We start from the raw sequence: 144,179 nt of genomic DNA, 5'->3' as shown, positions 1-144,179 counted from the left end.
CATCTGAATTTGTTGATCATTACCTAAATTCTCTTCTTGAGAAAATTAGCTTACACAAAAAGAAGTTTATGTTAATGGGAGATTTCAACTTTGACTTGCTCAAATACAATACATCCAATCACATTTTTTAGAATCAATGGTTTCAAATTCTCTTTTTCCTTTTATTATACAGCCTACACGCATAACTACTCATTCTGAAACGGTAATTGATAATTTTTTTTTAAATTTTTATTCTTCTGATATAATCTCAGGCAATCTTACCGCTTCAATATCTGATCATCTTGCTCAGTTTATAATAATGCCGCATTCCAAAACGCAAACTTCACCTGAACCTATTTTTAGGAGGTGCTTTAAAAACTTTAAAAAAGCTGAATTTATCCAAGATATTTCAAATGTTGAATGGGATGACTTAATAAAAGAAGAAAATGATGTCAATCATTCTATTAAAAAATTAATCGAAATTTTTGATTGTATTTTGAACAAACATGCACCTTACAAAAAATTGACAAAAGATCAAGTAACTAGTGATAATAAACCTTGGATAACGAAAGGCATTCTCAAGTCAATAACAATTAAAAATAAACTTCATAAAAAATACTTAAAATCAAAAGACTGTAGAAAGAAAAATTTACTTTTTATAAAGTTTAAACAATATCGTAATAGTATAAGCAATCTTATAAAGTTTAGCAAAAAGGAATATTACACAAACATTTTCAGTCACAATATCAATAATATAAAAAACACTTGGAAAGGTATAAAAGAGTTGATAAATGTAAAGCCAAATAAAAATTACTCCCCAACAAGCATACTGATCAACAACAAATGCGAAACTAATCCTAAAGCTATCTCTAACCATTTTAACAATTTCTTTACTACGATTGCTTCAAAATTATCCAATGGAATTCAAAATTCTAAATTCAACTTTCAAAAGTATCCGACCAATCCTAATAGCAACTCTTTTTATGTGCAACCAATAACTGAAGAGGAAACCCTCGACTATATAAATTCCACTATCATAGAAGGTAAGAGTGTTTGACCAAACAGCCTTCCAACAAAACTTTTTAAACTTGTGTCAAAAATTCTATGCAAACCACTAAGTATCATCTTAAATAAATCATTTTGCAAAGGAATATTTCCTAATGTATTCAAGCTGGCCCAAGTTATTCCAGTCCACAAAAAAGGATCAACGGTTGACTGCACCAACTATCGTCCGATCTCTCTTCTTTCTAATTCAAGCAAAATTTTTGAAAAAGTTATGCATAATATATTATACGACTTCCTAAACCAAAATCAATGCTTATATAAACAGTTTGGTTTTCGTAAAAAGCATTCTACAGCTCACGCTCTTATCGAAATAACAGAAAGTATAAGAGTTGCTCTTGATAATGTAAACTTTGCCTGTGGGGTTTTCATTGATTTACAAAAAGCTTTTGACACCGTAGACCATGACATTCTCCTATCAAAGCTTAACTATTATGGTGTACGTGGCATACCCTTGCAATGGTTTAAATCATACCTTTCCAATCGTCAACAGTTTGTTACTTTAAATGGCACCTTCTCAGACATTAAAAGCATTTGCATTGGTATTCCTCAGGGATCCATATTAGGTCCTCTTCTCTTTATTATTTACATCAATGATCTTAATCTTTCTATCAAACATTCAAACACGTATCATTTTGCTGATGATACAAATCTTCAATTAACGACAAACTCCCTCAAAAAACTAAATAAATATATTAATGAGGATATGGCCAGTCTTGTTCAATGGCTTCGACCAAACAAAATCTCATTGAATACTAAAAAAACAGAAATAGTAATATTTAAGACACAGTATACTAACTTTTCTAAAAAAACTAACAAGAATCTTCCAAAATACTTGAACTTTAGAATAAGTGGCCAAAAGCTGCCTTTGTCTAGTTACATAACTTATTTTGGTGTTGTGATAGATGAGAAACTTTCATTTAAAACACATATAAATAACCTTACTCTCAAATTAAACCGTGCCAACGGCATGTTAGCAAAAATTCGACACTATGTTAATTTTGAAACATTACTATCTATATATCACTCAATTTTTGGTTCACATTTACAATATGCATGACAAGTTTGGGGACAATCTAAAACTGTCCGTCTGTCTAAAATCGTTTCGCTTCAAAATAGAGCAATACGAATAATTAATTTCTGTCCAAGAGACTTCCCTACTGACATCCTGTATCTTACATCTAAAGTTCTTTGTTTCTATGATTTAATCCAGTTTCTAAATTGTTCATTTGTCTGGGATCAACAACACGGTCTCCTTCCGTCCATATTTCGTAACTACTTTAATATTAGGACAACGTGTGGGCATAACCTAAGATCAGTCACTTTTAACAACTTAACCGTCCCACAAAAACAGACAACTAAACATGGAATAAATTCCATTACATATCAGTGTGTCCTTTCTTGGAACACCCTTCCGTAATCCCTAAAAACAGATTTTATCCTTAGATCCAAGAATCTGTTCTTAAAGTCACTCCATCATTTTTATCTAAAAAGTTACGCTTAACTTTATTCTTAACCTCTATAACTTTTTTCTTTATGTTTATGTACATTTTGTTATTTCTTATTTGTGTATATGCATATATATGTATGTATATGTGAATACATTATAACTATTTGACCTATATTTTAACTCTTTTAAAAGTCTGTTTTATAAGTGTTACTTATAAATTTTTGTTAAGTTCTACTTTTACTATGTAACTAGTTTATTTCTTATGTTTTTCTCTTATCTTTTCTTTATATTATTTAGGTCATTGCGTTTTATTAGTGAATTACTATTTGCAATGATCTGTGTTTTTTGTAACATCCTTAACACGAAATATATTGATTGATTGATTGATTGATTGATATAAAAGCGTCACATATTAGTAGGTTACTATGTTGCTCTGCTGTCAGAGGTTCTGTTGGACATTTTCTGGAAAATTGTTTTAAGTTACTCATAAAGCTTTCAATCGATTCTCTTTCTTTTTGTTTAAAAGAACGAAGTTTATGGCGCATCATGATTGCTGTCGATCGTTTTTGATACTTGTTATCAAGAACTTTGATTGCATCGTCGTATGATGTAACATCCTGAATTATCGTAAAAGCCTTCACTCCGCATAGAACGAATAAGACTTGAAGTTTACAATCCTCTGGAATTTCGGCTTTATCTAGGTAAATTGATAGCATTTTCTTCCAGTATATATAGTCTTCTTCGTTTGGTTCGTCGCACAGTACTTTTTTGAATATTTTGGCATCCATACTGATTTATATTTATATATAATAAAACTTATATTTGATAAAATTGTTGTAAACCATAATAAAAAAGTCTTTCATGTATATTTTGGATTTTATCAAATATAAGAAAAAGGCTATACAAGAAACACAAACTTTTATCATATATAAAATAGCGTAACTAATGACCGTATATATAATAGGTTTTATAAATAGCGTTACTAATTACTGAAATATTCAGAAGACGTCAGAAATATTCAGAAGTGACGTCATGAATGTTATATTACATTATTACTTAAATTATAACATTACTATATTATAATATATTATATTATACTATATCATATTATGATATAAAATATCATAGTATATATAATGTACTATATCATAGTATATCATAGCATATATAGTATACTGTATCGTATTATGATATATATGGATATATATGATTTATGAAATAGCTCAAAAAAGAATAATATTAAAAAAGGAATTACCAATACCGTCAGGTCAGGTTATCCTTATGTCAAGTAAGGTTACCATTAGCAGGCTACTGGAAACATATAATCCAGTACAACCTGCTTCATGTTAACGTCAGGAAGGGCATCCGGTTGTAAAACATTGCTTCAACTTTTTCATAATGGCTTTTATATGTAATTATGAAGAACCATATATATATATATATATATATATATATATATATATATATATATATATATATATATATATATATATATATATATATATATATATATATATATATATATATATATATATATAGTTATTACACACATGTATAGATGTCAAAATATATTTTTATTATTTATCATATATTTTTATTATTTATCATATTTATAATATACTATATCGATATCTATATTATTTACAACGTGTATTTTTTTATTAAAAATAGTTTATAGATTATACACATCACATATCATATAACTTTTATAATAAACACCATATAGAATGTGATGTTTACACATCACATTTTATATGGTGTTCATTATATAAGTTATGTAGTATGTGATGTGTATAATCTAAAAACTTTATAAATAAAAAGATGCTCATACAATGAAATTTAGAAAGTCTAACTTAGTTCAACTATGTTTAAATTTGTAAAAAAAAAAAAAGTAAATAATTAAAAAAAATAAGTAATAGATGTGCAATCCTACTATTTTATTAAATTGTTGGTTTAAATAATTGTTATAAACCGTAATAACACAAATGCTTAGTTTTTATATTAAATATACTATTGATTATTATTTTAGGTGAAGAAATTGATGGGTTAGCTATTTTGGAGTTAAACGCATTATTGCTGCATGCAATGGGCACCAAAATGGGCCAGGCCATTAAAATTCAAGCCATAATTGAGGAAAAAAAGGTTAACAATTTAATATAATATAATTATAGTAAAAGATAGACCGCAGAAAATATTCTTTTTAGTTTTTATTATAAATATTTTTTTAGTTATATATAAATTATGATGATTAAAGTGAACATTATTTTTATATTTTACATGATATTTTATAGGGTTTTTTACAACTGAGTTGTTACTTGTGCACAAAATTTTTTCAAACCATTAATGATTATACTTATCATTTATGAAACACACACCTGTTGTTTGAACCTTGTTTTTTAAGATGCAATGTTAATGGTTGCATTCGCACATTCACACTTTGTAAAGTGTTATGTAAACACATTAAAAAAACTCATATGTGTCATGATACTTTGAAAGAAGTTTTTAACCATTCAGATATTAATATGCAAAATACTGAAAACGAATACTTAGCCAAAGATTACAATGAGGTTTCATATTTTGAAAATTTAACAAAAGAAAGTGTAGCAAAAGAAAGTGTTTTTGTTTCACCTATTGTAGACGAGTATGGTGTTTCACAGGCAGCATTAAAATTTTTGATGTCTCTGCAATCTTCTAGTTCCGTTTCTCTAAGCACATCTCAGTTCATAATGAATAGTTTAAATGAGTTGCTAAATGATATTATTAATTATCTGCTTACCAAGACAGATGTTGTGTTAAAAACATACAGATGTGATACCGCAACATTTAATGCTCTATCAGAAGAATTTAACACCTGGAAAGATCCTTTTAAGGGCATTGATACTCATTATAAACTGTTGAATTATCTTAAACTAAAAGGTCTCTATGTTGAACCTGAAGCACATTCAATAGGAGATCAGTGGGGTGTTAAGCAAGACAGATCAACAAAGCAACAAATGCAGGTTTGTGTGAAAAATAAATTTTACCTTATACCAATTGAGAAAACCTTGAAATTGGTTTTGAAACAACCTGTGACTTGGAAAATTTTAAAAAGAGAGAATGAGTCAGCAAATGATATAGTAGAAGATTGGTTAGATAGTAAGCATGGCAGACAGCTAAAAACATATGCCAAACATTATTTTCCTAACAGTATTCATGTATTTATTCAGATTTATTTTGATGAGGTTGAGACAACAATACTGCTTGGATCTAAAACTGGAATACACAAATTAGGTGCATTTTATTTTACAATAAAAAACTTTCCACCAGCTGTAAATTCTGCGTTAAGCATTCGGAAGACATTAAACGGTACACCACTGTACATATCCTGTTATGGAAGTTATTGTTCAGCAGTTAAAAGACTTACACAATTAGGGTTTTACAGTTTTTTTGTGATGGAAAAGAGATAAATATTCGTTGTTTTTAACACAAATTGTTTGGTGATAATTTAGGGCTGCATGCAATACTTGGATACATGGAAAATTTTAGCAGTGCTTTATTTGCTTGCGACTTGTGTATGGCGACTCAGGATGAGATGCAAAAAGTGTTTTGTGAGTATTCTCTTACAATGAGGACACAACAATCATATGAGCAACATATTGAGCAGCTTAAAAATGGTACCATTTCATGTAAAGAGTGTGGCATCAAGCGGCCATCAACTTTGAACTATTTTATATTATAAAAATATTTGAACTATTACCATCCTGTTTGTAATGATTCAGCCGATATAATGCATGATTTATTCAAAGGTGTAATTCCGTTTGAAGTCAAGTTATTTTTGCACCACATGATTTATGACTTGAAACTTACTAATCTCCCTGAGCCTAATTGTTGTATTAATACAATGGATTATGGTCTGGTTAATAACTCAAAGCCTAGTTTTATAAGTGAGTCACATTTAAAAAGTCACAACTCATTGCTTGGACAACGGTCAGCTCAGATGCTGATTTTATTTTTATATTTACCATGTATTTTAGCTGATATTATTGACAAAGTAGATAATTTAAAATGGCGTTTGTACCAATTGCTAAAGCAGCTGACAGGAATTATTTTATTGGCAAACTCTGTACTGTCACATGTTTTGTACTTAAAAGATCTTGTATCAGAGCACCATGAGTTATTTAAAATTTGTTATCCTGATAAAAGACTTATATAAACATCACAGAATGGTTCACTATGGAACTATAATAGAAAATAGTGGACCACTTTTACATATGATGGTAATGCGGTTTGAAGCAAAGCATAACTTTTCTAAGCATCTTGCTCTAGAAAAGTTATGCTTTGCTGCAAACTGCATTAAAACCGCTATAAAAATGTAGCGTTTTCTCATGCTTTTGTTTGGATGATTAGATGTCCATTAAAAGGGATTTCAGTTGTTGGAAATGGTACAATTATTTCATCATCAGATATTAGGCATAAGTCATTAATTTTACCTCTTATTGGTGAAAAAATAGATGTGTTTATGACTGAAAAAGTAGTCATTTTTGGTGATGAAGGTGAACCATCATTTGTTAAAATTGAACAAATATATGTTCATCAAAATGTAATTTATTTTATTGGACTTAAGTGGCATGTCCACATGTATTGTCATCTAACTCTATCGTATTGTTGTTCTCTTGATTCAGAACGTATATGTTTGAGAGCAAGCGACTTAGCAGATTATAAACCTTTTGATGCTGTTCATTGTTTAAAACCTACATGTATATACAGGCATATTATTTTGCGTCACTATTTGTATCATTGCAATGTATTAAAATGATTTTTTAATAATTTGTATATTTTGCTTAAATGTAAATTTTTATGATAGCAGTTAAAGAAAAGATTATTATTAAGTTGCTGAAAATAATATTAGTAGTTTGCTAAACTAAATGTAAAAGTATTTATAACCCACTATAACTTGTCCAAAACAATACATGCATGTATATATATATATATATATATATATATATATATATATATATATATATATATATATATATATAACAAACAGCTTGAGAAGTAAATATAAACTGATTTTTTTTTTTTTGTAGAAAAATAATATAACATCTACAGCTTTCAGTTTAACTGAAACTTTAAACAGCTCTGATGAGTTGTCTTTGTCACCGACATTATCATCGACAATTCAATCTTCACTTGACGTTTTAAATGAGTCAAGAAAGGTTAAATTAAATGTTTCTACTTTTGATGTACAGGTTGCTTTAAGATTGGATAACATTGACTTTGTAAGTATACCTTAAAAGTAATTTTTTAAGTGTTTTGTTCATTATTTCAAACAAATTATAATAAACCAGGATTCCCCCACATTTTTTGCAGCAATAAGTTGCTTTTATAATTAAAAAAAAATAATTAAACTTTCAACTTATATAAATTAAGATCCTCTTTTTATGTAGAACATACGTAGTTTGCTTGATGAACATCAATCAGGTAAGCTTGTTTTGGCAGAATATGATTCTACGGGTGCACTTATTAAAAGGCGTCAAGATATGATCCACATTGTTGTTAACTCAATGGTCCATAGAGTTGGAAATATGTAAGTTTATATTTATTTCCGTAATATTATGGAACTATTGACGAAACACTGAAAATTTTTGTTGAATAAAAATTATTTATAAAGTTATTTATGAAAATTTATCAAACATTTGCCTAATATAAATTTGGCAATACAAATATTTCCTTTAAATATATGTTTTAGGTATCCTTCCACAAAAACCAAATCTAATCTTGCAAAAGCTATTATCACTGCCTTTCCAAAGATACATTCTGGTAGAAAACTTGGATATGTGAGACTATTAGAGACATTTTATTAATTTTTTTTTTTTCCTTCCTTTTTTTTTTCCCGAAGACCAAAGGGGCCACTTCAGTCAAGGAATAATAATTAGTAGTAGTAGTATCTTCACAATTTGTTAATTATAAGTTGAGTTGTCTATGAATTAATAAAATATAATGTTATAAAAAAAAAAGTTTTGTAGGAAAACCATTATTGCCCATATACAGAGTATATAGTGGGTAATAAGAAAAAGAAGGTCACTCCTCATGGCCACATAGAAGAGAGACTGAAAACTATGCGTAAACATCTTGGTGTTCATGTACAAGCTCGTCAAAAGAGAGTTATTGTTTCAACAGAAGAGTTCCACTTGTCCGGTATTTTAATATTAAGTATATTTTTCATAAAATCTTTCTTCGTTTAATTAAGGCATTTACCTAATACTCAGTATTGTAATTAATTTTCCAAATAAAGCAAATAAACAATCAGCTAATAAATCTAGCTAAAATAAACATTTTATATATATATAAATATATTGAAAAAAATTTTTTTAAATTTATCAAATTAAATTTAGGTGTTATAAATAATATGTATATTTTTTGTATAGCACCTTTCTCCAAAGAAGAACTAAGTATGATAGGAGAGTTGAGATTTTTGATGACTTAGGCTATGAAAGAAAGTTGGACTATATGGAAAAAACTTCATGCTCTCGGCGAAAATGAATTGTGAATTGTAGGCCAACATAAATATTTTAAATATTTTTTTGTCATAGGTTTGGCTAAAGTATTCTTAAGTTTTGCTAAAGTAAAATTAAAGAAAACGATTTTACAAGCAGGCTTATGCTATATTCTTATCTTAGTTTCAGAAGGATTTCTGTTGCAATTTCCCAGATTCAAATGATTTTTTGGCTCATTGGGAGCAAATAACGCCACATGTTATCTCTTGGGCAAGGCAAAAGACAAATTTGATGGTGAAGCAGATTCTAGCTGAGCTTGATATGCAAGACAACCCTTCTATAGGTATCTTAGTGTTATAAAACAATATGGCAGGGTGTATTTGATATGTAAAATCATTATAATATTTTATAAATTAATAAAATGATTTCACTAACGAATTTGTTTTTTTAAAACAGGAATTGAAATGGATTTTGCATTCTTATTACTCCCCTTTATAATTAAAGTGCCATCAAAGAATAAAAGTTGTGCATCAGCTGCTGAAGTTGCAGAACATTTCATTCAATTTTATCCGGTATATTGGAAAAATAGATTTCTAATAGATATAAATTTATACATATATGTATAAATTCTTCTAATAGATATAAGTATATGTTATAATTGTTATAATAATGTTATAAATTATACATGTTTTAATAATATGTTATAAGTTATACTACTGTGATCAAAAAGTAAGGTGAATTTTTAATTTAAACTTCCCGCCTTATTCGAATCGTCCAATCTTTTTTATTTTTAAGTTGGTAGGAATGTCATTAACATTTGCGCCAAATTACATGTCAAACTCATAATTATTTTTTTTTGTTTACGCTTGTTTCTGAAGTACCAAAAGTGCATTCGGCGATTTTCACGATGTCTAATTTTGTTGAGCAAAGAAGTGCTATTAAATTTTGTTTGCGGAATGATATTTCTGCTGCTGAAACGTATCGAATGTTGCAAAAGGCCTTCGGTGAAGAGACTATGTCTCAAAAAAATGTTTACAAGTGGTACAAAGACTTCAAAGAAGGCCGAGAACGTGTTGATGACTTGGAACGCTCCGGACGACCATCGACTTCGATTGATGATCGCCACATCAACAAAATCAAAGAATTGGTTCTTGCAAATCGTCGGTTAACCATTCGAGACCTTGTTGACATGGTTGGAATATCATTTGGGTCGGTGCAAGCGATTTTGAAGGATCATTTGGGCCTCAGAAGACTCAAATCACGTTTGGTGCCGAAATTTCTCAGTTTCTTTGAAAAAGAGCGTCGCGTTAAAACGTGTGAAGCAATGCTTTCTGACTATCAAGACGTCTACAAACAAATTATTACTGGCGATGAGACTTGGGTCTACGCATACGACCCTGAAACAACCGACCAATCGAGTGAATACCGTGAAAAAGGCGACCCGAGACCGAAGCAACCACGTCAAAGTCGCTCAAAAATCAAGTTCATGTTGACTGTTTTCTTTGATTATTGTGGTGTCGTGCACTACGAATTTCTTCCAACTGGCCAAACTGTCAACAAGGAATATTATTTAAGCGTTATGCGACGTTTGCGTGAAGCTATTCGCAAAAAGAGACCGGAATTATGGGCCAATAACTCTTGGATTTTGCACCACGATAATGCGCCTTCGCACACAGCACTGGTTCTTCGTGAGTTTTTCGCCGAAAACTCTACCCATGTTGCTCCACAACCACCGTATTCGCCCGACTTAGCAACGTGTGACTTCTGGCTGTTCCCAAAGCTCAAGAGACCACTCCGGGGAAATCGTTTTGAGTCCATTGAAGAGATCCAACGTGAATCGGCACGCGCATTGAAGGCTATCCCTACCGAGGACTTTTCGGCATGCTTCGAAGACTGGAAAAAACGTTTGCAAAAGTGCATTGGGGCCGGGGGGGATTATTTTGAGGGGGACGATACAGATTTGGAAGAATAAATAAAGATTTTTCATTTTATAAAAAAATTCACCTTACTTTTTGATCACAGTAGTACATATATATAAAATTATTCTAATAGATATAAATCTCTCTCTCTCTCGCTTATTTTAATTTCCTTACTGCGTCTAAATAGGTATCAACTCCGATGGAAGTTGTGATTCAAAGTCTTACTCACAAGCATCTTTTAGTCATAGCTTTGGGTACTCATTGCATTGTCGAACAATTATTTATTGCTACAGAGTGTCGAGCTATTCCTGTCAACAGATGTATATCTTATGCTGTGGACATATTAATTAAACTTTATTTTTTAATGAACATGAAGTATGCGGAACAATGTAGCCATATATCGTACTTTTTGCAACATACCGTGTTAGGTTACCAAGATGAAATGCATCTATCGAGAGGAGCCAGTGACTTGTCGCTTTACCTTAGACAAAAAAGACTTTAAAGTGCTGAAACATATTTTAATAACTATTTTCTATATTGCTTTGTTAAGCGTAAATTTGTAATTATAAATTTAAATATATTGACTTTCTGAAAATCAAATATCGTTTTTACGTCTAAACCGAGTTCATTTATAATCACAGTTTGGCATTTTACTGAATATTTAATATCTTCAGGCCTAACAAAATCTAATATCGAATTTATGCCTAAACCAAGATAGTTTATAATCGCGATTTGGAATTTTACTGAATATTTATTATTTTCAGGCAAAAATCCTGAACTACTTCGTGCCGTATGGAACCAGACGAACATTCAGGTAAAATACCTGAACCTGAACCTGGTTCAGGCTTAGGTATTTTACCTGAACCTGAACTGGTTCAGGTTTAGGCAAATTACCGGAACCGAAACAGTTCAAGGTTCAGGTATTTTACCTGAATGTTCGTCTGGTTCCATACAGCACGAAGTAGTTCAGGATTTTTGCCTGAAATTTCCGTTATTTTACCGGAACTTTTTTAAGAGTATATACTATATATTGTATGTTTTCAAATAAAATAAATAAAAATAGTTTATATTTTGAATTTCAATTCTTGGTGTTAAAATAGCAAAGAATACTTTATTTTATTAATTCAATATATTTTAGTTTTTATTCTTTACGTTTTACATCTTGTTCAGTACCTGTAACAAAATGGAATTTTTAGGGAAAAAACGTATTTTTTTTAAGGAAAAAAAATTCTAAAAAAATATAGAAAAAAAAAACAACCGGTTCTTCAAAATTTGACAAAATCTTTAAATACCTTAACTCGTTCTCTTAAACATTCCAGATTTTCTCAAAAAATTTAATAAACTACTTATTTATGATAAATTACTGACTTCCTTAAACTTCATACCAAAAAAATAGGCAAAGTTCTAGATTTTGTAAAAGTTTGACAAATTATTTTGTTTGATATTTTTCTCTCTTGAAAGCTAGTAATAGTAAACACTTATTAAAAAAAAAAAATTTAACATGTCATGTACCTAATTATTGAGCCATAATAAATTATTTTAAAATCAAATTCTACCATATAAAATAATAACAATAAAGTAACTTAAAAATCTCTTAATAACCAAACGGAATAAGTTGACTTGCAAAAAATAGTAAAAATAATGCTAAAAACGATTTTTGTAATTTCTTTTGCTGTTTGTTTAATTTATTTCTTATTGCACTATTTTTTAGTATCTTAACTATGATGAGGGTAAGTAAGGAGAGGAAAGGCAAGTGCATCGGTGTTGTTATTTTCATAACAACATTTTGTTTTTAAAAATTTATTTAAAAAAATCAGAGGGAGGCGATGCAGTAATATAGAGAAGCAATTGCATACTGTTGGTGCAAGTTCTTTCGATGTTTTCTGAACAATATACGGTAGGGTCTTAGATATAATTTGTAAAATCTGCTTAGATAGTTGTTGCAAGATAATGCTGAATAGGAAAATAACTTCAGAAACTGTAGTTTTTCCTCATTTTTAAACTCTGAAATGCTACAACTCTTTCACACATCACTAAAACATTGACTACTTGCAATATTCCTTCTTTAAATACATTTTAAATCAAGCTCCTTATCTTCATTTTACTTTTTTAATAATTAAAGTAAACGAGTAATTAACAGTTATAAGTTGCTATTAAATGTTATTTAAATACAAAAGTGTTCATTAAATATTTCTAAATATTTCTAAATATTTCTAAATATTTCTATATATATATAAATATATATATATATTTATATCTATACTAAAAATAAATATATTTATTATATTTATTATATAAATATATATACATATTTATATTTAAATATATATATATATATATTTATATTTAAAATATATATATATATATATATATATATTTATATTTAAAATAAATATACATATATATATATATTTATATTTAAAATATATATATATATATATATATATATATATATATATATATATATATATATATATATATATATATACTATTTAGTATATATATATATATATATATATATATATATGTAATTAGGGAAAGATGAACATTTTGCTAATACTAACATAAAAAACCAATAAACTTGATTGTAAAAAACATTAGTTTAACATACAAATAACAATCCAAACTCAATATTACCAAAACATATACCAATACAGTTTATAAATCTTAAAAAAACGGTCTTAAAGAAAAAAAAAAAAAGCTTTTCAACAAGTATAATAGCATAAAACCATAACAACAGTTCTTAATACAACTGCCTCTGAGTTTGAATGCAAAATATGAAATTCAATTTTCTCAAGATTAAACTAAATATTTTAGATTTAATAGTTAGCAAAAGTTTCCCCTTCTCCATTATTTACTTAAACATAATGTGATCGAAAAGCTTAAAAAGAATGTCAAAATAAAGAAGCACCTTCTGGTATCATAAAAGATAGAACTGGTGAAGAAGTAAGAGTAACACTTGCCACTGGTGATACCCAGGAAAAAAAGTTCTATAAAACTTCTATAAACTTTTGAAACATATGGCCTATAGAACTTCTATAGAAATTCTATAGAACTTCTATAGAATGTCTATTAGTTTCTATAGAACTTGCTATAAAACTTTTTTTTTATATTAATGTATGTAAAAAATAAAAAGTTCATTAGGTATTCTATAGAAATTAATAGACATTCTATAGAAGTTCTATAGAATTTCTATAGACCATATGTTTCAAAAGTTTATAGAAGTTTTATAGAACTTTTTTTCCTGGGTAAATATTTCAGTGCTACATTATAGAACAACATTTCTAACAATGATAATTTTAAATGCTATTGTTGACATACAGCCAACTTAAGAATTGAGTGACACAAAAATACTTACATAAAAAAACGCAAACTTAAAGTTTTAAAATCTGGGTTAAAACTGAATAACGTAGTCAGTAACTTGATTGTTTTTTTGTTGGAGTTTTAACATTAAATCAAAAATCTCAAATTCAAAATTTCAGATGTTAACAATTTTCAGTGGCAAATAATCGATTAAAAAAAGTTTTCTTCATAATTAGCTTGAAAATCATCCCATAGATGTAGGTCCTGAATTTCATTTGATCAAAACTTTCAATATTTACACGGGTGTAAATTTTATTCTTCATCAAAAGTTTACTTAGTGTACTTTAGTTTAAAAAAGTTTTACTTAGTGTACTAATAGTTCGGGCTTATCTAAATATTATTTCAAACGTGAGTAAAATAATTGAAAACAATGGAAGAAAATATTGAAATAATATATCATCAAACTTCTAGGAAGCATCAGTGAAAGCAGACCTTTTCATATTTATGCGGCAATTAAGAATCACGTGGTGTTATGTTTTTCTCGGGAGGGCAAAATTGTAAACAAAAAAGTGAGAACGCGCAACTTATTTTTTATTATTTGTTTCAAATAAAATATTTGGAAATACATCATTGAAAGTAGTTTTTAACATCCCATTTAAGAATTATTGTATAAAATTAACATCAAATTAGTTTTTTAACTGTTGTGGCCTTATTACAACTGGACGTAAAGGCGAGCTTGTTGCTCACGATGCATAGGATCCCCAGAAATTTAGGGTAGTTGGAGCTAAACCAACCCCGCCCCGACCCATAACTGCCCCCTTCCAAGAACTACGTCTCCTTTAATCGTAAAATTTTTTTTTGTTCTATTCATTTTATCATGAAGCTTTTGCCAAAGTTGACAACCCCAAGCTAAGCAGGTTTAAAGCATACTTTCGTAGGAGAGTTATTGATAATTTTAAACTTCCACATCCCGATACAATCCATAATGCGCAATTCATGACTGATTCAATATATATTCTAACAATGCAGATGACAAAGGTAACACAAAAAAATTTAACTATGTATGATTAGACTTTATGCTTCATAAGTGTTATTAAGTATAAAATAGCAGTCTCTGCTCCAAGATATTATTTAGAAGCATTGAAAGGTTCCTATTAGCTAAGGAAAAGCTTTTCCTCAAAGAGCAAAAAAGATCTTGAAATGCTCCAATCAAATTCATGATTAAAACTAACCGTTTTTGCATCAGCAGAAAGTGATCTGCCTGGTGACACAAGTGTAAAAGTGATGAAGAAAAGGGTCATTAATGCTAAGCCAGAGATATTCAGAAAGGGTCCACCCAGAAAAACCTTCTTGATTCTGTTAATGTTTTTAAAGAAGATGTTAATGAATTGGTTGAGGAGGATTCTGGTTGCTAAATGCATTTTTAAAGCTAAAATATATTAAAGCTAAGATATATTAAAGCTAAAATATATCAGTTTTTTTTTATAAAAATCCTGGTAAGAAATGAATATGCTGAGCAAAATACTGGTAATATTTCAGATAAAGGGCAAGCAAGTTGGAAGATCTAATGCAATACGTGGTTCTCACAGCAAGAGAAAAAGATGTAAAAAATTTGATTAAATTTTATGTACCATTAAAACAATGGTTTTGATTAGAGATGGGCCGATTCCGATTCCGATTCTCCCGATTCCAAAGATTCTCAAGAAATCGTAAGAATCGCGATTCTCTACCTTTTTTAACGATTTCGATTCTTTCTAAAATGACTTTTTAACGACTTTACTTCTTTTATTAACACTCCCTTGATAATTGAAATAAAATATTCACTCTTTGCCATTGTGACTTTCTTTTGTTTAATTTACTTTAAGTTTTCACTGTTGCGTTTTATATCATTGTTGAAGTTAAGTAAACTGTGAATGAAAACCTTAACAAAAGTAAACGTTGCAAATACGCAAATTACTGCCACAAAATTTCAATTGATATTTAAACCGGCGATAAGTACTGTTATAATAATCTTATTTGGTTATTTTTTTATAATTATTATTGTTTGTATTATTATTTTTTATTATTAGAAATGCTGTTTTTATTTCAGAATATAGTATCATTATCATGCCAAAACGTAAGAAAAGCGAGGTATGGGACTATTTTGCTATCGATTTAAATGACACTAACTCAGGCCTTTCACATCTATAGATCCGAAGTCAATAAAAATTACAAGGCTTATTGCAGAAATGATATGCACAGATAACCAACCTGTTAGTGTAGTAGAAAATCCTGGTTTCAAATGGTTACTGCAGTATTTGGAGCCATGATATACAATAACAAGCAAAAAATATTTCTCGGCTATTGAAATTCCTAACATTTATCAGAAGGTAAAATTCGTTTCTTGGCAAAGAAAGCTGATCATGTTAGTATAACTACCGACATGTGGAGCTCCATAGCTAATGTTGATTACATGAGCCTAACAGCACATTTCCTCACAGAAGATATGAAACAAATTCACATTTCTCTTGACGTGGTACCTTTTCCTTACGAGTTCCTCACTGTAGATAATCTTGTTAAGTTTATGAATGAAACACTTGAGCGTTGGGGACTACTTGAAAAACTCAACGTAGTAGTAAGAGATAAGGCCAGAAATATTGTCTCTGCTGTGGAAGTAGGGAAGTTTTCAAACATACAATTCAGTTGGTTGTAAAAGATGGCTGTCTTGACAATGAACGCATTTCTTTACTAACTGCTACATGTAGAAGAATAGAAGAACACTTTAAACATTCGGTTAAATCGTACAAACTTTTGAGACAATCTCAGGAGATTTTAGGACTTGCTAAACACAGCATCATTCAAGATAAGCCAACTAGATGGAGTAGCACCTTCCACATGCTAAACCGTTTAATTGAACAAAAAGATGCGATTCTGTTGGTAACGTCACATTTCCCAAAAGTTGCTCGACAAAACAAAGAATTGTCAACCGAAGAATGGGACAATTTGGTTTCTCTCGTTGCTGCTTTAAAAGTTTTTGAAGACTTCACGCTTACTGCAAGTTCATCAAAAGTAACGACATCAAGTTATCCCAATAATAAATGCAGTTAACATATTATTTGATTGCATCACGGACTACGGAAATTTCAAAGAATCTCTGTGTGAATCATCGTCGTTACGGAGACTGCTAAAATAAATCTATATATGCTTTTACAACAATACTAGATCCCAGATTTAAAAACAAGATTTTTAGGAGCAGGACGAAGGCTGAGAAAGCTGTTACTTTATTGATCGGTGAGTTGAATGCATTAAAAATAGACGAAGGTCTTGAAACTAAAGTTGCTGAAAATCAAGAACGAACCACACCTACTCCAGGTGCTGTCTGGTCATTATATAACCAGATAATTAACTCAAATTCTGTGGTAAGTATTGTATGTACTTCTATATTATTATTGTACTTTAAATATTGCAAAATATTGGACTATATTTCTCCGCGAAGCAACCTAGTTCGTCAAGGTCCGTGTTTCGGATTTAAAGAATTGAGAAAGGGCTATTACCACGATTAAGAACACAAATTAATTTAAAATAAAATGAGTAGCCTCTCCAACTGGAGTAGCCTTCTCGACCATGGGGAGGTAAAAAATATAAAAAAAGTTCATTTTTTTAAAATATTTTAGATATACTGCATATTGCACTATGTCAGACGAAATAGCAATGTACTTAAAAACCTCTACTCGCAAGTCACGAAGATGTGTTTGATTTTTGGAGGATATCCAAATTTCTTAATATGAAAAAACAAGCACAGAAATATTTAGGGACTCCTCTAAGTACAGTGTTTTCGGAGCGGTTATTTAGTACTGCGGGGCTTATCTGCGACCAGAAAAGAAGCCGGTAAACTCCGTAACGAGTGCAAATGCTTGTGTTTTTTTGAACAAAAACCTGCTATTTCTAAGCTATCAGTACTAATGGTAGAGACTTATGTAAATGCTGAAGATACAATATTCTGTTTATCTGATCACTATCCATTACTTATGACTATATTATTTATTTCTTATTATTAATAATCAGGTTATAATAACATTCACTATATTATTTGTTATTTATTAATATGATATCAGTTAAGTTGTTATTATTTCACAAGGCCAACACGATTTTTAAAGTAGGGGAGGGGGGAAGGGCACATTCCCTTATTTTGTAAAAAAATCCTCATTTTCGAAGTCAGTTTAAAAAAAAAAAAAAGTTTTCGATAAAAAGGAGTGGGGAGGGCGTGCTCCATAGAGCCTCTGTGTTATAAGCCCTGTTTCACCTGTACATATAACTGACTTCAATAATTTTATTTTTAAAGTCCGTGTAAGTACTAAATTAACTATAAGCACTATCAGTTAAATTGAAATAATAGAAATCGCAAAAGAATCGGAATCGGTAAAGAATCGGAATCATAACTGAGAATCGGAATCGGAATCGGAATCGGTATTTTTTGGAATCGGCCCATCTCTAAAAATATTATAAGAAAGGTAATACGAATCAACGTTTTCGATTAATAAAAAAACTAAAGCCTATTCCAACTATTTTGGATTGCACAAATTTGCCTGAAGAAGGTCCATCACAACTTATAAAATCTTCTAATTCGTTAAGAAAATCACCAACTAAAAGAATATTTCAGCCAGATCAAAATGGACAGTTTTTATTGAGTGATTTGATTAATAACTTTGATGATATTACTGAAAGTCTTGCTCTAGATGGTTTTTCATCCTAACAATTAGTAATTTTTTATAAATTGTATACTTAATTAGTAATTTTTTATATAATTGTATACTAGTCATAGTACTTTATCTATTCCTGAAGTTACAGAGTGCATTCGCATAAACAATGAGATGCATGTTAAATTACTTTACAAAGGTTCACCCCTGCCATTGCCTCAGTGGTTTCGTCATGGAAGAGATTGTTGTTTATCTCGTAAAAGTATGCTTTATAATTTTCCTACCTACATTAAATCACAAGCCGAACAATTTAGACTGAATTACAGCAAATTAAGTATATGAAGAAACCTATTTTTCAGCCAATATTATAAAGTATTCACTGATGTTATGATATACTTCTACACAGTCATACCAACTTTTGCGTGAAGAATTGCCTTTACCATCAATATCGTTACTTAAAAAAATAACTAGTGGAAATATTGATGCTCTAAGTTGTGCATAACATTTAAAATTAGAAGGGAAGATATCTCAAGACATTTGCTTGATTTTTGATGAAATGTACTTGCAAAAATGTGAAGAGTATTTTGGTGGAGAGATGATTGGTAGTGATGAGTCTGGAGAATTGTATAATGGAATAGTTTGTTTTATGATAGCTGGCCTGAAACAAAACATTCCATATGTGATTAAATCATCACCTAAAAAAACAATGCTGAATGGTTGAAAGAAGATATTTTTGAATGTCTTCGTATTCTTACTGAATGTGAATTTAATGTTAGAGTTATTGTGTGTGACAACCATTCCTCTAATGTTTCTTGTTTTAAAAAAATCCTTTGTGCATCAAATTAACAAGCTGAAGATTTGTTTTTTTATTTACAATTTAAAAAAGATTTACCTTTGTTTCGATGTTGTACATCTTATTAAAAATATCAGAAACAATTTGTTAAATTGTAAAAGATTTTTATTTCCAGATTTTAAGTTTGATGGATTTAAAGATCCTATAATTGTATGTGGTGGAGAAATAAAATGGAGCACCTTCCACAATATTTATGAAAAAGACCTCGCACTTGATGCTGGTTTGCGTAAAGCACCAAAAATAACAATGAAAGTATTACATCCAGGCAATTTTAAACAAAACGTTTCTTTAGCACTTGCAATTTTTGATGAAACTACTTCTGCAGCAATTCACTTATATTTCCCTGATCTTAAAAGTAGTGCAGATTTTTTGACATTATTTTACAAGTGGTTGGTTTTATCAAATTCAAAAAGTCTGTATTCAACGTCTAATATTTTAGGTAATGCAGTTTTTTCTGGAGATAAAAAAACCTGAATTTCTTAGGGAAATGGCACACTGGATTGAAGCTTGGCAATTGCAAAAGGTACCAAACTGTGAGAAGTTTATTTTAAGTGCTCAAACAGCTGCAGCATTGATAAGAACACTTAATTGTCATACCTCATTGATTGAGGACTTACTTAATGACGGATATAACTTTGTTTTAACTGGGAGGTTTCAAAGTGACCCATTAGAAAGGAGATTTTGACAATATAGACAAATGAGTGGTGAAAGATTTTTGGTTGGTTTAAAAGATGTCACTATTTCTGAAAAAATATTAAAAATCAAAAGTATAGTTAAAGAAAGTATTAACTTTGATGATAGTTTGAAAGTACCACTCGATTCAGAAAATAATTCAACAGATTTGAAAAACTTTCTTTTTGATATCGATACAACTCAGTGTGCTCCAGATATCATGAGTCTAGCACCAGAGAGTAGAGAAGTAGGTGCTCATATCGCTGGATATATAGCAAAGAAACTAAAAAAACGCTTTGGTACATGCTGTCAAGAATTTTTATGTTGTGATAATATTGATGAAAGTAATCCTGATCATACTTATTTACCAATTATTTCAAGGGGTGGTCTCACTATTCCTTCACCATCACTTTTGGATTATGTTTGCACATCGTTTGCTACTCTTATAACAAAATAAAGAATTTTAACTTACTTGCACGACAAGCTTTAGAATATTTTTTAAATCACTTTTGTGACTCTTTTCAGACTTTTTCTTGTCCCATGCATGAGAAAACTGGGATAAAATTTGCTGGAAGAATTGTTATCAACATTTTCCTTAATAATAAAAGAATTATATCTACCAGCGAAGTAGCTGTTGATCATGTAAAATCTTTTAAAAAGAGAAAATTTGTAAAAGCTCAATAAATTATATATAATACAATTAATTATTATTTTGATGAAAAAAGAAAAAGATTTAAAGATTTTATATAAATATTCTTGTTTTTTAAATTGTGTCTGTTTACTTAAATTCTAAGTTTTAAAATAATAGCTTGTTTTGATATCTTTTTATTTATTTATTTCTTATATAATATTTGTTTAGTATCTAAATTTATGACTATTAACTACTTTTGTCGACTTTTTAAATTTAGAAAGTAAAATACATTTGCAAATATTCAAAAAGTCTTAAGTTTTCGAAACATAACGATTTTGAAAACTGGCTTTCTATTTTTTTTTGCAAAATGCAAAATATCCGGCCGTATAAATAAAGAAGGCCATGTGTAAATAAATTTTAGGGTTTGAAAGCTTCTTCTATGAAGCGAAGTTTTCGATGATTCAAGAAAATCATTTTTCTCATTACTTCATGGATATTAGCTAATAAGAAGACTATTAATATTAGAGGAAACAAATTTATCTTTTATATTTTTGATTTCTCAATGGTATAGTATTGGTAGTTCAGGTAATGAACAACTTTAAAGTTATGTAAAACCTTTTTGCATTAAAAAAACTCTGTTTTTTTGCGGCATTTTAACGGTTAAGTTTAAATTTTACATATAAAATTTTTAGAAGACTTTTTTGATCACCCAGATGCTTTCTACAATGTTGATGAGATAATTTTGGAATTGAACCCGAGCATGAAAAGATTTATTACAAGAATAGTTGTGAAAACTATTTACAAAGTTAATTTATGAAGACCTAAAGAAAACATCACTGTTTGCTGTTACTTTGTAGCTAATCTATGTTAAAAACCCAGGTCATTTTGAAAGAAGAGTTTGCTGGGATAGGAGATCTTGCTAATGCTTCTGGAACTGTCCATGGTGATTTTCTGTTCATACAAATTTAATATGGATGGCAAAACCGCTGAAAGACATTTCACATCCGTTTTCATTTTTTTAGACAATCGCTAATGCTGGAAAAAGCGAAAACAAAATCAAAGTCATCTGTACCTGTTGACAAAAAAAAGTTTTCTACACCCGCTAATATTCAATAATATGTATTATACTTTTAATGAACTTTTGAATATTTTGAGAAACTAAATTAGATTTTCTTTCATTCTTATTTGCTAAAATGCAATAAAAGCTATTTAATCTTAATGCTTTTTTAAACTTAACCCAATTTTTTCTCAAAAGAAAATTAAGTCATTTTTTAAAGAACTGTAAAAGACAATCTTTTTTTTAGGACAGTAAACAGATTTCATGCCCCAAAAAACAAATTTGTTAGTTAACGTCGCACAGTGGCTCAGCATGATCAAAAAAGCGCCAAAAACTCAATAAAACCTGATAAACATCATAAATAAACAAATGTGAAAATAATAGTTTTTTGGGTCAAAGAATTCAAATTTTTTAACAATAATGTATATTCCGCGCACCTTTGACACGTACATTGCGTGCATACGCGTTCTCACGCGCGTTATGCTTGACTGCTGACAAAAAAAAGTTTTAGTTAAAATTTTATAGAGTCTTCAAACCAAAACACAACACTGATATCTTACTCAACTTGATAATTGTAAAACAATAGTTTTTACAGGATGTCGGTGCATAGAAAAATGCTTCATTTCAGATTTTTTAAACTTGTTTTATAATTTGCATTACAATTAGTTTAATAACTTTATTCGTTAACATTTTTCCTTAACAATTCTAATGATTTCTAAAAGATATGCTTGATATTTTTGGATCTGACTTTACTAGAAGGTAGTGGATCTGATTCATCACAGAGTTTAACCTTGATATTTTTGCCGTGTGCCAAAGTCTCGTATTTCTTATCTCTTTATTCAAGCTCTCCAGTGCATCCTCCGAATATACCCCAATTAGCAAAGTTAGTTTATGTGATATGGAAAAACTATGTAGTAGCAGTTTGTGTACAGTAGGAAGCATTACATACCAGTCGTACAAACTCGCTATAAGTTTATCTCGCTGTTTCAGTGCAGAATGATTCAAATTCATTGTTATTAATTGGATATCTACAAGATATGGTAATGAGAATATTATAAAATTTTTTAATTATATCACAATCAACTTTAGTAATTTCAGAAAAAACTTCATGATTTTTAAATGCTCTTCTGGCATGATTACCATCATTAGTATTGCAGAACCCAGCTTTAGGGATATCAACAGAAAAACTTAATCGTTCTCTAAAAAGTAACTGAATCTCGTTCTTTTTTTAAGTTTACAAACAACCTCTCCTCAATTGTTTTTGCCTTTTACTTTTTAGTTTCCAATTTTTAACCTAAGTGAAGAATAAACTTCAAGCACTCTACCCAGCAGTGCAGACCTGAAATTCCGAGCGCCAAGGCTGAATCATTTTCAGTCTTTGCTTTTACCAAATCAATATTGTTCATTTAATTAGGATTAGCATTGCATACATTGCAGGATTGAAAGGATTTTTTGTCTGTAAGAGCTTTAACTACTTTATTATCAAACATTATAAGATCAATCTTATAGTTGACTAAAAACATCACTATTCTTCCTGAAATTTTCATAGTTTTGCAAAATTGCTTTAACGTAGTTATTTGGCTTTTTAGATCAGTTTCTTCTTCTCTGCATAATATTGGTCTCTCTTTTTTATATTGTAGATGGAGAGGTCTACAAAAGTGACAACTTGACGGACTTTCATTTTTCCAAATTGCGGCATCTCCTACTTTAAGCTGTACTGAAAAGACTTTCTTCATGCTTAAACTCTATAATTGTATGCTTAAACTCTATAATTGTATGCTTAAACTCTATAATTGTATGCTTAAACTCTATAACTGTATGCTTAAACTCTATAATTGTATGCTTAAACTCTATAATTGTATGCTTAAACTCTATAATTGTATGCTTAAACTCTATAATTGTATGCTTAAACTCTATAATTGTATGCTTAAACTCTATAATTGTATGCTTAAACTCTATAATTGTATGCTTAAACTCTATAATTGTATGCTTAAACTCTATAATTGTGTTGCTTGTGCCATACTTCTGCTCGTAAATACTTTTGCTCGATGCTCCGTCAAAACCAAACTTTATATATAAAACTCCAGATATTTTTTCATCTTGATCGGATTCCGGCATATCTATTATTTCAGAAATTCTACTAACAGGAGGTGGAATAGATATGTACATTGATATGTAAAAGGTGGGATAGATATGTACAGAGCTGAGTTTTTGAGCATTTGATATTTTTACTAGAGCTGAGTTTCTGAGCATTTGATATCACTAAGACCAGTGTTTATTTTTAATGCAAGAGCTTCATCTACACTCATATTTAAGGGAAAGGTTTTATCCAAACTGTCGTTAACTTTTTTTGACATCTAAAACATTAGACATGTATTTCTTTAAAACGTAAACTTAATCTTTTTTTTATCAGCATTTGCACTTCTTGCAGAAGCTAAAGATAGAGCTTCATGATGTTCAACAGCAAATTCTTTTATTTTTTCTCTTTTGCTTCAATCTCCAAGGACCTCCCATTATTTATGGGGCCTTCCAGAACCAAAAGGTCTACATTTATTGGTCATAAGATTTCCTTGAAGCCATTTATATTCTTTTTCTATAAATGATATTTCTACCACAATGTTTTAGTTTTTTCTTCACCTTTGAAATAAATGTAGCTAGAGTAATTTCGCTTTGTTTATGTTCTCTTTGTTAATATCTTTTTAAGTTCTCTTTGTTAATTTCTTCATTTTTTTTTTTTATTTCTTTAAATAAATCCTTTCATAATCGTAATTTTTCCACTCCTATTTCACGTATAATCGGGATAAGATCTAATCTTTTCGTTGTTAATATTTTTAAGAATCGCCAACACAATAAAATCTTTAATACATGCATATCAGAAACATTTTTTAATTCTTTTTATATTTTTTACTTAATACTGTTAAACATTTTATGTTATTATTTCTTTAAGAACTATCACATTAGGTTTCCTGAAATTATACTATATTAATGTCTAAGTAGATAATTTTACTTGTATATTCCAGGAAATACATAAGTTGTTTAGCAAAGCTATTTCAAATATGTTGTACTTACCAAATAAAAAATCGTTATTCAAAAATTTCTCAAATTAAAATTCAATATAATTATTCATTTTTTAACAATAATAAAAATTCAACTTCAAGATTCAAATTTAAAAACTTTAACAAACTTCTAAGTAGAATATAATATCAAAACTGTGTTTCTTAAATCCATATTTAATATTTTAAAACAAGTTATACAAGTTAAGAAGTTTTTCAAGCTTCCCGCCATTTTCATTTGTTTTGGTTTAACAAACCACTGTCAAAAAATGGCGGAAAACAAGGTTTTTATGGATTCATTGACATTTGTATTTCTTCAATAACTCCCTGTACCGCACAATTTGGTGCACGTTTCATTTAAAAAGAGCATATAACTCAAGAATTTTAAGCTCTCCAGGTTACTCAGGAAACGGAAAAAACGCAAAAAACAAATCTTTTACCCTATTCACAAGTTCCTCTGGCTAGAACAAATACTGAGCTGTAGTATTAATTAGTTTTCAAAGATCCAAACTAAATTTTGAACGGCTTAGAAAAAACTGTTATCTTATTCAGAGCTTTGATTAAATTATTTCATATTAATCACTTTTTATTGATATTGTACTTGATCACTTCTTTTCCGAAAAAGAGAATTTATGGATACATTTTAAACACTTAACATCATCCAAATAATAAGTTCACCTTCTTAAAATTGACACAAATGAACCACTCGTGCTAATTTTTTTCCAAAACTTACATAAATGCATCATACTTCTTTTTGAGTATTGATTGTAAGATGGCTGATATATATATATATATATATATATATATATATATATATATATATATATATATATATATATATATATATATATATATATACGCTAATAAATGTAATTTCATGTACACAAAACTTTAAAGAGCACTTAACAGAATTTTAGCATACACTAAACTGACAGCCAAACATTTTGACAAAAATTTCGTTATAATAAATCCGAATATGGTAACACCATACTATAGTTATGTTAAATCAAAGAATCAAAAACAAAAAAAAGTGCTTTTATAATGCTGACCAAAAAGATAACTGAATGACAAAAGCCATATTAACTTTTGAATTCGGGATAATATTATCTTAAATCAGCAAAAAAACAGAAACAACAAATTTTCTGTTGACCTGTGCAATTTAAGTTCAACAAAAAAATGTTAGTTTTTGTGATGAATATTTTATATTTCTCGAATAGTTTTAAAAATTGTTTTCTTATACAACTTATACTTTTTAAATCTTTTTTCATTAAACGTTTCATGTTTTTAAACGTTTGGTATTCTTCTATTAAAGCTGTTGTTACACAATCGTTTGAAATGGTTGAAGACATTTCATTGAAAAATTACTAGCTTGTTGCAATTCTAAATAGTCTTCCGAAAGAATTTGAATTATCATTTGAATTAATGCCGACTTCATTTTTAAACAGCTGGACAAATTTTATTCACTTAACTATTGACGATGATAACAGAAATTATGGTAACAGAACCCCAGGAGTGTGGTTTCAACCCGATAATAGTTTATATTTTAATACATCAGCAAATGTTTCAACGAAAAATTTATCTGCATTGACAGCAAGGACTCAAATAATGGAGTGGACCAAAGTTAAAATATCACAACTACTTAATGCTCAAGAATATATCTTCACAGTTCAAGTAGCAGAGACTGACATTTACACTGTACAAAACTCGTTCCCACATGAGTTTCAGAATGTTAAAATGTATTTGGACGATCCCTGGTATTTGGTACAACCTGGGTTCGTTAGAAATCTTATAATTTCAAATACTTGTGAAGGTATTTATAAAGTAAAAATCTTTTCTGAAAATTTGACAATTTTTCCAAATTGAAGTAACATTCAATGAAATGCTATTGTTATAGAACTCTTCAACGTTATTGAAGAGATCGAAATGAAGAAAAACCAGATAGTTAAAACTTTAAATAAACTTCCAAGGGAATACGAAGTACCATTTGAATTGAAACCTACTTCAAAAACGAACGCCACTTATAGTAGTTTCATTCATTTAACTATTGGGAGTGATAGTATGGGAGTGTTTATGGCGATAGGACTCCTGCTGTTTGGTTTCATTTAAGCAAGTTACATTTTTCTTCTGCGTTAAGCGGAATATCTCAAGCGTTTGATTCAATTATCATTATGAATTTAATGGAGTGGACCAAAATTAAAATTTCACAGCTACTTATAAAAAAAAGTACGTTTTTTCAATATGGGTTGACGAAAATTCTATTTACAGTGTAACAAATTCTAATGCGAGAGAATTTAATAATGTTAAGGTTTACATTGGTGATCTATGGTATGTCGCACAAACAGGATATATTCGAAACCTTGTAATAAAAAATGCTTATGTAGGTAAGAAAGTACTTTATTTTTTTAAATAATATTTTTCTTTTTTTAAATTACAGACGGCATGAACATATTAAATATAGGAAAAATAAAATGAATTTTTTTAAGCAAACTTCTTTTAACTATTTTTAATAAATAGCTCTAAATTTCAGGCTGTTTTTTGTTATAATCTGGATCAAGATCATTTTGTGGTTAAAGTTCTACTATAAGTAATTTTATTATACAAGTATGAGTTCCAAGCATTGTGTTTGCGTATATGAAACAATCTGAAATATGTTTGAAAGTTTTATTATCAATTTATCATGCTAATGACACGTTCCTTCACATAAGTTAAAGTATTTCTTCTTCCATTTTTTACACGAAACAATTCACCGTAAATATACAGGCTGGGTTGCAAAGCAAAAAAATTGCACAGGAATAAGTTGAAAAATACATTTTAAAGTTTAAACTTTAACTATCCTAATTAAACAAAAATTAACATTAACAGCACAATAATTTTAAAATTATTACACTTTCATCATTGAAAATATGCGGGCAAAGAATTTAGCTTTTAACCCATCCCTTTTTATTTATTATTATTCAGAATAATTTGAAAAACTAGAGATTGGTTTGTAAAGCCTCAGTGGATCCAGATTAAAGTAAAAGGAGGGAACTCACCTTCTTTGATATTATTTTGCTATCCAAGTTTATTACATCCTGATTATTTTGCTCTAAATATAAGAGTTTGTAGTAAAAGTGCATTTATTACCGACACCTTTCGATAATTAAAATACTTTCCAAGTAAAAGAAAATTTCAAAAAAATATCGATGTTGTTAATGTATTTGAAATAAAAATCATAAAAACATGAGAAGATTATTAAGAATAAGTGCAAAGTAGGAAATAGTGGAAAACTAATTCTCTGGATATAATCTATTTTTATGTATCAATACCAAAATTCAAAACACAATTGAAACACAAGAACTGTGTCTTGAATAAATTATACAACGTAACCCCTTTAGCCCCTTTAAAGTATCGTTTTCTTTTATTATGATGCCAGGTCTTTATTGAAAATTCAACTTGGTTAGATTACAAATAAAATTCATATTAAGCATCAGTGAAGACATTAAAGCAACAATGAAGCAGTTAACCTTTTGTTTCTTAAGCCTCGGTGCTCATGCTGTTAATGTTGATTTTTGTTTAATTAGGATAGTTGAAGTTGAAACTTTAAAATGTATTTTTCAACTTATTTCTGTGCATTTTTTCGTTTGGTAAATTAATGAGGAATATAAATAGCCTCATAAAAACATGCAAAAGTCTTATATCTTTTTAAGCCTAAATAGTATTTTTTCTTTTCAATAATAATGTTAACAAATCAGCTTTTAGAAATTATATTAAAATTCATGGGCAACGAAAATTATTTTCAAATTAGAACCATTTTTAACTTTATCTAATATAATCACATCAGAATATAACTAATTTATATTGATATCAATTGGTTTGTTATTGAAAAATAATTTACAATGAGAGCTCTGATTTTCTAAGCTTTGCAACCCAGCCTGTATATTTACGGTGAATTGTTTCGTGTAAAAAATGGAAGAAGAAATATTATTACTAAATACTAAGTTGAAGATTATTAATACAATGAGGCTATTTTTATTTTCACAGTTTTAAAACTTTGACTAGTTTTCCATGTATAAATTCACACTTCAATTTATACAAAAATCGATAATTTGTTGCACTAGAAAATTGACGATATAAAAAGTTTAAACAGTTGAAGTTTCTTATAAAATAAAACTTAAATTTTTAAGAAAGCATAAAATTTGACGCCCAAATTTATTACTCAAATTTATTCCCCATATGTGATGCAGGTTCGCGCCCCAACCACCACAACCTTCCTTTTCTATTAGCCGGTAATGTATATATAGTTTGTCATTTGAGCACACCCAGTAAACATGCTTTAGTTGGTCCAACTGACGGGCCAGTATTGGCTATAGTTGGCTGACTGTTGGCATTTCTTGCCAACCATTTACCGACTGTGTACCGCGGGTTTTTGAATCGTAAAAGTTTCCCGTAAGTTTTATAAACGTATTTTAAAAATTAGTCGCATGGTCTAAGTGAATTTATTTTTATGATGACACCATTGTTGTACTTGTACTAGACATTTTAGCTCTATTTTAACTACTATTAAAAGTTAAAATACAGCTAAAATGTATATGTGCGTGTATATAGTAGTGTTTATGTGTGTATTTCTGTATGTATGTATTTCTGTATGTATGTATTTCTGTATGTATGTATTTCTGTATGTATTTCTGTATGTATGTATTTCTGTATGTATGTATTTCTGTATGTATGTATTTCTGTATGTATGTATGTATGTATGTATGTATGTATGTATGTATGTATGTATGTATGTATGGATGTATGTGTATAATATATATATATATATATATATATATATATATATATATATATATATATATATATATATATATATATATATATATATATATATATACAGGGTGTCTGCCAGATCAGGGGAAATCAGGGAAAAATCAGGGAAATCAGATATCTGCAAAAAATCTAGGAAATTAGGTTGAACTTTAGAAAAATCAGGGAGAAATCAGGGAAAATGGCTCTTCATCAAACTTACATAACTTAAATAAGTTGTATATAGTACATGTAATATAAAAGTTTATTTGGCAAATAGTTTTATGAACTTTTTTTGCATCAAGGGAATCTTGAATCTTCACATGCAAAAATGTAAACAATAATACAACCCATTTTGAATGTATCAATACTTGATACATTTAATATCGGTTGTATTATTGTTTACATTAAATGTATCAATACTTGATACATTTATTGTGGGTTGTATTATTGTTTACATTTTTGCAGTTGAAGAGCATTTTTCTAAACGACTCTGATCAATCTTTGTGAAGTTGAATTTGGGTAACTTTAAATTAAATCAAGGAAAACAGGTAGAAGATCAGGAAAATATGAGGAAAAAGTCAGGGAAATCCACCCTAAAATATTGGCAGACATCCTGTATATAACATGCATGCTTAAAAATTGTTATATTCTAATATATATGTTATAGTAAAATAATTTATATGTATGTATTTTGTATATATTGCATAAATATATGCCATATATACAATATTGACATAATATATGCAGTATATGAATAAATGGTATATGCAATTGCATACACAATATGGCATATACATTTCATGTTAAGCATATATGACATTTATATTATGTGTGTGTGTGTGTGTGTGTATATGTGTGTGTATATATATACATATTCATATAATTCATATAATTATAGCATTTTATTAAAAGGGACATCAACTTCTAAAAACTATGAGAAAACTGTTCAAAATTTTGGGGATCAGGAAAGAAAGGTTTTGGATAAACTGTTTGTTTTTTTTTTGTTTTTTTGTTTTACTACTTGTTATACATTGTATATGTGTTAAGCATCATACATTGATTATGATGCTGACATGTATTGACAAAAGAAAACTATATTTTTTGTAAAAAAAAAATTGTGTTTTAATTAATGTCATAAATGGATGAAGGCTTTAAAAAAATACATATTTCATGTTACAAAAATACACATTTCTACTTTTTTATGCAGATAAAGGTTTTAAATAAAGCTCTTTCCCGTGACCTTAATAACACAACACAAAAATGTGCTAGAATACCATTTTTACAGCAATCAATTTACCTAAAGGGATAAATAACATGAATATTTAAAACTTTAACTCCAAATATTTGAGTTCCATAACACCTTCATCCATGTATGTCTTTAATTAAATAACTAGATTGTGTTTTTGAAACCAGTTTTCCAATAAGATTCAAATGCAATTAAATATTATTTAATAATTTAAGTATGTTTATAGAGAAGTAAGCAGCTTTGGAGTTAAGATTAACAGAACTGGAGCAAAAAAATAAGTTTTTAGAAGTTGAAAGTTTTTTGGATAATGAAGACATTGTTGTTCCCCCTGGCCTTCCAATTGAAAGTAAGGAAGATTTGGAGAGGATTAACCTTATGCTACAGATGAAATCTGAGCTGGCTCTCTATGTAATTTGAAATTATTTTCTATATTATAATGTTTGTAGCAGTCTACAGGTTGAGTTTAAACTAGTAATTATTATTTTATAAGACCAAAGATAAGATAATTTAATAATACCTTAGTTATATTATACCGCATTACATTTTCATTTACCTTTGAAAAAATAATTTAAATAAAAAAAGTTGTAATATGTAGCATTATTTGCTTTTAGGTCGAATATCTGCGTTCTATTGGCGGTAAAGTTGAACGTCCAGAATACATATGACGTGTGTTGGGTGCCATGTTTTCTAAAAATTTTAGCATTTTATGTAATCTAAACGGATCTTCAAGTAAGATGATAGCTACTGGAATGGGCAAGATTAAGTTGCGATGTTATCATTTTGTGTTAAAGTGCTTACTATGTAAGTATTACTAGTTATGTAAATTTTTAGTCTATTAAAGTCAACTGTATTATTATATTTAAAAAATATGTTTACAACACTAAGAAAGAATATAATATGTTAGTACTTATGACAATTACCAGTGTTGTCATTAGTTGTGAATTTGTAAGATATTATATTCTCCCTTGGTGACTTGAACTTATCAATGTCGTATTTTATTGTTAACTAGAGATGTTAATTGCCAATGTAAACTATGATTTATTAGTATTCAACTATATGATTCTTAAAGAGCATATAGAAGTTTTTCTTGAACCTATAAGCTAATTGCTCTCGGTTATCATATGCACATATTTTTAAAACTGCCAACCAGTTAATGTTATTCTCGATTTGCAAAGTATATGTATAAGAACTTAAAAATAACTTAAAAATAATTTGTATTTAAACAAAAAGGAAATTGAGTTTTTAAATTTATTTTCATTTTATTCTTTTAGCAGCAGTAAGAATTCAGTATCTTAATTCCAAGGATAAAGATATTTACCCAATTGTTTCAAGATTGTTTCAGGGCGCAATTGATCAAGGAGATGGGCCAATAAATAGATAGACGAAAACCAAGGTTATAAAAAATCAGTTGCAGTTAATCAATGAAAAGAATATTTAGTTATTATTTTCTTTTGCAAATTTATAAAAGTTTATTTATCTTAATTTTATTTATAATTCTAATTTTTCTTAATTATTATTGATAATTATCTAATAAATCGCCACGTTTTTAAATACTAGCGTTTTAAAATATTGTTTTTAATTAAAGCTGCCAATATTAATTTCAAACCTTTAATAATATTAACTACAATAATAGAATATTTTTAGTTTTTTATTTGTAAATATATTTTTTTAATGATCTGGAAATAAAAGTGTAATGATAAAAAATTTGTTCATTTTGTGTATTCAACTAAGTTATCTATAAATATAATACAATATTTTGTGTGGACAGTTGTACTGTTTGACTGGTAAAATCTGATATACAAACAATCACTATTAAATAGAAAATTAAATATTAAAAAGCTAAGTTATACTTGGTTATTAAGCAATCTTCAAAACATGATTTATAACTTTTGCACTTTCAATTTAAGCGCAAAAGCGAATTTAAAAAATCGCGAAAAAAAATCATATAGTTGGGCCGGTAATGGTACCAATTGTTAGCCAACTGTTTTATTATTGTTGGGCCGTTAATGGCAACCAATTGTTTAAAAACAGTTGGCTAAGTGTTGGTAAAAGCGTTACGTTTTTTTCACGGTACCAACTAAATAGCCGACTGTTGGCCCAACTGTAGCTAATAGTTGGTTATTAGGATCGGGCCAACTACTTACCAACTGTTCGATGTTTACTGGGCAATCTTTGTTCAAAGGTTGAATCAAGAAAGAAAGCATAGTCAAGTAATTGTCATTTATTTTTCGAAGAGTACGGAGTATCAGTTTTTGTCATTTCTAGATTAGATTCCAAATTTGATATTTCTTAAGGATAGAGAGGTAAGAGAAAAGTGATGACTTAAAGGGAAGAAAGTGATTATTAAATGCATTTGAATATTTAATTTATAAATATGATTTAAGTACTTATGTCTCAGAGTCTAGTTTTGCGTTTTTTTTGGTAAGGATAATTAATTTCTATTAGAGTTTTCCAGTAAAGAAATGGGATTGTGCTACCAGATAAGCTTTAAGTTATGTGGGTCATTTCCCTTTGATAACTTATATTCTTTAAGCTGAAAATCTGAACATTATAAATATTCACATTTATTGCCATTTCTAATATTCATATTTGATTTTCAATGCTACTCTATTTTTATATAAACTTATCAGAGAAATCAAAATATAAGATTTGAGAAATAGTGGAAAAACATAAGAAGTGATTTACAAATAAGTCGAGAAGCAAAAGATTATAATTTCAAATTTATATTAAGCTTGTGAAACAAATTTTTGAGCAGAAAATCATCTCTGGTATAAATGATAGATTAGGTTTAAGTATTTTTTTCTCAGATGTTCAGGATTTAGTGGTTATACTGCTAGGTGCCCACATAATTTAGAATACCATGTTCAAGCAAAATGAACTTCAGTGCTTGAATTGTATAAATAAAGTGTTTGCATTTCATGGAGATAAAAACAATACCAGCAGTACCATTATATATTTGATTCCTCTAAAAGTACATTGGAATGAATAATATTGGAGCAATTGCAGCCAGTATTATTCATTCCAATGTACTTTTAGAGGAATCAATATATAAAGTTCAGATTTTCATGACTGATTCAATATATATTCTAACAATGCAGATGACAAAAGTTACACATAAACGTTTAACATTGTATAATGAGACTTGATGCATATATGTTATTAAGTGATCCTAGGGAATAATATAGCAGTCTCTGCTCAAAAATGTTATTTAGCACCATTGAAAGATTCCTATTAGCTGAGGAAAAGGTTTCCCTAGAAGATTAAAAAAGATCCTGAAATGCTCCAATGAAAAGCATGATTAAAACTAACCGTTTTTGCATCAGCAGACAGTGATCTGCCTAGCTGAAATGATGAAGAAATGGCTCATTAATGCTAAGCTAGAGATACTCAGACAGGGTCCACCCAAAAAAACTTTCTTGATTCAAATACAGAACGTGATTCTTACCGCAAGAGTAGAAAGAAAAAAAAAAGTCATTTAATGCTGATAAGAAAACTAAGAAAATTATTAATGAAAGATTTGATATAGCACTACTTTATACCACAAAAACAATGGTTTTGATTGTTTATATTGAAATAAATTTTTTTCTCGGAGATTACAACTTGGTATTTGAGGTTATGCAGTCTTCTTTCCTTTCTGCTGTCTATCTATCCATCTATCTATCTATCTATCTATCTATCTATCTATCTATCTATCTATCTATCTATCTATCTATATATATATATATATATATATATATATATATATATATATATATATATATATATATATATATATATATATATATATATATATATATATATATATATATCTTTCTTTTTCTTTTTAAGTAATATTTTTCTTAAAGCAAGTGAAACAAATGAAAATGTCTGCGCCTTAGGCCTATTACACATGTCCTAAGAAGCTTAATTATGAATTCTCTCATGGGAGTATTTGTTACCCTTGTTTGCAAAATTATTTTCTAGCAACGAAGCAGATGGTTCTCATGAAATTAGCTTTAAACTTACGGTATATTTTTTGTATATATGATTTTCAGTGACATCGTTGCTTATCTACTTTAGTGGTTTCCAACCTTTTTTGCTGCATAACACAAACATTAAACATTACAAACAGCGCCAAAAATTTTTTATTTAATAATTAACAAAAATTTTCTTTTTTTAAAATCCATTTATTTAAATAATAAAAATGTCATTACAAAAAAAATATATAAAGCAAATCTAAATGGGAAAAAGATTAAATGAAAATTAAATAGTTTTTGCAATACATGCTTAAAATTTACTCAACCGGTTTTAAACGTTCAATAACCGGTTTTAAATCATCAAATATTTTATTGCGTTGTTCTTTATTGATAAAATTGCGAAAAAATATTTTTCATATAATGCCAACCTGAAAAAGAGTAATTGCAGTAAAGGCACTTAGGTTCTAATGAGTGAAATTATGTTTAATATTCATCAGAATATTTACTTTTCCAAGTCACTTAAAGAACGTTGCCACAAAATCTTCATTTTTAATTGGAAATAAAAAACAGAAATGAAACATAGATAAAATTTTTTTTTAGTTTTGTTTTTATACATAAATAAATACGACTTAAACATTTTAGCTTTAACTTGCTATGCCTACATGGTTGTCAACTACTGACATACAAAAAGAATTTTGTCTCTATGGATTCCTTTCTATACATTTCTCAAATTATTATATGGGAAATCTCATAACACAACTTTTACTCTATTAGATTCGTAGTGTGTTCAATACCATTGGTGTATTTCATTATCTCAATCTAACGTTGGATATGACTAACTGTATAATAGGGGAAAAATTTCCTATTGAAATTCTTTTGAAAATTCCTTTCAAGACAGAGCAGGAAACCTATGGAATCAGTATGAAATCTTCAAAAAAAGAACAAATGCAACTTGCGAAACGAAACCAAATAATAAAAAAGATGCTAGCAGTAAATGGTTTCGTGATAAAAACTCCCTTCCAGGTATGTAAAAAATTGTATTTTAATTGAAACTAAGTTTTATTTGCACTTTTGAATATCAACTACATTTTGTTTACTTCTTCTTTGCTTTTCTTCATTAGAAAGCTACGACCGAGGTATACGTTGGGATGCAGTGGAATCTCTCATTTACATTTGTATGAACCAGTTCGCAACTAGGTTATGCCAAGTACATTTCTCTCATTTCCTTTTTCATATAATACAATCATTGCTAATATCTATAAAGGCTTCAAACACTATCAAAACTCAGATTTAAACATTGTTCAACTTAGGCTTAAAAATATTTCGCGGTATTTAAACCATAGAGAGTTGAAATTAGTTAGAAATTGCGCCCCGTATATCAATATTTTGTAGTTGAAAACAGTTAACCCCACTGTTTTTATAAAAATGATCTCTCTACTACATTAACTAAAGCTCGTTGTAAAATTTATAGGAAACATACAATGAAAACTTTTTTGGTGTATGTTTAAAATAGGCTCCGGTCATCGTTTATAAATTGACTCCTTCGATTAAACTAACAGCGAAACTAGTTTTTAAACTTTATGCCAGTTTTAAGTCACTTTAAGTAATAAGCGAACTCTAATGACGTTGATTGGATTTATTACTTACAGGAAGATCATTTCTCTAGTGCTATTTTCAAAAGTGCATGTTTCATTCAATCTTTATTTCTTCACCCAACACTTCATAAGAAGGCATAGAGTACGGAATTTGCTCCACCGGGGCTCAGTGCTTGTTGTCCATCATTCTGAATAAATAAAAAGACATGCATTTCTAAATTGATTTTAATGTTTCTTGAAGTGTTTTAGGAAAGAGACTTCTAGATGTTACAAATTTGACATGTTGCTACCACATTCTAGCTATCGAAATATTTGTTCTTGCTATTAATTTGATAAGTGTAAAAGTATTTTTATACATAAATATATTTATGCATAAAAATACATAATTATACACTAAGTATATCGCGGTTCTTCAGCTTTTATATAAAAATAATTTATTGCAAAATAAATAACGATTACAGAAAAATATACTTGTATACAGTATGATACTTAATAATACTTTAATACCTTCTTTATGTAGGCTACCTATTTCGGGACATCAAAGTTTCTGAATATGGGACAAAGCCCCATTTTAAAACAAATTTTTTAAGCACTGCATAGCGTTCAAAAAAAATTGTTACCTTTTTTGCTTTATAATTGTCTTATGGTTATTTGAATTCCCTATACCGAAAAGGTCTAATTTAAAGATTCACAAAATACTTATTAACATTTTTTTTTATTTCTTTTTAGTGAGAATGTTGCTTGCTTTTATTCAAAAAGCGACGGTGTATATTGGTCAGATAATTTTTTTTTCACTGAAATGATTATTTTATATATTATCTTCTCAGATGCAACAAAAAAATGTAATGCAGCAAAAAGTTTATACATTATTTAAATGATAATAAATGGAATATGAGATTTGTATTATTTCATCAACATGCTCGTGGTATAGATCTAGATGTAAGGACAGGATCCATAGTTGGCCATCATAACTCGACCAGGGTGTTGTATGCGACACATGGAAACAAAAGAAGTTACATAATGTATCATAGTACTTAATGTATCATAGTACTTTGCAGAAAAACTAAATCTTCTTGTCGTACTTTTATATCCTTACTGCTATCTTTCAGAATTTGCTCATCACAATCCTTACGAGCAATATCAAATAATTTATCTAACTTTGTAAATTCCTCTCTCTTTTTAATTGCTTTTGCACCAATATGATGCTTAGATTTTTCCAGTTTCTTTCTTTCAGCTTCTAAAGCCACTACTTTTGTCCTAAACAAATGATTCTATATATCTAGATGGATCAATATACAAGTTATAATATATAATATAAGTTCATTATATATTCACACAGTATAAGTTTCTTAAACCACACATTAGCTGCTTATATGTATCATTTTATATTCATTATGAAAATATTAATTAGGTACCTAATTGCTTGATCTTGGATAAGGAAAGGAATTCCTGCTTTCAACCAGATTTTCTTCACTTGATGTAGAACATAAAAATACTTTTCGTTTAAGCACCCTGTTTCTTTCGTGCAGCTTGCTTGAAATTTATCATCTAGGGAACAAGAACTCACATCACTGGAAGAGACATTTGAATTTTGCTTGCGCTTTATGAGAAGCTTGTAATGGTAATACTTTAAAACACTTCTATTAGTTAGAAGTTTAGTATTAGCTAACACCTCTGTTCTTCCTCCTACAAGAAACACTTCTCTTTTCGACATTTTTTTTAAAAAACTTCAAGCTAAAAATAACAGGCTATAAAAAATGATAAGCATACTAAACACAACCGTCATCAGCAGCACCCTTAAGTTATCGTTATATTAAAAAAACCGTTTTGAGGAAAATTTTTTTTTATAGATGGGGTCTCTATAAGTCCAAAGTGGAGGGCTTAGTAGTGTACCTAAGAGTCTGAGATTTTTCATGGGTCTTACTAACACCTAAATACATGATTTAAAATACCATGTTATTTTTGAAAAAGTTTTCGGACCTTTTTTTCGAGCCCCTGATCACAACGGCACCTTATTTTATATAAAAAAAGTGACTTTCAAACCTAAATGTCCTCTGAAAATTTTTGGTTTTGATGCTCCTACTGTTGATTTCACAACTGAATTTTAATTTCTAGCGCTTTATCCGAGCGTATACTACTATATGTCTTCACAGGCATGAACAAGGTAATAAATTTGGAAGATCCTGAGAACGATACTCCTTAAACTAGGGTATTTTTATTCGCTGTAAGTCTAACTACAATCGCATCATGTCTTAGGGTTGAAAATGTCAACGCTGAAAATATATTCTGGGTGCTTTGTATTACTGTCAAGTTTACTACACTGTGAGATAAATTCTATGAAACTCGGAGTATTACAAGTTGCAACAACTCCGCGACGCTTCATGTAAGATGGCAAAGTTTTTTACAATTACTACAACCATGAAATCACAGTTCCAATACCAGAACTAACAAATGGCCTAACTGCGGTAGGGTTTAAAGTTATTTCGCCTAATCACTATTTGCGTACTCTTAGCACAGCTTTCTAAAAAGAACATAATTGTAATCACAAGTGCTTCCACTTTATATATGCAAGCTAAGTTTGTAAATGCTCTCTCGCCGCAAACGACCAACAGATCTTTTTGCTGACATTGATATAAAAGCACTTTGTAATAAGCTCTCGCAACGAGTTCATATTTTAAACCACAAGACTAGACACTCAAGATAGACTCAACCTCGAATATAACAAGGAGCTACATTAAGCCCTACCAAATTTTTTTAACATTCTGCTTTTAAAAGCGCACCCTTCTCATAATTTTTTATCATTCATAATTAAGTCAAAATTTTTAACGAATAGGGGGTTTTAAAATATCCTGTAGTTACCAACAGGATGAATCTCATTTACACAATCACAACTTTGTTCAAGAGTTTTTTAAATTTGGATAAAGGTTAAACAAAAAGTTGTATCAGAAGTAAGGACAGCAAATTACTTTGTACAAGTTTGATTGTAGATCCCAATCTTATGATAACGCCAGTAATAAGGCTGATATATATACTGGTATACAAGATCGAATGTTGGAAGTAGATCCATTTTCAGATTATGTCCTACGTACCGCACATTCTTTAAATCTTGTTGGGTCAGTTTCTGCTGAATGTTGTGTGTAAGAAACTTTTTAATTTTGTTCAATTGCAGAAATGTAAAACTTGTTTTTCCACAACGACGGGTAAAAGTAATTAAATGAACGAAATGCAAGGTGCATGTTATCAAAAGATTTTCCCAAACTAGGTGACCTTACAAGTGCAGATGCAGTTAAAGCATTAATGCTGAATCATTTAGATATGTTGCAAACTGTTATCAACAAGTACAGAGTGCCCTTCAACAAAATCAGAATAAGTTTGCTAGCCGCTTTCATTTATTATATTACTCAATCAATTTGAGACAGTATTGATATAAATATTTTTTGTTACAATTTTCTTTATATTTATGATTTTTTAAATCTATTGTGTTTTCTACCACGATATGGTAAATCTGGGCCAGGGCAGCGTAAGGCTAACAAGCATAATCCTCGCAGCAAGAAGTTGATGACTTGATTAAAGATTTGAGTTAAAGTAAAGGTAAGCCTAAGTTGTTATTGTTACATCTAAGGGAGTGATATTTGTTCAATCCTAGTTGTAAAGTGTCTGCTTTTCAAAGCAGTCTTAAAAATTTTGCAAAGTTCTAAACTTGCATCATTTTCTGTGTCAATGCGTTAGCGTTGGTAAAGTAGTTAAAATAATACAAGTGACTCTTTTGCCAGAGGAGTGGATGTTGTTGATAGACAGATAGCTTTACAAGAAGTCTGAATACTGTGCTCCTTCAAACTTAAAATTTTCACTCTTCCATTTATGTCGCACATACCGTGCTCTTGATAAAGACTTAGGAAATTATTTTAATAAATTTTCTCAGATGTGCTTGCGGGATTTTAAGATGCTTGCATTTCCGTCGGATCTCTGAGACAGATACCCTAAACATACATATTTATCGTGTGTTTGAGACAGCAGATACAGCTTTCAGCACTATATCAAACGAGATAGGTAATAGGAATAAAATCTGCGGTCTGGAACAGTTAATGTTACATTCGAGAATGTGCGTTATGTTAACATTTTGGAAAATATATCTTCATTGAAGTTTTGGGGTTAAAACAATTTTGCATGTTAACCTACTTTCTTAAATTCTTTTAGTTTTATTTTTTATCTCAGCGTTTCATTCAATCTTATATCCGAAAAATTATTTTTAATAGAAACTATTCAAATGAAAAGGTGGTCTGGGTATGCAAGAAATTCTGGTAATATATGTTGATGACTGTAGTTATTTGTGGTGCTAACTAAAGTTTTTTCTTACAACATTTTAATGTAATTGTTAAGTTTGTATAGTTTTTAAAAACCCTGCGTTTATTTATTTAACTATTATCCTGAGCAGGGTAGTGGCAGTTTACATTAATTCAGCAGGGTAAATTTTGAACAAGCTTTTGCATGACTCATTTGTTATTTTTATAATTAGTGTAAATGCCTTGTTTTCTTACATACATAGATACATACATACATACATAGATACATACATACATACATACATACATACATACATACATACATACATACATACATACATACATACATACATACATACATACATACATACATACATACATACATACATAGATACATACATACATACATACATACATACATACATACATACATACATACATACATACATACATACATACATACATACATACATACATACATGCATACATACATACATATATACAGACACACACACACACACACATACACACATACATACAGACAGACAGACACATGCATAGGTGTACATATATATATATATATATATATATATATATATATATATATATATATATATATATATATATATATATATATATATATATATATATTCATTATTTAATCTCTAGATTCCAGACAAGAAGCATTTAAAAAGGTCACTACTTAGACCAAACACTGATATTAGTTTAAAATATTTATTGCTAAAAAAACACTGTGTAAGTTAAAATATACTGTTATCTCCAAAATTATTAATACATATTGTCAATAATACGAACTATTTGTTTTGAATTGACTATATATTATAGTTATATATTTTTATTATAAAATTTAGATGTTTATCAGAAAATATCAAAAGAAAATGGTATTGAATTTTTAAATTATTTTTCTGTGCCATCCAGCCTATTAAACACCTACAAAAACTTTGATAAATTAATAATATAAAAAATTAGATAAATTCATCTAAAATTCATGTTTGTGTTATATATAATTACATTTAATATTTATTACAGGCTCCCAAAATGATGAAATAAAACGTCTTCATGATGAAATAGAGTTATTACAAAGCAGGTTAAAAATGGCAGAAAAGGCTGCTGAGAGGGAATACATGTCTAACAGTGATGATCAATCAAGAACAAATAAAAATCAATCTGTAAAAAGCATCTAAAAAAATCAAGTACAAGAACTTGCTAAAAAAAGAAATGCAGAGTGAAAGAAAAAAAAAAATTAGAGCTTGCCTTCATAAGTATGTTGGACCTTCTGGAACTGTGAAGAAGAAAAAATTAGGAAACAACCGTTTTTTTATATAATCTGCCCTGTTTGTGAAGTAAAGCAAAGTCGTTTGTCAAATCATTTAGTTGTAAAACATAAATTTCTAAAGGAAGATGCATCATTAAAAGAAAGTGAGTTAAGGGTGTTATATTTGTGGTCTCAGAAAAATAAGCATGGTATTGCAAAGCCGTTACCATGCCTTTTATGTTCTAAATGGCACTTGCGTTTGGATAACCATCTTAAAAATAAGCATCAAATGAAAAAAGATCAAATTAAGGATGTTGTTTCAGAAGCAAGGACAAAATATTGGTTATCAGAGAGTGTAGGTCAATCATGCTCTGGTTATAATAAAACAGTGGCAAAGCCAGTTGAAGAAACTCAAAAGGTTTTGACTGAGAGTTATCCAAGTCATCTAACACATGTGCCTATTGGTGCTAAAAGAATTTCTGATGAGAAAGCTAAAGAATGGGATATTCAAAATGAAAACTTTCTAATGTATTATGAAAATGCTTGTGATCTGCTAGATGGATTAAAAAATGAGCTTAGCAAAAGGCATCCTGTTAGCAGAGCATTAGCATGTCGTAATCATGTAGAATCCATTTGGTTAGTTATTGATAAGAAAATGAGTATCTATCCAAAATCTGCTTTTAGTAATGTGTTGCTTGTTGAAGATATATATCACAACCCTAGTGTTTCACAGATTGGTAATGGTGGAAGTGAAGCTTCAAGTCTTCTAGTGAAGTTTGTTGCTCTCAAACTTTTCTATAAAGTGTTTGTAAATTCTACATACAAAACCTCAACTATATATGGGGAAAAAGTAATTGCCTTGCCTGTAAATATATTTAACCATCTCGAGTTTTACATACAACAACTTTTGCCAATATTAAATCCATCAGATCCATCCTTTTTGTTTGTTTCATCTGATGCAGAGAAAATGTCACATGGTGCAATAGGAAGTGCTTTAACATCAACTTTTAAACAAGCCAAGGTGTTTGGGCAAACAGAGTACAAAAGAGTTTGTCCAACAAGAATACGTTGCTCATGTGCAACATTTGGGTTCAAGAGTGAAGGAATTGATAGTGGGTATTTTGCCAAACACTTCATGAAAAACAAGGAGGACACTACACAGATTCATTACAATCTTTTTTCAAACCATAAAGAAGCTTTGAAGCTTGCTATGCTTATGGAAATACTTTTATATATGTTGAAATAAATTTGTATAAAATAAATGAAGCACTATCTAATATTGAGATGCTAGTTAATTCTAAATATCTATTTTTAATGGTGAACTTGAAATGGTTGTTCCTTACTTTATTTTAGGAAGGTAAATTTCAATGCCATTCTCCAGATCATTCTCCAGCCCTTTTTCTTCCTACTTCTTTAGGGTCAAATTCCAATTTGGATACCAAGATGGAAAATGTAATTGAATTTAGTAGTGTTCAGTTTTAAGTATTGTTCAGTTAAGAACCATTTTCAAAGAAACGTTTGATAAATTTTAAACTTTTTTCTGTCAGCCCTCAATTCTTACTTCATTTATCTTTTAACTTAATGAGGCTTGGGTTTTCTTGTTTTAGATATTACAAAAGTTTGATATTCCTAAAAAGGATGATCTGATTAAGGGAAGAAAGCACAGAAGATCTTTCTTTTTACTTCTAACCGAACTATGTTCAAATATTATATGTCGTGCGGATTTTGATAATGTATATAGGACCCGAACCTTTACTGCTGAAGAGGTCAGAAACTGCCTTGACAAGCAGCCGTGAAAAGTAGACATTTTTCAAGAGCATGACGAACACTTTTGGAAATTTTTAGTTTTAAAAATTCGAGAAAAACGAAAGAAATTCTTAGAAAAGAATCAAATTTTAAAGCTAAAATCGTGGATGGAAGATTCTAAGAAACTGTTTACCTGTCTTCAAATCATGTAATAACTCTTGTCAAAATTTTAATTTTGTATCTTTAAGTTCTAAAGTTTTCTTTCGCTAAGCTCCTAATAGTTTTTTTCGCTAATTTCCTAATATTTTGTTTTGTTAAGTTTTGTTTTCCTTTGTTTCGCCAAGCTACTAATATTTATTTCGCTAATAATATTTGGAATAATATTTGTTTTTATAATTGGGTTTCTATAATTCCATTATTTTTTTCGCTAATAATTATTTCGCAAAGTCCTTGCATTTAGCTGGAAACATTAAAAAACCTAGGTCTCTTGATTGAAATTGAGACTTCCTGATTTCAAAGCGTAATAATACAACCACTTTTGTTCATGACGAATACTTCAACCAAAAAAACGAATAATTCAACCAGTCGCTCAATACCACCAAAATACAACCAAAATAAAACCATTTGTTGAATAATACAACTATTAAAATCCGGAGGCGTAATAATACAACCATTTGAAGAATAATACAAACTCCGTAATAGTAATAATAATAATAATAATAATAATAATAGTAATAATAATAATAAGAATAATAAGAATAATAATAATAACAATAACAGTAATAACAATAATAATAATAATAATAATATAAGTAATAATAATAATAGTAATAATAATAATAATAATAATAATAATAACAATAACAGTAATAATAATAATAATAATAATAATAACAATAATAATAATAACAATAACAGTAATAATAATAATAATATAATAATAATAATAGTAATAATAATAATAATAATAATAATTTCTATAATTTCAAACTACTACACAATGAAAATTCGTGAGGCTATTGAAATACAACGTATACAATGCACAAAACCAAAAGAAAACATTTTAAATCGCGACAAAGGCAATTTGGTGATGACTCACCATTGGAAACCGTTTTTTGTAAAACTAAAAAAATCTTGAATGACATAATTTGATTACGTTTATTATAATTTTTTAACGATTTTATTAGTTTGATAATGGCTCTCACCATATGAGCCGAAATATTACATAAAAAAGAAATAATAGTATGATACTGTATATGATGTTTTAATAATTATAATACTTTTACACATACTATTAAAGATGTCACTTAAATTTTATATGTATATATATATATATATATATATATATATATATATATATATATATATATATATATATATATATATATATATATATATATATATGCATAAACACACACACACATGTGTAGATATATAGGTAGATTTAATTTAAATATAAACAGATTTAATTGATATCGACCTACTAATAAACATATACTTTTACAGTTGTAAATCATAAATACATAACTGAACTTAGGACAACTCAATTAGTAAGTATGAGTTTATATTTACTTGGCATTAGTCATATTTTAATACACCTTAGTTTAGTTTTCTCGATATATAAGCACCCAGCTAATCGAGGTTTATAGCTACCTTATCGAAACATAGCTAAAGAATTATAATAAGTTGACAAAAAAAAAGCGGAAAATTCATCCTAATAATGGTTGCGGATATGTGGATTGTATTGTTCTGCAAATGACCCATTAAAACTTGTATTTTGAGTGAATTTTAAATTCTATTCACTAAATAGATGATTTAATCTTACTCGTGCTCCCCATTTTTACTTGATTAGTTTTGAAAACTTGATCAAATGAGAACACGTGAACTTTTTTATATTATTATTACTAAATTATCCGTTAAGGCAAGCGTTCGTAGAACAGTATAAAATATACTTGGATTTCCAGAAAAAAAGATCTTTCTAATATTTTAACATCGATTATTAGGCAAAAAACTTTCAGCAAATAAAAAGATTGACATGAGAAGCTCAATAATACTATTTAATCAATCTAAAAGAAGGTCAGACTCGAATTATTGTCATGTTCAAATGGCTGTATTATTCCGATAATGACTCCTAAAACGAGCATTGAAGATGAGATTCCAACATTTTTTTTTTTTTAATTCATAGACAAGATATATTCGTATTAATTTAAAAAAAACCAACTTATTTCATTTTTTAGACATGTTTTTTTAGGATTTTACATTTAATGCAGAATAATTCAACCAAACCGCGATAATTATTATTATTATTATTATTATTATTATTATTATTATTATTATTATTATTATTATTATTATTATTATTATTATTATTATTATTATTATTATTATTATTATATTATTATTATTATTATTATTATTTTTATTATTATTATTATTATTATTATTATTATTATTATTATTATTATTATTATTATTATTATTATTATTATTATTATTATTATTATTATTATTATTATTATTATTATTATTATTATTATTATTATTGTTATTATTATTATTATTATTACTGTTATTGTTATTGTTATTATTATTATTATTATTATTATTATTATTATTTTTATTATAGTAATAGTAATAGTAATATATATTTGTTACAACAAAAAATAATAATAATTGACAAAATACAAATTATAGATTGTCAGATTACAGTTAGTTTTTGTGAAGCTCATATTGCAACTTTTTCTAAGGAAAGCTGCGAGCTGTAGTAACATTAAAGCTTATCGAGGTTCGCTTTAAAACTGTTGACAGTTGGAGAACTAATTACTTTATCTGGTAACATGTTCCATGCCTTGGCAATGCGGTTGTTAAAAAAGTGGAAACGAGCTAAATTGTTTCTGTACTTCTCACGGTGATGAATTTCTCTGTGATTTGCTCTTGGTGGAATTGTGATGAGGGGAAAGTGCCAGTTGACTCTGTCGATGTTATTAGTAAGTTTATATTTTTGAATGAGGTCACCTCTTTTACGACGTTCAACTAGAGAAGATAGGCCAAGATGTAAACATCTGGACATGTAGTCTAACTTTTTCAGTTTGTCTGGTACTTTTGTTGTTCTACGCTGTATTAACTCAATAGTTTGTTCATCTTTCACCAAATGGGGGTTCCAGGCCGGAATCGCAAACTCAAGTAAAGGACGAATGTAGGTGCAATAGAGTTGTTTCCATAAAGAAGCATCACGAGATTGGAAAGTGTGTTTTAGGATGCCTAGCATTTGATTTGCTTTGCATGAGGCAATGATGGATTGGGTTTCTACTTTAAGATCATACTACTTTATTATTATTATTATTATTATTATTATTATTATTATTATTATTATTATTATTATTATCATTATTATTATTATTATTATTATTATTATTATTATTATTATTATTATTATTATTATTATTTTTATTATTATTACTGTTATTGTTATTGTTATTATTATTATTATTATTATTATTATTATTATTATTTTTATTATTTTTATTATTATTATTATTATTATTATTATTATTATTATTATTACTATTATTATTATTATTATTATTATTATTATTATTATCATTATTATTATTATTATTATTATTATTATTATTATTATTATTATTATTATTATTATTATTATTATTATTATTATTATTATTATTATTATTATTATTATTATTATTATTATTATTATTATTATTACTGTTATTGTTATTGTTATTGTTATTATTATTATTATTATTATTATGATTATTATTATTATTATTATTATTATTATTATTATTATTATTATTATTATTATTATTATTATTATTATTATTATTATTATTACTATTATTGTCATTATTACTATTATTGTCATTATTATTATTATCTCATAAAGCTGCTTAAAAATTGAACACATTGCGAAACGTTTTTGTCAGGGGCTTTTTCCAGTATTCTTACGTTTTATTTCTAAAACAATAAATCCAATACTCTTTGCAGGATAAAAAAGAAATTTTCTTTTTAAAAATCTCTCTTGTGCATAAGATATTTATTTCAAATAAATTTTTTTTATTCATACTGATTTTTTGGATTTTTTTACAAAGCTCGCCCACTGAGCACAGTGGGCGAGCTTTGGCAAAAAATCCAAAAAATAACTAAAAAAAAGAGAAGAAAACCATTTTATGTTTTTGAGTTAAAGATTTTGTAATATGGTTTGTTCTAAGTCATGTTTAAAATTAAAGATAAAGTTTAGTTCATAAGGAAACTTTGAAAAAAATAATCATAAACAAAACTGAAAAGTAACCAAAAACAGACGTAATATAATTTTAAAAATTGGTTATCTAACAACCACAATTTTATGACTCCGTCGTTTTATGCCCTGCTGTCCTGAACTTTATCCCTGGAGTGAATAATGAATTTTTTAAACCAAGCTGAAATAAAATATGAGATCAAAAACTGTTTCAGCGCGGCATGAAACTTTTCCCCAACACGCCAAGACTCGTATGAGCACCCTGATATTTGCCTATTTTTGGATTGCACTGTACTATAACTCTTTGAATACTTTTTACAGACGTTTTGGTAACTAGTAGATATTTTGCAGTTCAGTTCATATAAAATATCTTTTAGTATTGTAAATACGATCAGTGTGAAGAGGTTCCAAATATTTAAACGGGCAAAAATTTTAACAAACTTCAATTTGCTTTTCACGTAACATGTTGGAAATATACGAAGAAACTTATGTTTCGCCCTTTTTTAAACAACAGAGAACTTAATCGAATTCGTGACATGCCTTTTTAACCGCATTTGCTTTCTAATAAATAAAAGATTTCTATTTAAAATTCGATGCTTATTTAAAATGGTACTTGATTAAAAATCCGATTTTAAAAAACGCTAAAAACGCATTATTTCGTTCGTTAATAAATATTTAATTTGTAATTGTTCAATTAAACGTATTTCAACCTCAACATGTTATCGATAAAATGAAACGAGAGAAAAATAAAAACTGATTCTAACGTATCTTAATTGTACAAAAAAGTCCATTCAGACTGTAATGACTTTTCATACCTTAACGATTTTCACGAAAGAAAAGTATACAAAAATCGTTTAACGGGTATTTTCTAATTCAATAGAAAAGTAAAATAGTGATTTTTTGGTTCGTTCTTTTGTAAAATTGGCCAGATGATTAAACTTTAATTTTACATCCAAAATCTTGACATAACCATGTGGAGGATAACCATGTGAGGATAACCATGTGAGGATAACAATGAGAGGATACGTGATACATAACGAAAAAAAACAAGTTGACTGGTCAAAAGCTTTTTTTCCCAATTGTTTTTATTCTACAATAGTTTTACGATAATTTTATTTTTTTTTTTTTTTTATTAAAAATTATAATGATTAAAAAATCTTCACTTTATATATTTGTTAACATAAAAGTTCTAAATAGATGAATAAATAAAAACAAGCAATTTTATGGTGAAAGCTCTTTTGAAATATAAATATTCAGTGGGTATCTACCAAATGGATTTTTTCCCGAAGTTGCGAAATTAATGAAAGAAATCAGTTAGAAGAATATATCTTGATAGCGAACCATCTGTTAAAAACCAAATTGTTGAAATCTCATTTTTAGTAACGCAATAGAAAAAAAGAAGAAATGCAGAAAAGTATAAAAAATATAAAAGATTTCGTGAAAATTTTGCAAAAACAGTGGATAAATAGAAGAACTCATAAAAGATTTGATTTTGCAAGGACTCTTTAGGAATATTTGATTTAATCATTTCGTAAATGCATTTAGGTATGTATAAGGTTTTAATCTTTAATAAAAATGATGGTATTTTTTTATTTAAGTTGTTTATTTTAAAAAAACCAACAGATAAACCTACTTTTAAACTTGAAAATGAACGCGAGATTTGCTGTATTATTTAGTTTCCGTAACATTTCATATATATATATATATATATATATATATATATATATATATATATATATATATATATATATATATATATATATATATATATATATATATATATATATATGACATGTTTATATCTTTAATAAGAAAATAAAAGAGAAGTAGGATTCCGACTGCGGAGCTTTATATTAAACTTCATTAAATAATGAATTTTATTATTCTTAAAAGTTTTCGTTCTTGTTTTTAAAAAAACCTGTGTCAAATTTGAAAATTGACATCTTGGTGTTTTCACAAAAGACTTGAAATACAAATATTTTATGAAAGCACCAATTATGCTCATATTTTCCAAGCTACTGGGTTATTTGAGCACGTATGTTTATTAGGGGGTCCAAAAAAAATTCCACCCTTCAAGTTTTGTGATTTAGTACCTAGATGAACAGAATATCGTAATGTGATGGTCTATATTACCTACATTCGACATTATGGTTAAGTTAGACTGGAATACACTCAAAACTGGAACGCACTAGTCTGGCGAAAAAAGCTCTTTCATTCTTCGTTGAGACTTTTACAAAAACTTCTGTTGTGCAAAGCGTTTAGAGAAACTTAACTAGCAGATATTTCATCAATTTTGAGCACGCCATTAAATACGCTTTGTTGCAGATGAACTAATATTATAGAAGATCAATCTAACAAATTTTTTTCAAAGCGGATAATAACTTCCACTTGCCCATCTCCTCGGTTTTTGAGAGGTTCTACATCTAGTGGGGCTTAACTAGTGGGACCAAAATGGATGTAGAAACTTTAAATTATGCGCGATTATATTGGAGAAAGTCCACACAGTTTTTAAGGGTCTGGAATCGTTCCGGTTGTCCGAATCGTTGTAGATGACCCAACTCTGCTCATAATCATGTAACTAAAATCACTTCAAGTGTAAAGCTAAATGGTATTTAGAAAAATTATACTATTTTGAAAATTTGCTCGAACTTTTGACCATGAAAACAGCTGGATGCTGGTAGCACTTGAAACGCTGATAAATGGACCCCACTCAAGACATAACATGCTACCTCAACAAGATGTGGATACATCTATGGATTTTCTATTCAACGTATGTATAGGTTTAAGTCCTGAGAAATTCAATAATTAAACAATTACAAAATTTAAATTTAATTATCCCAATTAAATATTGGCGGCCATTTTTCTTCAAAGAGTTCAATCACCAGGTGTAAGTCCAGAAAATGCGGTTCCATCTATTAGGCTGATAAAAGACCGAATAGGACCCCATACGTCCTGAATACTTTTAAAGGGAAGTTTTTGTTCACAAAAGCTCCCCTTTTTCATACTTAAAGCTCCAATGCACACTGAATTCAATCCGTTTTCAATACATGTTTTAATAATGAAATATTTACTCATGCTTACGTCGATGATAGGGATATTATAATCACATGTTGCATGTTGTTTTATTAAATTTTTAATGAAAAGAATATTAACAAGAAAAATGCGGACAGTAAAGTTTTAGGATTTCAAAAAATCGAAAATCCATATTGGACAGAAATGCAGAAATTTATTTAAAAAAAAAAAGGATTTAGAGTATCACTTTGTGAGCTATAAATAACTAAAACAAAAAATAAAATAATTGGAAGAAAAAAAAGTTATAAAATCTTTTTTTTCTTCGTTAAAACATTAAAATAGATATGCAGTAAATTATTTCACATAAATAAAATTATTTAACTATTGAACTTTGCCGAAAGTTATAAAATTATGAAATTTATTCTAACCAACATTGAGTTGTTTATTACACCTTCAGATAATGGTTTGAGGATCTCAGGTGATTTTTCATACCTCGGTGATTGTTACTGGGGGGCGGAAAAACGGCTAATCAATCATCTGAATTGAAGGTTGCAACACCACTTAATGAGTTTTTAAACAGCATTTTTATTACATCATGAATTGCTTGTGTGGTAACTAAGGGTACGGTTGAATAGTACCCGAGAGTCGTCATTATTTTAATTCAAAGCCTTTCTATCAAAATTGAATTTTTAAAATTACATATTACAATACCAACGAAAAGCGTAGGAGTGACATTAGAAAGTTGATTTTGCTTTTGAGTGTAGGTTAAAACTAAAAGAATTGAAACCAAATCGAGTTAAACTGTTTTATAAGTTGGTTAAAATGTTGATTGCGTCATCATCTGTGCCAACAAAAACTGGTTATCAACGATGTTATGAGTGCATCAGACCGATTTTGTGAAAGCTTGAAAAAGATTTTGTTTCTGTGAAAAATAGCTCAATTAGAGGAAGGAAAAGATATAAATATTGCTATTGTTATATAGAGTAACAAATCAAGAAAAGAATTCATCAAATGACAATAAGCCGACTTTTTAAACAAGCTATCAGATCCTTCATAAGCGCTTCAGAAGAAGAGCGCAAAGAGCTCAAAGCATACACCGACCGTTTATATTTTTTAAGAAAAAATTAAGACCTCGTTTAAGTTTTTTAAGTTGAAACAAAATTACGTTAAAAGAACAATTTTTGATTGAATTTTTTTTGCAACAAGAAGTAATTTCTGCTTTAGAATTTTAAAGCTTACAAGAAAATCTATAAATAAAAGTACGATCTCCTAAAATCTAAATCAAAATTCTAACGGACTTTTTAACAGTGCATGCAATTTTTAGCCTTTGTTACATTGAGAAAAAAAATTTGATGGATAAAAAGTGTACCAATATGTAAGGAGCGGCTAATAGGTCGGGATTCTAATCATTCCTTTAGCTGCCTGTAACACATCTGCTAACAATCTTACACATAGGCGTCGACAAGTCAGCACTTAAATACATTTGTCTTTAAAAGTAATCAAATGTTACTGAAAAAATTTTCTTCATTGACGTAAGGATATTTAATTACTATGATTTCTTCTTATTTTTGTTTCAAACGCTAAGGTCACTTTTTTTTTTTTTAATCAAAACTGACGTTTTAATTCATGTTCAGTGTAGAAAGGGTAGCTTACACGAAACGCTATTGACAAAAACTTCAACTGATTAGTTTTTACATTTGTATGCTATAAAACGAGTTATTTTGACAAAGGTTTCATAGACATTTCAAAACAAACAAAAGTTTTTTTAAAAATGTTGCATAAATTTTCAGTTCGTCGTTTTTATTTTTTGATTTGAAAAAATTTTACTTTGTTAGTTAATCCGTAACTTTTGGAATTTTGATTCCACTCTCTGCTGGTATGTAGCTAATATGCGTGCATTTGTAATATATATATGTTGGTTTTGAATTATATACATGTGTATTTTTAATGTTAAATTCTATAAAAACAAAGTATTTAGGTTCTTAACTCATGGTGTTTAACAAAATATGAATGACTTTTTTGTTTTACTTTTAAAAATTTTTTTGTTGCATGTATATATAAAAAAAAAGTCTTTTAAAATTTCGCTTTTAAAGATTTATGTTTATTAAATCAATTATATTTATTAAATCTTTCAAATTCATAAACCAACTTTCTTCTGTCTCGTTTATACAAAACCTTCATATAAAAGATTACTAATTTCCAAACTACTTAATCAAATTTGCATCTGTTTTATATTTAAAGGAGGTGCTGCTAGATCTGCTCCTCTAGTTAAAATAGAAAAATTTTAAAATACACCACTTTCATTTTTTGATTTGGTAATAAATTTTTGAATTAAAATATCCGGCTAAACTAAAAGAGTGCTGCTGCTAATTTTACACACTTAAAAGCGCCTTTGAAAACATTACTGTTTATAAACATTACCATTTTGAAAACAAAGAACGAAGAACATTAAAATTAAATTATGAACAATCAAATCAAATTATAAAAACTTATTTAGAATTAAACGGAAGGGGTACGCAAATTACACGGATTATTGTAATAAGTGATTATTGTTTTGCTTTTTTTTTTTTATAATTGCATTTTTTTTTTTTTTTAAATCTTTACTTGTTTTGATGAAGGTATTGCTTCGTGAGTTTTTGAGTAGAAAAAGTAACCTTTATAATAAAGTCTAACCTAAACAAGTTTCGAAAAAATTTGTTTGTGCGTTGAACAGAAAGCCAGTGATTAATTTGGAATACATCAAGAGCAAAAGCGTTCATCATAAATAGAGTTGGTCGAACATGAATAATTAAACTCACTTGTATTGAAAAAATAACAAAATCACAGCAATCTCCCATTCATATTCTACAAACAGTTAAAAGTTTTTGGAGTTTCATTAATGTTTGTGTTTTGTTAAAACTGATCAGGCAAAAAACGGTGAAAAGCTATCATGGGTAAGGCTTTTTTTTTTTTGGGTACGCTTTAAGTATTGCTTTATTACATTTCCTGATACATTGGTGAGATTTTTATTTGACATATGATATTTTGTTACTCCTACAAAAAAAATAACGTTTTTTGAATTTTACCTTAAATCAAAAGATGGTCGAATGTAAAGATAAGATGAAAAAAGGAAAAAAAAAAAAAAAAGATTACGTAGTTTGCTTCACGCGCCATTTGTGAGATAATTCCTTGTAACAAACGTGCGGCTCGTAATTATAATAGTCATAAATAATGGAAAATTCCTCACAAAAATTTTGGTAGTTGACAACGATTGTTTCAAATAGAAACTAAAGATTTATCGCCGATCGTATAAAATATTTACTTGACAGTGTTTATGAAATAAAAAGATAACGAAAGGATGTTTTATTTATAAAAAGTTCGAAAAAGAAAAAAATCTTGACAATCTATCTAAATGAAATACTCAATAAATTAGGAAGAAACTTAATGCTCGCTGTGTCTTTAAAAACTTTAAAAATAAATCGAGGTATTCATTCTGCAATTGAGTCACTAATTTTTTAAAGGTGAGTTGTTTGTGTTAGAAAACCGGAATCAAGATTTTAAAATCCATCAGCGTAAATCGAAAAGGCTCAAGAAATAAATTTTTAAAGAATAAATGCAATTTACCTTTATACTGATTCAAACAAGCATGTTTTTAAAAAAATGCTTTGTAGCAGCAAATATAAATTTGTTAAATCAACAAGGCGCTTTTTATAGGACGATAAGACGCGGCACAATTGTTTAAAATACTTGACCACAGACGTAGCGAAGCTTGCTAATAAGGTTAAGTAAAAGTTAATTTGGAATAAAAGATTTTTTTAATTAACTTTTATTTTTAACTTTTTTTTTTTTTTTTTTTTTCCGTAAAAACTTTCATAATTTAGAAATGCTTTATTTTTTCACTCAGACATTTCTTATCTTTTTTAACTTTTATTATATTCTACATTTTTTATTTCATATTATTTATTACATTTCATTCTAAATAGGTAATAGCTGCGCAAAGTTTAGAAAAACAAAAGCGCTCAAAACGTCTGTTAAATCGCCGTGTATAGAAAACGCAAGCGAAAGTTCCATTAAAATGGTCGAGGATACAATTCAAATCCCCATCATGCGTGGCAGAAGAACTGCGGTAGCCGCGGAATCGTATGATCCATCAAAAGACACTGAAGAAGAAGCAAGCATTGTTTACTATCCAAAAACTGATAAACAAATGAAATGCTTAAATGATGCTGCAAGTGGAATAGTTTTCTTTAAGAGTTGTGATGCAGAACAGCTCAAAGTTCTGTTTGGCGCCATGTTCGAGAAAAAGGTGAATGAAAGTGATATCATTATTAAACAAGGTGATGACGGCGATAATTTTTATGTTATCGAAAAAGGAATATTCGACGTTAATGTCAAGAAGGACGGAGTCGAAAAAATTGTCGCTACGTTAGAGGACAAAGGTTTTTTTGGCGACTTAGCGTTGTTGTATAATTGTCCGCGTAACGCGACGATTATTGCTAAAAGCGAAGGAGTGTTGTGGGGCCTTGACCAAAAGACTTTCAAGCGCATTGTAGTAAAAGCAACAGCCAGAAAACGATTAATGTTTGAAGAACTACTTAAGTCTGTATCTATGCTTCAATCGCTTACCCCATATGAGTTGATGAATTTAACAGACGCATTAGACGTGGAGGCATTTAATGCTGATGAAATGATCATATCTGAAGGCGATGAAGCCACTAAAATGTATTTTATCATGGAAGGCCAGGTCGCAGTTAGAGTTAATAGCGATGGAGTTACAAAAGAGATTATACGATTAGAGAAAGGGAAGTACTTTGGGGAGCTCGCTCTGATCTTGCAAAAGCCTCGTGTTGCGTCTGTATACGCAACAGTGGATAAAACCAAATGCGCTGTATTGAACATTCACGCGTTTGAAAGATTATTGGGACCTTGCGTTAATATAATGAAAAGAAACCTTCAGCAATACGAAGACGAACGCAAACGACTAGGGATAGAAGGAATAATTTATGATGAGAAATAACTGTATTTACAATGTTATATATTATTATAGTTATTATTACCTTTTACTGACGATGTGAGTGTGTGGATATTTTCTATTTCAGCTTTCTGTGGTCAGAACCTTTTTCTCTCAAATAAAAACTATTGTTGTCGAACGATCAGATGTTATAGCAATGGGTCTTTCTGAACGAAAAATGTTTTATGACTAAGCTGCTATGTCATTGACATAAAGTAAGGGATACCATGGTGAGAAGCTATTTCTGGAGCTTTTGAGTGAGAAAAAGAAATCCAGTGGCTTCCTCTGCTTGTATTTCTAGATCAGCAGTTGTGTAAAACTTTTTAAAATTTTTAAAGATTTTTGAGATCAACTTTTTTTATGGAATAGAGTTACGACGAAAACTATTGCAGTCTAAATTTATCAAGTAGGGTTGCTTTCTACTAATTTTCCTTAAATGTGGTCTTATTTATTATTCTCTTATTTATTATTATTTGATTTGCGCCGTTTATAGCTGCTTACTTATCTCTTTTTTTTATTCATTTTCTCTCCTTATTTTTTCATTTTTTATTTATGATTTTTTTTTTCATCGTGGAAATATAACAGACGCTCACACAAATGAATTATTATAAAAGAGTATCAAACAGATTTAAATCGTTTATGGAGAAAACAAAGCAAGACATGAGTTGTATAGATATTCTTTAAAACGTCATTTTAAGTTGTGTTTAGGTTTATCATAAACACGAACACCACAACGACAGACCTTCTACCATTTGTATGCCGTTATAAACAAATAAATATATAATATCTATTGTTTACGATCTTTTTATTTCTGTTTTAAAGTCAAATTTTTAAAAGCTTTAAGTAGTTTTTTCTTTTGAAAAATGAGACAAAAAACGAGACAAGCGAATGAAAACGCGATTCGGATAAAAACGTGAGCAGTTAATTCAAGTCTAAGTTTGATTTCGAAAAATAAAACTAAAACTAGGTTGCTTTTTAGATTTTTCGTTTTCTAAGAACGTTGAGAAGCGTTCGAAGAATAAGGAGCAGAATTTTAGCAGAATAACAGTATGTAGCAGCATGTTTAGTCAAAAAGTAGCTAATACATGGTTAAAAAATGCTTTAGATTTTTCTTTCAAATTTTTTTGCATCCGTTTTTATCATCTATATCATGAGCATATCAAGCAAGTTCACGCAAATATAATGAATAAACCTATAAAAACGTCATAGATGGGAAAAAGAAGTTTATTGTATAAACACATTTTTCTGAATTTTAAAGAATTCCTATTCTTTCCAACTATTATCCTATTAATTCCAACTATATATATATATATATATATATATAGTTGTGGTACCTTTAAGAATAAAAGATTTATTTTCGTTAATTTATCGCTTTTTTTAAAAAATTCTATTTTGATTGTATTTTTTATCTCTCTTTCTCGATTCCTTTTGGCCACACCTACGACTTACCTTTTCTTCATGATACTCACATCCGTTTTTTCTTTTTGGTCTTCACACCCCTTCTTCATGATCCTCCCTTGATTTATATTAATCGATAATCTTTATAATGAAATTGTTTTTCTCAAAGACCTTTTTTGTTAAAAATATTTTAATAAAAGTTGTAACAAAAAATTTATTTTCAAAAGTGTCAAAGTAGGAGCTAAGACGCAAAATTAATGCAAAAATGTTGAATATGCGTATTAAATAAAGCAAAAAAAAAAAAAATGTTCTAAAAACATCTTTTAAAGAAGTTATCAAAATAATTTGATTTTAAAAAATTTTCTCTCTAAACAAAAAATTTAATATCTAATTATGTACTGTTAAAGATCGCATAAGTTCTTAACGTTTTAGAAGACTTCTCGGTTGATACAAATCTCCTTTTTGGTTTTTCACCTAGACTTAAAAGCTAAAATCACCCTCTCCTACTGTTAAAAAATCACTTTTGTTTTGTTGGTCAACTGCATCATAAACTACCTGATTTAATCTGCAGCTAGCGCGGTGAACATAGATAGGATTTGGTGAATATTCTTTATCTCATGACTTAAGCAACATCGAATCCCGCATTGTTAACATTATTTAAGACTGTAGTCGTCACACATTCAGCAGATCAATTTTCTGATTGAATAAGTTAACTGGAGGAAGAGAAAATGAAAAAAAAGAAGTAAATGGAATTTTTGTTTCTTTTGCATTTGTTTAATATTTTTAAAAAATATATTTTAAAACTTTTGGCATCCTAATGTAGAGAATTTTCTGTTTTAAAGGTTTAAAATTTAACTTTGGAATTCAAATTCTCGAAAGTAAAATTAAATTTTACTAAACTAAATAATTTTGTAAAAAATTTTATGACGATCAAGATTTTCTTTGGGAAAAAAGTTTATGACGATCATGATTCTCTTTGGGAAAAAAGTTTATGACGATCATGATTCTCTTTGGGAAAAAAGTTTTGGGTGAAAAATCGAGGGTATGTTTATCAGGGGAACAGTAAACATGCAAATTCCCTTCACTTTAACACTAATAAATAATAAAAGCGTAAATAAGATGGCTTTTGTTATCTAAAAATGTTGCGGACCTGCTTCTAACCATGAAACAACTCAAATTCAGTTAAATTTTTTATATCTAATTTCTAATGAGATAAGTTTTCATTTTATTTTTAAATAATTTAGCTCAATGTCTCAACTAATTTTTATTAAAATTTAACTCGTTTACTTTTCGCCCAATTACAAGAGGAAAATAAACAACATTTTTTCTTCATTAAAATCAATTTTTAAAAAAATTCTCAAAATAATTTTTTTCAACTTTTATATATTTTGTAGTGTAAAAAATTCTCTACGATTGCTACTTTTGGATCCTTGACTATCAATTATACCAGCTCCAAATGTCACTCTTTATTGGTTTGCCAGGAAAGACAAAGGATTGCAGGATGAAAAAGTTAGGTGCAGGCAATTGTTATGGAGGCAACCTACTTCCAATTTCTTGGAAGGACCAGGAGGACAGTGATCTTGCTGTTATAACTCTAATGCTAAAGTTGAAAATCCATTTTATAATGTTGACATTTTTTATACTTTACATTTTTTTCAGGGTTATAGAAAATATAATTCCTCATAAAATCTTTCCGTAAAACAATAGATATTAATAAAACTCTTGATGAAGATCTAAATAACAAACTTATCTGTGATTAAAGGTACTATTAAAGGAATCTTAAATCACATACGAGATTTTTTATCTTTATTTCAATTAGCCGAAGAACTTCTTTGCAACAAGGTTAAAAAAAATTCAAATTCTGCTTATCTTTAAAAAGATTTTTTGAGACGAAAAATGCAGTTCACTGAGCATCTGATTAAAATTTACTCTTTCTTTTACGTACCTCCACCTGCTTTTTTCATTAGTAAAATAATAAAGCTCAGCTCCTTCACAAGCTTCCTCCTTCTTCTTTATTCAGGAACATCTAGATAGATTCAAAACTGTTATAAAAAAGTGGCTTAAACCCGTAGGACCAAACCTATAATCAGATAGCACTGACAGAAGTTCTCTCTTTGTTTGATTAAAATAACAAAAAAAAAAAATATGTAAAATTAGCGTTTTCAAAATTTATTTGATAATCATGAGCTGGATGTTGTCATTTATATTAATTATATCATACAGTTTGCTAGATCAAATTTTCATAACTCTGTTTTATCTTTTCAAAAAAGTCAATACTCTAATAATTGTTATGGTATTCAGTTTAGAAAACTTGTTTTTACGTCCATTCACTGTGTTAATTCTCAACCACCTTACTCTAAATTTGTTAGTTAAAATCATCTCGTAACAGCTCTCAACATATTAAATACACAGCCAGTAGAGCAGTGTGTCAAGTTTCAGTCACAAATTTGACACACTGCTCTGCTGGTTGTTTATGAAACGGAAATTTTGCAAATTAAAAACTCGATTGTCCATCACTATTCAAGAACAATCGAATATATTTTTTGCACGCATCAACGAAGTAAAAAAAAAAAAAAAACCCTTAATGGTTGGTAGTCTGAATGCCTGAAAATTATCGATGGTTCTTCGTTACCTCTTCATTGACTCATTTACAGTGATTTAATGGCACTAGAGTTCAAAGTGATTTAATGACACTAGAGTTCAAAGTGATTTAATGGCACTAGAGTTCACTTTGACTGAAGTAATGAACACTCGTTTCCGGGAATTACTTTGCACGTTTCCCAACGATATTGCTGATCTAAGCTCAAACAAGCAATATCAAAGGCATGTGCATTGCAAATGCACAATAACTCCTAAGTTATTGTGCATTTGCAATGCTTATAACCATACAGCAGGTTTCTTTGATGCAAGTTTATCAATTACAACGGTATATCAACTTAAGAGCTCTCTGCTCTGAAAAAAATTTAACTTTGAAGGAGAATCACACATTATAAGTGCAAATGTCAAAGACATTATGTCTAGCATCTTCTTTGAAAGTATTCACCTTGCAATTATAGTTCTTAAGTTTAATGCTTCTCAATTTTTTGTATTTATTATATGGGAAAATGGAAGAAATTTTTAAACATCATCTTTAAGTTTACTTCGTTCAAACATATAACATACTCAACCGAAAATATATATATGTATATATATATATATATATATATATATATATATATATATATATATATATATATATATATATATATATATATATATATATATATGCAATTATGAGATAAATTGTTTAGAATATTTATTAAGTAATATACAAGATTGAAAAGAAAAACCATTAGTATGTATCATTAATTCATATATATTTCGATTTAGGCGTTATTATTATTGTTTGTGTATAACTTAATATTTTTTATTGAAAATTTTAGAGCACTCACTCTCTCTTCCCGCGCTACTCAAAAGCAAAAAATGTAAAAATTTTGGGAAGAAATTCAAAACTTCAAGAAAATCATACTTCAACAACTTGTGTAAACTTTCCTTAGATCACTGCGATTGTAGGCTGTTAGGAAAATTGTTTGTTTCTTTTAATATTTTACAGCCAAATAATATTTTATATCATTTTTATATGTTGGTAAAATGACTTGAGAAATCTCTTCAGACATATCAAACACCAGGCAAGCCGTCATGGTTTTTGTTCTCACTAACATTGTAGCTATTTTGATGCTTTTCTACAATAAACAAACTTAAATTATGTCTATTCATAATACTATGGTTGCTTTGTTAATGGAACAATTATTATAAAAATAATTGTTCCATTAACAAAGCAACCATAGTATCCATCAATTCAAAATGAATATTAACGGTAATCCGTAAATTACGTGTCTTTTGTTGTGTATTATATTCGACATCTGTCCACGGTCATCTGTCCATGGTGAGCTTAAGTGTTTATCCGGAATATGAGCTGGCATTGAAAGGTTGTCTTTAAAATCTTCGTTAAAAATGAATTAAACATGAAAAAAATCTAGTTCATCTTCCTCAACTCAACAAATGCTCTTCCCAATTTCCTCAATGAAACTGATTTCTATAAGCTCAGACTGACAACGTGCTGTTAAACGAACTGGTAATTGCGAGAGAGGGAGAGGTAGTGGTAGAAAATGATTATGTGTAACAGTGACGCAAAATCCTCTCAGTCGTTTACAACACTTCAGACCCTGTTATTCCATTACATGCAAACAGGTCTTTTCTCTGTTTGAAGAAAAGACCTGTTTGCATGTAATCATGCTAATCTGTTTGCTTATTTAAAAAATTAGAAACGTTTTTATGTGATTTTGAAAATTATTTAAAATGGCTGCAGCAAGAGACCATCAAGAAAGGAGGTATATATAGATTTCAATTCAATGCACATCTAAATTCATTTCAGATATTTATTATAAATGGGATTGATCATTATGGAATTTTTTTATAAACTTTGTTATTTTGTGTTATTTTGTGTTATTTTGTGTTATTTGTTACAAATTAAGAGTTTTGAATGCTGTAAAAGTGTAAATTTCAATTATCATTTGTGGTTCTTTTGAGTCAATTAAAGTAATGTTTTTAAAATTGATTTCATGCTTCTTCTGAGAGATTAGATTTCAGTGAACACATACTATTGTTCCATTTGATCTACTTTATCGACTCACTAAAGGGTTTTCTCGGATCAGCCAGTTTTGCAAGAATTTACAATTTTGCAGGAGTGAAACAGCTTATGACTTTTCGACTAATAAAGGGCAATATCATAAATAGCTTTCTGTAAGTCAAGTTAAACCTGATGAAATCGTGAACAATATTTGCATTTTCCTTTTCGAATGATATTTTTCTTAAGACCTTTATCTAGTATATCTCCTCTTTTCCCTAGATTTGACTCGTTCTCTTTGCAGTAAGAGATCATACATGTTTTTGAAGTTGAAGACAAGTAGTTAAATAAATCGCCTTTGATTTTATTGTTTCGGAAAGTTATTTAACAGCTCTTTGACTTTTAAAGGACTTTGACGTTCTTTTTGCCTTTTGTCATTTTTTATTTCATTCCATATAGAACTTATCTCTTGTTAACATCTGCGCTTCGACTTTACATGACCATAAGCTTTTAACGTATCCGTCAAAAAAACTCGACTTTACATGACCATAAGCTTTTAACGTATCCGTCAAAAAAACTCGACTTTACATGACTATAAGCTTCGACGTATCCGTCAAAAAAAAAACTGGCTTTTATCAGTTTTATATAAATTTACTGATTTAAAAAAGTTTGTAAATGAAGGAAAACATAGAACTTAGTTTTAGAGACCATATAGGTAGCTATATATATAAAACATCAAACACCAACGAGCCAAAAGTTTTAAATAATTTAAGTTTTTACGATAATGGCTGAATCAAAAAATTTTTTTTGTCATAGTTTTGTGCAATAACTGGTAAATCTAAAAATTGGTACGTCACAAATTTTAAAACCCCTTCCCTTCTCCCCGTAACAAATCACAAAAACACAACCCTCCTCCCTCTAAAGCGCGTGACCTAATGTATGGACGACTCCTTATTGCAAATATTAAAAAGAAAGTCATTAAGACAAATTTACATCACATCTTTGTTTTTATTCTGAGCATAAATTTTTTACAATAATTGTCAATAATTTATATATATGTCAATAATTCATATATATGTCAATAATTCATATATATATGTCAATAATTTATATATATATGCTTATAATTAATATATGCATATGTCAATAGTTCATATATATATATCAATAATTTATATATATATATATATATATATATATATATATATATATATATATATATATATATATATATATATATATATATATATATATATATATATATATATATATATATATATATATATATATATATATATATATATATATATATTCAAAGAAGAATTTTTTTAATCTCAAGCCCAATTTTTACAGTAACAGCGAATTTTTTTAATACGTCATATCTCTCGGAAGAATTAGGATACATTTTAAAAGACTTTTTGTTTTTCCTTTATAATGAAGATTGCAGCTTGATCTTGGTTTTTCAAAAATATTATCCAAATATTATTATTGAAAAAAAAAAAATATTTTGATAAACTTTGATTTATGGGTAGCGGCAGCATGATATTATCTTTTTTGTTTTTGCTATCACACCTCGCAGTTGTTAAATAGTAGTTAGCACAACTCGATCGCAGGTCTCCAGATTGATTGATATCCGTAAATTATTATTCTTGTTTGATTAATGCGTCATGTGCAACTAAAAATATTGTCCCTCCTATCTCAATTCATCGAATTTCAAAGTTGCCGAGATTGAAAATCGTACTTTCAAAAACACCAACTTTCATGCAAAATTAAATATAACATTTTGATATAAAGTCCCACGTATTTTTAAAAAGTAAAAACCTTCTGAAATTTTTTTTTTTTTTAAAAAAAAAAAATAGATCACTTTCGGCTTGTTTTTCTTTTTTTTTTTATAACAAAAATTTTCTATAATAATAAATTGGAGGGAACATTAACATTCTGAACCTTGGGCCGAAGTTGGTCATCATAAATATTGGTTTTTATGGTACTTCTGAAACATAAGCTGTTTGTTGTAGCTATCAATTACTTTTAAAATTTATGAGAATTAACAGAAAATTGGTCCATGGTACAAACTTTAACCTTGCATTTAAACCTGCATTGAGTTAAACATAAAAATCAAATACTAATTTGAACTTACGCGATGGAAAGCTTAAACTGTTGAACAATAATTAACCATCTGTTAACGAATATTACAAAAAAGATTTAAAAATCATACGTTTATAATTCTTTCCTAATCGAAATAAGATTTAAAATATCAAATAGGGTTGCCATTAATATCACAATTGGATATTTGTATCAATGTATAAAAAAATAATTTATCAACATAACCTTTTAAAATTTTCTTTTATTCTCCGGGAACAGGAACTATTTAAACTTATTTCGTCGAACGCAAAAGACAGGTTTTTACGTTTTTAAAATCAAATCTTTTGATCTCTTATCGACGTTTCATACAAATGCAGCATGCAGAATAACGAATTCCTTTAGGTTGTAATTTTCAGCATAATAAAATTGAGCCTATTTATTCAAAGATGATTCTTAAACATAGACCAGTTTACAAATTTTATAAAATGGTAAGGTTCTCTTATTTGTACATTTTATTAATTTATTTTCCGAATACATTTATTGCTATCGAAAAGTTCATTTACAACTTTTACGCGTTAAATACAAAAATACTACCTGTAAATAAATTAAAACTATAGTAGCAAACAATCATAAAAATAAAAATACACTTTTCATTCCTCATTTCTTACAAAGTCAAAAAATTAATTGCTGCACAAATCGTTACTGAACCCAGTACTAAAGTTTTGTGCGTTTCTTTCCTTGACCAGGACTGTATGGAATTACATTCGTTGAATTTAGAAGAACTTGCATTTCAATTTTCGTATCGAAGTATACAAATTTTATTTTCTTTTTATTAAGCGAATACAAGCTGTATTTTTAAATGTTGCTTCAATTAAAAAATATTGTTTGATAAGTTTAACCTTTAATAGCTTTTTCTTTAACGTTTCCTGATTTAAAGCGAAATTTAAATTAGAGTTAATATAAAATCTAAACCGTCTGGTTGTAAATAAATTAACATATTTTCAAGTAATGAGCAAAGTAGAGAGAAGGCTAAATAGCTAATTTTTAAACGCTCCTTTTAAACCATAAATTCATACTTTAGAGATACGTTTGCTTTTCTTAAACCTTTAAAGATGCGTTTTGCAATTAAAAAAAAGACACGATCCCTTATGAAAAATTAAAAAAAAACAACACGAAAAACGAATAATTTCTATTTACTTTGAAAAAAATTTAACGTAATGAACAAGGAGAAACTATCAAACTATTATTAGGCATAGACGAAAAAAGAAACCACAACAGCGTCGTTTAAAATCTTTAAAAGAGATTATTTGTTCTCCGGGCGCTGTTAAAACCAAATACAGCAAACTTGTACGTCACTAGTCTTTAAAGAGCGTAAATTAATTTACTTAAAACAGTAATTCTAAATCTGAAAAACAAAATTTTAAAAAACAAGTCAAAACAAGCTTTTACACGGAATGCAACGGCATTTTTTATTTTGATGCTTTATAACACGAAAGTTCAAAAATCTAATATAAATTAGTAAAACGCATTTTTTGACAAGTCGTCCTGAAAACGAAAATGTGCTGTAATCAGCTTTTTCTAAAAACATGCTGAGAATAAATAAGCACGTTTTTATCATTTGTATGATTATTATCTCAAAAATGTAAATTTTAAAAGTGTAGATTTCGGCAAGCTTCAAACAGACGCACTCCTTGTTTCTATTTGGGTTCCGGTTAAACAAAATAATAATGCTTTTACTTTACTAAGTAATTCGGCTAGAGGTCACAATCACTGATCTCTATAATAACTGGATAGCGCAACTCCGAGCAAAACTTCTTATTTTTTGACGCCAAAATCGCCATATTGGAAAGCCCCAAAAATTTTAATCCCGTAAGCTTTAAGTTCTGTTTTTCGGCTTATCGCTTTATCGCTTTATCGCACATATCAGATTTCATTGTTCTGGGGCTTTCCAATATGGCGATTTTGGCGTGAATTTTGATATTAGAGATGCGCTATCCAGTTATTATAGAGATCAGTGGTCACAATTGATTGCGTTTTTTTGCACACGATAAACTTTTTTAAAAGTTCTGTAAATAAGTTTTGTAGTAAAAAGTCAACTAATGCATTAGGCAATCTTTATTTAGGTTCAAGCCAATCAGACTAATCTGAATTGGTTTAAGTTTTATGACATCGTACCAATCTCAAAAGCGTTCGTTTAATAAGAACCAAAAAATTTATACAACGTGAGCTTGCGTTGATCATGAGATATGATCTTGTGATTTTCATGCGATTTGAACGCTATAATTCGAACACCATTAGAACTTATGATTTTCATGATTTATGCATGTGCAGATCTAGAAATTTTTTCACCTAATTTCGAGAGATGCATAATGGCTGTCGGAGAGATCGTGGAATCTCGCTTTCTCTCATAAAACGTTACTAACTGTAAAATAAAAAAATTAAATCATGCGTTCGAGTAGTTTTTTGATAAAATTGTGATATTAAGAGTATTAATGGAGATGAATACTGATGAAAGATATATACGTTAGTTTTCGTTTACAGTATATATTTTTCTTGTGTAGTTATACCATATTTGGATCTCTCATCTCTCCCATTTTTATTTAGCGCGTTTGCAATGTCTGTATTTCCTACGAAATTCTTCGTATGATCTACAAGATAAAGATCTAAAAAAATCGTATTACATATACGATTCTATATACCGCTGGATGTTGAATTGATTTTTTTTTTTTTTATTTTTGTAAGGAAAAAGGAAAACTATGTCAATTTATTGACAAGCCGACCATATTGAAAAATAATAATAAACTAAACAGTCCACCCTTATTTGAAATAACTTAGTTGAATGTTAAAATATAATTGTCTTCCAAACATTCGATAAACATTGCGCACGATGCTTTCAAGTAGCAGCTGCTGAATATCTGGTTGACTCGTATTACGTCGCCTTTTTTCGTTCGTTGATTAAAGAATAGCAATAAATGCAACGTCTTTAAAGCAGTTTGCACTAAAATCAAAGATGAGATCAAAAATCTCCTTTGAACAAAAAAACATTTAAATTGTTTGCTTTACGTCAATTTTTACAGAGCAATAATTCTTTGGATGATTGGCTTAAAAATAAATTAACTAGATTACGAAAATATTGATTTAAGAAATTTAAGTATGACACGTGAGCGTGAAAAGATTTAAATACGATGTTTTGCGTGTTTTTTTGAGTTGCTCTGTTAGACTCTGGTTGACAGCTTTTAGTTGCGTTGGTAAAGCTATCTTTTGTAAGTATTTAAGCCATTCTTGTATAGCTATATAGATGTTCTTTTAAAAGAAAATGGCGGCGAAAGTTTTCTCCACGGAGAAGATTTAGAAGCACATTTTGCAAGAATCTAATTCAGAAATGAGTTTTCAATTGCAATCTAAAGGGAATCCTTTAGTGAGGAAGTTTTAGTGATTGAATATCGAATTTGCAGGAATCTCAACGATATTGGTCAAGTTTTTTTTTTGTAGAAAATATCAAACAGGCTTTTGCAATCATTTGCAAATTATAAAGAAGCTACTTATATTTAAATCTGCATTTATTTCTGCAATTTGTGTGAAATTTCTCTTTTAAAGATGTCGAGAATCAAAAATGTGGTGATTTAGATTTCGTAAATGACGTGGTTTGATTACGTATTTTACGACATTTAATTGATTACGTAAAGCTTATTGAAGTAGAGGATTTTTATAAACGACTTCCTTACATACTTTCGCACATCATAACAGTTTATAATTTTTTATCTTTTTTATGCTTTAAACTTTTAATGAAGTTTTATCAAAAAATCGTAAAAACTCGATAAGCATGTTATTTTTAACTTAGTAGTTAAGTCTGAAAAATGTTTTACCATTCTCTATATTCATTGGATAGAAATATTTTATTTTATGACCTAAAAATGAGCTGTTAACCAAGATAAGGGTAAATTTGTGCGTAAAACTATCAAAACATATCCTTCAAGTGTAACCAAATATTATTGGCAATTTGTTTGATAGCAGATTTAACATTTTGAAGAATTTATCTTCTTAAGAAAGTTGGTCTGAAAATTGTCTTAATAACGAGTTGACCTCTATTTCTCCTTGGAGTAGCCTTAAAAAGTTGAAACATGGCATATAAAAATACGGCATACAACTATTTATCAATCGTCAACGATACTTGCAAGTCGTATAGTTTAATTTGTTTAAAATCTGCCTAAGCAAGCTTCGTTTCTGAACGATTAAAAAACAAATGGAAAAAGATGTTAAGTTTAATATTCGATATTATACGCATAAAAAAGGTTCTAAAATGTTTTTTTTGTTTCCTCGCATTATATTCGAAAACTTGTAGACTAACGCTAATTTCTCCACCATCATATTACAATACTCAGATCTACAATAATTCAAAGAATACTTTGTCATTTTATATAGATAGCTAGCTATAAAATTAACATCTACAAACTAAAAACTGAAACACCTGTTAAAGAAAAAAAATGAAAATAAAACAATTATAAAAACTATTAAAGATAAAAACAGCTTCTCACGAAGAACTAGCTAACCGAAAATTACAAAACATAACAAAGCCTAATTATGGTAAAATTATTTTTTCAGGGAAGTATTAAGTTGTTACGAAATTCCTTGGGGACGGAAGAATGCCAGACTTTCATATTAGTACATTTTTAACTGCAGCAAGTATTTGCAGTTAACATTTTCATGACTTCCTTGTTCGCAAAAGAGTTTCGCATTTCCTGTCTTTACAATTAATATTGACTATAAGCATACTCCACCAAATTAAGTCTACTAATTGTCCATCGCTTAGCAAATTATTTTTAATGTTAATGATGAAGCATGCAAAATTTTGTCACATTTCATAATTTGCAGTTATAAGTAAGCCCCCCGGTCCATTATTTTTTTAACCCGAACTGGTTTGGCAGGAAAAACTTTCATCGATAATAGAAAAAATTATGCGCAAATGATCAGCGATGATAATTATTTTATTGTAAAACAGGTTAATATAAGTAACAGGAATGGTATTAAAACCGGTTATTGGCGTTATCAAATAAATAGTTTTAGATTCACTAAAGCAAGTACATTCTGGCTGCATTCATCTTAAGTTGTGCCCTTCGCAATTTACAGAGAACGTTTTCCTCAACGATTACAAAAATGGACAACATGTGTCATGAGGTGCTCATGTTAGAAGCAAAGGTATTTTTAAGTAAAAGATATTTTAATTTTGTACAAACTAGTTGAATGCTTTTTTTAAGACTTTTTAAAATGTATTGATAATCTAACGACTCCCTGGATCCCGGATGCCAATCTGTTTCACACTGCTTTTGTACCATTGATTTAAAAAAAGATTTCGAAAAAGAAAAATAATAAGTTCAAAATATTTTATTGAATATATTCTAAATCGTTTTAATCATATATTCCTCAAGAAAACTATGGAGTATCAAACCCTTCTTTCTTTGAATGTTTTCATATGACACCGATTATTTTTTTAAAAACTAATTGATAAATAAAAAAAACATTGCAGCACTGTTCTGGTATAAACTCATTTTTTTTAATGTTTCATAATGAAACTCGATAACACCAGTAGAAAGTAATGCTCATTGTGAAGAAAAAAGATCTTCATCTAATTTCATCCATTTGTACTGTTCCAATAATGCCAGTAGTTTTAATTGTATAAGGCAATTTTTTTCTCTCAAGGAGAAAAAAATTGCTAAAAAAAACATCTCTACGATTTTTATCTATTTTTTAATATTTATCTTTTTTCTTAAAAATTTATACCTCCGATTTTTAACATTTAAATCAAAAGTATATCTTATTAAAATACACACAGATATATATATATATATATGTAAATTAAATACATTTCTGAAAACGTTGAAATGGTTAAGTTGACAAATGGAATTTTTTGCGAGACGCTCAATCTTCAAATGTTGAATAGCAGACGAAAAAAAACTGAATTCTCTTAATTCTATTTTAACATTCTATTTTACTCGTCAATTATAGGATTACTAAACCAAGTTGAGAATATGAGTGGAACGTTATTCATATCTAAACGGTTTTATATCCTAAGATTAAATAATAACGGAGACAGTGCAATGTTACGATTATCGATCAGGGTGTCGGACTTCCTACTGCTAAAATGGCTCATTGAACTCCCTATATTGTAAAATAGGGTCTTTTGCATTACGGAGCATTCTGGCTTAAACTGGCTAACAATCAAATAATTGGGTATCGAAAATAGTTTGTTTCAAAATTAAAAACTTTTGTTCATAGTAACTGCAAATTTTGAAAAGGTTTTTATTTTGAGTAATCATAGTTTCATTAGGCAATCGATTTGCGTCAATACCTTTAAGCTGCATCTTTTTCCAGAAGTAATCTGCTCAGTCGCACTAGATCTTTTGAAATAGGCGTTTTCTTCAAAAAATAATAATAGGCTAAACTCGTTTTTAATCTCACTGCTTAAACTTTAAACAAGTTTAACACTAAGTTATTTAGTCAAATATATGAGAGTATTAACTGCACAATACCTTTACTTTGACAACATAACTCCAGTTGACGATAGGGCGCTATATATATCGGTTATGTAACAGTTCATCCGTATAAAAAGCAATGTTAACAAATAAGACGAACGGTCGTTGAAAGGAATTTATCAGCAAGGAAAGGTTTGTTTAAACTATTTTTTGCACTGTCACATTTTGCATGAACAGTTTGCAAAGTGACGGGTGTTTGAGGGAGCAAATGATTTTAAACGGGATTTTTTCTTTAGTTTTTTTTTTTAACGCAATTGAGATGGTTTTATAAAATCTAGACTCTTTAAGTAGACGCCCATACTTATTTTTAGCTTGCTTAAGTTAGTTTTTGTCACGAAACCGGATAAAACTAGAAAATTTAAATTAAAAAATTTTTTTGGGTGGTATTTATCTTATTTGTTGTAAAAAAAAAGCTTAAATATTCTGAGGTAACTTTTGATAACGGTAATAGTGAAACATGGAAATCATTTCTTCACAACCATGATATAATAAAGAATTCTATTTTGAGTTATGAATAGATCATTACTAATTGGATCGTTCATTTTATTATAGTAATTAATAATCATCATTTTTTATTTTTCAGCATTAGTGCTGTTTTTTTAGATTTTTGTTTATATTTTCAGCTCATTAATTCCAAACCTATTTTGTGATATTGTTAATTAGAATGAGTTAGAATGATTACAAGGATGTTAAAGATTACGGTGATGCTAAAACTTTAATCATCATCAGAGAATTTATAACGACTGTATAACCATTTTATAATAACTATATAACCAGTTTATAATGACTATATAACCTTGGCTCCTCATAATTACTCATTAAAACCTTGAGTAGAATTATACCGGTTATATTACAGCATTTCTCCTAAAAAATATCTATTTAGATAAGTTCTTGCCACAACTTGTTTAACCGAAACTTTTCTTTAGTTTTTATCATCGAACTACTAAAAATATCTTGTCATCTTTGCAATTGTTTTACAATCTCTTCAACGCGCACTTTTCAACGTGCAAATCTCTTTAAAGCGCATTTCAACCAATTGGTATAAAATCATTTTAGGAATCAAAAAAAAAAAAAAGAATTTTCATCTATATCTTAAAGAGGCCTTTATTTTGTTTATAGGGTATTCACAGCGATATATTTCAGCCAACGTTGCAGCTTTTAAAGAACAATTTAACAGCCAGTTTAATTAACGAACTTAGTTTCGAAAGAAAAATGTCAAAGGAAGTTGGCACACAAAGTAGCAATCAAACTCAACTTTCATATTATCCTAACGGTGTTTATTGGGATTTTTCAAATGAACATGGTCCTGAGCATTGGCAAAAAAGCTGGAATTTTACAAAAAGGCAATCTCCAATTGATATTGTTACACAAAATGTTCAATATGATCAAAACCTGAAAGCTTTAAATTTGGAGCGAAAAAGTACTCTTATTCATGCAAAGAACATCGGGTGGAATGTTTCATTTCAATCTGATAATAACAAAGCAATTCCATTTCGTGGAGGGGCATTGGTTCACAATTATGCTTTCAGAGAAATGCATTTTCATTGGGGAGAGGTTTATGACAACAAATGTGAACTTGGTTGTGAACATACTATTGATGGTAAGAGATACGCTGCAGAAATGCACGTAGTTCATTGGAATACAGATTTATACCAGACCGAAGCCGAGGCTATTTCAAGCCCTGATGGTTTAGCGGTCCTAGGTGTGCTTATTGATGCGGATGAATCCTATGAAGAAAATAAAGACTTTGAGTTGATTCTTGAGATGTTTAGCAAGGTTCCATATATGAACAATTGTGCTTCGTTCAACGTGTCACCATATTTTTTATTTCCAAGTAACACTGAGCAATATTTCACCTACCCTGGATCATTAACAATGCCTCCACTTACTGAAAATGTCACCTGGACTCTTCTTTCGCAACCTATACGTATTTCCAGTAACCAATTAAAAAGGATGAGTGAAAATAATGCCAGAGAAGAAAACAAAACAGAATGTGCGTTCAAGTTTAAACGTCAATCTGACTCTACAACTATCACTAATAATTATCGGTTACCACAACCCATCAACAATCGGGTGGTGAGATCTTCTTTTACCTGATAAGCGATAACTTGACATGTAATGTCTTTATGCTATATCTTTAATGTATTATTTTAAAATAGTATAGTTTGCACAAGTCGTTTGTAACAAGATATCTTTTATAAATACACCTTCTAACAATATTTGTAATAAATAAACAGGATCTTGTAATTCTTGTACTATGAATAGCGTTTAAGAAAGGATATTTTCAAGCACCTATGGTCAATGCTTGAAAATTTGACTTTTTAAAACGCGTTTCATCTCTTCATTCCCAAACACTTTCCAAAAGGTTAGCTATTAATTGCAACCCATATTAGGATCAGTTTTCACTCATCCGTTTAACTACGGGATGGGGAAGTTAATCACGTGAGCATGCGCAGCTTGTAATTTAATTTTGAAAATTAATTACTGCGCATGCTCACATGATTAATTTTCCCATCCCCTTTCCCGTAGCTAAATGGATGAGTGGGAACTGACCCATAGGGTGTAAATGCGAGTTAGGATGAAGCAAAACGATCACTTGGGGCACAGGTAATTAAAGTATTTCAACAAAACTGTGTGAATTGTCTTTTTTTAATGCACTGTAGAAATGGTTTTTTTTATAATTATTTCAAGAAAACAGAAAGAGGTGGGGTTGACGGCTCCGATTAAGATCTTTGGTACCAAAATCGGGTTTTGTACTTTGGTATCGGCTCCACTTTTGGATATTAATAGATTTAATTTTAGGCAATTTTTTTTTTATTTAATGCAAAATTCTTTGTACCATCATCATACAAGCTAATTCTTTGTAATACCATGTAGCGGTAAGCTAAAAAACTATATATTACATAATAAATAACACTTTCATTTCATTAGACTAGCTGCAAGACCTGGGAGCTTTTTAGATTTTGTTGTTTGGTTTGGTCGGTTTTATCTAAAAAGTTCCGGTATTTGGTTCGATTTTGTCGGCCATTTAGTAGTTCAATTTTATTCAGTTAACTTTTCAGATTGTAACCCACCCAACATAAGACATCTTTAAGACGTCTTTAACTTATCTTTTACTCGTCTAGACGTCTGCAACTAGTTAAAGACGTGTTTAAGACGGCTTTTGCACACATCTTTTAGACGTCTTTCGACAACCAGTTTAAGACGTCCTTAAGGCATCTTCACAATAGGTCTTTCGGAATAACCAGTTTAAGATGCCTTTTTTCACGGACATATAAGAGATGGACGTGCAATGTTCTTGTTTTGTTTTTTTTTTGCAAACCATGCTTGTTGCGAATGTTTAAAAATATATTGTATTAAACAATAGAAATTTATTTCTCTTAACCCTTTAGCGCCCGTGTAGCAGATCTGCTACATAACTTCAGAAACCTTTTAATGCCATCCTGTCAACACAGTGATCTCAAAAACACCTTTTGTAGCATATTTACAACATATTTTTGTTGATCTGATTTAGCTAGGTTAATATAATTAGATAATCAAGACTTAAAAACACATCAAAATTGTCTTTTTAAAAATCGGATGATTGCTGTCAGACAAGGTATTTTCAAAGAGAGTTTTTTCCTGTTTTTTTACGAATATTAAAGCTTATTTGTTTATTTTATTTTAAATTAATAACACATGTAAGTTTTAGAAGTATTTAAGAGAGTTTCCTCTTTTTGAAACTATCACAAAATGCTATCTGAATTTATATGTATCACATATGCTACAATGACAAAATTGGGTTTGCTAGTGAAATTTTAAAATTTTATTTTTTAATTCATAATCTAGGCCCTAAAACAATTGCTTTTTGAAGTTTTTGGAGTTTTTTGAAAATTTTAAGCCCTGGTGGGCGCTAAAGGGTTAAAGACTGTCGGATTCGTTGAAAATTTTTGGACTCGCCTAACCAGTCAAATCAACTTCCTTTTACTTATTAAAGATAATAGCAATAGAACCAAGTTTTAAGCTTAATTTTATATTGATAGACATTTTTAATATTTTAAGAAATAAAGCGGATAATGAAAAGAAATTGAGATCATCTACTACATTGCTGCAGTCTTCCAGTTTATGAATATTATAGAATTTTCAATTTAGGCTTATATATATTTTCAATTTAGGCTATATATATATATATATATATATATATATATATATATATATATATATATATATATATATATATATATATATATATATATATATAATTGAATAACTTTTTAAAAGGTTTTGCATTATCAAATGAATTATTAAAAAAACCATTAGAGAAACTTTAAAGAAACCCACCTTTATAAAAGTGTAATTAGTAAATGTCTTCTAAAGTTGGTTTCTAAAAAAAATTAATTTCTTGACCTATTATTGTTTTATTAATTTTCTTTTTTTAGCGGCTATCCGAGAGACATATCCAAAAAAGCCTGAATAAATTTATGGACTGTCTTCGGAGAAGACAGTCCATAAGTTTATTCAGGTTGTGTTAAAAAAAGTACCAGCATCACGAAAATCATGTTAAAAATATAACCATGTACTCTTTTTTGTGGATGCTGCGAAATTTATTTTTATAGTAAATCATGTCTCATTTTTTCAGTTATTGCATTTGGATAGTTCATATTTTCACATCTTATCACTACCAACTATATCACTACCGTGGATCCCAATATTATCACCAAAATTTCGAAATATCTTTAGGAAAGCAGGTTACAAGGCAGTCTTTAAATCTAGTGCAAACTTCACGCAACAAAACAAAACTACCATCAAATAGCCATCCCGGAGTATACCTAATAGAATGCGAGTGTAAACAAAAATACATCGGCGAAACAAAAATGAAAATAGCAACAAGAACAAAACAACACCAAAAAAATGTTTTTGAAGAAAAATTAGAACAATCTGCAATTGCGCATCATAAAATTAAATGTTCATGTAGTATAAAATGGGATCAAGAAAAGACGTTAAAAGTAGAACCCAAAAAATTCGAAAGAAAAGTTCGAGAGGCAATCGAAATTCAGTTTAACAAATGCGGACCTAAAAATGGAGGTATGAATTTAGATGACGGTCAATATGTAAAAACGCAATTCTGGACGCCATATTTTTTATAGCTACGTAATATTAAAGAAGTCCAATTAAAGCGAACTCTAAAGAAGCCATTAAAAAGTGACGCTACCGTTTATTTGTAATTTAATTAATAATTTGTAATTAAAGCTGAAGATGCAAGTATCAATAATCTAGCAAAAATTTCTTAGATAAAATTTAAAAAATTAGTATTGAGAGAATTCGTATTTATTGATGTTCATATATTAATTTATTCAACTCTCATACAAGATGTCGTCATTTAATATATATATATATATATATATATATATATATATATATATATATATATATATATATATATAGGGTAAAGGAAGGTATGTTCGTGATATATGTAATTTCGTGATATTTCGCTCGGCATTTGTAGCGAACATACCTATTAGTCAAAAACATCGAAATTGCGTCAAATGGTACCCCGGGGTACTACTGTCGATTCACAAATAGTCGTTGGGTGCGTGTGATACGTCAATTGTTTACTATCAGTTTGTACATTCTTTAGCATTATTTAACGTGCGTTCAGCACATTTGTTTGGAGTACTTGTCCAACATTTTTATTTCCAGACTTGTGTTTTAAGGTAAGTAAATTATTTTTATTAAATATTAAACTAGAAAAGATGCTTGATTTAATGGTAAAACTTTTGTTTTTTTATTAACTTCCTATAACTTATGATTCCTTATCGCAGTTACACATTTTCTTAACGTTTTCACCTCAAATGAATTTACATTTTTAATCATGTTTCTTTTATTAAATATAATGACATTAAAAATTGTTTTAAGCACGATATAACTATATAGTTAAATGATAATAATATCTTTCTCTATACGAATCTGCAAATATTTTTGCAGTAAAGCCTATCCAAATCGGACAACTTTTCATACAATATTGAATCCAGCATTTATTAAAAGCTTTTCTAAAAAAAATATAGAAAATGCATTTAAAAAAAGTGGCATTTGCCCTTTAAATAAAAATGCCATTCCTCCAGAAGCAATAGCTCCATCTCAATTGACAAACAGAGAGATTCAAAGTACAGAAATTCAACCACACAGTAATACTGCTATACAAACATTGTTAACTATTCCATCTGTAGAGCCAACCACACCTAACCCTAATAGGCCAAAAAGGGATTCAAGTGCAAAGTGTCTGACTCCTCCTGATCAACCTATTCCATTAACTTCAAAGGATTCTATTCCTGTATGTTCTAAAAAAAGTAAAAAAAATAAAAATGCTTCAAAAGATGATGATTGGGAGTGCGGTGTTTGTAAAAAAAGTTACAACAGTGATGTAAAAAAAAATAAGCCTGACTATATTTATATTTTATGAACTTAAAGTCTGATTGAATAGTTATGAATTCAAAACAAGTGTTGATATTTTTTGTTATATTATACCAGATGTTATACTTAATTAATAAAGAAAAATTTAAATATTATTGTGTATTCACGAAATTACCTAACCACTATCACGAAATTAAATATCATATCACAAAATTGCCTAACCTTTCTCAATGACTTTTGAGCTTTTATAAAAACTTATCAAAGGACTTAAAATCCCAAAACTGCATAGATTCTAGTAACTTTACTCTATGTACATCAAACAATTAAAGTAATTAAGTAAAATTACTGAAATTGACTTTGTAATTACACATCTAGTTAATTTATCACGAACATACCTTCCTTTACCCTATATATATATATATATATATGTATAACCTAAAGAATTCGTTTGGTAATAACCTTCACGAATTACCAAACGAATTTTTTTTTGTAAAATCATTAGCTAAAAGGGAAACTATGCTACACTTGGAATTTTCTATAACAAGATTACAGCATCATAGTGAGTTAAAGCAGATTTTAAGCTTACATAATGCCATTGCTAATCCATCAAATTTCTTTGAAGATATATTCAAATTCCATAACTCCTCCAAAGATGAGTATAGTCATCCGAAGAGAATCTTGGCAGAACAAGTTCTTCATAGAAGATAAAAATTTTCAATAAAATGACCAAAACAACAAAAAACAAGCAAAAAGAGCAATAAAAAAAGCAGTTTAAAAAAATGCTCGAATAAGTTGTAAACAATACTTAGTTTTGTCTAACATGTAATGAGGAAGGGTGGTTTGTCTAACATGTAATGAGGAAGGGTGGTTTGCCTAACATGTAATGAGGAAGGGTGGTTTGTCTAACATGTAATGAGGAAGGATGGTTTGTCTAACATGTGTAATGAGGAAGGGTGGTTTTGTCTAACTTGTAATGAGGAGGTACGGTTTTGTCTAATATGTGAAGAAAAACGGTGCAATACTCAAGTTGACTGGATAACTTATTTTGTTTGTATTGCATGGGTACATGAAGAATGCACTCTTTATGATTCTTGTTTTTTTTGTGAATAGATTTTTTTTAAATTTGTTTAAAATTTTGGAGTAGCAAGATAGGTAAAACTTTATGTTTGATGCTATATATTTGTTTTTTAGTATTTCCAGAACTTTTAAAAATCAAGTTTTCAAAATGTATTAGCTTTAGTAAAAAATAACGACTAAAAAAATTTGTTTTCCTTCCAACTAAGTCTGTCTTACTTTGCCCTAGAGAAAGTGAGACAGGCCAGTAGTTTTTCTTTTGAAAATTTCCACAATAATTTAAAAACCAAAGGTAAAACTGAGTATAAGTTACATAATGGGTTAGAGTCTAGCAAAATGTTTCATGTAGTGCATAGCATTTTTTTCAAGCCATGAGTATTTTCCTAAAAAGTGTCTAACTTTGCCTTAACTTACCCTAATGAGGATTGAAATTATTAGTTACTATTAGAAAACTTACCATAACATAGCATATAACATGATAGCAACCGGTTTCTCGTCAACCGGTTTCAACGTCAACTCCTTTTCACTATTTCAAGCTTAAAAATTCAGACCCAGTACTTTAATGATGAGTGTGCAGAAGTATTTTTAACATTTAAGTAAGATATTCAAAAAGTTTAACTTTTTATAGCTAATGACTTTACAAAAAAAATTCTGGTTTCCGGAGTCACAAATCTGGATATCATATTAAAAACCCTTGTAGAAATTTTTCTCCTGCTAGATGATTATCTTTGTTAAAATAGTTTTTTTCAAACCATAAAATGGCACTGGCATTCTTGCTCTAGTTTACTAGAAATCATGTTTCGAATTAAGTTGTAAAAACATGTGAGGAGGGCAGACGAAAGAAATTGGAAACGAAAACTTTAATTTTTACTCGACTCAGAAATTTTACTTATTCGCATGATGAAAAGTGCAAGAAAAGTGCAAAACACTAGGAGGTGACACGTACAGTTGCATGAATAAAAAGCAGACCACAATTAAAGTTTAAAACTGTTTAAAAGTTTAACTGTGGTTACAAACAATATCGTCTAGAAACTCAATTGTAACTTCATTGATAAAATGATAATAGGTCCATTTAAAAGCTTCGAGACGGTTCTGTAACTATTTTATGATTTTACTGACCAGTCGAGACTAGAGACAAAGATTAATCAAAAGATAAATAGCAAAAACTGTTTCAGAGAATTATGGCTTAAAGGTCGAAAAAAAAAAATACTAAAGGAACTTAAAGATAAGCACTACTCTTGGTTTAAGAAACATCTGCGGGGCGCAAAAGAAAAGAAAGGTTGAAAAAATCTAGCAGATTTTAAAAGATTTTTTAAAAGGGAGGTTTTGAGAAAAAGAGAAAAGAGATTTTTAAAGAGAGATTTTTAGAAAGAAGAGGTAAAGAAAAAAGGTAAAAGTTTTTTTTAAAGAGAAATTTGATTTTTACTTTTAATGGAAATTCAAAGCTGCTAAAATATTTACATATGAAAGAGGCTTCTCTTATTTATTTGTGTTGAATTTAATGGAAATTCAAAGCTGCTAAAATATTTACATATGAAAGAGGCTTCTCTTATTTATTTGTGTTGAATTTATTTTTTTATAAATTTGATTAATATAATTTAATCATAATGTTAAGTAACGTTGGCTGTTTTTACTGTGAAAAAATTTTGATGACTTATTCAAACCCTATAAAATGCCACAAAAACCCACCTGTTGTACCTTTGACCAGTGTAAGACGTTGTACTATCAACTTTTCAAAGAAACAATCTCCATCAACTTAAATACACGGGTACTTAATAATAAAGCCATTTTTCTTAGACATCTTATTTTTTGAAATTGACTGTTTCACCGAGTTTTCTTTGAACTTTTGATCATTTTTTCTTGTATTCACGCGCTGCTGCAGCACACGCAGCATTGCTGTAGGTTTCGCTTTTTGCTTGCACCAAATTATGGCAAGAAATAGGCTTTGAATGCTAGTTGTATACAGACATGACGGAAATTAATAGACTCCAAGATAAATGTTGTTTCTGTTTTTAATTCATGATCAATATTATTTACAGGTAATAAAATTGCATTTAACTATATAATAACAAGCAACGAACCAAAAGAGTATCAGACCTATCTAAATTTCAGAGAGGACGCATCGTGGGTAAACATGAAGATGATCTTAATCAACGCAAAATATCTGAAAATCTTTCAATACCTCTTTCTATTTTTAATAGTATAATTGCACAATTTACCAGAGAGTGCATAAAACCTCATTCAGATTGCCCTAGGCCCTCTGAAAGATTCTTGGTGAAGAGACCTGTAACCTTTTGGAACTGTCATTTTCTCTGATGGATTAAGATTTGTATTGTTTTCTGACAGTAGAGGAGTATGGGTATGGGGACTCTGTAGTCAAGAGTTTGATTTAAAAAGATTGCAACCAACGGTAAAACATGAGGATTTTTTGGTAATGGTATAGAATGCAATTTATAGTGATCATTGCTCAAAGTTTGTCGAGCGTGAAGGAAACATCAAATCAGTAAATGTTTTTATATTACACAAAGGACTCCTTCCAATATTCTCAAGTGATAGAATGAGCAAAGTTGATTCTCTATTTCCCTGAAAAATGGAGCTCCATGTCACACTGATCAAGCAACCAAAAATTGGTTTAGACAAAATGGCCCCAATAAACTTATATGGCCAAGTCAGTCCCCAGATATGAACCCCATTGAACACCTTTGGGGTATGTTAAACCACCGAAAAAAGCACAAAAAGCCTTCTAAGACCGAACTTTCACGATTATTACGTCACACACGTGAAGAAATTCCTCAAGACGATATTCGTCAAATCATCACCATGCCTAGAGGGGTTCTTGCATTAAGAAAAAGCAAAGGGGATGTCAACCAAATATTAGGCATTTAATTTGTAACTATTTATAATTACTTAATTTGTATAAATTATTTGTTTAATGAAATAAACAGTTTCTGTGAGCGTCTATTAATTTCTTTCATGTCTGTGTACATGATTATAACTAGCTGTTATCGTCTGATAAATTCGTAACTATTATGACACACCCAAAATAAAAGACAGTTTTCCAATTAAGTATTATTTCATTGATTTTCAGTAGGACAACTGAAAATTAATCTACTTAAATACATGTTATAAAAATTAGATTCTTTAAAGCAAATCTTTGGTTAAAAGTTATCGACTTTGTCTTAAATATACGCAAAAATTAACCATCCTTAACATAAACAAGTCGTCGAAGAAAATGCTCTGCCACAAAGCCTTGTTCAATATATATTTCATGAGCTCAAGTTAAAGCTGTAACTTAAACCTCATAAAGTCAAATACTATGAAAGAAGGCATAGTATTTGGGTTTGTGAGGTTTTAGTGGATAAAAAAACGCAATTTCTTAAAAAAAAAAAAGCTCAACATGTTTTGGAAGTGTTTTTCATAGAATGAGAGAAACATCGTCATGGTTACCAGCAAGTTAATCATCGTTATGTAGTCACATGTTATTGCATTTTACTTCTTTTGAACTAATGTAAGAAATTCTTCACGAGATTTTGGGTCATCACGAAATGTTCCTAACATACAACTGGTAATAGTAGAAGCCCCGACTTTCTGAACTCCTCTCATTACCATACACATGTGGCTGAAAAAAAAAGAGGAAGAAAACAATGACAATTTCATTTCTGTTAAAATGAGAACGCGAAATAAAAACCCAATCAGAAGCAAAATGATGACTGAAAAATGCTTGAGAAAAAAATCATAAGATTTACAAATATTTCATCGTAGTTACAAATATTTCATCGTACGTTTACAGGCGTAACTTTTTATTATTTTTAATTGAACGAGAAAATACTCCCACCTATTTTTCCTGAATACAGGAACAACATATAGGATCGATCAGAAACAAGTTGCAAATAAGAATCTGTTGTTATTAAGTAGAATTGTCTAAGACAGATCGAAACATTTAGAAAGACGTTGCAGGATTCAAGGATTCAACTTGGGATTCAAGGGAATAAATAAAGTTGCAATATGATGATGTTGATGGAATCTAAGATGACTATTTTAATGGTAAAATCTCTGAAGTTACATGTGATGAAGAGCCGTTATGATAGACTTGATGGTTGGCCAATGTGGTAGTCACGAACATCCTTGACAACAATGTTTATGTAACAGTGGTTATATAAATGAAGAAATATTGATTCCAGATTCTCTATGTACCATAACCACGGTCGGAAATAAAATATTTAAGGTTGTGACTTAAAAAAAAATGATAGACTAGGATCATCGGGATTTAAGACCCAAAATTTGGATACACCGTCCGCGAAAGAAAACCCAGGCTGAAATTAAGGGTAAAATTGACACAAAAAATATAAACTATCATAAATTTTTTTATGCTATTGTTTGTAAAAACATTTTCTGACAGTAAATCAACTATATAATATTTATAAATTTTTTTTAAAATGTAAGATTTTTTTCTGAATAAAATTATAATATTCGAAAGATTCAACTTATCGTACAGAAATTCTCCTCTGCTTATTTTAACTTTTTGGCGTTGAAGCCTGTCATTTACTTTCGCGGTTTCTATCCATATTCTCGATGGATAATTCTCCTCTTGTATATTTGCCAATGAAAAGATAATGTTGTGCCTCCGTAACTTGTCTAGAATAAACTCCAAGTAAGGGTTTTGCCAAAGCATATATTAGACTTTCTCAACGTATCAATGAAAGGAACAGAAAGAAGGAATGATTCTGGATTAATCCTTAATTACTTACTCAAACAGCATGTGGCCGATTTTTTTAAGAAAGATTTTAAAAGATGACTAAGAACACCGAGAAGTAACTGTAACTCGTAGGTGAGAAGACATCAAGGATCAAAGTTTCATCAGAATCTTTGCTAATGGACAAATAAAGGTACATTTTTAAATGTACTTGCTTTTTTAAGGTTCAAACTCTTTAAAATTTAATGAACCCAAAAGTTCTAAGTATTCCACATTCAGCAAAGTTCTTTGATGGAAAACTGGACATTGAAGACAACTCTACAATATTATCGATTGTCTTTTTAACAAAACCAGCTATTCGCATGCTGATTATTTTACTGATTATATTAATGGGAGTAGAGCTAATTAATGCACATAAAATATACAAATTGTGGGCATAATACACAAATCATGCAAAATTAATACTTGAAGGTTGGGTTAAGAACATATGGTAGGATTTAAAAAACAGTCTTACGACTCATTTTAAGCATAAGAACAAAAATGCTTTTTAGTGCAATAGTTTATTCCTACATATTGTTCCTTCTTGATTCATTTTATTATGGCTGAAACTATTTCAGAATCTCAAAAAAAGTTGATAGTAACAGAAACTTTTTGTGTCATCAACAAAAAGAAAGAAAAAAAAAATTTAAATTATTAATAGTGTCTTTAGGGTTTAATCAGATTATTGGTATGGTGTCACATTTACGGATTTTTAGTTTCAAAACCATATCATACAGAACTATTTGATTGAAATACAGATGTTATTGCAAATAACACTTACCAAGCTTCAATAACAACACCAACTCCAGAAGGTTTTATGGCATCAAATAATGCTAATGCGATCTGTTTTGTTAACCTCTCTTGAACTATCATGTAACAGTGAGCATCAAATAATTTTGAGTAAAATAATTAAATCAGCCACTCTTTTTAAATTAAAAGATCAGATGTATACAATCAATTAAAGTTCCACCAACTACCTTGAAGCCTTCGGCTAAATATTTCCACAATTCTATAAGATATATATATATATATATATATATATATATATATATATATATATATATATATATATATATATATATATATATATATATACACCTCTGTGTGTGCGTGTGTGTAGTATAAAATAGTTAGATTTTAATGTAAAACAATCCTATAATATAATTCTATAACAAAGAAAGTTTTTTAAATCTAAAACTTAAAATTTTAAATCTTAAAATAGTATATTGGCACAGTTAAGAATGGTAGATTTTACCTTGCAATTTTGCTGATACCAATTACTTTTTTATTTGGTAAGTATCCAACATGTGCCTTGGAAAAAGTAAAAGAGAAACATGTAGTTTTGTAAATGAAAAAATAATAAATGCAAACTAGTTACTATATAAACATTAAAACTTATTTGTTTTGGTTTTGATTGTCAATTCAACAAAATGAAGGTTTTGAACTGAATTACAAAAATAACTTTAATATGTTAATTATTTTAAACTAATATATTACTTTGCCATAAAATGTAACTAAATGATGTTCACAAGTCGAAAAGAAATCAATATCTTTCACCATTACTAGCTCATCATGGTTTTCATTGAATACTGCTCCATTCACTATATCTATAACAAAAAATAAAAAATCTTTCCCGTTCAAATGTATTCTGTTTTTTATTTTAAAAACTAAAAAGTAAAAGAAGATAAAACATTAATTAACTATGTTTAGAACTATGTTTAAAAAACTATGTTCTGTAATAAATCTATAAGTTCAGGAAGATGTTTTATGCTTAAAACCTTTATCAGCACCTGCTAAGAAAAAATAATGTGCATAACAAACCCTCCAAACTTTCTGTGTATCCTTTAGTAAAAAAGAGAATTGCTTTTGCAAATCTTTCTGGTGTTTTTATTAAACCTTCACGAGTTGGATCTTCCCCAATACGGCAAATAATTGTTTGTACAGCCTCTGCTATCTGTGAAACATTGCTATTGAAAGTATCAGGACTGTCTGATCGCTTACGTATAATATCTGAAGAAAAATTTTACTAAATAAATATTCTTAATTTTGTCTAACAGTTTATGCATAAATGAACATAAAATTGGTTTGAAAATGCAAATGTAAATATTGAGTTTCAAAAGACATTTAAAATAAAGCAATTACTGCTGCACTAGTTTAATATTTTACGAAAAGATAGCTCAAGACTTTTTGCACTGTAAGTTTATTCCATGTCATAACATATATCCAAAAGCTTTAGCTGTTAGAGCTGATGCATCTTCAATAGCTCAACTCAATTGCTTGAGAATAAAAAATGGAAAAAAAATATAATCAACTGCTTGAAAATGAAACAGAATTTCTTGTATAATATGGTGGTGGTGTTACAACAGTTATAGACCAGTTAACCATGTTGATTTATGGTACAGTTGCAGAATCAAGCCTGATGCTATATTTATCAAACACATGGATGTCATTTTTGACTACTTATGTGAGAACGATTTCTGGATGAGCAAAATTATTTTGCAAGTCTTTTTTTGTAATGCAGTATTAACTTTACCTGTTGAAGCAGAAGACTGTCAATTGTCCACCATCTACCACAGAAAAATATTTGCAGAATAACCACTGTATTTATTTAATATTCTCTTTTAATTTTCAAAGCCCTCCATTGCATTCACTTGAGTTGTTCAATGTATCTCAGATAATTGTTGTTTATTTTCCTTTCAATGAGTTTATGTTATTGATGCATTCATAGGGCTTCTTAACATTTCTATAGATATGAAAAATTTGAACTGAAGTTATATCTTCTTTTCCATCAAACCCAATGCAGTGTGCTTCTTTGAGTTCAGCAACTTCTTTTACTCTTAAAAGTTAAATGAGAACAGTTTTAAAAAACAACAGTCATAAGATTTAAACTTCTTTGTACTGCTATTACACACTCATCTTGGTCACTTATTTTACACTACAAACTGCTTTAAACAGCCATGGAAACACTTTGGTATTACAAAGTGCTATCTCTCCAAAAATGATTATTTTAAATTCTTCTTCAGTGCTTAGTTTTTTAATCATTTTATAAGCTCTTATGTCTTTGTCTATGTTTATCTGTTTTATTGTCGATCCTTTAAAAAATTTTCTTAACTTTTTTTTTATTTATCCACAACTTCAGGAATTTTATTCTTTAACACAGCTGTCAAAGAATTTACAAGGATAAACATCAAAAAGACTGTCTAACACTTGTATAATGCCTAATATTTAACTAATGACATTTTAACATCAGAGTATTTTCCAAGGTCATGTAACTTAGCCAAGACTCTTTATGTAAATTACAACGCTGCTGATTTCAATGGTAGAAATACTCTTTGTCATAAATTTCTTTTATTTCATGGGTAGCTCTTTCATGAAGCCCTAAGCATTTTTTGTCTCTCAAGTAACAGCAATGTTTTGAAAACACTATCAGAAGTCATCAATGGATTTTTCTGAAAATCCATATGCTGCCCTAAAATATTGTGTTCAGTTGAACTTTGTACATTAAAAGAAGCCATTTTTAAACTATAACTAAAATCAAAATAGTATAACAGCTTAATAATTTTATATGCTACATTAATAGTACAACAGTTTAAAAATTTTATGCTAATAACATAGGTTAACAATAAAACAAATGAAACTGGCATGACACTTCTCTATAAATCCCTACTATATTAACAACATATATATATATATATATATATATATATATATATATATATATATATATATATATATATATATATATATATATATATATATATATATATATATATATATATATATATATATATATATATATACATGTTTAAACATGCATCAACACATACCTTCATTTTCAGTATATTTGTTAACATTAACATCTTTATTTGTTTCAGTGCTGTTTATCATCTCCAAAGTATCCTGAGAATAATTGTTTTTAAATAGGGAAACAGATTCCATTACTAATCCATTTGATAATTAACATTTATAAAGACATTATGAGTAGAAAGAAAATACTTTTCTAAAATAGGAAAACCAGAACATGAAAATGGAGAAAAAAAGAAGAAAATTGTTTTCAAGACATATTGATTGTTTTTTCAAAATGGATTGCAATTTTATATCAATATTTTTAGTGGCTAATTTTATTGAACAGAATATAAATAAACTGAAAGAATACTCTGTGCATATATTTACAATATTATATTTTTCTTAGATAAAAAATTAAATATGGCTTATTGCTAATTTGGTATAAATCTAACTTATGATTTTCTGAACTAATTAATAAAAATTAGTGTACTAATTTAAAAAAAAAGATGTACATATATAAAAAAGTGGTAATTAAGAAAGATAAATAGATATTAAATGTTCAATTGCAGTTTTGTTTTTTTCATATTTATACAAGGAAGGAATTGCTTCTAATGCTAATAATTGAATAATTAAAAATAATTAATTTTCCTGAAAATTCAAAGCACGCATAAATTAATTTGCAGGTAAAATCCATTGGTCAAAATGACTGGATATACTTATATACTTAAATATATTGGATAAATTTAAATTAGTTAACAGATGAAACTCACATGGCAATAAGTTCACTCGCATATTATACATAAATATCAAGGAATTATTCAAGTAGAATTATGCAAATTATACCAAATATAGCGAGCTACAGGGGAGGATGGGTAGGAGTGAGCCAAGGGTAGGAGTGAACCGTTGATCCTACAGCTAAAACGGGAAATTAAAAAGGCTCAAAACTTTCACCAAGTACTTACATACAAATTGTTGTTAACACAATCCAATTTTTTTTACCGCTTCTTGGTGCGGGTGTCTCTGTTAACGTTGTCATCCACTCTTTTCCGTGCAAAAGTAAATTTTTTTGTATTTTTTGAAACTTCTTTAATGAGCATACCGGCTGTTTCGAGACATCAGATAGTGGTTGAAAATTTACAAATAAACAATGCAGTTTTTAGAACAAAGTATTTTACATGCATAAACCACGTACTTATTGCATAATTAATGTTTTAATCCAGTTGCACAGCTTGGGGAGGAATGAGCCATTCCTTCACGGGGAGAATTGAACCGCAGGTCAATAATACTTCACGTTTTGACTTTAGCGTAAAAACATATTTACGTTTTACTTTTATATCTTAGTATATCATTAGAAAACTCGTGTGCAGCATTACATTTATTTTGACCATATGTCATAATGCCTCGAGTCTATAAAAGAACTTCGAAAGCAAAAAACTTTAATAAAAGATATGAAAGATGCATTTAATCCAAAAAGGAAAAAGTATTAGAGAAACTGCAATAACTTCCAAAATACCCTATCCAACGCTTCGTCGTTATTGGAAAAGTTTTTTGCTTAATGAAAATACAAGACTTACCCCGAATTATCATGTTAAAAGAATATTTGCAGACAAGCAGGAATTAGAATTAAAGGAATATATTTTGACTTGTTCAAGAATGTTCTATGGCCTTCCAATTAAAGAATGTCGGTGTATAGCTTTTTTATAGATGTTTGTATAGATTTTGTATAGATTTTGTATAAATGGTGTATAGATACTTTTATTATATCTTATTGTTTGGAAATAATCATTTGTCATGGCAGAATTTATTGTTATTTATGTTACATTCTTACTTAATTATGTTATGTTTATTTATAAAGTATTTGTTACTTACCTAATTTTCAATAAATTAGTTAATGAAAATATCTAATTTTAGTTTTCTAGTAATCAAAGATAATGGCTCACTCCTACCATTTGCTTGGTTCACTCCTACCCATTCATGGGTAGAGGTGAACCAGTAGCAACACCTGCGTTATTGTTCAAGTTATTAAAAATCTGAAGATATTTTGATATTTCATGTATTACTATTAGAAACCTAATACATTAGGCTACCTTAGGCTCCTTATCCTATACTTTTTCCTCTTTAGGTTTTCTTGATATAATCGATTTAAAAAAAAGTGGCTCACTCCTACCCATTCAACCAGTGGCGTTGCGTGAGAAAATTCCAGGGGGGGGAGAGACCTTATTTTTCCCAACTGCTTAACATAGTTTTCACAACTGTTTTTTATAATTTAAGAATTCAAAAAATCAATTTTTGTCCTATTTACAAAATCTACTGATTGTTATACTACATTGCACTCACTTTCATGAATTGTCAATTATCAGTATTTATTGACTTCTTTTAACAAAACATAGCTTCCTTTACATTTATACAAAATATTCAATTCAAAAAACGTCTAAAGGTTTTACCCATTCATAGTGAAACTGTATCAGTCCAAAAAAATGTTACAATTTACAAATCCAATAAACTTTACAAACCATTTTGGCAGCATATATAGCAGTTTAAAATTTTACGGAAATGAATTAGTACAAAGGAATATGGAAAATATTATTTTATTTCAAAACTTATACGCACAATATTTTATCATCACTATCATTTTTTGTCTACTGTTTGATTTTAATATGACGTTTCTTCAATTGAACCCATCGTTTAACAAGATGTTCGGGGTTAACTCCTTTACAAAGTTCTTTTTCGCACTTTAGTAGCATGAGGCTATCCAATCTCTCGTCACTCATTGTTGTTCTCAGATGTGATTTTACAATCTTGAGTTGACTGAATGAACGCTCATTTGATGCTACACCATAAGCAGCTGTGATTACAAAAATGCATAATTTATGGGCTTGTTTCAGTATATCCTTTAACTTCACAACATGGTACAAAATGTCTTGCAGCGTCTTAGCTGGTGTTCTTGATGACTTAAAATCTTCATGACCTTCTTCTAAACAGATATCTATCAAAATTTCCATCTGGCTTTTCAGCACATGAACGTCTGGAATATGATCCTTGTATCCAGGAGGAAAAAGTTTGTTTGCTTTTGTTAAGTTTTCAATACTCAAATTATCCTTATTTAAAGGAAAACTAAAAATTTTGGTGATAGGGGCAAATATTTCCTTTAATGCTGCCGAGTTTTCTGTTAAACCCATGGCTAGAGAGTCTATGACCTCTTTGAATTCTTTCCGGTAAAAAGCTTTCATCTCCATTGCTATTAATCTATGGTGTCGTTCGTAATCATTTTCTGCATCAATGTGTAATTTCCTAGAAAATATTACTGCACTTTCAATCAAATTATTCATAGCATCTGTATCGTTACTGATATTTTGTATGTTCTTGGCAGTACTTTCAATTACATTTATACTGTCGATAACATTGAAGTTTGGACTTTCTAAGATTTCTGTTAATATTTTTATCTTCTCAATGATATTCTTCATGAAGAAAAGAGTAATAATGAAATCAAAAGTTGTTACTTTTTTCAGAAGTCCCATTGCCTTAGTTCTTGTGTTAGTATCAAAAATCTTATTATTTGAGATGCTCTGAAGAAGATCAACAACCTTCTCTAAACACTGATTTAAAGCCTTAACAGATTTTGCTAGACAGGTTGTTCTAGACAGGTTTACAAGCTGTAGTGCACTGTCAATGTCTTCCAGTTTTTCTTTTAAATGACTAAATCTTTTTGTGCTTGATGTGAAGAAAACATGCAACTGTTCGAGGACATTAAACAATTCTCGTATTAAAGTATTAACATTGCATGCATGTTCAAGAGCAGTGTTTGTTCTGTGGTCTTGACAAGGTATGTAGGGTACATTATGGCCAACTTCTTCTGTTATATACTTTTGTACTCCTTTAAATTGTCCAGACATTGAACTCGCGTAATCATTCGACTGAAAAGCCATCTTTGATGTGTCAATGCCTTCTTTATGTAAAGAAGATAAAATTAGCTCAGCCATCCCTTTTCCAGTCTTATCAGTGCATTCAACAGATTTTAAAAGCCTTTCCCGAATCTCACCGTTTTCACTGGCTGTTCTCACAACTATACTCATTATGTCCTTATTTGACATATCGGGAGTAGTGTCGGCCATCACGGAAAAAAAATTGGAGCTATTAATTTCTTCTATGATCTTTCCCTTTAATTCAGTTGCAATTAAACTAATCATTTCATTTTGAGACGATGGACTTGTGTATGTAACTCTATATGGACGAAGGGCTCTATCTTCAATCCAGGCTTTTAGTGTGGGATTGTGGCGAGAGATAAGATTCACTACTGCAACAAAGTTACCTTGATTAGCACTGTCCGATTCCCTAAACGCTAGCCCTTGGCTTCCTAAAGTCTTGCATGTATCAATAAGAATTTCAACAGTTTTTCTATTCTGTACCTCTATTTTTTGCTCTTCTATAAGAGCAAGTCTATTGGATTTATCAATAAGGTGATCTATATGACCTTTTTTCATAAGAAAGTGACAATATTCACTTAATGCAACTTTATGTGCTTGAGAGGTAAAGTGTGCCTGAAGCTTTCCAAGTTTTTCTTTCCCATAGCTTTTCATCTTGGACCAAGATCTTACCCCAACATTTATCCAAGCATCTTCAGTTTTTCCCTTCTTTCCAAATACCTTAGGGAAAAGCCGGCAGACAAAACAAAATGTGGCATCCTTCTGGGTACTGTATTCTAAATGTTCAAACTCTTTGTACCACTGGGGATTAAATCTATTTTTACCGTCACTTGGGAAACTAGCAAGTTTTGGTTGGTGTGGTCCTAACTGGATTAAATACAATTTTTGATTATCTGTAATTGTATGTGGACGTAATCCTGGGTCATGGCTTATCAATGCTGATGAATCTGATTTGTCAATTATAATACTTTGAGCTTTGATATCGAGTTTTCTTAAAAAAGCATTTCCCATTTTCAAAACATTTTTTGACATTTCCACCACAGAACTTGTTGCATTTACAATTTCAATCGCAGCGAATTTTTCATTTACTAATTCTTCTTTACAGTATTTTTTATAAATGTCATTACAATCTTTAAGATTATCTATTAAAACACCCAAATTTCCCATGAGCAAAGTCCAACTTGTTGTTTCACTGCTTACTTCAGAAGTATCCAAGTTAATAATATTCATGTCATCCTTTTCATCTCGGTCAGGAAACTGGTTTAAATGATCTGATTTAGAATTTAGTTCTGTAAGTTTCTCTGCTTGTTCCTGGACTACAACATAACCCAAGTTTTCCCCTTTTGCATCATTATCTTGAATTTTTGAACTTGCATCCTCTTCAAATTTTTTATCAGAAGATGTTGATTCTTCTTCTATGGATATACTACATGTTGAAGTCGATGTTTCAATTATTATCAAGTCTAACTTTGCATGTTCACTACTTTGTATTTCATCATCCACTTCGACATCATCACCAGCATTCTGAGGTACCATTTTTCGTTTTTTTGAAGCTAAGGAGGCTAGAAAAGGATTCTCTGGGGCTCCCACTGTTTGTATATGAACCTTTCTCCCACCATGAATGGATCTTTCATGACTGGTTTTATAGTCGTTGTTAAATACTGCTTTGCATACGCAACATTGTAATTTATATCTTTTGCTTTTCATAGTTAGTGCTGGAAAACAAATGCAGATACTATAATTTACCGTAATTTTTAACTGATTTAATGTTTATAAAAGTTATCACTCTTAATAAGTGTGATAACTTTTATAAACATTAAATAAGACAAATGTTGAAATCAATTCATGGAAATAAATATTCACGTTTCAAAGTAGAAAGTATGAAAAAAAAAAGAATAACTGCTTTTAGTCAAACATACAGCATAAACTTTCAGCTGCCATTTTTATTGTTGATAACAAAAAAAAAGTAGCGCGAAAAAAAAAACAACGCGGAAATCAAAAGGGCTCTTCTTTATGACTCCACAATTTATTTCGTCTTATGGAAAACAGCCATAAGTCGTTTAATAAACGTAAAGTTTATTTGTCCAAGTCAAAAAAGAATTAGATGGATGATGGATTTTTGCAAACATTTTAATTTTATTTAACTAGAAAGTATTTTTTGATTTTATCACCTATTTCCCAACTGTCCCAACTCTCGGCAAGGAAATTCCCAACTTTTCTCTTTTTTAGATTCTGGGAGGGGGAGACTCCCCCCCCTACCCCCTCCAAGGCGACGCCCCTGCATTCAACCCTATGTGAGGTACAAAGTGAAAAGCCGCGAAACAAAGAAAAAATACTTCAGCGACGCAAAAATTCATTGAAAAATGAAGTGTTGAATTTGCTTATTTAGTTCTTCAGTGATAAGCTAGACAGGCGTCATATCTTAAAGTTTCCTCATGCAATTTGTAAACTCATTTTCTGTTAAAAGTAATACATACCCTTAAGAAAAAAAAGTTTGAATCGCTGCTTCTTTTAAGAATTTTGTATTTGGTTAGGTTTTGTTTTAAGTATTTTTCTATTTTCAGATTTGGGAAAACGCGTAGCTTTTGCTAAGCATATAGCCTCCAAGAATTTTAACTAAAGAGACATTTTAGTCCTTATTGTAAAGTTCATGTGGCCTCATTAAGCCACCATTACAAATGTTTAATAAAGTTTTTAGCACTTTTCTAGATCCAGGTACCTGGGTCATACCTAGATATGAGCATTTCAGAAACAGATTTTTGACAATTAATTCAGGTTGATTTTTTTTATCTCTTACTTAGAATTCTGTCGTTGCTTTATAAAAGAAGTTAAACATTCTGAGTAAAATTTAAAATATAATTTTTTTAGGCTGATTTTTTTACTGATGCTAACTTTAAAATGGATGAAGCAGTACTCGAAATGAGGCGGGATGAGGCGGGATATGGCGGGATGGGGCGGGATGGGGCGGGATGGGGCGGGCATATTTTAAAGTTTCCTTAAAAACTGCAAACTATCCCATTAACTTTTTTAATGCTTGAAGTGAGGCGGAATGAGGTGGGATGTAATTCTGACGTCATTTTAAAAATGCAAACCATCTCATTTACTTTTTTGAATAATTAAAATGTAAGAAGAACTAATTTATATTAAACAACGCTGTTTATAACATCTTCCTGTGAAAAAATTAAAACGCTCTTACGTTTCTATTATAATTATTGTTATTTGCGAGAGGTTGCTGACAATAAGTTAATAACACTTTGCTGGTAACTATTCGAAATCTTTAAAAAGAATTTATGCCACACGCTTTCTCCAATTCATTTTAGAACTGAAACAAAAAAGTGTTCTTTTGTTTTCATTTAGTTTTTTTATTCTCAAAAATAATGATCTGATCATTAAGAGATCAAAGCTACTCGCGGAAAAGACCTCTTCAAAGGAATATAGACTTTCTTATTTTATTTTTTAAGGTAAGTAATGTAAAATTTAAACGAAAACTATTTGTAAAACCTGAGTCTAATTATGTAAATTTGAGGAATGAAGTTTTTTCTAAGGTTCTTCACGGAAGCAAAAGTTGAATTTTCGATAAAAAAAAAAAAGTTTTCGAAACTCTATTTTTGTTTCGGTAAGTTCGAAATAATTTCAAACTAATTAATTTTGCATCGAAACGATTTTTTCATTTCGAAATTGTCAAATTTGTTTCGAAACATTTTTGCGATTTCGAAATTCTAAAAATATTACCGAAACGATTTTTTACCTTCGAAATTCTAAAATTTGCTTCGAAATGTTTTTGCGATTTCGAAATTCTGAAAATAATACCGAAACGATTTTTTACCTTCGAAATTCTAAAATTTGCTTCGAAATGTTTTTGCGATTTCGAAATTCTGAAAATAATACCGAAACGATTTTTTACCTTCGAAATTCTAAAATTTGCTTCGAAATGTTTTTGCGATTTCGAAATTCTGAAAATAATACCGAAACGATTTTTTACCTTCGAAATTCTAAAATTTGCTTCGAAATATTTTTGCAGGGATTAGAACCCCAAAGGTTCTTTTACAGGGATTAAAACGCTCAGGATAAGATAGGGGTTTGATATTTTGTGACATTTTGCGGAAAAGGAAGAAGGGGGATCTGAAAAGTTTTTTGCGTGACATAATTTGCGAATGACCACTTACCTCTACACGGTGAAATGTTTCATATAAAATATTAGCCCTCTCAAAGTGAATAAAACCTACCTATAGCAAAAGCTACTAAAGTGTTTTTGTTTACAATTTAAATTGTAAATTTTGAACGTAAAATTTTTAAAATTTTTACTATTCAAATTTTTACTTATTAATTATTGAATGAAGATGCTTAAAAGCATCTTCATTCAATAATTAATATGATGGAGGGAGATGCTATATTTTAATTTCTAATTTAATATGAAAGGAAAGGGAGTAAATATTTTATTCCGGCTCTGAAAAAACTACATTCTATTCAACAGTCATATTTGCTTTTGTTAACAAAATAAAATTAAAAAGATTTATAATGTTCAATCAAATAAAAAGATATTAGAAATACATGTATAAGTACTACTATTTAACTAAATCGACTTTTAGTCGATTAGTAGAAAATCCAAAGTCGATTACATCGACTCTTAGATTTTTCAAAGTCGACTAATTTCGACTTTTAGTCGATTTAGTCTTAGTCGATAACAACACCAGTTTAAACACTTTAATTTTAAATTTGCATAACGTAAGTTTAAACTTTAGATTTAGAATTTTTATAGAACTTTATAGAACTTTATAAAATTTTATAGAATTTACATAAAAGTTCGTGCGCTTTTCCTAAATGATATAATTTAAAAGTTATAATATGCAATTCCTTTAAGGCCTGTAACGCACGTATATGAAACCATTGTTGCAATGTAAACGGCTAATTACTCTCTTGGGATTATTTAGATGAGATTTACAGCGATTTCAAACAATTATATTTATACCTTAGCAATCTTTTTGTTACATAACTAAAAATTTTAGTTCGAGTTGTTGAGGCAAAATCAAGTTATTAGGTTTTAAAGATTTACTAAAAACACGTGTTTTACAACACATTTTTGGCCATTATGGATAGTAAAATTAAAAAAAAAAAATTAGCTGTTTTTTATTTCATTTTAATATAAATTTATTCTCATCAAAAAAAAAAAATCATAATTTTGATTACTAAAAAAAACAACTTGTTTTCAGTTGTGTGCCACCTTAAATTTACCAAGATAGTATTATTTTGCCACATATATATATCTATAATATATCTATATATATCTATATATATTGTTCATATATATGTATATATGGCAAATTATTATATATAATATATATATATATATATATATATATATATATATATATATATATATATATATATATATATATATATATATAATAAAAGGTATACTTGCCGAAAAACCCCGTGGTAAATTATTTAGGCACCCGGTTATTTTAATATTATTATGCAAATAAAATATAAGGTATTAAAATTACTTTTTGGAATAAATTTAACTTTCCAAAATTCTTTTTTTTTTTTCTTGTAATTAATTTCACTTTTCGAAATTCTTTTTTTTCTTTGGAAAATAATTTCACATTTCGAAATTTTGTTTTTTCTTTCGAAATTAAAATCAGTTTTCGAAATACACTTTTTTTTTTCGAAGTTAATTTCACATTTCGAAATTCTGTTTTTTCTTTCGAAATTAATTTTACTTTTCGAAATACACTTTTTTTTTTCGAAGTTAATTTCACATTTCGAAATTCTGTTTTTTCTTTCGAAATTAATTTCACTTTTCGAAATACACTTTTTTTTTTCGAAGTTAATTTCACATTTCGAAATTCTGTTTTTTCTTTCGAAATTAATTTCACTTTTCGAAGTACATTTTTTTATTTCGAAATTAATTTCACATTTCGAAATTCCTTTTTTATTTTCGAAATTAATTTGGCTAGTTCGATTATTTTCATAAGTTTTTATAGATTTCGAAAAGAAAGAAGTATTTCGGTACCGTTTTAATCGAAAATTTTCGAAATTTGCAATTTCGATAATGAACCCTAGTTTTTTCTTAAGTCGATACCCGATGATTGATTAACATAATGATGCAAAGATCGGATTTAAATTAATTAGTGAATGGAGAATTGGCGTTGTTAATGAGTGCGGCAAAACAAAAGAAAAAAAGCAACAAACCGTAAGGAAGAAGATTTTGGCTAAGTCTTCAGCTGCGCATATAAAAACATATCAGCTGCGCATATAAAAGCTAGCGATTTGATTTGAATGAACTCTTTGCAAGTAGAAAGTAGTTTCGACATGGTCTGTATTTTACAATCAGATCATGCATGTGCACATCACATCAAGCTAGTAAACTTCATATTGGATAACGATCAGAAAGTAGGTTTTATGATTGATAAATCTACCACAACAAGCAAAATATCTGTTCTAGCGATCTGCGTGTGAGTAAAAATCCCAGAGTCAAATGTTATTAGCAGTTTTTTTTTTTGTTTTTTTTGACCTCTATGAATTTGTTTTTAAGTGTTTTACACAGCCATGGTCTTAACGATAATTTTTTTTAGACGATTGGGTTTCCTTTACTTGTGTTGGTGCTTCCAATATGCTTGGCAAAAATCCCGGCGTACCTCGTTTGCTTATAATTAACTTTTCTTATTTGTCTATTTGACATTGTAGTAATCGTTTAGAATTAGCTGTAACAATGATGGGCGTCATTTTCTACCATTTTGTTACATGAAAACTTTTTTTTGAAAAGTAATATGACATTTACAGTGTCTCTTCTAAGAACAAAGCTAAACCTGGAAAATGTTGCGATAGCTTTAAGTATAAAGTTAAATTCAATTGGACGTATTCTAGGTACTAGATAGGTGTCATCCAGCGCAAGATCCGTTATGGCTGTTGGGAATAATTATGCAATACTGTATCATGATCTATTTAAACAATGAAAGATAATCCTGGCAAATATTAAAAATCTATTTAGGAATTTAAAGGTGTGATATTGCAAGTTGTTAAAGTCCCAAAAATCAATCAAAAAGAATTTTTTATTAAGTGAAAGTGAAAATATAGATTCTTGAGTTTTTACAACAAAAGCTGCTCATAAAAATCTTCAGGAGAACAAAAAAATGATCAGGGAAAAGTACAATAATCTCATAAACAATTTTTTATAAATCAAATTGGATTTCAGAAAATGATCCATGCTTTGGAGACATACAGATTCGAAAATTATCTAACAACTTTATCACCTGTGAAAGTAGAAGTTTATTCAATTGAAATTGTTACTTTATATCATTGTTCAATATGACCTGTATATATATATATACAGAGCGTGGTAGCGCAGTCCAAGTATAAGCGGGATGGTAATAAAAAATATTGAAAATCATCCCATGACCTTTTTTTTTCCCGCTTCGCCGGGAAAAAAAAAGGTAAAGGTAATTTTTCCCACGAGCACAGAGATGCATGTTATATAAGAATCATCCATTCTAGAGTTAGCATCAATGTAGCTAAAAAGATAGATGTTAGATTCCAAATTATTTCAAAAACCGTCCTGATAGCTTAGTCAAGCATTGCTTTTTGAAAAAAAAGGTATTTTGTGTCAATTGATGATGAGATTACCATGCCAAAATGTATCTGTTTTATGTACTAATCAAGGTATCAAAATGCATCTGTTTTATGTAATCAATAAGCATTGTAATTTCATCATGTCAATGTAATCTCTTCATGTCATTTTTGAGCAGGCTGCACATACATGACCTTTTTTCTAGTATTCAGAAAGTACCCTGCTTAGCCGTGGAGTGTGCTATCACTGTATCTAAATTCTTCATACTTGAACTTGGATACAGATAATGATGAACTATGATACAACAAAATATCATGTAACTGACAGGAAGGTTCAAGTCAAGGTTTAAAACAACAGAGGCTCTTGAAGGGTGGAGTCAGAGATCTAAAACGTTTAGAGGTTTAGAATGATGTTAATGTTAAAGAAATCTTCACAACCAACACAAACCTATCATTATCAGTTCCAATATGTCTATTACATTTCAAGTTGTCTGGAGGACAAAGCGGAGTAACAAAATTTAGAAAACTGTCAAAGTTCTGCGTTGAACAGTCCAGTTTTTCAGAAGGTTTCAAAGCAAACTGTTTCATTATTAAAATATTAGGATCTTCAATAAAAATACGGTAGAAAAATAGACATAGTGCTTTATATACCAATAATGTATTTCGTGTACTCGTTATATCAATCAATATCAATATCAATCAATATCAATTTATTTCGTGTTAAGGATGTTACAAAAAACACAGCTCATTGCAAATAGTAATTCACTAATAAAACGCAATCACTTAGATAAGATAAAGAAAAGACAAGAGACAAACATAAGAAATAAACTAGTCCCATAGTAAAAGTAGAGCTTTACAAAAATTTATAAGTAACACTTATAAAACAGACATTTAAAAGAGTTAAAATATAGGTCAAATAGTTATTATAATGTGTTCACATATACATACATATATACACATATAGACAAATAAGAAATTATAAAATGTACATAAACATAAAGAAAAAAGTTATAGAGGTAAAGAATAAAGTTAAGCGTAATTTTTTAGGTAAAAATGATGGAGTGACTTTAAGAATAGATTCTTGAATCTAAGCATAAAATCTGTTTTTAGGGTGTACGGAAGGGTGTTCCAAGAAAGGATACACTGATATGTAAGAGAATTTATTCCATGTTCAGTTGTCTGTTTTTGTGGGATGGTTAAGTTGTTAAAAGTGACTGATCTTAGGTTATGCCCACACGTTGTCCTACTATTAAAGTAGTTACGAAATATGGAAGGAAGGAGATCTTGTTGTTGATCCCAGACAAATGAACAGTTTAGAAACTGGATTAAATCATAGAAACGAAGAACTTTGGATGTAAGATATAGGATGTCAGAAGGGATGTTTCTTGGGCAGAAATTAATTATTCGTCTTGCTCTATTTTGAAGCGAAACGATTTTAAAAAGACAGACGGTTTTAGATTGTCCCCAAACTTGACATGCATATTGTAAATGTGAACCAAAAATTGAGTGATATATAGATAGTAATGTTTCAAAATTAACGTAGTGTCAAATTTTTGCTAAGATACCGTTGGAACGGTTTAATTTGAGACTAAGGTTATTTATGTGTGTTTTAAATGAAAGTTTCTCATCTATCACAACACCAAGATAAGTTATGTTACTAGACAAAGGCAGCTTTTGACCACTTATTCTAAAGTTCAAGTATTTTGGAAGATTCTTGTTAGTTTTTTTTAAAAAAGTTAGTATACTGCGTCTTAAATATTACTATTTCTGTTTTTTTTAGTCAAATTTATTTAATGAGATTTTATTTGCTCGGAGCCGTTGAATAAGACTGGCCATATATTCATTAATATATTTATTTAGTTTTTTGAGGGAGTTAGTTGTTAATTGAAGATTTGTATCATCAGCAAAATGATACGTATTTGAATGATTGATAGAACGATTAAGATCATTTATGTAAATAATAAAGAAAAGAGAACCTAATATGGATCCCTGAGGAATACCAATGCAAACGCTTTTAATGTCTGAAAAGGTGCCATTTAAAGTAATAAACTGTTGACGATTGGAGAGGTATGATTTAAACCATTGCAAGGGTATGACGCGTACACCATAATAGTTAAGCTTTGATACGAGAACGTCATAGTCTATGATGTTAAAAGCTTTTTGTAAATCAATGAAAAAAGTCTGTACAATCATAGAAAAAATATTCATTTCTAAACGTTTTTATAAAATCTGTTATTTTAATTGTTTGTTTTTATAAAATCTGTTATTTTAATTGTTTGTTTTTATAAAATCTGTTATTTTAATTGTTTGTTTTTATAAAATCTGTTATTTTAATTGTTTGTTTTTATAAAATCTGTTACTTTAATTGTTTGTTTTTATAAAATCTGTTACTTTAATTGTTTGTTTTAAAAAATTTTCTTGTAAAATAAAGATTTTTTTTTTGTTATTTAATAAAGTTCATTCTGATTCAAAATATCGATAAATATTATAATCTATAATATAATTACAGATTATGATCTAAAAACAAGCTTTTTCGAGTGAAACTTTTTAAAAAAAAATTAGTATATTATTATATTACAATTAGTAAAGAGGAAAAAATCAGGTAAGCTAAATCCAGAGCTCTTCACTATGAACCGGTCTTATAGCAGAGGCAAGGTTATAATAGACGAACGTATGTCAGTTTTTCCATTCAATCTCTTTTAAAAAATCGGTTTTTTGTGTGTCAGATCATACTTTAATGACGTTTTCACTTTTCTCTTTCAAAAGAGAGTAGAATTTTTTTGCTCTTAATTTTGTGCAGATTTTTTTCGTCCAAAACATTTTTGTAGCAAACTCTTTTACCTTTCATGTCCAATATTTTACCTGGAATTTTTTGTGTTTCAAAAAAAGATAACAGACACTTGTTCTCAGGTTTCCAAATCCAACATTGAACTTTGTGTAAAATATCTTTTTAAATTTAGAAAGTGATGAAATATCAATATTGTTTTAGTCTCGATGAAGTCTCCAGTTTCTCTATAATTTTACAATATTTTGTTCAGACGGACGAACTCTCTGAACTTTTTTCGTCTCCCATTGTGTAAAACGTATTCTTTAAATCGACTTATCAAGTTCACTATTGAGTTGGTGATTTCTTTATTACATACAGTTTGTCTAAAGCCTCTACGTTTTTCAGGTCTCAGACACCCATATTTGGAAAAGTATAAAAGTATGTGGCTATGAAAATAGTCGTTAACTTGTTAACTAAAATAAGTGGAACTATTCATTTAATATAAACAATTATTCAGTGAAGAATAAACTAATGAAATTATATATATATATAAAAGTGGTGGAAAAAATAATAAATACACTATCTAAACGTTTATAAAAATGCGTTTTATTCACAGCAATTGATGTTAACTGATATTAAATTTTATGTTTTTATAAACCTTATTGTTAAAAACTATATTTTCAAAAAAATTATGAATTTTTTTTCAATTTATTCTCATGTTACTAACAATTTTGTTTATAATAGCCGGAAATTTACTGGAAAAAATAATAAATACGGTAATGATTCATCTTTTTGTTTTCTTTAATTTTCAACTGTTATTCCTTTTCAAATATGTGTTTGACTCCGGTTATTATTAATACCTTAATATATATCATTGATCAAAAGTCTAAGTGCAATCGGAAACCGATACCGAAACCGATATAATCTGAAGGGACAAACGAAGATTCGTTTTTATATTTTAACATCTAAACATATTAGTAATAACAATTATACATGAGCCATGATAAATCAGCAATCATATATATATATCGAATCTTCGTTTGTCCCTTCAGATTATATCGGTTTCGGTATCGGTTTCCGATTGCACTTAGACTTTTGATCAATGATATATATTAACTAGATATCTAACTCCGCAGTGAAGCAAATTTTTTGCCAGCCAGGATTGTTTTGCCAGCCTGAAGTGACGCAATTATAAATAAAAGCAAAACAAAAATAAAGGATTGTCAGTTTAAATAAAACGGCTACCGGCATTAAAAGCTTTAAAAACTTGCTTCACTTTTTCTTAGGGAATTTTTGTGAAGTTAGACGTCTAGACAATATATATCATTGCTTTTGATCGATATCGAAATGAAAAAAACTCGATCGTCGATTGTTCGCTGCTTACTTCTTATTAATTCTGTTATGTTATTGATTTTCTTTCGCCGCTAAGACTTACAATTTTGTATGCTTAGTAAATGTATACATGGTTGGAACAAGGAAACAAAATATTGTATCGTCGGTCCTTTTTTTAACATTTAGTAACTAACTTAAATATTCCATTTTTAGAGTTTGAATATACAAAGGCAGGTGGAAAACATAAGCTTTTGTGTACAAAAAGAAGAAGGCAAAGCATTGCTTGGGGTGTAGCACAAAACCTCTTTGAATAATGGGTCATGGGTCATGGGTTATTGGGCATAAAAAATTAGTTTTTAGCGATTAATTCACGAACTTTCATCAAACGTTTATTTACCCATATTATTAAAGATTTAGTATTTAGACCTAAGTTCTGTGTGTTCAATAGAAAGTACTTAAAGCCCTTTCGTTAAAAGAGTATGCGTTAATTATGCCGAAAACTTTTACTGCACTGGTTACTACTCCTATATTACTTAACATCTATGATTAATCTGTATATTAAGTAGTATTTCTGCCTCACTTTTACCTAGAAGACTAGAAAACAAATTCTAAAATCCCATTACGACCTAAGCAAGTTTCTAGAGAAATGATGAAACTAATTAATCGATGTTGCTTTTACGGGGTCCCTTCGTTGCTTTAAACTTGCTTATTAGAGATTTGCGAGTATATCGTATAAAAAAATATTGCTTTACTATTTTTTAAGTCTCAGTGTGAGTCAAAGTACATATATATTAGAGTGGCCCTAATCATATAGCCAAAAAACCAAGTAATAAATTTAACTCTGGCCCCCATACACTCTGTTTCTAATACAAAAATAATTGATGTTAAAAAAATCAGTACCATTAACTGTTTTTTAGGGGTTCAGCGTTTTGTTGATCATGTGGAGTTTTTACTTGTTCAGCATGTTACATCTATTCTACAGAATTTCTAATTGAAAAATGTTAGCAATACGCAGTGGTAAGAAATTATGTAAAAAACAACAACAAATAATATATACAGTGGTGGAAAAAATAATAAATACACTAAACATTTAGAAAAATGCTTTTTATTCACAGCAATTGATGTTAGCTGATATTAATTTTTTATGTTTTTATAAACTTTATTGCTAAAAATCATATTTAAAAAAAAAATTATGAATTTTTTTTCAATTTTTCTAATGTTACTAACAATTTTGTTTAAAGTAGGCGGAAATTTACTGGAAAAAATAATAAATACAGAAATGGTTAACTTGATCGTATATTTGAAAAAATCAAGAAAATTCAATGTTTATAAAATATTTTAAAAAAATAATTTAAAACAAATAAGAACAAAAACAAACTTTTCTTTTTTTCTGAAAAATGTTTATTAATCACTTAATACAATATATACAAAAATATTTTGTTGCATGTCCGTTATTTTTTTTAACTTCGATTACACTGTTCATATTTAGAGGTTTTAAGTTGAAGTTATTTTTACTTCAGATTTTTTTAACCACTCTTTCGAGCAGGTTGACATGAAATAGAAACCGTTGAAAACGAATTAAAAACCGCATCTTTTTTCTTTTTTTGACCACTTTTCTAAATATTTAAAAACTTCAAAAAATGAGGGGGTCCTAAACTTTATATGGCTGTATCTTATGAGCGTCAAAATATATTCTGATAAAGTTTGAAACCTAATTACAATTTATGATTGATTTCACTATAAAGAATTTTTTTTTTCAAAAAATAATTTCTCTCAATCAGGGGGATGCAGGGTCATTTTTCAAGGGTATTCCTGCCCCTGCGATCCGACTGCCGTGATTTTAAGTTCCATTTTGCAATTTGTCTTTTTTTTTATTTTCGTTTATGGTTTGGTTTCAACTTTGGTGAAAATAATGTTTGGAGCCATTGTTAATGAATAAGAGTTTTGAGATTTGAGAATAAGTAGATTGGGATATATAATCCATTTGAGAAAGTGTTGAATGTCATTGGATGTATTAGAATACTTTTAAAGAAAGATTTGTAAAGAAAATTTGATGAGCTTATTACTATTGACTGGTTAAATTAAGTGTTAATTTCCGAATAAAAACGATAATTTAATAAAAGCGATGCGCTTGATTAAGAAAAACGATCAAAATTTAATAGCGAAATTAACACTAAATATTAGTTTTAATTTCCAATTTAAAAAGATCATAATTTAATAGAAAACGATGCTCACTTACATAGCGAAATTAACACTCAAATCAAAAAGATGAGAATATTGATTTCTAAAGGAAATTTGATGAGCTATATACTAAAAATAAAAATCTCGATTTTAATCGAAAAGCCAATTGGGAGTCAAAAAAATCAGTACTTCGATACGATATCGATATCAGTATCTTTTTTAAACCGATGTCGATATCGATCTTATTGATATCGATAAGAATCGTTTTCTAATTAATTTTCTTCGAAGTTGATTCGAATGTCCACTGCTTTCTAAGAAGCCCAGACTAATTTAAAGAAAAGTAAGGGGTGAGAGGTTTAGGCACTTTCTTTTGTGCTTTTTAATTCAAAGTATGAGAAGATTATTCCTGATAAACCTGAGATACGATAAAGATAAACCTGCTATTTTAAAATATTGGATACTACTCTATGCAATGGACTAACATGATTAGGATAATAAGGAGTCAGAGGAAATTGAGTTTTGTACCGATTCCTATAAAAGGTATCGTGATTATATCTGAGTAAATTGAAGTGCGTAAATGTTACAATTATATTACAAAATAATATTACAATAATAGGCAAAAAGAAGTTGAACAAAAAACACAAGAAACGTTTTTCCACCAAATATATTTACAAAAAGAAACAAAATATTCACACCTTCACGACAAACAGATCACGAATTTGAAGTAAAAGCGAAAAAAGTCAGTTATTGTTAGCAAATACTTCTTGCATTTTCATTCACATAAAAATTGTAGTTTTAATTATAAAAAACTTCAAACTCAAACCAACCTTGACAAACGTAACAATGTTTTAACAAGCAGCCATGATTGGTATGTACCAAGCAGAATAAACAGATAATTACTAATACAAAATCGAAAACCTTTAAGATAGTTTATAACAAAATTTAACAATAACTCGTCAAATAAATGCAGCTAATGACGAGTATTGCTCCAGTTATTACTGTTATTCATTTTAAGAAGTACGTCGATACACTGATCAACGTCGTTTTTGAATTGCGTCAAAAGATTTTGGTTCACTACGCGATCACAGAATCCCATATCAAAAAGTTGTTGCATTTCGTTGGATGCGGATAAATATTCATTTTGATTAGGTAGGCCACGCTAAGATAAAGTAATTCAAAGTGATTAGGTAGACCACGCTTAGAAGTTAAAATTACAAGAAGATTACGTATACCTTTCAATTGAGCCCAAATAAAGTTAATTGGTTCAAAACACAAACCGGAAAAAACGGTATTGACGAAATGTAAATATTTCGAAGGTTTTTGAAATTTATGTTATCAAATTATATTTTTCATTTATATAAATGTATGTATGTATGTATGTATGTATGTATGTATGTATGTATGTATGTATGTATGTATGTATGTATGTATGTATGTATGTATGTATGTATGTATGTACGTACGTACGTACGTACACTGTGTGACAAAAGTTATCGTACGCTAAGAAAAAAAAAAAATATTCAATATAGACACAGTTTTTATGCTATATTTAATGAAAATTATTTATAATTTTTTTTTTAATAGTATTTATTTTGTTAATTTATGAATTTTTTGGAATTTATATTGAAATAACATTAAAATTAGGCTCAAAATTTGAAAAAAGTACATTAAAGATGATGACAAAAGTTATCGTACACTTGGCGTACACTAATATTTATTTAACTCCAAACGGTTATGTCCACCATTTTTCATACATTTTTAAAAATAAAGTAAACTATAAACACTTTAAGATTATTTTCAATTGTTTTAAATGAATTTTTTGGTTAAAAAAAAGTAAAATGAGCTCGAAACGGGTTAAGACCACTGTAGAAATTCGTAAGCTAATAATTAAGCATTGGAATGAAGGAAAATCGTTAAATTGTATTGCAAAAATTGTTGATTCTAAAAAATCCACAGTTTCTTCAATTATTAACAAGTTCAAAAAAACAGGAAAATTAGCTGATTTGCCCCGAAGTGGTCGTCCAAAAAAACTGAATTAGCGTGCTGAACGAAGCTTAGCTTCCACAATCAAGAAAAATCGTTTTGTAAGTGCCAAAACTTTAGCTTGCAAAATAGAAAACGATTTGGGGGTTAAAATTAGTCCAAAAACAGTCATTCGAAGTCTTAAAAGACAAGGAATAGTGAGTCGCATTCCAAGAAAGGTTCCTTGTATTAGTGATAAAAATTGTAAGCTTCGATTAAACTATGCTAAAACGTACATTGATATGCCAGACTCATTCTGGAATAAAGTCTTATGGACAGATGAGTCTAAATTTAATGTAAAAAGATCTGATGGTAGAATTCGTGTATGGCGTTCATCAAAAAATAGCTTAGAAAATGGAACTACAGTCCGAACATTTAAACACGGAAATGGATCAGTAATGGTTTGGGGATGTATGTCGGCAGCAGGTGTTGGAAAGTTAATATTTATTGAAGGAAATATGGATAAACATTACTATAAACGTATTATTAAAGAAAATGTTGAACAATCAGCACGTAATCTTGGTATTGGTGATGACTTCGTTTTTCTTCAAGATAACGATCCCAAACATAAGGCCAAAGATGTGATGGAATTTATGGAAAAAAAAGGTTGGGACATACAAAATCATCCACCTCAAAGCCCTGATTTGAATGTAATAGAACATTTATGGGATGAAATCGATAGACGAATAGATAGAACAGGTGTAAACACCATTGAACAATTAAAAGTCCAAATTGTAAAGACGTGGGAATCAATCGATCCGTCTATTACAAAAAAACTCGTTGAATCGATGCCAAGACGTCTTGCTGCTGTTGTAAAAGCTAAAGGACAAAATCACGATACTAAAATATAAGTTTAGTTCCCATAATATTTATCAAAGTGTACTATTTTGAAAGCGTACGATAACTTTTGTCACCTTCTTTTTGTTACTTTTCTTGCTTTTTCATCAAGATATTAAAATAAAATTTTTTTCTTGTTCTGTTTTTTCAATTTTTGTTTAAATAATTATAAATCAAATAGTTTTTATTCAGTTTTTAACTTGTTCCTTGCATTTCTTTTATTCTAAATTAAGAGTTAGTATTTTTTTTAAAGTGTACGATAACTTTTGTCACACAGTGTATGCATGCATGCATGCATGCATTTTATGTATGTAGATATATATAAACATACATAAGATTAATGCGCCTATTTTTTTTTAAAACTACTGTATATGTTATACTTCATGATCCAGGCTTGGTCGGGAAAGGCGTGCGATCGCACTCTAATCTTGACCACGCATAAAATATTTATTTGCGACAACTTGGCCACGGCTCTTAAGATGTTTTGAAAACACTTCAAAAAGTATATGAAGCCGTGGGCAAGTTGTCGTAACTAAATATTGTATGCGTGGTCAAGATTAGAGTGCGATCGCACGCCTTTCCCGACCAAGCCTGATGATCACATACTATGTTTATTATATAGTATTTACAATATGACACATTTTTTATTTATAAAATAACATAAAATAATAAGCTTTACATATTTATAAGCTTTCATTTTGTTAGTGAAATCCGTTCACCAAGTTAAAAAATTTGTGAGAAAAAAAACTAAAAGTCACACACACAACACACACACACATTGGAATGATAATGATATTGGATATTATGTAATATAAAAATATTGGAATCCATTGACTTAAAGTAAGGGCTATAGCAGTAACCATTTCTAATGTAAAGTTCAATTTTTGATTTAAATTGATAAAACTGAATGAAGCAACTGAAACAGCGCATTGATCAAGAAGGTTTTTGGAGACATTAGAATCGTTTAGATTGCTAAATATTTAAAAAATTTTTAAAAATTGCTTCTACAACGTGAATAAAAAGGAACATCTCATGGTACATAATTAATATTCAGTCTTAATGCAAAAATGGTGTTTATTGAGTTCATATGGTTCAAATGCAGTCTTGTTGCGTTTGAAAATTGTCTCACAGGTTAATAAAAAGCTTTTTTTCTATTTGTTGATGCGTTATGGCTTTAAGAAATAAACTTACTGCATTTGTAACATTTTCATGATTGATATTGTATCGCATTTGTGATTTAGGGGAAATAGCATTAGAAATGGTATTTGCAACAGTGGAAACTGCATCAATAATAGTACTAGTTACAGTTGAACCAGCCTAAAAAAAAAACATTTAAAAGCTAAAATTAAAAATAAAAAAGGACAAAAAACAATACTCAACCCCACCAGTTTTTAATAATAGGCTTAAAAAATTACTAACAAAAAACATTACACCCAAACACTATTTTTGCTTGTGATCTATTATGCTAAACTGTTACTTAAGAATATTTCCCTTTTTAAATTATAAATAATAGTGTTATGTTAAAAACCTAAAACAAGCAGTGCTCTGTTGAAAACTTTAGGATACAAATCATACCTCTTTGTTGTTTCTGTTCACTGGAAAAACTAAAACAATAAATTAGAAACTAAAAAATTTTTATATAACTCATCAACAACATTTAGACATTTTTCAAAAACAATATACAAACCTGGAAAATTTTGATCCATTTCCAATGATGAACATGTTTCAACTGTATCTTCTTTACTGTTTTTATAAAAAGCATTAGCTTGATCTAGCAGCCTGACCTGGTTACTTTCTAAGGATTGTATCACTTGGTTACTACAATCTATGGAAGGTTGAGTTACCAAAGCAGCTTCAGATGGTGAGCTAGCAGGTTGAGATAAAACCACATTAAGAATTGGATTATGACTTCTATCAACATACTTTACAGCATCAAATTGTGAGCCAGACATGGCAATATCAGGAGGTTGTCTAAAAAAAGTAAAAAATTGTCTACATTTCATTTATATTTTATATATTAAATTTCATTTATATTTTGTTTATCAAATTTCATTTATAATTTATTAAAATTTTTAATGATATTTTACTTATTATACTTTGTTTACTATATATTATTTACTATATATTATTTACTATATATTATTTACTATATATTATTTACTATATATTATTATAGATCACTTATTTTATTTATTTAATATACTTTGAAACTTGAAATTTGAAATAAATTATATCAGATAATTATTTTCTTTGAAATATATTTTTAACTATTAACATTTACCTTGAGGTTAAATGCACAGATGCTACAAGATCAATAGGATCCATTAAGTGATTAGTAGGAGGAGGTACTTCAAAAGTTCCATCATCAAACTTAACTAGAGACACAATTTCATTAGGTGTTGAGACTGAGCTCAAAGAAGCTCCAGTTTGATTAGGTACAAGATCAACATGTAATGTTTCTACTGAAGAGACATCAATTGAAGAGTCAGCTGAACCTTTTGTATTTGATAACCCAAGATCTGGAGAATGATCCTGTTTTTCAATTGACACTAAAAAATAATTTGAAATATATAAATAATTGAAATTTTTTTGGAAACAGCTAACATTTATCATACTAACATAAGAATTTATAATTTCATAATAACATAAGAAAAAAGACCTTTGAGACTATCTATTAGTGATTCATCATGATTAACCAGATGTGGGGGGTAATGATAACCATCTATTGGAACATTCAAATCAAAGAACTTTGATACAACAATGAAGTCATCTGTTGATTGATACTCACTGGTACAACCAACCAAATCTTAAAAATGTATCATGAGAATTACAGAGACATATTTCATATTTTGATATTCATATTTGATACCATAATTCTATTTGAGCAGAGTTAAATATATTAACTTTTAAAATCTTCTAACTTACCTGGTTTAGACATTAAACCAGAAACTTGATCTAAAATTTTTACAAAAGAAAAGTTAAACCTTTTTAATCTGAAAGTTAAATATAATAAATACAAACATAATAGAAAATATTTATAAGCAAAAGGACTGACTGTTGTATGGAAACTCAAAACTAAAAGAATCATAACAAAATAATTTAGCAGTTAAATAACTCTGGTATCCCATTTTATAGAGTAAAAACATTCTCTAGGTAAAAACATTAATATATTACTAGAATGGATTTCCAAAGGTCTAATCTCTGAGTTTACAACAACAACATCACTATCAGACTGGGTTTCCTCTGCATGGTCTGAAGAGTCCTCAAGTGATTTTAATGATGCCACATAATCATGAGTTTCAAAGAGTTTAGATTCATTTTCAACTGTACCAACTTTGTTCTGTAAACTTGATTCAGATTTCACAGGTAAAACATGAAGACCAGAGAAAGATGCTAAGAGACTGTCTTGCAAATTTTTATTATATGGATTTTGGTCAGACAACTCACTCTTTACAGTATCACAGCCCTTGTAGATACTACAAAAACAAAAACTCCATGACAAATACTTTGCAAGCTCAAGTATTCTATATAGAAACAGATTACTTAGACATTCTTAAATAGACTTAATATAAAAATTAAAAAAACAAGTTACAATTTTCCATGTTGCTTTAACTTCTTAGCCAGCGATTTTTTATTCCTTTTAGCTTCTTTTTTTAACTTTTTCCACTCACTTTTCTTAATTTCCAGAAATTCTCTATATTAGATAAAGTGCTTTTAAAATATTACAATTATGTTATCAGCATGTCAACTTTGCTGCCTCAATCTAACTAGTACCAGTAACTCAACAAACTGTACACAACATTTTTAAAATTGGTTAATACCTGTGTTTTTCAACCTCAATGATTTTTGATTTTAAATTTTCAATGTCAAGAGCCTTCACATTCACTTCAGAGCCTGAAGACAACTTTCTCTGTAACAAATCTTCTCTATAAAAATTAATTTGAAGGAATTCATTAAAAGAATTCACATTAACATACTCTTAAAAATAAACTGTACTATTCAAAACATTTGGCTTTTTTTTTTTCCTTCACATGTAAAATAATGGAAACTAGTTTTTAGACTTAATTTTTTTTAGGTTCATTAAAAAAATACTTCTCTCGTTCTTTTTCTCTTTCCTCATATATGTTTGTTTGCAAAAGAGGACGAGATTTGCCACCAATCTTTCTTCCAGCATGACATGAGGGGTAGTGTATCTTCAAAAAAACATGACTTGGTGAATGAAGACCTTCAATGCTTTCACAATCTTCACATAAATCATAATCACTGCAATTTCTGGAATTTATAGAAAATATTTTAAAAAAAAGGGATTTTTAAATCATAGTTAGTGACACAGTAGCAACTGCAAATTTCATAAAATAATTGATGCCTTCAAAACAACTGTTCTGTTATAATTTCTACATATGTAGTTTAGTATTATTGAAAAGTATGAAAACATAATCAAATGAAAAAAATTAGTTAAAAAGTGAATAAAAGTACTAAAAATCAGCTTATAATTGAGATTACCATGAATTTCACAACACCCAAAGACTAAGATGAGATTGGTAATCTTAAACATGGTTTAAATACTTGTTAATTATCTCAATGGTAATCTCATGGTAATCTCATGGTAATCAGGGCCTACACTGTGATTTCACATTTTCAAGTGAGTGGTTTTCTTAAGAGGCCCTATAACAACTCGAAGCGAGCTATTTGTACACTTTTTCTCATTAGCCTTACATGAGTATCCAGTAAGGTAATGAGGTGAGCACACCATCAGAAATGTGATCAGTAAGGACCTAAAGCCAAGTCTAGTGTCAGAATCAAAAAACACCTTACTTTTCCCAGTGAATAAAGATTTTGTATAACAAAAACATTTTATTTGATAAATCTTTATTGGTTCTCAAGTTATAAAAATTTTGTGAATCTAATCTTAAACTTACCCACACTTGTATCTTGGTCCAAATATTTCTAGCTCACAATTGTCACATGTTACATTGCGATGTTGATACCGTGCTACAAAGTAATTGACATAAAAACATTCTGCTGCTAACTTAAGTAAATTATTTACTTGACAAAAAAAAGTGAAAAGGTTAAGAATTTTATTATCTTTTTTTTTTGTTTTGACTGGAACAATATTATTAAATTATTTGAAGGTAAATATAAAAATACATACGCCGAGAGTTAAGTGTTTTTTTTAATTGTGGGGGATTAACCAAATTACTTCCAGGCACAGAATGAATGACAGCACCTTCAAGCTTTTGCAATACAGCATGGGTCACAGTATTAATTACTTCACTTTTGATAGAATCTCGGAAAGTCTGTAATTCTTTTGCAGTTTCATTATAAATTTTTTTTTTGAATGATTTGAGATACTATTAAAAAATTTACTTCTCATAATATACAAGAACAAAGATTTAATAAAAAATTTATATTAAACATTAAATAACTTGAAGAATTGCTTTAAAAAATGTCAACAAACAAAAATATTTATGTTTTACTTTTTTCACAGATGGCTGAACACTTGAAAAAGAAACTTCATCAGAAGATGATGATGAGGATGAGGCGATAGAGGAGCGAGAGGAAGATCTTAATTGAGAAATTAAACATTTAATTTGAAACTTAAAAAAATAACTTTATAAAAATTATTTGTTAATTAACACTATTTATTTTAAACATTTGAGTTATCCAAACTAAATATACCTGTCTGAGTCAGAACTACTTGAACCTTTTTTTTTCTTACTTCTTTTTGCTTTTGGATGACTTCCATGAGCTTTATTATCTACAGGCAAATCATTGCTTATTTTTCTGGATTCGGTATTTTTGAGAAAATTCACCTTATTCGGGTTTGAAAGCAATGAAGATATGCAGTTTAACTCGACGCTCTGGAGAGTTGATGATTGTGTTGATTTAGGCAATTGTGAATATTGCAATTTATTTGCTTGTTCAACATTCAATTTTGCATCAGGATTTTGATTACAAATCTTAGCTTGATTAAATGAACTGCTTGAGATTTCTTCCTTTTGAAATCTTTTATGAACATCACTTTCATTGACAAAAACTCTTAACATTCCATTGGTCTTTGAAACTGTTTTTAGGGCTTCTGAAAATTCTTCTTCTGTGCTAATTGTTATTAAATCTTTTTCATCATCCAGAAACTTAACATTCTTAATCAGGTCAATTTCAAGCAACTTTTTCAACTGAAACATAAAAAAAAAAAAAAAAATACAACAACAAAAAGCAATACTAAATATATGTTCTAACAAACTTGTTAAGATTGCTATTGTACATGAAATAAGATGCACAAGATAAAGGGTATATTTATTTCTATATTAAAACAAATAATTATATACAAAATAATTACTATACAAAATACTTGAGGTTTTGTTAAAAAATGCTCACTATCAAAGTTTGGTTCCATTAAACTAGCCAGGCGATATGGAGTTTTCAAAAATAAATAGCAAAAGCTTAGAAGAGGTTCATACATTTATACAACTGATGTTGATTGGTATACAAGACAATTCATATTACCTAGAGATTTTCTGAGGTAGTAGGGTAAAGGAGGGCATTAAGACCACTTTTTTTATATACTTTTAGATTTTTCTATTGAAATAAATAACTATTGTGAAGTTTAAATTTCTTTTTCCCCTTAAGGCAGACAACATAAGTTTATACCAGGCATACCACTTTATTCTGAAAAAAAAGCTTTCTTATAGTGCCAATACTGGTTTGAAGCTAAAAAAAAAAAATTGCAAAAAAAAAAAGGGGGGGGGGGGGGCAATAAGAGCAGGTATATTCAATCTATATATCTTGATCAAGACTTAGCGCAAATGTTAAACTTCCATTTGATAACTTAAATATCATCTCTTTATGTAATTAAAGTGCCTTTGGCATTGGATAAAATGTCAACTATGCAATGACACACCCTTTTATTCTTCTTATCTCTACTTAAATGATCACTACTATCTCCAGTTAATAGAAATTTTTTATTTTCTTTTAATTACTTTCTAAGAAATAAACTAATATTAGAAAATCTTAAGCAAAAATTCTTTTAATAAAAAAAAAAAACATTTTTGTGAAAGGTGAACAACTTTTTATACAGAATTTACAGCTATATAGTAATAAACACTAGCAATTTGGGGAAACAGGATTTTTTTTGATGTTTAATAGAGTTCACTTTTAGGCAATGTGCAAGCTTTTAACTTTAGTATATTAATCCAAATGTCAAATGAGAATGTTTTGCAAAATATTGTGTTAACTCGAGTCTGGGAACTAAAATACCCCAAAATTTTTCACCATTGCCCCATAGGTGGGGGCAATGAGCTAATAAAAATATTTTTTTAACTATCTTATAACACATTTAAATTTATCAAAAGGTTTAAAATTTGATCTTATAATTTTTTAGTGATAAAAAGTTATGATCATGTGAAATTTTTACCCTCCCCAAAATGAGGGGGTTGTATATATTACTTGATCATAACTTTCAAACACAAAATGATTATTATATGAAATTAAAAACCTGTTAATATATTTATTAATAGTTTAAACTTTTGGTATGTTCGAACCATTCTAGAAAAAATATAAACAAGATTTATTTAAACAACAAAAAAAAAAGTTTTGCCATTTTTACTTGTCAGGGAGGGCATTAAGAACAACTTATTTTTAAATAAAAGTTTTATACTCTAATTAAATAAAAATATTAAAAATTAGATACAAGCATCTCAAATTAAGTCTTACTTTTGCTAGTAATACAAAAATTTTTTTGTGTAAGCTAATCTTAAAGGTATATGTTTAAAATATGTAAACCTTTATTAGACGGCTCAACGACTTCGCTATTTTTAACTAAAAAATAAGACATTTAAATTATTTTTTTATGTCAAAACATTACTTAAGTAGAATTGTGTAAATTTAAGAAAGTACTTACATAACTTAGATACTACTTTACTTTCAAGAAAAATAAAAACAAACAACAGGATATATACTTTTTAATTAAAAACTTAAAAGCACTTAGTTCGGTAAAGTTTTTCATTAACTTTGAACAAGCCTTTGAACTGCCGTAAAAAACATCGATATTAAATATCAAATTAATAATGGCTATAAAATAGCTGTAAACCCAAGAAATGTTTTAAACTACTCCCTGATTTAGTAAGTAAATCTCTACTATGTAAAAATAAGTAATTTCTTTTTTACATAACTGCATTAAGTAATTTAAATTAGACTATTCTAAAATTGATCCTATTGCCCCTCTGATCTTATTACCCCGCTTTACCCTATACAAGATAGACCTTGGACAACCTTGTACCTTCAGAGGGACAAGGATCCAGAATATACTGCTAAGTTAATGAAGGAGAGGCTAATGTATAGTGTACCAAAACAACTTCAAAACCTGACCTAAACTCAATCAAACATTTGAAGGAAGAACATGAGAGAAGTGTTAGAAAACATAATATAAGGTATCTTTAAATCTGACACTAACATCAGAATGGGCAAAAAAAAAAACCTTTTAAAGATATTCCACAAATTTTCAAGGCAAAAAGAAAGGCTAACATCTTATTTAATTTTAAATGCATAAAACATGTACTATTTATTTTGAATATGAAAATGATGTAGACTTTTTTGCAGAGGGTTTCAAAAGAAAACGTTAATTTAAATTGTTACTAATTTTCTCATTTTTCTTTTGCTATAAATATAGATATACTTAAAAATTTTATATGCTCGGCGTAATTTAGTGGGATTGATAAAGGCTTTTGTGACTGTATTCATATTATACAAAACGAACTTACCGTACAAATCAAATCTTCATATGTTAGAAATGGAGAGATTTCAAATCGCTTAATAATAGTACCACAAGAAGCTTTTACATTCAAAACGTTAGACTTATCCATCTTAATTATAGTTTTAATTATAAACTAAAAGTCATTTTAAGTGTAACTACATCTTCGTGAGTCGTAAACAGGAATATGTTAAGATATTCTATCATCAAAATTTGCTGTTGATTTAGTTTAGAACGCATGCTCACGTGATATTACATCATTGAAACTCACGTGATATTTATTATAAATATAAATTGATATGATCAGCGGAATTTCGTTGACAATGCTTTGCAAAAAAACATCCTCAATTCCCAGGTAAAGGGTTAGAGCAAGTGGGGTAGTGGAAGCTATTTTCTCCTGTAAATATTGAAATTGAAATTGAAAAAAATATCTTATTTACATTAGTCTTTTAAAAATTAGAGCAATTTGCGTAAGGCTTATCAGAACAGTATAAAAAGCCATAAAATATGAAAATGCAAGAATTATAAGTTTTTTTTGTGTAAAATAACCTAAAATAGCCTAATCCAAGAAATTTTTTTGAAAGACTTTATTTTTAGTTAAAAAAGTATATTGTTATTAAACTTTACATTATTTAAAAGAGAAGCAGAAGTAGGGTAAGGTTGCCAATATTGTACCCCCTAAGACAAAACTAAAAAATGTAGTCAATCTACTGAGTGGAAACATGGATTTTCAATTGAATTTCATAATTTAGGGATTGTTTGTTGTAAAGACGTTAAAAAAACTAAAAATTTAAAAAGCGTTAAGTCTCGAAGAATCAAATTAAAAAAATAGCGCTAAGAGTACAAATAAGGAAACTAGATCCTTAATTGTACCGTTGTAATCCAATATTGTACTACTTTCTTGATTTCAATTACTTTACAGCTTTTCAAATATTTTATGATTTTAGATTTAAGGGATTTAAAGAACTGATTAAAAGGAATGATTTTTATAAAATCACCAATTAGAAATATTCTGATATAACATAACATAACACCTAATTGCCCGTAATATAATGAAATGAAGTTTTTTATTTAACAAACTCTATGCAACTTGAACTTTTTTTTCTTCTGGAAAATGCCAAAAACAGGTATCACCACATATGGCACAATTTTTATTTAAATTGTATGTTTACCAATGGGTTAGCTAAGATTAGAATAGAGGAGGAAGGTAGGTATTAAAGATAATTATACTAAATAATGTAAAAAATATATACGATATCTGTTTTAAAAACAACCACACTAAATATTGTAAAATAAAATACATAAAAACTTTATTTTGGCAAAAGTTTCAGATATATTGTATCTGTTTTTGATAAACCTCTGCACAGCCAACATGACACCAGCCTTGACATATTGGTAAAACTAAACTAGAGAGTGCATCTTTTTAAGGACTGCTTGTTAATACAAGAGTTATACTAATATTTTTATTTTTTGTTAAGTGGTGAAGTTCGTATTGTAAGTATGGATATTTTTCTAATTGGAATCTCAAAAGGAATTTGTTAAACTTTACAAGCGTTTTTTAGCGGTCAGAATGGTTGCGTCGGTACAATTTAGGACATGCCTTGAGGTACAATTTACACAACTAATCTGACATTCAGTTAATTAAAAAATTTGACAACTAAAAATAAGATATTTTAAATTCTAGGTATTTATTTTGAATTTAGATAAATTATGCTTTAACATAAATACACTGAACAAATCATATCTTCTGTTTTTTTTAGTGAAATATGCTTAGCCATAAAAACCTAAAATAAGAAATCTCCAATAACAAACCAACAAGAGCTTACGCTGGCCTTAATGCAGTTGGATGACAAAAAAAAACAGTTGACTCCTTAATTTCATTCAGCAAAGATAAAAAATAAGTTAAAAAATTTCTTGTGGGTTGTAAAAATAACGAGTTATGTTAAAAGTACAATATAGGCATCGGTACAATATTAGCAACCTTACCCTAATAGAAAGATAAAACCTCAGATAAAAATCTGTGCAATTAAAATTTGTGAATTAAAAATCAGACTGTTGGGGGGGGGGGGGGGGGCACGCTCCTCAAACAAATATTTTTTAATTCATAAGAAACCCATTGTAAAAAAAAACCCTTAAGCCACAAAAAACTTATCACTTCCACGATTTACCAAAAAAAAGTTACCGCCTATTGTATTTTGAAGCTTTCGATGTTATTATCAGCTTTAATAAATTGAAATTTGATCAACCTGATTATAAGATATGTCGATCTTCAGGAAGTTCTTCTCAGGTCTATAAAAAGGGAAAGCTGGGAAAATTACTTGCAATCAGTTTGCCGCTTTTACAGCTAAGATATTAACCAACCTTTAGCTAAAACATAAATTGCCCTTCTCCCAAGCTTTCCAAAATCACTTGATTACCACACCAAAAAACTCACTATTATTATTTTAAAATTTTTCCTTGACCATAACCCCCCCTCCCTTCTTAGTCAAAACAAATCCTTGCTCCCTCCTACACCCCATCCCTGAATCAAAACTGTGGTTACGGCTCTGAATATTAAAGTAACAACCGCTGTTAACTTGAAATAAGTAAAAGTTTAGTAAAAATATAATCGTTATTGATTTACAAGATTTATTTTTTATATGGGGGGAAGGGGGGCTGAGATGTTCCTTACATGTAATGTTCTTGCTTCAATATTTAATGTTATTGGTTTTATGCACAAATCATGTAAATCATGAGAGAAGAATTCCACAGAAACGGCAAGTCTTGTTTCCGAGAAACAACTGCTTTAAAGCAATCTCAGGCTTGCTTTTCATTAATGTTGAGTAGCTATGAAAATTCAACACTGGTTAATTTTTTTTTAATTTTGGTCCAATGATAACATTTTACTCTGGCTTCATATGATTTAGGAAAAAAGTTCTTTAAATATTGAGAAGCTCTGGAATCTGTATGAAGAGCATTAACTTGTGACTTCATCAATCATCAATTATATATCATCAATTATATATCCGATAAAGGCATCAATACCTGTTTAGGCTTTGCAGTTGTTTGGCTCTACACTGCAAAAGTTAAAGATGACTACAATTAAACAACAATCTCCTCCCAAACGCCTTTAGGAAACCAGAATTGTTAAAGCTGACCTAATAATATTTTTTTGATTGATGTACTATTTTGCTAAATTTTAATCATAATGGTTAATAAACCAATAGACCCAACTTTTTTTTCTTTCTATTATCTTATGTTTCAATTTGCCACGTTTTGAAACTTTTGACAATTCCGTGCGAGTCAACTAATAACGTTATGCTTTCAAATGAGAGCGTAATCTCATAAGGTGAACCATCGCACTTATTTAATTTGACGGGTTATATAATCCGTCAAAATAAATAAGGGCGATGTTTACATTTGAAAATTGAAACCGAATATATTTTACCGCCAAATAATGCAACCATTTCTGGCAACATCTTTAACGAGCCTTGAATCAATAAAAAGATTAATGTTTTGTGAAACTTTACTATAAAAGTCCTTTTTTTATCCCACTCAAGAGCTTTATAATTTCTTTTCAGAAATGCTTTAATACCAAAGATAAATAAACAATTGCTAAGTATACAGCATCAGCACGATGTTCAAGTAGTAAACTCCTTCTACACTATGAGAATTTGAAGTACAGAAGAGTTTAAAGAGTTTTTTATTATAAATGAAATCTTTCTAACAGCGTCTTTCTAACAGCGAATTTTAAGGAGCTTTTGGAAATCCAAACATTCTAATAAATAACATTCCATAGAAATCAGGGCCAGATTGTTTTACGTATTTTGAGACATACCATAATCTGTACCAGTTTTAAATATATTTGCTTTTTACCAGAAGAAGGAAAAATTGCTGGTCATATTCAGATACTTTGTTTATAAAAAAGTATATATATAGGGGTCTGGAATTAAAACTTGATGCTAATAATTCGCGTGCTTTAAAGATTTCAGTAGCGCGCTAGTAAGCGTGTGCGCGCAAGTTATTGGCCTGTAAGGCATCTAAACCTGGCTTTTAATTAAAAAATTGATTTCCTTGATCTTCCTTGATATCAACGATTTGATTTCCAGGATATCCTTTTTTATGTAAACCACGCCCGTATCAAAATTATTTTTATTTTGCTGACTTATGGTAAAAATGGAGGTGATTTTATTTTTAGAGAACAAGCAATAGGGTTGTGAAAGATAACATCAAAGATTTCAAACAAAAGTTCAAAAAGAATTGTACAAAAATAATTTCTAATGTGCAACACAATTTTTTTTTTAACTGATTCAAAAATATAATTCACAAATTGAGAAAAAGCCACATTTGGTTAGAGCAGTTTCACTCCTTCATTTGACCTGATGCTTGATGCTCCCTATGTTGAAAACATATGTCGAAATGCTCCTTATCAAGAAGTAGGGAAACTGGCTCTTGATTGTATACTTTCTGAGAATGTTACAGGAATGGTTTATTCGGGTTTTCCATAATTGATTTCGTAGTTTTCCCCGCTTCAGTAGTGTGATTATCTGTGCGATCATCTGTGCTTATTGATGCCTAACTTTTTAAGGCGCTACTCCACTTTCTCCCCAAATCCACACCCCATACTCCACACCCCTATTTTTATATTTAATTGTTATCGAAAATTTTATGCAAATTAAGAATCGTATAAAAATAAAGGTCTCAAAATCAATGGAAAGTGCTATAATTTGAAGTTGAAAGTACAAAGATATACGACAAATCTCTAATATCTTGAATAAACCAATTTTACAATTGGTTTTGTTTTCAAAAGCAAAATACTGTCAGTCTGAGTTTTACCGTTAAAAAAATGTTCTTAAGTTTAATAAAGAACACGGGACGGGAAAGTTCTTTCGAGTGTAATCAGACAAGGAACAAGCTATGAAACTTGTTACTCTTGCGAAACATGCAATTCCTTCTTGTGAATTTTAATTTTTAATAGAATTTACGAATTGTCTTTAATAATATTAAATCTTTAATATCATTAAAGAAAAAGAGTAATTGAAAAGATTAACTTTCATCGAATGATAAAAATAGAATTCCTTAAAATGTTCTTCGCAAAAATCTTTATAGCGAATTTGTGTGGCTATGAGAATAGCCGTTTTTGATTTACACGATCCTTGATATGAATTATAATATATGTTACGTTCGATGCACACATTAAGCTTTATTTCGAGGTAATCAAACAAGATATGGTGTTACAACATGATACCAAAAATGAAAAAACCTATGTTCGGGAAATCTCTGTATCCACATAAATTCAAACAAATAATCAGCTATAATTTCGCTGTTAGTTGGCCCCATCTTTGACTTAAACTTTGCTTTGGTTCGACACCACATCGCTACTACCTGATTTGTTGTCATGCCTTGTGGTCATGTCTGCGGTTCTACAAAGTTAAGAGTGTGTTTAACGGTGCCATGTAAATATGCAAGAGCTTGCAAATAATTATATGCTGCCCACATAACACTCCAAACAATAGAGTCAGTAAGTGTTCATTGGTGTATGATTGGAATCAATGTTGCAGCATTCGCGATTTTGGACAGGAATTAAAAAGCCTTTCTTTTTTGCAGATTCATATCCACCAAATATCCACTGCTGCGGGATTACTCTACAACTTAATACTTTCTTCGGCAAAAAACAGTACAGATCCATTATATAGAGATAGATACAAACCTTTTCGATTGCTTTCAATCTTATAAACATATCGACCTTTTTAGAGACTTTTTTTCCAAGTTCCTCTTTATTCTTAGCGCTGAAAGCGCTATTGTGCAAAGCACTACAAATTCCACCTCCAACTAGCTTTTGAGTACCACCTCTAGCAAGACCAGATTAAATACTGAAATTGCTGGTAATACAGTTCTTGAAATTGTTGGTAAAAGAAAAGATGCAAGTCCAGCCTACAATCCTAAAAATCCACCTTCAATGTTAGTGTTATAAGCTACTTGACTTTTGCTCATTTTAATTGTAAGAACTTAAACATTTTCAAATGCTTTTGCAATCTTTTTAATTTAAGCGTCTGTAAAAGCAAGCACACTTTTTTTTCTCATATTGATTCTTGTTTTCTTCATAAGTTTAAAAGAATACTTACTGATCAATTTGATCTGATAGATTTTTTTTTTGCTTTTTCAGTTAGATATTCTAACATTTACATTTATACATCTCAACACTATTAACGCCATATTCGTCTTTATGTCTAAAACGAATCGTGAAAACGATTCCATAAGGATCCCCTCTACAACGTCTTACAACATCTCCAATATCCTCAAAAATATTTTCTATTATCTAAATAATATACATTTATTATCTAAATAGTATATATTTATAAGAAATTTCATTTGCAAGATCATATGGATTTTCTCTAAGATGTCTCATCTTATTCTTATTATAAAATATAAAATTATAACTATTTAAACTTGTCAAATACTTATAAGAGTTGTCTGAAGATTCTAAAATATAATTTACATAAACTCCCAGGACAAAAAGTTCTATAGATTTTCTATAAAATTATTTTATTTCTATAGGAATTCTATAAAAATAATTGAGTTCTATAAAATTTCTATAGACAAATTCTTAAAGTCTATAGAAATTTCTATAGACTTCAAAATATATTTTGAATTTCTATAAACTTTAAGAAATTGTCTATAGAAATTTTATAGAACTCAATTATTTTTATAGAACTCCTATAGAAATGAAATGGTTTTAAAGAAAATCTATAGAACTTTTTGTCCTAAGTTCTAGAAACTTTGTCTATAGAATTGATCTAATATTAGATCATAGAGATATTCTACAAAAAAACATGTGTCTTGAGAAAATAACGTCTATTGAATTTTATATTGTGGATTTTTATATAAAAAATTGTTGTAACATGTTACAATAATGTTTTATATAAATCATATATGTATATATATATATATATATATATACATACATACATACATACATACATACATACATACATACATACATACATACATACATACATACATACATACATACATACATACATACATACATACATACATACATACATAAACAGGCTAATTTTATATTTTTAAATAAATAATAGTGGAGCTGTAGCATCCCAATATCTAGGAACTTTTTCTTTTCAATTTTAGTAGTTTATTTCTTTACAAAAGTAAGAAAACGTATAGAAAACAATACTTTTTGACCAATTTAATATACTCTAAACTCAATCTGAAAAAGTTAAAAACTCATACGAAAACGTTAGTATTCGCCATTTTTTCAACGCGATGACGAGTTTAAAAAGTGAAATAAGTTATTAAAAAATCAAACATGGTTTTCACTGCTGTTTAAATTTTTAAATATTAAGCGGTTCATCCAAATGCTAGTCATTGCGAAAATTATAATAAAACTACCAAGCAATAAAAACCAGGTCTATAATTAAAGCATTTTAGTAATTTTTTAAAATTCGTCATTACGTTGGAAAAATGGTGAGTTTTAGCGTATCGTATGAGTTTTTAACACTTTCAGATTGAATTTAGAGAATATTAAGTTGGTCTAAAAGCATTGTTTCCTATACTTTTTATTACTTTTGGACGACGATCTTTTGTAATCTGCAATAAAAGTAGGTGGGTACGAAAGGAAAATAGCGCCATATATATATATATATATATATATATATATATATATATATATATATATATATATATATATATATATATATATATATATATATATATATATATGTATATATATATATATATATATTAGGGTGGTGCTCAAAAAACTTTTTCACAGTAAATTGATGGGACAACCTCTATTTTTGTTCCTTTTAGCATAACAAACTTATGTGCAAAATTTGAGAAGGATATTTCATCATTAAGGGGTGCCACACGGGGTTGAAAGTTTCACTAAGGTTGACGCTAATGGCTGTAAGCACTTTAAAAATTTTTTTCTACATAAACTATTTTAATTCAAAAGTTTTTAAATAACAAAGTATTGAACATTGAAAACCATGAAAAAATAACTATAATTTCAATATCATTTTAGTTTTTCATTTTGTTTTGAATGGAAAAATGACTATTTAGTCCTGTTTAACAACAGTGGATTTCTTGGCATCTGGAAACTGTTTTCGATGCTCAGACACAACATGGAGAAGTGCTTGCTTTTGTCCTTCATCTTTTGTTAGAATTTGATTAAAGTCTTGGATAAGAGCAACTCCTCTCTCTGCTCTGTCATTCACAACGCTCAAACCGGCTACAAAATGCTTAGCTGCAATAAAAACTTGGTCCTCGTTCCACAAAGATGAATCCAATTCGGGCCAAGAAGTTGAGATGCCCAGTATAACAAAAAAGCTCATGGTGTTCGAGTTAATGAAATCAGCAAGCTCTGATGATGAAATGTTGTTTTCACGTAGTTGAACATGTTTTGCAGGAATTCCATTTCCAGTTTTTGTTTTCATTGCATTTACCATCTCGTATTTTGTAGCTGCATCAACACGATCATCAAAAAAACTAAAGGCAATCAGTTCCTCACTGAGGTACCACATATGACGAGACAATGCCTTTATCGCTACATTTGCAACATTTAAATTTATTGTCCTGAATTGTGTGAGTCGTTTAAGGCACATGAGATCATTCAGTGGAGCTTGAATGGACAGCGAAGCAGTAAACCATGAGTTGAGATAGACAAAGCAGACAAAAATATTCAAGAAACGTGATAAATTTATTTCACGCTTTGTCATGCGAAACTGGGATCTGAAGAGAAAAATTTTGATTGAATAAATAGCCATGGCCATCCATCTGGCCCGATGCATAGCCCCAGGAGCCATAAAATGAACCCCGCGAGGAGGAATATGACCCAGGTAGATCAAAGACAGTTCTAAAAGTTCCCTATAATCATCACGAGGCTGGTTCTCTGTCAGCAAGCAGTTTTGAATGAAATCAATAGCTTCTTTCATCATTTCTCTGTTGCTGTTAAAAACTAAAGCTGTTTCAGGATCTGATATACCGTCTTCATATCTGTCACGAACGATTGATAGCCATGCTGTTTGAAACCTTTTAAACATCAAAATGTCTGGTCCAGTAGATGGTCCAACTTATTTCGCTATCTGAGTTGCTCCTCCTCTTTTTGAAGCCTTTTGTAGCTTTCTCCACTCATTGTATATTTTCTCTAGCCTCGCAATTGCATGTTGCAATGTTGTCATTGGCATGTAAGCTTTGTTCCAAAAATCAGCAACTGTTTTAATAGTAATGTCCGAACTTTCTCGCACGGTTTTTTTGTTTATTTTCAACTGATGGAAGAAAAACTGTAATGCTTGCCATCGTGACGGTAATCTAGTACCATTAATGGAGGCATTTGTGAAACCGAGAAGGTAAATTTTGGTTGCAGATCTAGTTGCAGGTTTTGATTGTGACATTTTCTGATATTTATTAATCTAGAAAAATACAAATAAAGTTATGCAATAAGCATGATGTGAATTGCAAAAGTTATAAAATTTTATTCATTTAGTATATATTCAGTGATATCCATTATTCAGTATCTTTTTTGAGTTTAGATATATGAATTTATATAAAATAAAATTCAAAGTAGTTTACATAATTTATATTACAAAATAACAACTTAAATGTATACTGACTTTTCACAATTGAGATATTCCACTGCAAAAATGTTAAAAATGAAAAATTTTAGTTAAAATAATTAATTTGGTAGTCTGATAGTGATAAACATACAAAATGGCGATTGGGTGGCAAATTACAAGGAATTCTGGGATAGAAAAAATAAGTAAGTGGGCTGCAGCTAAATAATTAATATTTAAGCACTATAAAAATTTAACTATTTGAATGTAACAAATTTCTAAAAATGCTATGAAGTAAAATTTCTGTTTTTTTTATCTGTATTTGGAAATTTATAAATATTTTTCATATACAGAACATTAATTAGTTGATAAATTTAACAACTGGTCAGATTCTCAAAAAAAACATAAAGAGTACACCTCATTGAAAAGACATCTGGTTGTGTTCAAAATGGATTTACAGATAAAAAAATTTATTTAAAGATTTAAATAATATTCAACAACACATTAATTTACACGGCTATCTTTTCTATCGCGTACATGTGGTTTTATCAGTTGGCATGTGGCACCCTTTAATGAAAGAATATTTTTATGAAATTTTGCACATGAGTTCATGAGATCAATAGGAACAGGACTAGAGGTTGTCCCAGACAAAATCTGAACATTTAATTTTTGACTACCACCCTAATATATATATATATATATATATATATATATATATATATATATATATATATATATATATATATATATATATATATATATATATATATATATATAAGAAGTACATGATGATAATGTTTCAAGAAGTTATCTTATTTGATAAGTTTAATGAATTGGTTTTAAAATGCAGGCATAGAAACAAATTTCTTCTTTCCAAATTTGACACTGGCGACTAGGCCTAAATTCTTTCTTTCTTTCTTTTTTTCTTTCTTTTTTTCTTTTCTTTCTTAATTTCTTTATTTATTTATTTCTTTTCTTTCTTTCTTTTCTTTTTTTTCTTTTCTTTCTTTTCTTTTGTTCTTTCTATATTTCCTTTCCTCCTCTCTTTCTATTATGATGTCAGAGCACACGACACAGTAATTTTTGTAATTTTGTAACGGTTTTTACATTTTTGATTTGTATTTCATGGCTGATGATTGCCATTAGGCATGAAACTTTAAGTACCATACATAGTTGTTGTTTTTTTGTTTTATATATATATATATATATATATATATATATATATATATATATATATATATATATATATATATATATATATATATATATATATATATATATATATATATATATACAAATTTAAATTTAATCTACAACAAATAATAAAAAAAATAAAATAGTATTAATTAGTAATAGTAAAAGTATTTCTTATTACTAATCATTTGTTTTATTGCAGCACTTTATTTCTATTTTATTTCTTGTTTGGCTGGTATAATTTGAAAATTCATTTAAAGTTTTCCATTTGTCTGTGGGAAAACTTATATCATTAGTATATTAATACTTATTACTAGTTAACTAATTTCATTTAGGTTGTTGGAATGGACTTAATTAAAGGTCCAGTTGTATATGGAGAAAATGTTGTTGTGCAGTGGTCATCAAGTTATTTCAATGCAATGTTGCAGAACCAGGCATTAAAGTCTGGTTCTCCTACTTGGAAAAACTATGAGGCAAAGGTCTTAAAATTGGGGGTAAGCAGAATTTAGGATATATATACATTTATATGCAGGTGTAAAATTTCCTTTTTTTTTTAATGAAACAAGTATTATACTATTTTATATTTTAAATAATTAAGATGATTTGGAGGAGTTAAACAATCAAGCAAACACCCTTGTAAAAGTTGTTCCACCATTACCAAATCAGATAACTTTAATGGTGTGGTTATGATGAACATTTTTAAAAACTGTTTTTTATAAATGTTAAATACCATTTAAAAATATTTCATTCAAATTCATCAGCTTATTTTAGAAAAATGATTATAAAAGTTGTGCAAAAGCTAAATGATTGTGTTGAAGAAAACATTGAAGTTATTGAAAACATTGTACATGTGTTGTATATTGTAAATTTTAGCTAGTTAAATTCAGTATTCCTTTATGTTCTTATTTTAGAATGCAGATAAAGTTGCTTTAGAAATTAAACTTGATGAACTTATTCAATGGAGTTTTGGAGTTAAACAAGCCCCATGATTTATCTTCCTTAACACATCATATACCAAAATTGACAAAAAGTCTTTCCTCTAACTCAAATCAATATGCAAGTGACTTCAATGTAACTCAAAGTTTTCATTCATCTTTTTAGAAGTGGAAGGCACCCAGCAATTTATATGGGTCTAGTAGAGCAACCTCTCACACTCTTAACTCTTTTGATATGTCTGATCAACTTAATCATTCATTTAGCATTACAAATAGTAATGCTAAATCAAATCTTACTGAAACGCATACCAATCTGGAAAGAACTAAATACCCAGATGGATCTAGTAGAGTAAGAATTTTCATGTTACAAAATTTATCTATTTCTTTATTTATATGTTTAATTATATAAATTTTATTCATAGTACTTTTACTTTGTAATTTAGAAACAATTAGTGCCAGGTCACAAAATATATATTGACCATGTAAAATTCAGCAAATGTAACAAATCGCATGGTACAAATAAATTTGTACACGATCTTTTGGTGTCATTGGTGGGAAACACAGGCTAAGAAGTGTCAGTTTTTCTGGCAAGCAAAGTAATGCTCACTCTGACAAAGTAGCAAAACCCAAAATTTGTCAAGACCTTGTTGATGGTGTTGTTGGTAAATAGTTATAGCATTTGAATTTCTTCATTAAGCGGAAGAAATCAATAAATAATTGAACTCTTTGTATTTTTAGCCTTTGCCTATCAAATACCGGGTGTGTCGTCAAAGGATATGTGAACAGCAGTCACATTGAAATTAAATATTGTGTTGGAAGTTAAGAAGAGTTAAAATATGAAAGATGTTATACGAATGTACATAGTGTATTTCTGTCTTTTTTGATTATTTAATATATAGTCTTTTGTTTTAAAAGTTTATAAATGTACTTTTTCTTGTTTTCTCTCCCAATTGCAAATATTCCTCATATGTAATATACAGATGGTTTATAGAATATCATAAAAAGTTTATGAAATTGGTATAGGAAGCAATTATATTGTCTATAATATATGTAGTATATTATTTATGCAATATATGATATAGACTATAATCGATGGAATATATCCCATCGATTCTATAGACCATCTAAATGATAATAGAAAATATTTTCTATACACTCTCGAAAAATGCGATCTATAGAAACTTCTATAGACTTTCTGTAGTTAAATTTCTATAGGCCTATAAAAAATAATATTGATCTTTTCTATAGAAACTTCTATAGACTTTCAATTGCATTTTCTATAGACTTTTAGTAGTTGAATTTCTATAGAGAATATGTTCCAAAAGCCTATAGAAAAAAGGATTGATTTTTTGTATAGAAAATCTATACAAATTTTGTCCTGGGCTCTTAGAGATTTGATAACCGTATTTATATATACTATGTTTACATTAGCACTTTTGCTAAAAGAGTTACGTAGATTTACAAATGAGGTTTTTTAGATATTTTTCAAACCTATTTATAGCAATATAAAATTTTTTTCTAAGATCTGTATCAACATCATCATCAACTTTTTTGTTTTAATTCTTATTAGAAACATTGCTGTAAATCTTATTAGAATTAACAACAAAAATATTATCAATATTAGAGTTATCAATATTATGAGTATTAATATAATTGTTATAATTATTTAATAACGGTGTTGTTTGGAGAAACAAAAATAGCAATCATACATAGAAGGTAACTTTGTTAAAGAAATATGTTGATGACTGAAGAGTTAAACTTGGGTAGTCATAAAATAACAAGTGTAACAGTAAGTCCTGAGCCAGAATTCCACCAGGAAAATTTCAATGAATAAGATAAACATTCCATTGATTTAGAGCTCCAGTAGTCTGATTTTCAACTATTGGTGCTCCATTAAATCCATAGCTACTTTTAATAGATATTGACCCAGTACCAGTAGTTCCTGAAATAACCAAATCACATTGTGAACTAAAGCAAACAAATTTATCCCATCCTCCGTTATCATGACCAAACAATCAATTCTTTGCAGCATATGTATTTGAAGTGAAGCTTTTTAAATGATACACTATAAATATATTAACTACATCTTCGATACCAGAAGCTGGATTTAGATCTATTGAAGGTTAATAATCTCTGTGAACTATTTTCATTAAACTGTAAGTAATATTTCTTATTATTCTAATTTGTTGATAAAGTTGGTTGATTAACAGCAGTTGTAGATTGTGTAGCATTCAAACCACTAAGAGTTTTATCAAAAAGGGTAGAGATTTTTTGAGTAGTACTATCATATGTTACTGAACTCATTCCTCTATTTACTTGATAAAGACATTCAGCGTAGCTCGTCAAGCATTCAAATTGATAAGTCAATAAGAGTATGTATAAAGCCAATGTATTGAAGGTCTTTAAAAAGAATAAATGAAATGAAAAAATAAATGCAATTTAAAAGTTTACTTAACAGTGAAACTTATCGATAACTGTGAATTGAGTATTAGAAGTGATTAAAAAATGTTCTTCAAGTTTGCATGATGATGATTTGATGATGATGATGATGATGATGATGATGATGATGATGATGATGATGATGATGATGATGATAATGATGATTACAGGATTTAGTTTTAGGGAACAAAAAGAGGGAAGTTTTTTATGAGTTGTCCAAAAAAAATTGAATAAAAAAAAAATTTGAATTTTTTTTTACTGGTTCACTATTTATCTTATGGGAGAACCCTGTTGATACATTAATATCAGATCTGAAAAATAAAGAGTTTGCATACAAATTTAATTAATGTGCATTGGGACACGGCAGCCTCACGAATAGTCTCAGCCAAATACAAAATATGACATGGTTTATAATGATGTAATAAGCATGAATGTCAAAAAATTACTTTTTTAATTACATTTTTGTTTTTTTGTTTTTGTTTTAATTTGAGATTAGTTTGTTTTTTTCCTGTTTTCTTTATTCTTAATGACAAAAAATAACTGAAATAAATGTTTCAATGTTTTTTGGCCAACCAAAATTTTGATTAAATAATTTTACAAACTTCCCAAACAAAATAAATGTTTATCTATCTTTTAGTCATCATAGCAAATCAAAGCTAAGAGTCTTTTTCGCTAAGAGTCTTCTTTGCTAAGAGACTGATAATAATCAGCAAGAACTTGCCAACCTTTCGGTGCCATAAATCCTTTTGGTGGCAAAATACCATTACGCGCAAAGCCTCGCATCTTTGTTCCGGAAATAAAATCAAACTCTTCTTTTCTCGATGGGTCAAAGTATTCCATTCGTTGATTGACTTTATTGTAAACTGCAATTTTAAAGGGTAATATTTCTAACTGCAACAATCCTGGAGCCATAGTGAGAACTTTCCCTCCGTGGGTAGGATCATACAGATCTCCAGGTTGTTCAGGGTGTGGCATACCAGCTGGGTCACGACCAACAATATAGTAAGTTGCACCAGTTGCAATTCGTGCTTTGCAATGCCATTGAACTTCTGTTGGACCAGCATACATCATCGGAGATGGGAAAATTGCTAAAAAGAATTTTAACTTGACATTTAAAATTTTATAAAGATTTTATAATCATTACATATGTATCAGCCATATCATACATAAAAATATGTATCAGGGTGAAAAAAATCGACCAAAAAGCTTTTTATGTATATGCGTGTCCCTTTTTAATTCTTTTCAATTGCAATTTTTTTTACTATCGTCTAGAGGATAACTTATTACCTATTACGTTTAGCGTTCTTTCATAAGCTCAAAGATTTTTAAAATCATAGTTGACTTAACAAATAATCAATGCTTATTTTTTACTATTAAGAAGCGCAGTTCGGATAAGGAAAGATCTAATGAACTAGAGTTTTCATGCTTAGGCCTTTTTCGTGTATATTATATTTTATTACGACCTTCGTATTTCTTACTGAGCGATCTTGGTATATCTTACTGAGTTATAATGCTGATGTCAATATCAATCCCACTTTCCGGTACCTATGCAACACTGTAATAAGCTTTGAAGTCTTATATAATTTTTTCTAGAAGCTTTGTAGTCTTATGCTCTTCAACTTCATCTGCACATGAGTCCTCAGATTCAGAATTAGGACTAACCAGAACTCTCATGCGGACGTAATTGCATTTTTATATGCACTGTTAAAAAAACTGTTCTTTTTTTTTTCTTTTTCACACTTCAGATTCTAAATGTTTTTCTTTTTTCTCTTTCAGTCGAAGCGCCCTCCACATCCCATCATCCATTTTCTTTTAAACCGCCGCTCAATCAAAAAGTAGCTATCTTCTTCAATTTCAAACAAACGCTGTGAGAAACTTAAAACAAATAAGCCGCTAGAATATGCACATTGTAGTTCTGTGGCTAACTGCAAACTTCAACATTTTATTGCAATTGCTTCTGGATATCTAACAACTTTTCAAATTTTGTAATTATATTTTTCAATTCAACTATTGGTTCTCTTGGTTCGGGTCAAATTACAGGCTTTATAAAATCCTTTTTTTTTTTTTAAATCATATGATGAAAACTCTGATAAAAATTGTGAAAAACTTCACAAGTTGTTAGCATTTTACTGAAGCATCAAAGCAAAATTTCATTTGCTTTGAGTCTTCAGTAAGCATAGTATCTTATGACACTTATTCTATTGTTATGGTTTCTTGTTTTATTAACAATTAAAGGAACATAAGAAATAGAAAGCACTTGATGTATGTGTGTTAATAAATTACCTAAGACTGTTCGTTCTGGATCAAGTACTTTTTCTTCAAGAACAGCTAAATGTTGGTTGATGCGGACTGGTAATGGTACATCGTCATCTTTTGTCCAACCGCCTAATGGATGTAGCAACAAAACTGGATTTTTAAACCCCCTGCTCAATAATTCTTTTTGAGTGTCTTGCATGAGGAGAGCGTGGCCATTGTGTACTGGATTACGCAATTGGAATGCAAAAACAGCATCAGCTTTTAGTTCTTTAAATTTTTTTCTCAGCTCGTTTGGTTTTAAACGGAACACGTCAAGTCCGTCATTCCACTTAATTGCTCCTGTAAATTCAAAACACAACATTAGATTTAACGCAAATCTCTTTAAAAAAACATTTATTCGAAATACTTACAAAGAGTCACTTACCTAATACCTCTAACTTCCCGCCAACAAGCCAGTCACCCATTTCATAAACCATTTTAATGTAGGGATGTTTAAGGCTTGTTGTGCCGAATTGTCTGCAACAGCGCTCTTCTTTTCTATGAGGAAAGATTTCGAGATCTCTCATTATGGCAACAAGTTTTTTTTCGTAGTATAAAGCTAGGTTGCGTTCGTTCTCAATCCTTAATTTTTCTTCGTCATTAATTGCTAATACAATTGGTACAGATTGATTAACAATATCAGCATCTTGCAGACAATTGAAATGCAGAGCTTGTAAATATTCCCGCTCTTTCATAAAACCTTTAAAAAAAAAAAAATACACAAAAGCTTAAGTAAAAATTAAACAACATAATTATTTGATAATATAATTAACTAGTTATACAAATATTTAATAATATAATTATTTCTTTGTAATTTTAATTGTAAAAAAAAAAAAAAACTAACTTTTTCATTAGACATTTTTAAATTATTGTTTAAGAGCTTGCTATTGTTCAAAGAGTACATTACTTACCTTTCAGAGGTGAAGCCCAACCTTCAGCTAACACTTGAACCCATTGCATATCTAACATACTGATATCCAATGATTGCAAGGTTAATGCTTCTTTCTCCAACTCAGGAACTTGTTCTTCGCTAACAAACAACTCTCTAACTTCACCTAATATTGACACGGGTAAAACATCGTTTTTCTCGAGCAGCTTTAAAAGCTCTTGTACGCATTCATCCACAGATAGTTCGCCGGCTTTTAAAATAATATCAGGTTTATCGGGAACCTCGTACGTCGAATCGATACCAGTAAAACCTTTTATTTCACCAGCGCGAGCTTTTTTGTATAAACCTTTCACATCTCTGCTCTCACATATATCCAATGACGTGTCCACGTAACATTCGAAGAAACGTAAGCCAGCCTGTTCGTGAAGCTGTCTTGCTTTTAAACGATCTTGGGCAAAGGGGCTGATGAAGCTTGATAAGCAAACAATTCCAGCATCCGCAAAAAGTTTTGCAACCTCACCAACACGGCGAATATTTTCCTCTCGATCTTCAGGAGTAAAGCCAAGATTTTTATTTAGACCAGTTCTCATGTTATCTCCATCTAAGCTGTAAGATGGAATTCCTCGAAAACATAAGTATTCTTCTAGAGCAAAACTAATTGTTGTCTTTCCAGCGCCTGATAATCCTGTTAGAAAATATTTAATTTAAATTTATTATAATATTATATTACAAAAAAATATTTAATGTAAACTTATTATAAAATCATATTACAAAAAATTTAATTACATAAAAAGTAGACTCCTGTAAAAAATTGCAAGAAATCAAGTGCGAGAAGTCACGTGCAAGAAATTAAGTATGAGAAATCCCGACAAGATGAAAACAGGCGACAGTTGGCATTTATTAAGAAAAACCTAACCTTAATACATTTTAGGAAGAATCTCTGCTAGCAGGATAAGAGAATTTTATATGAGTGATTTGACATAAAGTCATCTTTAGCTTGGTAAGCTGAACTGAGATTTTAGTAAATTGGCTGTGTAATATTTTACTAGAGCTGATGTTTATTTAAAGTATTTGTAAATTTGATGTTAAAGTTATCATCTTAAAACTTAAATTGAATTTTTATTGGTAAATTACTTATTACAATTCACACCAATCACAAGTAAGATTTGATCTTGTCGCGTGGAAACAAAAAAACTTTAAATTAGGCTAGTTGACCAAACAAATGAGTTTTTACCGTACAACCATCTAAAGGATCCTAATTTAATCTTTCTTCTCGAGGAATGTAAGTTTTTTCCTCGCACGTGATTTCTCGTACTTGGTTCCTAGCACGTGGTTTCCTTTTTCATGAAGTGTTTATCAGCTTCAAATGGGTAATCCTCGCACAATCAATTAAATCAAGGATTATTAAGATAGTAGTTTTAAATAAGTTTTTTGAAGCAAGGGATTTTGATGGAAATGATTAAGAGATTCTACTTATTGGTTCCACGAAGTTTCAAAACTTTAATTTGATGAATGGTTCTTGGGTTCAATTAAAATTAATATTCTATATGAGAGATTGTACAGCACTTTTATCAAGGCTAAATTATTCAGTTAAGCGGGTTTGTGGTTTAAGTTGGTTTTTTGTCACCAAATCAGATCTAAAAAGTTTAGTCCCATGATTTCAAATGCCTAAAAGCTATGTCTTACTTGCCCGGATTGGCACTTTTCTATCTGTGCCAACCTCAAAATTTTTTGAAGGGTTCAAGTGTCAAGAGCCCTTTTCTGACCACATTCAATTTTGGTTTAGTTTTTTTTTCATACGAAACTTATTTGGTATTTTTATTTTGCATATTTTTTCGCATTATTATTTTTATAAGCTAATTGAAAAAGACGAGAAACAATTCCGCACTTTTTTCTTACCGCTCGTATTTTTCTTTACACTTGATGCAAACACCAAATTTCAAGCAACTGACCATGTTTGATTATTTGAGCTTAACTGCTTCTTCAAGAATCGTTTACAACGAATTTTATTCTTTTCAATGAAATTTATTTAGTGAGTGGATAAACCTTAAATATTGGTTTGTTATTTCTTGTTTCATTGATAATGTGGTAATGTTTTTTAAACTTTTGCTTTCCATTTGATCGTTTTGTTTTTAAACTTTTTGTTTCTTTGCAGTTTTTTAAAGCAAAGCTCTCTTTCGGCGTTTCCATTGTCTTTCTCTATTTTTTTCCGATCTTCGGCTTGCTCTTTGTTTTAATTTACAGATTCTTGTTTGCCTGAAAAAGATCGTTTTCTCAGACGATCTTTTTCAGGCAAACAAGATCTATTTCAAGCAAACAAGTTCTTTTTCATTTTGTTTTTTGACATAATAAATTTATCTACACTTCTTCCTACATGTTTTCTTTAGGGTTAATGTAATCTAAGTAACTTTTGTTTTTCAAAAAGCCACATGGTAGATGAGTAAATCGATAGAATTTAAAACTTATGCATAAAAAAAAAAAAACTGTTAAAAAACTGTTAGCATACACAAAACATTTGGTATCAATTCAAACTATGAACGCCGACCAAAATAATTTTGAAGTATAAAAGAGTGTTGCTAAAACACTTTTGATCAGTGGTGTTGCTAGGGGACTGAAGGTGTAGGTAGCAACTGGTACACCACTGCTGTTACGTGCTTTAGTTGTCCTAATTAGCGATATGAAAGTGTACAAGCAGTTCAAAACATTTCGTGTGAAATATTTTTCAAGTTGTGAATTTTGAATTAATTGATCGAGGTATATATTCCTGAATAAGCCTCTATTAGAAAACTCTTAGTGAGCGAGCGATATTTAGGATCAGATAATTTAGAAAATTGAATTCAAAACGTGAACTCATTGTTTCGACATGTGAATAACACATGGTTAGAATAAATCACACGAGGTTAACACGTGAAAGACGGCCTAACATTTATTTCAACTTATTTCATCATGCCAAATGTGTTGTCTTCTCATGATCTCAAATACAATTAAACTTTTCTTGTTACAGTTTGGTCTCGTTGAAAAAAAATTGTGAAAAATTTGTAATGAAGGTGTCGTAAAAACCTTGATTAAAAACATTTTCTCATATATTATCCCAAAAAACGATATAGGCCAACGTAGTCCTCTTATGTAATTAACAACGTGACGATACAAAGTTTTGTAACTTTTTTTTTTCTCACTAGCCAACATTACGCAAATCTTGTTATGAATGTACTATGACATTTTATGTAATGTGAAATGAACTATTTCCTCTTTATATTGCAAACAAGAAATTTGAACACTAAACAAACTTCTTACCAGTAAACCAAATTGTGCAACCTCTAAAACTGTGCCCTCTACTTAGCACTTCCCCTCGCTTGCTTCTTGAGACCCGCCCTGATTGGAACTCAACATTAGTTGCAACAGTTGTTCCATATTTTCCGGACTTTGCAGAGGATACTGACGCCATCAGTTTGCTTAACCTATAAAGAAGAAAGTTAAACAATTTTATTATTATTGTTGTTAGAAAAATAGTTAGAATAATGTAAAAAATGTAATATTAGAGTAATGTAAAAAATCTATTAGAAAAACATAATTAAACTACTTGAATAATTTTAAAAATTTATAAGAAAAACATCGGAAAATATAATTAAAATGTTTGAAAAATGAAAGAAATTTATCAGAAAAAATCAGAAAATATAAAACATTTAAAAAACAATAGAAAAAAAACAACTGAGCTTTTGTTTATTAGCTAATGTTATTTTAAAATTAGGAATATCATCAGCAAAAAAAAAAAAAAAATAGAAAATTGAAGCCGCTTGCCTATTCGATGTTTATCTTCTGATCTTTTTAGAACCTTAAGTATTCGACAAAAAAAAAAATCGCAACGTGAGTCCGCGTTAAATAAATAATTTGTTAATATTGATTCCTCACGTGATGAATGACTCATCACTCATAGAAAGTCAGTCAAGTTTATCTTATCAATCAAAACCAATTAAATTACTCATTATACCGTTTTAAAACACGTCAGCAAAATATAAGTGAATAAAAAAATCTATTGGTTGATGAAGACATACCTTGGTTAGTAAAGGCATTTTTGGTTTGTAGTAAAGCTTTTAATTTTGCATTGTTTATTAAAAATGTATGAGAATTTAAGTTTAACAACTTAATCTATTGATTGGATACCTTTTAGTGATTTATCACAGTTATGCTTCGGTGATGATTATGCAGCCTAAAGACTTTTTTTTTTTCTCTCTACACCCCCTCAATATGCGTGTAAAAACCTCAGTTTTCTTCTCAACCAATTCTTTTAGTTTTCTAAAATACTGTCTATTGTTCGTTTAACCAAAAATTATCGGTATTTTGAATGCAAAAAATTTTGTTTCTCGTTTAAAAAATCCTTTTTTTTTTTTTTTTCAGGTAGCAAAAAAATAAGCTTTCAAACATGCCAAATGAGTATTTCGGCAATTATTTTATCATAAACTTTGCCCGTTGTTTATCATTGTGTTAAAACCTTAATTGACCACTATTAAATCAGTTTATTTGAAATTGTTTGAAAATTTTCTTTTGAATCAAACCACTTTAATTTCCTTTTTGAAACAGACTTTAAGCGTGGTTATAAACGTAGGTATAAACTGAAGATAAAGAAAAAATTTCGCTGCTAAAATAAAACGGGTTAAAATTTCATGTTGATCATATAGAAACGTCATTTTTTTTTTGTATGATTAGCTACTTTAAACTAATCTTGACAACAATAAATACACGCACAATTTTATACGCAACAATAAATACACGCAAATTTATACGCTTCTAACTTACTACGTGTAAGTTAGAAGCGTATAAATTTGCGCCAAAATCCGCACACAAAAAAAAGACGTCACAAATATGACGTTTTTAACCAATCGTTTTAGTTCTTTTGTTAATATCGTCTTTTCAGTAATATTTCTTGCGTTACGATAAAATGGAGTCATGTAATGGCGGAACATGGCCTACTATATTACACGGCCGTATATGTTACATTTTAGAGGCCGATTCTAAGAGGCCTATTTATAAATAAGATGGCTGCGCAATTACAGAGAAAAAACATATCTCATGCGAAATAAATGTAATATTACGAGTACAAATAAAAAGTATTCACAGAAAACTGGCATTTTGTGTTTTCATACCAGCGATTTATGTATATATAAACATATATATCTATGTATATTATATATATTTGTGTCTAATATACATTTTTATATCTGTTAATAATACATTTAAATTGACAACAACATTGGGAATTTATAAAGAAATCACAGGTTAAGGTTTATGTTCTTTTATATATTTTATCCATTTCTATGTTTTATCTATTTATAATATTTGTTTGTTTTTTTAACTTTACTTTTGTCTCTGTCTACTTTTAAAACTTTTAACAGCATCTTTTCTTACAGTGGCATTGATAAGGTTCTGCTTATTGTTAAAAAAGATATTAATTATAATTTTAGAAGCAAAGTTAAAACCCCATTCTTTGTGTAAATCACAAGTAAAAGTAATTGTTGGGAAGTATTTTGATAAAACAAAGGTTGATACTTCTTTGACATTAGCCCCTTGTTTAGTTATTAAATTTGAAAGTTTATCTAAGACTGCAAAACATCCACATGTAAAATCTTTGAGTGAAAGTGAAGGTACAGTAAGACCACCTCTTGAAAGTAATTGTAGATATGGACAAATAACTATATTGTTTGTATCTGTAGCTAGCATAGATTTGCAATAACTGCATTTGCTTCTTTTTATCAATTTCTTAGCTATATAACCAGCAATTGTTGTTGCAACCTCTTCTGTATCAGGTAAGAGAGTTGATTCAGATATCTCATTTGAGTTTAAATCTAATATTTCCAGTAATTCTTTATTATTAGGGTTATTATGGTCTTTCTTTAGATCCTCTTTCCAAAAATTTACATTCTCCTTAATTAAAGACCGACATGCTAAAATAACTTCTGAATGTTGAACTTCTACTAAGCTTACTAGAAATCTCCCCCCACTCATCTGTCTATATTGTGAAAATCTACGCTCTATTGGGTCACTTTGAAGTCGTGAAGTGAGCACATACGAATATCCTTCTTCAATAAGCTCATCTATAAGTAAAGCTTGGGAACGCAGAGTTGTGATAAGAGCAGATGATGTTTGTTTTGATAGTGTAAAATATGGAGATTTCTGCCAAAGTTCAATCCAATTAGCAAGTTGCCTAAAAAAAGTTGTTTTACCATCATCACAAACAATTGCATTACCAAGTTTATTTGGACTAAATTGTTGTTTAGAATTTGAAATAGTCCACCATTTTTGAAAAATAGTAAGAAAACCAGAAATGTCTTTTCGTTCTGGAAAATAACTTTTAAAACTTGCAATTGTTGTTTCATCAAAAATGGACAGTGCAAGAGAAACATTTTGCTTTCTGTTACCAGGGTGAAGACTTTGATATGTGATTTTTGGAGCTTTTCTTAAATTACCCTGAAGTTGCTCATCTTTAGAATGTAGATGATGAAAATCTCCCCAAGTAATATAACCAGCTGGACAACTATAAGAATCATCCTTTATATTGTATGTGAACGATGGAAAGACAAATTTTTTACAGTGTAATAAATTATTTCTGATATTTTTAACTAAGTGAACACTATCATAAAATAAGTATATTTTATTATTCGGACTATCAGGATGATGAATAAACAAACTTGATTGGTTACCAAATTTAGAATGAAGTAAACTAAATGCAGTTACATTTGCTTGATGATTGTCAGTAACAATTCCTCGAATTTTAAAACCAGATAGAGAAAGAGAACTAATAGAATCTGATATTTGATCTGAAAGCCATTTACCACTTATAGTAACTTCAGGTATTGCTTTTATAATAAAAGGAATAGATTTTTTTAAACTAACTATCATAAATGCAACAACTCCTTTGTACAGAGTACCCTCGTCATTTGCACCCACATAAACACCACTACAATATTGTGCTTGTTTCTGAAGATAAAATTCATCTACAATTAGTATTATATCTTCATGTATTGAACCTTTCTCAAGCAGTATTTTAGCACCCTTTATTGCATCAACTCCACCTTGTTTTATTTTATTCAATAAAGAAATTGAAGGTAACGGAAAAAATTCAAGTAACATTTTATATGCTTGTTTAGATGTATATCTTAATAATAAAGCATGTCTAATCATATTGGCAGAATACTGTGGTTGACCCTTGGATTTATAGTATATTCGACTATTTATTTCATCAAGAAGCATATTTCTATTAGAAGAAGCAATGATTTTTATGTATGAAGCAAGATTCTCTAACATACTCAAACAAGTTAATTTGGCATTATGACCTTTAGTTAACCATGGAGGAAGTGGAACATTATTTCCTTTATATTGTAAAGCTACACATAAACAATTGTCAATTTTTATTGATTCAAGAATTAAAGGAAAATGTGTAATTGGATCAAATACTAAACTATAATAAATTATACAATTGAGATGTTTTTTAAATTCAAAGCCTTCTGGTGAATGTTTACTATTTAACATGTTCCAGTCAGTAATTTTATCATTTTTAGAAAAAGAACTAAGTTCATCTTCTTGATAAATCCGAGTTTTAGGTGGTCTTCTCATAGCAATAGGTGATGGTAGTGTGGAAGGACGTTTTAAGCACTCACTTGAAAAAATTTCAGGAATAGGATCCAAATTCCAATTTAACTTGCATTTTACACCACGGATAATGTACTTTTCATTAAAATGCTTTTCACACAAAACAGAGTTAGGTGAAGGCATCCAATCACTACGGTTTACAAAATGAACCCAATAATTTAGTAACTCTTCATTTTTTAAAGGAAAATGAAAAGAAGCAACTTTTTTATCTTCCAAAGAACTGATGTATCCAGTTTTACAACCATATGCAACACACTTGTTAACCATGATATGATTTAACTTTTTAAACTTTTATTAACTTTCTAAAATAGCTATATATATATATATATATATATATATATATATATATATATATATATATATATATATATATATATATATATATATATATATATATATATATATATATATATATATATATCCTTTTTAAACCAATAATCTTATGCAAGTTTAATATTTTACACTTGCAATTTTACACTTTATCACTTGTAGTTGTGTCATTTACTTTTTTTGCGCAAATAGGCCTCTTAGAATCGGCCTCTAAAATGTAACATATACGGCCGTGTAATATAGTAGGCCATGGGCGGAACATTAATTTCTTAATAAAGATATAGAAAAAAATTTCTTCTGTTGTTTTCTTAATTGAAAGTATTGATAATTTATACGATGTACAAGAAATTAAGCTTAACATATTATATTGCAACCTAAAATCGAAAAACTAGTGCATCAAAAGGCGTAATATTTAAACCACTTACTTTTACAAAAAATAAAAATTCCTGTAACTTTTCTCAAAATGTAGAATTGTTGGCTTTAAAAATAACAACTTAATTACTCTATTCTTTTTATTGCATCATTAGCGCCAAGTTACTCAACTTAAGTTAGATGAGATTCATCATGCGTGCAAATTATTTAGCGATCGCCTCTTTTTCGTAGATTTCATACTTTTCAGAAGTTGAAAGCAACAATAAGACCATTGTTTTGAGAGAACTAAATAAGTTTCGGAGTTAGAGATCAGCAGATCGAACCAATTAAAAAAAAACAACAAAGCTGCGTGAAAAAAAATTAAACAACGATTTTTTTTTTAATCTTTGAAAATTAAGTTTTAATTGAATGGGGTTTATCACCTATTTTCAATATTTCTTATTTACACGAAGTTTTAAAGCTTTTTTTTTTTTAAGAGCGCCGATGTGATAAGCGCGCCAATCTTTTTTTATTTTGCTTCTTTAAGAGCGGCAATTTACGGTAAAACCGTTCGAAGTTTTTTCTTCTTGTAGAAGTAAAATTCTTTAATGTAATTGCCTGGTCCTTGCCTGCGATAAGGCAAACTTATTAATTGTATAAATCGCCCTAAATAAGTACGCAAGTTCTTCTAACTAATTAAGCGTGTTTCTCTCATCTTTTTGTCAAACTTTCTTTTAATGTTGAAAAAAAAAAAATTGATGTTTTAAATGTTTTGAAAATGTGTTTTCGTTTGTTTGATAAATTTCTTTCTATTTTTTTTTTCTCTTAAACAAAAAGTTTTCTTTTTCAAAATGTTTTCTCTCCGTTTTTGTTTCAAGAATAAATCATTTACAAGTTCGAAAACAGTTCATAAAGACTCTATGGTGTGAACCATCTCACTGACTTATGAAGAAAAGAGTGAATAAAGTTGATCTCGGGGGGAATCTTCTAATGTGTGAGCAGCGAATATTTTCAATAAGTCTTAATACAAATAATAACGATATAATATTTCCTTAATCGAAATATAACTGTTAATGATACTAACTAATGGTCTTTTTCGTTTTACTTAATAAATACTCTCAAATATTTCATTCAAGTAAATTTTTTCACATTTATAAACACAGATAATAATATGCAATCAAAGGTCACTCAAAAATATTTCCTTACCACCTTTGGAACTCATGGCCAAAGTGTTTATCTATAATAGAACTATTCTCATCTTAAAAGCCTTCTCTGCCTCTTTGAAAATACCATTTACTTCATTTTCTTTACCTCTTTTTTCAAATTCCCTTTTCTCTCTTTCTCAAAACTCCGTCTTTGAAAATTTTCCTAAAATTCTCCTAAAAATCCTCCAATCAAATTCTTCCCATGAAATCTTTCCAAAAAATCCTGCTCTATTTTCTGAACCGTTCTTTTTCTGTATCCGCAGATGTTTCTTAAATCAGATTTTGTTCTAGCATGGATAATGGATTTTATCTTAAAGTTCGTTTCGCGTTTTTGTTTCGACCACTTAGTTATACTTCTCTAAAACAGGTTTTACCAGTTATCATTTGATTAGCGTTTGCCTCTGGTCTCGACTTGTTTGTAAAAATCATAAAATAGTCACAAAATTGTCGTGAACCTTACGAATTGAACTATTATCAATTTATCAATAAATTTACAATTGAGTTGTTGGTCGTTATTGCGAAAACAGTTTTAAACTTTAATGGTGCGATTGTTTTATTTTTCGAGTAATCGTTTACGCGTGTCTAACTGGTGTTTCGACTGTCTCGTACTTTTCTTTGATCAAATACGTTACAAGTCGAATAAAACTTAAATATCATGTTTATAATTTCTTTAGTTTTCCCTCCTCATAATATCATAAAATTTTTTCATAAACAATGTTTTTAAAAGAAGATCTTATTCAAAATCAGTGTTAAATCTAGACATTTTTTTTTAAGGGGAAGGAAGGGGGGAGGGGGGAATCTGCATGAACAAGGGGTGGTGTAAACAGATAAAATATGTTTTGATGAAAGTTCAGATTTTTAAATTAGAATGTAATTTGTGTTTCAAAATAGTGTTAAAAAAGCTACTATAAATAGGCTGCTATGTAAGTTAAGAAGCCATTTTTCAAAATATGCTAAAGGGGGTTTGAATAATAAGTAAGCTTATTTAATTTTTGTATGTTTCTTTTTCTTCTTTTTCTTTTTGTCTCTGATGTTAAATTAAGTTTCTCATGCAAAACTTAACGTCCATCAATTTTATGACATCAGAAAT

The 144,179-nt window shown here is 29.0% G+C and overlaps 9 protein-coding genes, 3 long non-coding RNA genes and 5 pseudogenes across 32 annotated transcripts; 11 read left to right on the top strand and 6 right to left on the bottom strand.

Moving 5' to 3' along the window:
* The first annotated feature begins 3,550 nt into the window (after positions 1-3,550).
* On the top strand, positions 3,551-11,481 carry LOC149884221 (uncharacterized; annotated as a pseudogene). Its single transcript, XR_016455931.1, has 12 exons — positions 3,551-3,758; positions 4,521-4,633; positions 7,558-7,749; positions 7,918-8,057; positions 8,220-8,307; positions 8,497-8,668; positions 8,899-9,016; positions 9,151-9,310; positions 9,424-9,539; positions 9,846-10,135; positions 10,252-10,846; positions 11,074-11,481. The product of XR_016455931.1 is annotated as an uncharacterized LOC149884221 (transcript).
* LOC145192514 (uncharacterized) lies at positions 4,646-7,370 on the top strand. The gene is made up of 2 exons (XM_090099179.1): positions 4,646-6,747; positions 6,797-7,370. The coding sequence occupies exon 1, from the start codon at positions 4,966-4,968 to the stop codon at positions 5,935-5,937; it is 972 nt and encodes a 323-aa protein (XP_089955305.1). The 5' UTR covers positions 4,646-4,965; the 3' UTR covers positions 5,938-6,747; positions 6,797-7,370.
* On the top strand, positions 6,258-7,370 carry LOC149884222 (uncharacterized; annotated as a pseudogene).
* A 197-nt stretch (positions 11,482-11,678) lies between the features above and the next one.
* LOC149884220 (zinc finger BED domain-containing protein 4-like) lies at positions 11,679-18,921 on the top strand (annotated as a pseudogene).
* A 113-nt stretch (positions 18,922-19,034) lies between these two features.
* On the top strand, positions 19,035-21,074 carry LOC149884219 (uncharacterized; annotated as a pseudogene).
* Positions 21,075-29,962: 8,888 nt separating this feature from the next.
* On the top strand, positions 29,963-32,652 carry LOC149884218 (uncharacterized). 2 transcript variants are annotated; one of them, XR_016456046.1, is made up of 4 exons: positions 29,963-30,890; positions 31,389-31,508; positions 31,774-31,963; positions 32,434-32,652. It is a non-coding gene; the product is annotated as an uncharacterized LOC149884218 (long non-coding RNA). The 2 variants fall into 2 exon arrangements; XR_016456045.1 differs by having other exon boundaries at positions 29,972-30,890; positions 31,389-31,570; positions 32,434-32,646.
* Positions 32,653-42,027: 9,375 nt separating this feature from the next.
* LOC149884217 (uncharacterized) lies at positions 42,028-44,333 on the top strand (annotated as a pseudogene). Its single transcript, XR_016455930.1, has 2 exons — positions 42,028-43,724; positions 43,880-44,333. The product of XR_016455930.1 is annotated as an uncharacterized LOC149884217 (transcript).
* Positions 44,334-49,654: 5,321 nt separating this feature from the next.
* On the top strand, positions 49,655-57,075 carry LOC145185479 (cAMP-dependent protein kinase type II regulatory subunit-like). Of its 7 annotated transcripts, XM_090096980.1 has the most exons (4): positions 52,056-52,820; positions 53,124-53,164; positions 53,907-54,221; positions 55,251-57,075. In XM_090096980.1, exons 3-4 carry the CDS (start codon positions 54,218-54,220, stop codon positions 56,282-56,284), a joined length of 1,038 nt encoding a protein of 345 aa, XP_089953106.1. In that variant the 5' UTR covers positions 52,056-52,820; positions 53,124-53,164; positions 53,907-54,217; the 3' UTR covers positions 56,285-57,075. The 7 variants fall into 7 exon arrangements, with proteins under 7 accessions (XP_089953104.1, XP_089953109.1, XP_089953105.1 ...); XM_090096979.1 differs by lacking the exon at positions 53,124-53,164 and having other exon boundaries at positions 52,022-52,820; XM_090096982.1 differs by lacking the exons at positions 52,056-52,820; positions 53,124-53,164; positions 53,907-54,221 and adding exons at positions 54,595-54,788; positions 54,982-55,047.
* A 1,998-nt stretch (positions 57,076-59,073) lies between these two features.
* Positions 59,074-64,933, bottom strand: LOC149884216 (uncharacterized). The gene is made up of 3 exons (XR_016455346.1): positions 64,611-64,933; positions 59,622-59,702; positions 59,074-59,276 (listed from the first exon to the last, which is right to left on the bottom strand). It is a non-coding gene; the product is annotated as an uncharacterized LOC149884216 (long non-coding RNA).
* On the top strand, positions 64,718-73,128 carry LOC145186203 (carbonic anhydrase 13-like). 4 transcript variants are annotated; one of them, XM_090096974.1, is made up of 4 exons: positions 64,797-66,124; positions 66,375-67,627; positions 69,423-69,560; positions 72,014-73,128. In XM_090096974.1, exons 3-4 carry the CDS (start codon positions 69,519-69,521, stop codon positions 72,989-72,991), a joined length of 1,020 nt encoding a protein of 339 aa, XP_089953100.1. In that variant the 5' UTR covers positions 64,797-66,124; positions 66,375-67,627; positions 69,423-69,518; the 3' UTR covers positions 72,992-73,128. The 4 variants fall into 4 exon arrangements, with proteins under 4 accessions (XP_089953102.1, XP_089953100.1, XP_089953101.1 ...); XM_090096975.1 differs by lacking the exon at positions 66,375-67,627 and having other exon boundaries at positions 64,805-64,852; XM_090096976.1 differs by lacking the exons at positions 66,375-67,627; positions 69,423-69,560 and having other exon boundaries at positions 64,718-64,852.
* A 3,195-nt stretch (positions 73,129-76,323) lies between these two features.
* On the top strand, positions 76,324-77,480 carry LOC149884215 (uncharacterized). The gene has a single exon (XM_090098269.1). It carries the CDS (start codon positions 76,812-76,814, stop codon positions 77,331-77,333), a length of 522 nt encoding a protein of 173 aa, XP_089954395.1. The 5' UTR covers positions 76,324-76,811; the 3' UTR covers positions 77,334-77,480.
* Positions 77,481-80,352: 2,872 nt separating this feature from the next.
* LOC145185706 (GTP cyclohydrolase 1-like) lies at positions 80,353-87,894 on the bottom strand. Its single transcript, XM_090097799.1, has 8 exons — positions 87,876-87,894; positions 86,918-86,990; positions 84,912-85,100; positions 84,588-84,697; positions 84,346-84,401; positions 84,068-84,099; positions 83,872-83,956; positions 80,353-81,977 (listed from the first exon to the last, which is right to left on the bottom strand). The coding sequence occupies exons 2-8, from the start codon at positions 86,976-86,978 to the stop codon at positions 81,848-81,850; spliced, it is 663 nt and encodes a 220-aa protein (XP_089953925.1). The 5' UTR covers positions 86,979-86,990; positions 87,876-87,894; the 3' UTR covers positions 80,353-81,847.
* Positions 87,895-89,314: 1,420 nt separating this feature from the next.
* Positions 89,315-92,750, bottom strand: LOC149884214 (zinc finger MYM-type protein 1-like). Its single transcript, XM_090097798.1, has 2 exons — positions 92,719-92,750; positions 89,315-92,514 (listed from the first exon to the last, which is right to left on the bottom strand). Exons 1-2 carry the CDS (start codon positions 92,738-92,740, stop codon positions 89,516-89,518), a joined length of 3,021 nt encoding a protein of 1,006 aa, XP_089953924.1. The 5' UTR covers positions 92,741-92,750; the 3' UTR covers positions 89,315-89,515.
* Positions 92,751-105,157: 12,407 nt separating this feature from the next.
* Positions 105,158-116,501, bottom strand: LOC145185104 (uncharacterized). Of its 2 annotated transcripts, XM_090097051.1 has the most exons (16): positions 116,264-116,501; positions 113,184-113,680; positions 112,982-113,069; positions 112,657-112,855; positions 112,424-112,496; positions 111,597-111,776; positions 111,326-111,430; positions 111,097-111,198; positions 110,679-110,980; positions 110,430-110,459; positions 110,164-110,310; positions 109,786-110,053; positions 109,192-109,475; positions 109,080-109,108; positions 108,696-108,821; positions 105,158-105,804 (listed from the first exon to the last, which is right to left on the bottom strand). In XM_090097051.1, exons 1-16 carry the CDS (start codon positions 116,363-116,365, stop codon positions 105,616-105,618), a joined length of 2,721 nt encoding a protein of 906 aa, XP_089953177.1. In that variant the 5' UTR covers positions 116,366-116,501; the 3' UTR covers positions 105,158-105,615. The 2 variants fall into 2 exon arrangements, with proteins under 2 accessions (XP_089953177.1, XP_089953178.1); XM_090097052.1 differs by lacking the exon at positions 108,696-108,821 and having other exon boundaries at positions 105,296-105,804.
* Positions 116,502-120,468: 3,967 nt separating this feature from the next.
* Positions 120,469-122,640, bottom strand: LOC149884213 (uncharacterized). Its single transcript, XR_016455749.1, has 2 exons — positions 122,358-122,640; positions 120,469-122,174 (listed from the first exon to the last, which is right to left on the bottom strand). It is a non-coding gene; the product is annotated as an uncharacterized LOC149884213 (long non-coding RNA).
* Positions 122,641-123,709: 1,069 nt separating this feature from the next.
* Positions 123,710-128,859, top strand: LOC149884212 (uncharacterized). Of its 6 annotated transcripts, none has more exons than XM_090098850.1 (6): positions 123,710-123,854; positions 124,066-124,161; positions 127,337-127,495; positions 128,103-128,285; positions 128,380-128,598; positions 128,675-128,859. In XM_090098850.1, the coding sequence occupies exons 2-5, from the start codon at positions 124,156-124,158 to the stop codon at positions 128,503-128,505; spliced, it is 474 nt and encodes a 157-aa protein (XP_089954976.1). In that variant the 5' UTR covers positions 123,710-123,854; positions 124,066-124,155; the 3' UTR covers positions 128,506-128,598; positions 128,675-128,859. The 6 variants fall into 6 exon arrangements, with proteins under 6 accessions (XP_089954976.1, XP_089954975.1, XP_089954979.1 ...); XM_090098849.1 differs by having other exon boundaries at positions 123,710-123,858; XM_090098853.1 differs by having other exon boundaries at positions 123,710-123,858; positions 127,913-128,285.
* A 2,062-nt stretch (positions 128,860-130,921) lies between these two features.
* LOC145186197 (bifunctional 3'-phosphoadenosine 5'-phosphosulfate synthase-like) lies at positions 130,922-143,444 on the bottom strand. Of its 3 annotated transcripts, none has more exons than XM_090099211.1 (6): positions 143,091-143,444; positions 136,854-137,017; positions 133,582-134,244; positions 133,056-133,370; positions 132,659-132,970; positions 130,922-131,463 (listed from the first exon to the last, which is right to left on the bottom strand). In XM_090099211.1, the coding sequence occupies exons 2-6, from the start codon at positions 137,002-137,004 to the stop codon at positions 131,048-131,050; spliced, it is 1,857 nt and encodes a 618-aa protein (XP_089955337.1). In that variant the 5' UTR covers positions 137,005-137,017; positions 143,091-143,444; the 3' UTR covers positions 130,922-131,047. The 3 variants fall into 3 exon arrangements, with proteins under 3 accessions (XP_089955337.1, XP_089955336.1, XP_089955335.1); XM_090099210.1 differs by lacking the exon at positions 143,091-143,444 and adding an exon at positions 141,959-142,184; XM_090099209.1 differs by lacking the exon at positions 143,091-143,444 and adding an exon at positions 137,358-137,586.
* Positions 143,445-144,179: the final 735 nt, after the last annotated feature.

This window comes from Hydra viridissima, unplaced genomic scaffold (assembly GCF_058129835.1).
Source record: "Hydra viridissima isolate aposymbiotic clone 2 unplaced genomic scaffold, HvirCarnegie_v1 scaffold_9, whole genome shotgun sequence".
In the NCBI taxonomy this organism is placed as follows: domain Eukaryota; kingdom Metazoa; phylum Cnidaria; class Hydrozoa; order Anthoathecata; family Hydridae; genus Hydra; species Hydra viridissima.
This window is presented reverse-complemented; position numbering and strand designations above follow the sequence as displayed.

What these genes read in the sequence shown, in the direction of transcription:
- LOC145185706 (XM_090097799.1), bottom strand. Translation starts at nt 86,978, where the DNA reads ATGATAAACAGCACTGAAACAAATAAAGATGTTAATGTTAACAAATAT. An exon ending in GGTATCAGCAAAATTGCAAG is followed by an intron (nt 84,100 to 84,345) that starts GTAAAATCTACC and finishes TATATCTTATAG; the next exon opens with AATTGTGGAAATATTTAGCC. An exon ending in GGTGTTGTTATTGAAGCTTG is followed by an intron (nt 81,978 to 83,871) that starts GTAAGTGTTATT and finishes TTTTTTTTTCAG; the next exon opens with CCACATGTGTATGGTAATGA.
- LOC145185104 (XM_090097051.1), bottom strand. Translation starts at nt 116,365, where the DNA reads ATGGATAAGTCTAACGTTTTGAATGTAAAAGCTTCTTGTGGTACTATT. An exon ending in ACCTTTGGAAATCCATTCTA is followed by an intron (nt 110,460 to 110,678) that starts GTAATATATTAA and finishes TAAAAATTTTAG; the next exon opens with ATCAAGTTTCTGGTTTAATG. An exon ending in ATGAAAATGTTACAAATGCA is followed by an intron (nt 105,805 to 108,695) that starts GTAAGTTTATTT and finishes ACTTTATCTTAG; the next exon opens with CGTGGCCTACCTAATCAAAA.
- LOC145192514 (XM_090099179.1), top strand. Translation starts at nt 4,966, where the DNA reads ATGTGTCATGATACTTTGAAAGAAGTTTTTAACCATTCAGATATTAAT.
- LOC149884212 (XM_090098850.1), top strand. An exon ending in CAAAGGTCTTAAAATTGGGG is followed by an intron (nt 127,496 to 128,102) that starts GTAAGCAGAATT and finishes TCATCTTTTTAG; the next exon opens with AAGTGGAAGGCACCCAGCAA. An exon ending in ACCCAGATGGATCTAGTAGA is followed by an intron (nt 128,286 to 128,379) that starts GTAAGAATTTTC and finishes TTTGTAATTTAG; the next exon opens with AAACAATTAGTGCCAGGTCA.
- LOC149884214 (XM_090097798.1), bottom strand. Translation starts at nt 92,740, where the DNA reads ATGGCAGCTGAAAGTTTATGCT. An exon ending in GGCAGCTGAAAGTTTATGCT is followed by an intron (nt 92,515 to 92,718) that starts GTATGTTTGACT and finishes TTTGTTTTCCAG; the next exon opens with CACTAACTATGAAAAGCAAA.
- LOC149884215 (XM_090098269.1), top strand. Translation starts at nt 76,812, where the DNA reads ATGATAATAATATCTTTCTCTATACGAATCTGCAAATATTTTTGCAGT.
- LOC145186197 (XM_090099211.1), bottom strand. Translation starts at nt 137,004, where the DNA reads ATGGCGTCAGTATCCTCTGCAAAGTCCGGAAAATATGGAACAACTGTT. An exon ending in TTGCACAATTTGGTTTACTG is followed by an intron (nt 134,245 to 136,853) that starts GTAAGAAGTTTG and finishes ATTTTCTAACAG; the next exon opens with GATTATCAGGCGCTGGAAAG. An exon ending in TCCAGAACGAACAGTCTTAG is followed by an intron (nt 131,464 to 132,658) that starts GTAATTTATTAA and finishes AATTCTTTTTAG; the next exon opens with CAATTTTCCCATCTCCGATG.
- LOC145186203 (XM_090096976.1), top strand. Translation starts at nt 64,811, where the DNA reads ATGATTCTTAAACATAGACCAGTTTACAAATTTTATAAAATG. An exon ending in TTTACAAATTTTATAAAATG is followed by an intron (nt 64,853 to 72,013) that starts GTAAGGTTCTCT and finishes TTTTGTTTATAG; the next exon opens with GGTATTCACAGCGATATATT.